At 38.1% G+C, this 144,179-nt stretch overlaps 3 protein-coding genes across 11 annotated transcripts; 1 reads left to right on the forward strand and 2 right to left on the reverse strand.

Moving 5' to 3' along the window:
- Positions 1 to 3,231: 3,231 nt before the first annotated feature.
- On the reverse strand, positions 3,232 to 16,257 carry LOC139131300 (protein-arginine deiminase type-3-like). Of its 2 annotated transcripts, none has more exons than XM_070697300.1 (14): positions 16,059 to 16,251; positions 13,606 to 13,850; positions 12,502 to 12,894; positions 12,033 to 12,167; positions 11,403 to 11,612; positions 10,794 to 11,009; positions 10,256 to 10,462; positions 9,562 to 9,669; positions 9,066 to 9,184; positions 7,696 to 7,825; positions 6,983 to 7,076; positions 6,665 to 6,759; positions 5,932 to 6,097; positions 3,232 to 5,470 (listed from the first exon to the last, which is right to left on the reverse strand). In XM_070697300.1, the coding sequence occupies exons 2-14, from the start codon at positions 13,660 to 13,662 to the stop codon at positions 5,256 to 5,258; spliced, it is 2,145 nt and encodes a 714-aa protein (XP_070553401.1). In that variant the 5' UTR covers positions 13,663 to 13,850; positions 16,059 to 16,251; the 3' UTR covers positions 3,232 to 5,255. The 2 variants fall into 2 exon arrangements, with proteins under 2 accessions (XP_070553401.1, XP_070553402.1); XM_070697301.1 differs by having other exon boundaries at positions 3,233 to 5,470; positions 12,502 to 13,042; positions 16,059 to 16,257.
- Positions 16,258 to 19,234: 2,977 nt separating this feature from the next.
- LOC139131302 (uncharacterized) lies at positions 19,235 to 21,090 on the forward strand. Its single transcript, XM_070697302.1, has 2 exons — positions 19,235 to 19,551; positions 20,463 to 21,090. The coding sequence occupies exons 1-2, from the start codon at positions 19,354 to 19,356 to the stop codon at positions 20,922 to 20,924; spliced, it is 660 nt and encodes a 219-aa protein (XP_070553403.1). The 5' UTR covers positions 19,235 to 19,353; the 3' UTR covers positions 20,925 to 21,090.
- A 5,708-nt stretch (positions 21,091 to 26,798) lies between these two features.
- LOC139131303 (uncharacterized) lies at positions 26,799 to 88,640 on the reverse strand. Of its 8 annotated transcripts, none has more exons than XM_070697310.1 (37): positions 88,306 to 88,639; positions 77,320 to 77,508; positions 76,693 to 76,966; positions 72,678 to 72,847; positions 72,173 to 72,374; positions 71,767 to 71,936; positions 68,677 to 68,851; positions 68,168 to 68,316; positions 67,299 to 67,509; positions 65,826 to 65,974; positions 65,176 to 65,356; positions 64,346 to 64,515; positions 63,727 to 63,913; positions 63,073 to 63,221; positions 62,623 to 62,818; positions 61,748 to 61,917; positions 61,116 to 61,287; positions 60,542 to 60,717; positions 60,101 to 60,317; positions 58,491 to 58,654; positions 58,156 to 58,357; positions 50,420 to 50,482; positions 49,889 to 49,945; positions 49,244 to 49,340; positions 48,235 to 48,302; positions 47,485 to 47,559; positions 45,519 to 45,563; positions 42,921 to 42,965; positions 42,239 to 42,335; positions 41,206 to 41,249; positions 38,355 to 38,417; positions 37,297 to 37,341; positions 31,607 to 31,703; positions 30,981 to 31,024; positions 29,660 to 29,960; positions 29,112 to 29,284; positions 26,799 to 28,241 (listed from the first exon to the last, which is right to left on the reverse strand). In XM_070697310.1, the coding sequence occupies exons 2-35, from the start codon at positions 77,488 to 77,490 to the stop codon at positions 29,953 to 29,955; spliced, it is 4,503 nt and encodes a 1,500-aa protein (XP_070553411.1). In that variant the 5' UTR covers positions 77,491 to 77,508; positions 88,306 to 88,639; the 3' UTR covers positions 26,799 to 28,241; positions 29,112 to 29,284; positions 29,660 to 29,952. The 8 variants fall into 8 exon arrangements, with proteins under 8 accessions (XP_070553411.1, XP_070553408.1, XP_070553406.1 ...); XM_070697307.1 differs by having other exon boundaries at positions 29,112 to 29,266; positions 29,660 to 29,722; positions 29,821 to 31,024; XM_070697305.1 differs by having other exon boundaries at positions 29,660 to 29,722; positions 29,821 to 31,024.
- Positions 88,641 to 144,179: the final 55,539 nt, after the last annotated feature.

A 144,179-nucleotide genomic window follows, 5' to 3' on the forward strand; every position in this document is an offset into this window, starting at 1 on the left:
TATTTGAACAAGTCGAATCTCGAAGAGAAAGGGTGATACAAGCATTGTCGATAGGGACATATAAGCATTTCAAAATTTCAGTAGATGTAACAACATTGCAGGAAAAGTATTACGCCAGACGATATCAGTAAACTTTCGCGAAAATCTTCATGAAAGGCGCTAGTATATAGGCCTACAGAAAGATGAACAGATGAGAGTGCGCCCCCAATTGCATCAACTTTGTCCGCCTACTTTGCCAGAACAGCGTCCCGCATAGCCCCGAAAAAAACCGCAAAATTAAAACTGTGAAAATATGCAATCCGTAAATTTCTCATCAGAACTTACTTGGTTTTCTCCTTTGAGGCATATTTTGCTTAAAAAGGGAGACTGTATACCAAAATGATGTCGAATTATGCTATTCAAACGCCAGCGATTTTTTCTCAAGTCCGACTGGAACAAGATACACTATCACTATGCTCCATTGTTGGCGTTCGATCGCCTATACCATGGCAATGAATGGAACGTCTTCGACACTCACGTATACGCGTATGCGCTCTGGATTATACGCGTGATTCTCGCCACGGCCTGCTCGTACATCATAGCAACGCATCCAGAAGTGATGGAGTTCCTCCCACATAGAGGCGTTTTGTTGTATATTAATGCGGGTGCCAAACTCAAAGGCGAATGCAAGCATATGACCTTGAGACAGACTATATATGTAACGCAACAATAAAACTTTTTTTTCTGATCACAGAAGTCATGCATCGTTGCTATAAGCATTTTTCGTAATTGTACAAATTAAATTGCCTATAAAATACGTTACAGTCCTGCACTTGTTTATCGCACTTGGTATATTTTCTTTTGAATGGCTGCGCAAACAAAAGCCTTGATATTTTGTTGGACAGATATTTCAAGGTGAACTTTCTCTTCGAATACGCTGCAACATGTGTATATATGTACTACTGCTACAGGAACACTGCTTTTGAACACTTTTCCTGACCATTATTTATTTATTTATTTATTTATTTATTTATTTATTTATTCATCTATTTATTCATCTATTTATCTATTTACTTAAGGTGTATGTAGATGCAACAGCTGTAATTTAGTGTTGCCTAGCATAAGTCAAAGGAGGTGCAGCTTTCGAATACAGATGGTCAAAAACTGTACTTGTGTCTTAATGTGGTCGTATTTCAAAGAAATGAGTTCGGGGTACGTGAGGATGTTTTACAATTCGTACATGTTACCGAACTGTTAATAATTTGCTTAATAAACTACTATGAATAGTCCAGCAATTTTACTTGAAAAATACTGTTAATCATTTCGAGGTGGGGGACTGTGGTAAGGGTTTTGTTGACTCAGGTAGGGACCGTGGTTGACTACAAAAGGGAGGCAAGACGTTCGAGTCTCGATGTGATGAGGGAGTGACAAGGAAGGAATCGGGGGTGACTGGTAGTGAACAGTAAATACTTTCAAACTCAATAACCAGTTCTCTATGTATTAAGGTTCATCAATGCGGTGAGAACATGAGAAACTCTGAAAAAATACTCTGGAGAACTGGATGTACGAAGTATGTTCGATTCCGTTTGATTAGCCTTAGCTTAGCGTATAAACAGCAAATTTCAATTCTGAATGACAACATCAATATGAGTATCATCATCATGGTTGTCATCATCACCACCATAAAATGTAACAACGTCTTCGTCATCGTCATCAAAGAAGACAATATATTGCGATACTCGTCAAAAAAGACATCGCCGCAGTGCAGTCCACGGTATTGTAATCACTGTCGATGTATAAACATAATCATTAAAATTATCACCACTATTGCATTGCAATATTCTATCGGTAATTACAACGTCACGATCATCATCATCGTTATCGTCTTCATCATCATCATCATCATCATCATCATCATCATCATCATCATCATCATCTTTATCGCCACCGTGGTCGACGACGACTACGTCATCATTATCATCATTATCATCATCATCATCATCATCATCATCGTCGTCGTCGTCGTCGTCGTCGTCGTCATTATCATCATCATTTTAGTGGCCATCCTATCAACTTACACATTTAGTAACTAAATGTTTTTCGATGAGAAAAAGAAACAGGAACTTACGATCGCGCTTTCGCTTCTTTCGTCGAAACATCTCGCAAATTGTCCAGAATACTTGGATTTAGCTGAAATTTGTGCTTGCCGCTTGTTGCTGTAGATCAAGATAACTTGATGAACTGGCGTTCTGACGCAAGACAATGTTCCATTGTTACATGTAGTACCGCGCGTGACTTTGCGAGATCGTGAAGGGCTAATGTGTTTATCGGATATCGAGATATCGAGGCACTGTCTCTAGACTGAGGTCAAATAAAACATCATTGATAAAGGGTTTGGTTGCAAAATTCATTGCGATTTTGGTTGCAACATTGAATAACTCAAAGAAATTACACCATATTACATAAACTATTGCCACATGGACACCAAAGCTTCGCGAGATTTCGTAATTGGCGCGAGACTTTCGTCACGCAACGCAAAGACGTAAGACGTCTTGCAGTATGCAATTGTCGCGCACACGCACGGAACGTGGTGTCAAGTATCAATCGTAACAAACTGAAACTACTGCTATACAAGACTTTGGAAACTGAATCATTAGAATTAAATATAAGAAATAATAACTTTCAATAAGATTAAGGTGGAAATTGAAGACTCTATGGGGAAAATTAAAAAGTACCCTTTCGATTTTCACAAAAGTATGCCGGCGAAAACTTAAATCACTCAAAGAGTTTCAAAATAAGCCCCCCCCCCAATTTTAGACTAAAATAGTTTTGTTAAAGTTTGAGAGTCCGAGTGTCTGTTCCAAAGGCACATTCTGCCTTAAGTCACAACTTTTGGTCACACGGCAGCAGGTTTGTTGCACTGTAAATCTAGTCTTGTCAAGTCGAAAATAACTTATATTGCAAGCTGAAATTGTTCAACTTTTTATTTGACAGCAGTCATAAACACTTGTAAATCATAGGTCTCTAGTGCTGGGGTCTGCCACAGCCGTAAGGTGTTTTCAAACAGACACCTGACTGGGCCGGACAGATGAAAAACCGCCCGATACCAGCCTGGGGTTACCCTTGTATTACAATATTAAATGTTGTTTAATGTTTTGAAGCACTCATATACAAAATAAGCACGGTCAGAATTTGCTAACCAACATTTCCAACAGCTCAACTTGGTAGGACAAATACATTAAGTCGGCTTATTGAGAATTATAATATGTTTAATTTTATTTCGTTCATACATATCTCGTTTGAAAATTAATACCATAACATAGTTGTATTCTTGTTACAAGACTTGCAAGATTAAATAACTCTTGCAGGATATACATATGGACGTCGACCTACATTTCATTCCCACGATATCAATTTTCCTAGTTTGGAAAGAGATGCATCAAAATTTACAGCTCTAATAGGTGCCATGAGAGTCTTTATCCTCACAAAAAGCTGAATGTTTTAGAAGAAGGCAGAATAATTCCTACTCAATCACGGCACAGAGAAACATAGGCAGAGTCGCAACGGGTATTGTTTAAGGCGTGAAGCGGTTACGTAACCCATCCATGTTCGCCTCGCCTCAGGTTGCTCTCGCCTCTCTTTTCCGAAGAGGGCCGACCATGCATTCTTCGTTAATTTTCGGATTTTCGCCAATTGTTAAGCGAAAGTATGTTCGGCAAGGTTTGTGTTGTTGTTGTCGTGTGGTACTGAGCGGAATTGACGTGCTGGCGAAAACGGGAGTGTTTTGAGCTTCAAGAAAGTGAGTTTTGCCGTTTTAAAAATTCCTCTCATACTTTTATGAATATATAATGAGTGTGTTTGAACCAAATTTGAAAGTCTTTTATCGATACTGTCTGGTTTTACTCAATGGTTTACGGTCAGTCATACCGTCTTTTACACGTGCGTCAAGGAAGGACATGTTCATGAAACTGCTAACGTGTTATGTTTTGATTGGCGTGAAGCAGTGTTTCTGGCCTGAGAGCTCACAAAGTAACTATGGTTGCTACGCGACTGGCAGTACGATGCCATCTCGTGGTATTTTGCGCATAATCTCGTGTAATTATCAACCAGAAACAAAGCCTCCAAAAAGTTTAGCACCTTTGAAGCTCATTTTAATATGAAAAGCCAATAGTCTACCGAGACGACCATGGAACAAAAGGCATGCAAGCGTTGCGACTCTTCCTATGTTTCTCTGTGATCACGGTGATTAGATTTCTTCTTTGCTGATGCTGGTTCACTTCTGTACATCCTATGCCCCGTCAAAAGTTATAAGGTGCTTGGATCGGGACAAGTGTAGTGCCAATTTTGAAGCAGGTCCGGCGGTGTGGGTAATATTTTACCTTCTTTATGGTAAAGCTCCCTGAGATCGTCTACAGTTTTCCTGTCCCGATGCTACAATGCCCGTCTTAGTAGTACGCTACACAATAACTAAAACTTGATGGCATACACAGTGGCCATGCTACTGCTCGGACTTTTATTACCAACAGTTGACAACGAGACAAATATTTACGTTAAACCTTAAGAAATAGTATTTTCATAGTGGAACCAGTACAAAAAGTTTATCGATATGCGTAAGTCTATTCGACTGAAAGAGCTAGTTCTCATCGTGACTGCTGATGGGCATTCAAAGTTCGACAATCTACAAATTCCTCATGAATTATTCCAACATATATTTCTTTCCATTGTGAAATTGAAGTTCTTAATTGTTCTGCTCCAAATTAATGACAAAATGCCATTAAGTATCAAATTTGTCAATACATGTACGATGTGTGTAATTGATATGTCTTATGTGTGTTTACAACTGAATTATTGTCCCTACTAAAGGTAATTTTGTAAGATTGCATGTACACAATTCTTTGTTTCGGAAAGGGTAAACCTTTGGATTTCAGCTTGCATGTGAGAGAAGAAGATAAAGATGTGTTTCTTTTCTAGTTAAAAAATAATATAAATATTAAAGTTGTAGTTTTTTACCCTTGACAATAAGATGCTGGATTACTCCCTGATGAAACTGCCGTATATTATGAATTCACAGATTTGTTTTCGAGAGTCCCGTTCGCTCAACGATATCAATTCAAATTATAATATAGTCATAACTGAAAGCGTGAGAACATTTACGACGTGAAGTTTAACAGTTTCGTTAAAATATGCCCAAGGTTACAATTCGGCTCTCGTGTCTATTTGTTTCTGTTTTAATGCAGGTTCGATGATAAATCGTCTTTGAAAACGCTGGCAAAGGGTTACAGATGTACATTTTCGTCAATTTCCCACCATCTCGAAGAAAATTGTTGTCTCTGAATTGTCACGAAACTGTCAATGCTGTAAATTACACCGTCTGTCCACGACTCGACGAAATGAAACTGCCCCTTGGGGATACGGGATTCCAGCTCTTCCTGCACGCGTTCTTCCACCGTGTCAACTCCGTTGACGACGGGTCCATACAGTCGTGGAAGTACTAAAAGAAGGTTCAAGAAAAAGGAAAATGGAGAAATTACAGAACTTATTTTATTATTTGCTGACTAACAGTATCTTCACGGGCCCTGTGTCTGCATTATTGTGCACAGGCAGCAGTGACGATGGTAGCATTCATGTCGGAAGTGGCAGTTGGTGTTGTTCCACAAATTTCTTACTTTCCAAAAGGCAGTGATCTTTCGATAGCCACCAGGACAAAATTTATAGGCACTGTATTAAGTTTGTCAATGTGATTGAAAAGTTCCCCCCCCCCCAAAAAAAAGAAATTCAAACATCTATAAAATTTAGACCTTTTATTTAGCCTTTTTTTCGATATTCACATCAAAATTTTTCTATTCCACTCATCAAAGCTCTCCGTTTTGGTCATTCTGTGTGGACTCTTGTAAATACATTTTAAGTATATCTCAGTTCAATTGTCAGTTTTATCAAAGCTAGGTCACATACCAGCGTGTTGGCCTACTACAATCATGTTGGTTGCATTTGGCATGTATGGGACAGCTTTATGTGGATCTTCTGTTGAACGTGACCACATCATTGGCAGATCGATGAAATCTTCTTCGCTCAGTCCAAGCCTAGCTGATAGTATTTGTCGGCAGTGGTCGACAAACTCCTAAAAACGTGAAAATATAAACATTTTGTAAGCTTGCTAAGATTTATTTTGTATACAATTATTTGTAATAATGATTTCCATTTCTTCGGCTGTGGCACTCAGGCAAATAATGCGATTACTGTATGGAAAAGCCGGTGCTGGAAACGACCCTTTCTGCACTCAGTGCTGCACACGTTGGTGGCACTTTCGATATTTTAAGTTTTCTGCTTGCGCTCGGTAAATATCTTGCGTTGAAGATTCATCCGTCCTTTCTCTGAATGACTTCATGCAGGTGAAATATGAGGGTTGTTTTGTTCTCTAAAGTAGTTAGTGAAAAATATTTTCTTATTTAACTGGTACCGCTTTGCACACACTAATAGACACATAGATGTCACCACGCACTTACTGATTAAGACTTAGTTAGTGTTCGATAGTACAAATATTCCTCGAAAACGAATTAATGAAAATTTCACATGTGTTACCAGTACAAGACATTAAGAATTAAATGACTGTATTCAATATGCGCTATATATGTGTATTACAATCTTGTTGGAATAATTCCGAGAAAACATTCATAACTTTTCAAACCTGAAAGAGGTAGCTTTCTTCCCACAGATAAGTATGATTACTGTCCAGTATTTCTTTGATCTTGACCTCTGCTTGATTCCCATATTTGCATTTTCCTAAACACCAAAAAACAAACAAACAAAAACAAAACAAAACTATAATGCAACATTAATCTATCTTCAAGAAGGGGAAAGTGAATTTGAGTGATTCATTTTCCTTATAAATCACAGGCTGCAGTGCAGTTTGCTGGGCTGTATACTATTGTTACAGCCAATAATCGTGTGTACCCTGTGATCATTCAATGGAATTCGAAGTATGAACTATTTTGCGATTTCTCACCTTCGAATAAATACGCATCCCCAAGACCGAGCCTCTGTAATTTTTTCAGAAGACGGAACATCTTCATCGTGCTCGGCATCACCACTTTAAATCCCTGTAATCGGATACAGTGTTAAATATCAGATAAAATCACTGGGAAGTTTTGGCAGTCGATATATTTTGTAAAGTATCCGCTTAAACAATGTGTCGATCAGGGTCAGGTAAGTCGTTGTCTTTGGGCGGAAAGTTTTTGTAATTGTAGGCGTTTGAAAACGTAACATATTCACCATTTTCTTTTTTCTTTTCAGTGTTTTGGAAGAGAAACTGTTTATGTAAGTAACTTATAGCAGCTGTCTTCTTGTCGTCACAGTTACGCCTACCTTGTTTTTTGTTATATTTTCGACCAGACGATCCTGTTAATGTATGAGGTACAAATGTTACGTACACGGGTTTTCCTCATGTGAGTCTTGTCAATGTATAAATAATATTATTATACACCTGCGCCAGTGACCTATGGAGTTACGCTGTACAGTAAGTTTCGATATCAGAGGACGCGGAGTCCAATGTTACCTTTTTTAATTGAATATGTTTCATATGCAACAGTAAAGATGACTTAAAGTGCTTGTCAGAGAGGTGTAACAATGCAGTTCTATTATCATTTACTATTGGTAGTATTTTAATCCATTAATTTACGTTTGTAAGGTGTGTAGCCTGTTAGAAAAGCTTTTCGTTACCTTTAGATGCTGTTCCTGTGTAACTGGAATGAAGTTTACGATAGATCTGACGTCGGGACTCAACATCCAATCAAGACATATTCTGATCAATGGCTGGGGTATCTGACAATCGGAGGAATTGTTCATCTCCCTGACATCGAAATGAAGAGCGGTATCACTTAAGCACTTTCTAAACAAAATATTTCATTGTAAATCTGTGAACGCATTTTGCAGACTTAAGGGAGACTTTGAAAGTAGTACTCACCCATATCTTTGCTCGTGGAATACAAGAGAGCATCAGAGTAATACTGCTATTTCTTGAAACTTTCAAAAAGAACTTGATGCGACAAGTCATATTTAAGAACTGTATTCAAAAGCTATGTCACATTGCTCAATTTCAAGACAGAAATCAAAATTATATCTTCCTTTACAAAAAACCTAATGGCTCATGCTGACGCGAAAGTTTTCTGAATGCTTTTGATATATATAGCATTCGCATTTTTATCACTTCGCGACAAACCCATATTTTCTTGCAGATGAAATGTATATGTATAGAGCGTTTCAGAAATCGTACGCTCTCAGAAGATGGTATTGCTTAAGCCGTAATCAGTTCCGTATTTCAGTGACGGCTTACATTTGTCAAAAATTTATATAAGGCATGCATAAAATCAAATAGTATGGTGAATTGTGCGATGTAATGCATGGAACAACACTTTTCTCCTCGTAGTTTATGTCACCTTAATGCTACCATTAACACATACAGTTCTAAACAAATTAACAGCATTTTTCTCTTTTGCAATTGTATCTATCTTATGTTTCGCAAAGTAGTCGTATACGCGCTCTTTCGAAATGAAATCAGCAATTGAAATATATCTCTTTTCTTCGCGCGAGGAGAAGTATTTCACATGCTGTAAGGGACCGTCTCAGATTGTCGCATAAATTCAAAAGGCGAAATTCATTACGGGGAAGGGGTTTGACCTCCATTCAATGATTGAACTTCACTTTGGCACTTTGATTTTGTGATTACACGTTCTCTTTACTTTCTGTTTAAAAATAAACAAAAACTGCACACTCTTACCAACAAATTTGCTGTAACTGTTTCCAACTCGTATGTGTCATGCTGTGTATGTGTCATGCTAGTACTCATATTCTTCAGAAGGTGTATCAAAATGATACATTATACTCTAAGGCGGACATCAACATTTCGCACTTTTGAACTTTCGTTTAGGGGAGGGGCAGGGGGGTTTTGACGTAAACGAAGGAATTTCGTTTCTTGAACTTATGCGACAATCTGAGACAATTGTATGTCCGTAAGCGTTCTTCAGTTGTCATTTGCGCCCTCTTTAGTCTCACTAGGTAAATCTTAACGTGTGCCTGAATACAATACTTACAAGTTATCAGCAACAAGGAGACATCCGAGCGGAAATTGAGGATAAATCGGTGGCGTTGGGAGGATCGATCGGAGAATGTCTCGTCCATTGTGTATGTGACAGATCTGTAAATTTCTGTCCTGATATAATATAGGAAATTACAGAAATATGACGATTTTTGACACAAATAAGGTGCAGTGAACTGTCAGATCCAAACACAAAAGAGACGATGCTGATACAACAACATCGGCACTGTGAAGCTATTATAGGTATCCAAGTAAGGTATCTAGTAAGCCAACAAGATTAACATTGGATGATATGAAAGCCATAACTGGAAACATATATACTCCTTATAATTATGCTATAGAATGCCAAATTGTATGTCCAAAATTAAATGTCAGTAAGTTTTAGTTCGGGATAGTTTATTTGATAGGTTTGAATATAGTGAATTTGTCATTGGTTTTATACGTAAATTATTTTAACAGATATTAAAGGTGATTGAAAAAATACCGCTTACCGAGTTGTAAATGACGTCATTCAAAACTGGGTCTGTAAACTTTACCGATGAAAGCATGATGGGAAGGGTTATACCGGGAGACTCCGTGTAGCCAAACATTAGATTACTCTGCAATGTGAAGATTCATCAATTTATTACTTGTGTTCGCCATCTCTTACTCAGGCTACCGGAAGAAACGATTTCAAATCTGAAAAATATTAACTCACTGCAGGTGACCTATTAAGGAAATATGTGACATAAATTTCTCTAACCTCTGATTATGTACAAGAAAATAAAAGATTGTGAACGCAACGAAATTAGTCAGCTAAACGTTTTAATTTTTCAACACCTTTTTCAGTTAGCTTGCGCAAAAACTAGCGAAATCTTCAATTTGATGAAGGTAGCTAGTCGAAGAAGATGAAGATGAAGAAGAAGAAGAATTTCATCTCTGATTTCTTTCACGCAACAACGTAATCTTTTAGCGAATCACATCTAAGGTGTAATGGAAAGAGGTTAAACCTGACGTCACGTGACTGCGAAGATACATGTATGTAATTCTTTGTTCATTACAAAGAGAAGTTAGTAAAAACCAGACAATATGCTCGTGACGTCAAAACATCCGGACGCAAATGACAACTGAAGTACGCTTACAGCAAGTCATCACATTTACGGCCCAGTTTTTTGTCCAATCTTTTACTATATTCAGTGACCTTACCTTTAGATCCACCAATCCTTCAGTCTGCAAGATCGAGAACTTCAGATCTGTGTTTTTCTGCGTAATTCTACCGAGGGCTTGTAGGATCTTGTGGTTTTCCACGCCTTTCAAGCTGAGATACACATTCACCGCTGGTTGGGTGGTAGATGGGATGATAAAAGGCGATGGCAGACACTTCAAACTCTCTGTGAAGAAAACTGTACCACGCTGAAAGACAAATGTTGACGTGACATTTTCGTTGCATATGTCGATGGTTAATATGTTCTATATAGATTTGTTGTTGTTTTTTCAAAATATATCAGTCTAATTCAAGACAGCGTCGTACAAATGACTGTTTGACCACTATACAAAGGGAATGATATTGTTTTAAGTAATAAATGTGTCAGAACAGAGTGAGGAAGATACAATTAATTAAATGTAGAGTACTGTCGATTTGTCGTTTATAAGTGCTCTGAGAGACTTGAAGAAAATTTAAGAGCATATAAATCAGTACAGTCAGTAACTGGGATCCAAAATATATTTAAATGCAAACACTTACGTATTTGAGCACCATATCGATTTTTAATGGACATGAAAAGGGGATGTTTCCAGAATTTTCGTATGCATGCTCACACTTAGCCCAAACAACCAATCTTTGACAGTGTACCAGGCCTAAATCAGGCGTTTCTGATAGGTCAGTATTTGCACCAAAGATCTGTTCGTTCTCATCAGAAATCTGGTTCTTTCTATAGAAACACAGCGAATTCTGCATATCCTGTGAACCAAATGTTTGAGAGACTGGATTTAGAGTTAAATAACATAGCAATTGAAAGAACTGTAAGTCACAGTTAACATATGAAATCACTCCCAAATTCTATCAAACACAGTAGAGAGGCAATGATGAAGATACTCTAGCTTTTAGACAAGTTTTCCAAAGCATACAGTTCAACTGCTAAAGATAGCTTTTTCAAAAACATTTGTACACGCTAACACGCAATATTACTGATGAAGTAAACACATCATTGCACAAATCATTTTTGTTGCCAAAAGTACAACTCTGGGAGCTGGGAGTTCACACAATTAAATATTGTGCCTGCATCATGTATTGCCGTTTGTTCTTGTATACATGTAATTGCGACTTTTTATGGCGTTATGATAGCTGATATACCTTATTAGGGCAGGACAAATGCAACGTCCAACCTCTAGGGGGCCGAGGTCCCCGTGATCGGATTACCAGTCTTGTCATTATCTCACGTTCACTCTCTGAATCTTTCCTCCTGGTGGCGCTATTCTTCGCAGGAAAACGACGACGAAGATGACGACCTGGAACGCCATGGTGGTTTATAACAATTGCCCGTGAATTTCCACCGCCTTTATCCTTTGTACAAAACAATGAGCCCAGTTTTAATGTGAAATATCTTGCGATTTGAGATACTCTTGACTAAATTGGAATGGAAATTACGATATGACTAACACAGTCAAGGAATTATCGATCCTTTTTTGAGTCGAATAATTTTAAAAATAATGCCAGGTTAACTTGAACAGTAACAGTTTGACCTTGACACCAAAATAGGGTGGTCCGTAGCATAAATCAAGGCTACGATTAAAGACGATCAAAAAAAACCAAAAATGGTCAAGCAAGCAGAATACTAAAACCAAGATATCTATAAGATGTAAGTCTTGCCATTTCACTGCACGTCTGATGCAAATGCTTTCAACCCAGTCAAAAATTAAGAGGTTTTTGCGATACGTCTGAATGCTTTATGTGAACAATAAAATCGGTCAAACAGAGAATTACCTGCCCCTTATTGCCGTGCTCGACAGCGCCACTATCGTCTTGAGAGTCTACGTTGAAGGACAGTGAAATAATGCCAAGCCGAATGATGGCACACTGAGAATGAGCTGATTCATTTGGTTTTAGGACCAACGTTATCTGCCGTTCAAAATTAAAGAAAACGTTTTTACGATTTAGAAAGGCAAGAGAACATATGTTCAGACTGCTGTTGCCCAGCGTCCATTTCCTACACTGTATAGTGATATCGATTCAACCTGCCATTCCGATCGTTCGAGACAGAGTTTACTAAGACAAATGTCAAACAGACCCTCTTACCCTGCTACATATGATTGTGTTGCTTTCCTTTTTCCACGACTGATTGTTGTTCTGACTCTAAGAAAGTATGATTTGACCTTTCTGACAAATATATAGTTCCCTTCAGTTAACGTATTTCTCCCTGTAGTTGTTATTGGGTAAGATAATTTTTTCCCACCTTAATATGTCTCGGAGCTTCTCGTATGGCATCGATGTAAACGCGAGGATCGCCTTGGTCGAACTGGACTACCTTGCCCGGACTGAGGACAGATGCCCTCTTCTTCCTATCGTCCTTGAATCGAAATTTGACATGAAACGGGTGACTCGTTTCCATCGACAGTGATGTTACAAAGTCTGCCCTCAGGCTGGCTACGTCTATCTCCAGCGAAGTTCCGGGCAGTGCGATCTCCGTTATCGGTCTGTCTAACACAGGGAAGATAGTTCGAGTTATTCTAGCGTCATCTTGGTCCCGAGAGGAATTTGCCTTGTTCGACAGATCGAGGATTGACCCTTTCAAACGTCGGGAACTGAAACTAGAGCGTGATCTTCTGAGAGACAACTGCGAAGCACTCTAAATAGGATAGGAAATACGTGAAAATACATCGGTATCGATATTCGTATGCATCAAAACGCTCGTCTTTCTCTGACTTTATGATGTAGGCAAATTAAAACTGTGTGTGTATCCACTGGGTGTATATTATCTCCTCATACAGTCAGACCTACAGGAAAAAATATTTGTGTATCATCAATTCTTAAGTTCTTCAATATGTAGTCGAACAAACAGACTGTAAAAAGCTATGCATTCACTATCGAAAATATGTGCACTTCTTCAGTGTATGTAAGTGATGCACCAGTACCGTTAAGGGACCGTTCAGTTTTTACGGCCGGGGGGGGGGGGCAAAATCCAGGAGGGGTCATATCGTAATTTTGGAATCCGCGAAGGGGGTCATCGCTTTTTCACTGGTAGGAAAGGGGGGTCACCACATTTTCAAAAACATAATACCTACAATAAAGTTCAATTTATGCCACGGCCGTGATCGACCCTCATTTTTTTTCGTGTTACAAAGGGGGGGGGTAATCTTTTTCACGAAAAATGCAGGGGGTGTATATATTTTTTTGAACACAGGCGACAAGATTTTGCCGCCCCCCCAGGCCGTAAAAACTGAACGGTCCCTAAGATCTGGTGTTTTTCTTCTTACTTCCCCTATCAGCCGATGAGTGCGCAATAAAGCAGGAATGTTTCACCAACTCAAAATTAAAGGCAGAGCAGGAAAATACAAACCCTGAAAATTGACGAACCACCAGGCTTGCCTCCGTTGACAGACCCGCCGGCTCCCATTGTTGTGTATTAACCGCTTCGGTCAGGAAAAGTCAAAGGTCGAGGTTACCGACACACACCATGGGCGGGGGAATGTTTAAAGCCTTGCACTGTGACGTGATGTTCGTGGCCTCTAGGCCCGTTTGACCGATTAACGTCAGTCAACTTGCACAGCAGTGACATCGGATCCTGTTTGAACATAATCCATTCTATAAACAATAAACAGTTATTTGTAAGTCATTTACCATAATCTAAAGCAAGCTTCATATCTTTCTGCGAATTGACATATCCCTTCTTTAAATTAAATTCCTATAGTCCTATCAAAAACATCAGCATTTTATACCGTATGACGTATAACAGAGACAAAGCGTAGCATTCTACGGGAATTGAATGTTCCGATTTGGCAATTGTACATCCTGGTGCCCGACCTATCAATTCAAAATTTTATCTATCCTAGTCATTTAAAACTTGTGTGTGCATTCGCTGTCATTCCAGTACTATCGCTACAAGCACATTATACAGCCTACAAAATTATTTGTTACCACCATCATGGAGGGCAGTAACTTCTGAAAAGTCTAGAACAGCCGACGATTTGATCATAAAGCGAAAAGCCATGAAGTAAATTTTAAAAGTTTTGGATTTACGATCATATTAACACTTGTATCACCCCTATTTGTAACAATCAACCCAATTTGTAACAAAAGTTAACCCCATATAGGTTTAGTATGATTTCGGTCAGAAAACAAGATTTGTAACATTTTTGACCGAAATTGGTGAAAATTGCCCGACTGCACGACTTAATTATATCTTACGAGTAGGCCTCTTATCCCTAGGAACCTGCACAACGAAATTTAATCTAACGAGCATTTTCGGAAAAAATGAGTTTCGACAAGGAAAAAAAAGAAAATTGCCCCAAACATATAAATATGTATATTTCATCAAGATTTCATCAAATACGGCCAAGTTTCTTTGAAAATTAGGTTTTGTTACCAATAGGGTTGATTGTTACAAATAGGGTTGACATGTCACCCCTATTTGTAACAATCAACCCAATTTGTAACAAAAGCAATTTCGGAAAAATGAGTTTTGACAAGGAAAAAAAAGAAAATTGCCCCCAAACATACAAATATGCATATTTTATGAATATTTCAACGAATACGGCAAAGTTTTTTTGAAAATTAAGTTTTGTTACAAATAGGGTTGATTGTTACAAATAGGGGTGATACAACACTGTGGTAGATATACCATGACTAATAAAACATTTCGTTGAAATTAATTGAACTTAAATCTACTGTTGAGTATCTAAAATCCAGTAGAAAATTGATAGTCCATTATTAAATCGCCTTTGAATTATATTACTCACACAGCTGACGTTATTTTAAGTTGCCAAGTTTTGAATAATGGTATAATTTATTGTGCAAGTTTGGTGACGCTACGTAACGCAGCGTGAAATTGGCATTGCTCGTCGAAACTGGCTGTATCCGTAGAACATGTAGTTTTAGATCTAATTTCAAAGAGATGCTGTACTTTAACTCCACAAAAGGCAACACAGTGCATTGCCACTAGATCAGCCGTGTTGAATGTGAAAATGAATTGTTATGGAAATGTCCGGTAGAAGAACACCTTTGTTGTCTGTAGCCTCGAAAGTATTGAAGCCTCCTTAAAAGCTATACATACTCTTGTAGTCAATATTTCACGTGTGTATTGAACCAACGCCGGTAAACTCAACGACTGTACACACACGCGGTTGTTACATTACAAAATAATGAAACCACATCGACAACCGTCAACCTCTCAAACGACTACAATTCAGAAGTCCCTCTGACTCCCTATGACTGAACAACTGCATATCAAACAAGATGCGAGCGAATCGTGATATTCTGCACGAATAGGTCACTAACTTTATGCCAGGTTATTGCCATTCATGCCTGGGAGAAGCTGTTGGCACGATCACAAATGACACGTAAAACAACAAAAACAAACAAATAAACAAAAAACCTCCAACCTAAAGCAAACGTTCTATGTCTACTTATCACTGGTCATAACTCATTTCATGTCACCTATTGTTGATCTGCACTGCATACGACATGAGGGGATGGCCTGAATTTGACTTGCATACCAGAACGTTACCGTTAGTGTTGCAGCTTTACCATTACCAAAACGTCAACAGAGAATAATATATTATGTTCAAGCGCCTCAGTGAAAATCAGACGTCGTAAAAATGTGTTTATATCCCTCAAAAAATTCCTGTCTGAGTGTTCGTTTCTCCATTATCGAAATTGTTTTAAATTTGGTCCGCTGCGAATGTAATCAAACAGTCGCTTCGGTGCTCGGCAGATCGCGTTTTTCTCTTCTCGTTTGTGCTGTGCGATACTTTCCCGATACTACTTATCGAATTGTGTTCTTTGAGTACTCACCTCTTGGGTTTTACTGCACGGCGTTTGTGAGATTTCAACGGTGACTTTGTCCATGTGATGAAAAGTGGAAGACAGCAATCGTTAGAAGTTCAGAAAACAGTGGCTACATGCCCCTTATGCCACCCAATCCGTTGTCAAGCTATACGGGACAAGGTTCATACAATGAAGAACATAAAACTACCATTGGGCCTTTCACTATATCAGAGATAGTCAGTTGCATTTTGCATTACACTTCATATTAAAGAAGGGGGCGCTATTGTCCCAAGTAGAGTCAAAATTGCTGTCGCCATTTCGACAACAATGCCAGATGACACCAATGACCCCCACCCCACAATGCACGTTGGACGTCCTTTGTTAAAAGTGCAATGAATTACTGTCTTGCTACACTGTTGAAACCACCCGCGTAAAGGAGACCATTGCATTTGCTAAGTCAGGTGTATCTGTGATTAATGATGAAACAGTGTTTTGATGTGACCCCTGGTGTAGAATATATTCCAGCATTGAAACAATTGTACTGGGGAAATATTTGGCTACCTTAACTTGCCAATTTCTTGTGATTCAGGTCTACATGTGTAGAGGGTGGACGCTCTCTACATCTCACAGCAGGTAACTATCTAATATATACATATATATATATATATATATATATATATATATATATATATATATATATATATATACACACACACACACACACACACACACACATATATATATATATATATATATATATATATATATATATATATGTGTGTGTGTGTGTGTGTGTGTGTGTGTGTGTGTAACCCCGGTTACGATTGTAAGTCATGTGATTCGATCTGCTGCGTGTTGTTTGAGTGTGATGACACGTGTGGAATTTCATTGATAGCGTCTTCACCCACAATGCATTGCAATGCTCTACTGATTTTCACTGCTTGAAGACAGTACTCTGGTGTGGACGTACGTTTAGGAATTATTATCCGTTTTACTACCAAGAAAAAATTCCAATACAACGTGGTTGGTCTTTTACATGACTGTGATTACAGAGGAGATCCAGTTAATGAATTACTGGTAGACTGTGTGTGTCCTAGTGTGTTGCCTGATTGAGGAGCCAGCAAGGAGTGCCTGGAATTGTTCGAGTCAATCATCAACTCGAGTACTGCTACCAGGGTTGGAATAACAAATCCCCAGGGAGAATCGTCTGGAAGGACTCTGTGTGTGTAACGTAGTTTCCTATTGGATAGACTGTCATCGTCATAGCAACAGGACGGACATTGACCTACAACTCCAGGAGAGGCCATTGTACGGCCATATGAACAATAGCTAAGTGAATGAACCCTAGACAACAGCCATTTTAGAATTATCTGGAACTTTTATTATGGTGGATGAACTTTAGATTTTGCGCCTGGAAATTATTTTCCAGTAATACTGCTATTAGTTTTAATCATTGTAGACCAGTGTTTTTTTATTCTTTTATTGTTATTATCATTAGTAGTAGAGATTTTAGCTGTAGTGAAATAAACCTTAATATAAACTGCAACGCAAATTGTACGATAATCATTCTTTCCTGGTTTGTTTATTGTGTGATATGAACTTTGGTCCAGGTTTAGTTGACTGACAGTTTAACTACCTGGGTTACAAATATATATATATATATATATATATATATATATATATATATATATATATATATATATATATATATATATATATATATATATATATATACAACAACAACAACAACAACTATCGCAGGGTTGCAGATAGAACATCTTGTGAAAGCGTTGTCAACTGTACGAGTAAGTTTGTGGCAATTTACTTCGATTCTTTATGATATCATTTGCTGTTTATCCCGTGTGTCTCACTGAATGAATAAGAGGTCACACCTGTTTATCTTCGGGTAGAATAACAGTCTTTCAATCAGTCTCAAGGGCAGCCAAATATTGACCCTGATGTATTTCATTTATTCGCATTGTGCAGGAATGTAATACTGAGTCTCTGTTTTTTAACTGTAACGGCTGGGCGCGATGGGGATCACCTGGAAAGTAGAACAGCTCCAAAACTAAAATGGAGATAAGTTATTTTTCAAATCTTAAAATATTAAATAAATCAGATACTAGCAATTAAAAGGTGCATTCAGTGATGCCACGGATATCGTTCAAGTATTTCGTTATTTTTGCATTCATTATAGACAAAGGGTCAGGCAGAAATAAGGTCAACGCTGATGAGTGATAACACGTTAGTATAACATACTGGCCACGAAGATTGATTAATTTTGTCCGCAAAATCATCATACAGTAATCCTATTTTTGTTAACGATAAAAATGATTTCGACTTTGACAGACTGAATTGTTCATTTGATTATACCGGTAGGTGTTCATATCTCGCCTACTAAACAGCTTCTACTCCTATCAAGCAGCTTCTGCAGGGGAAATGTTACACAATTAACATGCGTGCAGAGAGTTTCATGAACACAGGTCTTTACCAGTAGCTAAACCTTAATAAATCCATAATGAGAGATGAAGCTCGAAAAAATCGCTCTTGGCATATTGCACACTGGTGATCTAAACCGGCCGTTCAGAATTCGTTTTTTTACCATTGTGTTTTTGTCCCGGGGTATAGTGATGACTTATATTGAGACACGAAGTCGATCAAGCACTGTATACGCATATGTTTTGACAAAGAACAGTATAACTTTATCTCTACTCAATTCTCTTGTCTCTGTAATTGATATTGATAGTAGTTTTAATCAGTGGAATGAGAGTAAACTATCATGATAGATAGATGAAAAGTTTGGGTAATTGATCTAAGTGCCAAAAAACTAACTACTCATTATTGAGAGATTTAAATATTTACTGTTAGCACAACAAACGAACCACAGAAAGGATAAAAACAAAGTGAAATAAATATATTATTTTTGAAGCAGCATTTCTTAACAAAGTTCTTTTTCGTTGAAAAAAAGAACACTATTTTAGCTTGAAATATTACCCAATGGGAAAACACAATGCATCCAGAATTTCGGTCGACGATGGGTCAATTATGACACCACACACCGGATCGCGCACATATAGGTTTAGTCAAAAGTGCTTGACTCTGTCACAGAGTAATATCATAGACAGAGTGGCAACAGCTATTGTTTAAGGCGTGAAGCGGTTACGTAAGCAATCCATGTTTGCCTCGCCTCACTATTCAAAGCCGAGTCACGTAGCGATTATCATTACGCCACTCATGAATATTCATATAGACAGTATAAATAGTCCTAAGACAATAGGTATCATGGTCACTCGCTAACAACGGAGCTCTGGGCCGGTGCAGCATGGATTCTCGCTCTGTCTCAGATGCAGCCAAATCGTTCGTCGCAGCGCACGGTCGCTCCACCAGCGGTTCTAGTGTTCCTGCACCCGTTCAACCTGATGGTGCAGGCCCGTCCAAGTCTACTGCATCCACTCCTGGGACGGCTTCTGCCTCCCAGCCTCTTCAGGTAGCTTCACCTGCAGCAGAGATCTCGGTCAAAGTGAGTATTATTCCTTTTTTAGCTCTTTGTCGGCCGTGGAACTCCCTCTTCCTGTTCCTTTTTCTTCTTTTGGCTTTCGTTCGTTTCTGTTGGCCTTTGTGTCGCTGTTCCCGTGCCGTGTCGGTTTTCCTTTTTTCGTCGTTTCCCTCGCCCCTTTCGTGTTCCTTTTCTTTCTCTTCGTTTGCGTTTCGTTCCACGGCTGGTCTTCCTGCCCTCCCTCTTCTCGCGTTTTTGTCTTCTTTCGCAGGTGCAACACGTGTCTGAAACAATGGGGAACAAGTGTGGCTCGTGTGCTGTCCCCTTGCTTGGTTCTGTCGACGGTCTTTCTTTCCCTTTCCTTTCTCCCTTTTTCTATAGTATAAGTATAGTATTTGACTGTATTGAGACGGCTGCTACATGGTCAAGAGAAATTTTCCGCGGTGAGGACACCTAAGTACAGTGAGGTACGCAGGTAAGTGGTGGCCGAGGGATACCAGAGCGATGAGGCTTCTGGCGCGTGAGAAGCGATGTGGCTCCTGGTTTGTGAGAAGCGATGAGGCTTCTGTTTGTCAGAAGCGATGAGGCTTCTGGTTTGTGAGAAGCGATGAGGCTTCTGTTTGTCAGAAGCGATGAGGTGTATTCTTTGTGAGAAGCGACGAGGCTTCTGCTTTGCGAGAGTCAATAAGGCTTTGATTAAAAAAAAAAAAAAAAAAAAAAATTGAGAAAAGTTATGAAGCATTTGTCAACAGCTTGAGCACTGTTCCGCAGTGACGTTGTCTTGAGTTTGAAAGTCACAGTGGTCTCACAGGTGGAAAAAAAAAAAAAAAGAAAAGAATTATACCTATTGTATTGAAGGCGTTTCCAGTCTTGAGATCCTGTCTTGTGAAGGTATTTGAGCTATCGTCTCACACACATGTTGTGTGTCCTTACAGGTGCCTGCCCAGGATACTTTGCAACAGCTGCTGCATAAGGTGGAAAAGTTGCAGCAAGCAGCGGACTCTGCCAATGTGGATGAGGCCCTCCAGAAGGTCATGGACCTGGCACACCTGTCGGCGACCCGTTACCAGATTATTAACGCCCTCAGAGTGCTCGTGGATAGGGCTACAGCAGCGAACCACCAGAAGCTGAACCGGTTCCGTGCGGTTTTATCCCAATTTGAAGCAAACGAGTTTGGGCGGGACGCGGGAAAACTGATAGTGCTCCTTCTGGGCAACAAAGAGGAGGAGGAAATAGCCTCAAAAGTCGGAAAATTCCTAAAGCATACGAGGGAATCCGCCCGTCCATATCCAAGCCCTCGCCAACGGGGCTTTCGGCAACAGAAACCAGACGTCAAGTGCTATGTTTGTGGAAATCTTGGCCATGTTGCCAGAGACTGCCCTGACAAAAAGCAATGAAATAAATATACATAATGTGACCCTTGGAATGATCTGACATCGGACTTGACCTTGTTTTAAATTTGATGTATTTAAGTTATTCCATTTATCTTGTGTGTAGTATATATTTGCAGAAAGTTAAAAAAAAAAATATATATATATAAAAATAAATATGAACGTGGCATACGAAGTTTAAAATAAAAGTTGTCAGTTTTCTTGGGAAATTTTACATTCTTTGTATATTCCCCTCAAATATTGATTAAAAAAAAAAAATAAATCTTGTTTTAATCACCCCTACTCCTGGACAGGGGGGCCTCCTAGAGCCCTCCGCCTCTCAGGCGGCCTGCCTTTCGCATGGTCCTGTCCGGGGGTGCCTCCTTTTTTTTTTTACCACTGGGCTGTTTCTAAGTTTTGATGTTAGTGTTTGACCTTGGTTCTTTCTCCAGATCTCCCACCCATGGGAATTTGATTCCGACGACAATATTAAGGCTCAGCCCAGAGATTGTTTTGGATGGGTTACGCTAGGGGGCACCCCCGGAGAGGCACTGCATGACGAGGTTTTCGACGACCTACAGTTGGTAGCCAGAGGTTTAGTAAAGAGAGCCCCGACCAGTCTATCTTTTAGAAATCCAGACGAGTTTGTAGCAGAGAATTGCATCAGCATCTTAATGTATGGGAAAAGCTGACGGCCGACTCTCTCAACGGGAAACTGGTAATGAACTGGTTGACTGATGGCGTCTCAGTATCCGAATACTTACAGCACTTCAGCGGGACATTTAAAGGGAAAACTTACAACCACGATGCTCCACCTCCATGTGTATTTCAAAATTATCCTAACAGTAGTGATTTCTCATCATTTATTGGAAAAACAATCAATGAACGTTTGGTAATGGGGGCCATTTCTATATGGGGTAACGTCGAACGTGATCGTCCCCCTCTTATCGTCATGCCCATTGTTGTCGAACCAAAAAACCCAGGATGTGTATAGACATGCGTTATATTAACCTTTGGATGCGGGATATGCCGTTTAAGCTTGACAAACTTGTCGAGGTTAGTAGATATCTGCAAAAGGGCGATTACCATTACAAATGTGACGATAAGAGTGGCTACGACCATGTTTTAATAGCAAAACAAGACCGTACTTATTTCGGTTTCCAATGGGCGGGTGTGTGGTACGTATGTAACACCTTGCCCTTTGGATGGAAGCTTTCTGGATATGTATACCATACGATTGGTTATGAAATCACAAATTACGCGCGTAGGTTGGGGGTCCCTTGCATTCAGTATATCGACGACCGTCATGGAGGGCCTTTGCAGTTGTCATCTATATGTAATGTGCCGCAAGAAAATTGTACCCCCCTACAACTTGCGCAATCAGCCGCGTATATATTGTTTGCATTGTGTGTATTGGCCGGTTATTTCATCGCCTTAAGAAAGAGTGTTCTAAGGCCAGTCACGTCACTTGTTATGCTGGGTTTCAAAGTAGATTCGCTCGCTCAGTCCTTTGCTATTCCCGAGGACAAACAGAATAAGTTTTTACAGCTAACGGAGGACATACTCGATCGACGGGCTGTCCCAGTACAACAAATACAGAAAGTACTCGGAAAATGTAGCTCTTTCTCACTTGCTATCCCGTGTGCCAGGTTGTGCATTCGCCAGTTAGCAGGAGCGATTTCTAAAGCTCAGAAGAAGGCCACCTATTTGATTCCCATTAGGCAAGGCGTGCGCGAAGAGTTGTTGGAATGGCGAGAGTTAGTCACAAGAGTTAGACCATTTAGATGGCTACCCACAAGTCACTCAAATCTCAACTTGTACACTGATGCTAGCTCTTATAAATGGGGGCAGTACTCCAAGCTAAGGGTGTTCCCCCCGTAGAAATCAGTGACATGTGGGAAGAGTCGTGGCAGCATCAGCATATTAATGTCAAGGAGGCAGAGGCACTTCTTCGCGCCCTTATCGCTTTAAAGGACAAGTTACACAATATCAGGCTGGACGTGAGTGTAGACTCTATGGTTTTGGTACACTCTTGGAATAGCGGGTTCCCGGGCTCAAAGCAGAAAAACTCAACAAGATTCTTAAAGATGTTTTTTACCACTGCGTCGAGCAAAATTTGCATATAATGCTGTCCCACGTTGGGTCAGTCGACAACATCGCAGACAAACCCTCTCGACAGCTGAGTCAAAATGATGTTACTGTGACAAAATCAATTTGGCAAAAAATCCAAGCCGAATACGGGCCTCACGACATAGATGCAATGGCCACCGAATCAAACGCGAAATTAGAGCGTTTCATATCCCCTTACCCGCAACCAAGATGCGAGGGTGTGAATTTCTTTTCTCACGACTTCAATAAGCGAGACAATCTATACATTTTCCCTCCTCTCCCTATCCATCGCTCGTTATCGAGCATGTGGTTAAAGAGAAGCTACGAGCCACGGTCATCCTCCAATTTGAGAAATCAACGCCGCCATGTTGGCCTTTGGTGAAAAAACATAGCTCAGTTTGTACCCAGATAGCCGCGGCCGGTGAAACGAATGTTATTATGTTTCCATCACGCTTAGGATACGTCAATGCGCAAACGTCTGGTCCTCTTTTCATCGCCCAATTTAATATCCGCACCAACGAGTAGACAAATAAAAAAAAAAAAATTGTAGGGTTAATCACTTGCAGATCAGAAATAATAGGCTTATATATATATATATCTATAGTTGTATATATTAAAAAAAATAGTACATTTGACATTAGTGTGTCAAACTTTATACGTTGACAAAAAGCTAAACAACCCCTCCCCCCCCAAAAAAAAAAACAAATTTAAAAAACAACAATCAACAAATATAGGTCTGCTGATAGCTGCTGGTATATTTCCCGTTGTATTTTTTCAGAGTTGCTGGTTATGCGGTGCGCCACCCCCTGGCAACTGTTCGCCTTCCGACGACTCGAAATGCCACGTGTGCTCCACTGAAAGAATTCGTAAAGAGAAGCAACAAATTTCAGTAGCACAAGCCCGTCTGGACCTTACAGAGGTTGACGCCCGTATCCACCATTTGCTGGGTGACAAGTCTGCATATGACACACAAAAAGACAGATTGGTTCAGCAGCTAGAGGCTTTCTTAAAATTATTGCCGGTTCCTAAAGATTTGACCCAAGCCTCTCCCCAAGACATAGTTAGATTTCTGGTCTTCAAGGACTCTGACGCACGGTCTCAAGTGCACGAAGCAAACTGCCGATTTCTTGGAGTTTCTGGTAGTAGTCGCTCGGTTTGCTCGTGCCCAAAACGCTTACGTCTAGGAACAATCCAGAATGCAGTGGCAAAATTAAGTTCCTTTTACTCCGCCATGCAAATGGTCGGTATCACAGCGAGTAACCCGGCGGTATCTGTAATGGTAGACAGGTATATAAAAAAATCCGGGGAAGAGCAAGCAAAGGCCCAAGTCACGCCGAAACAAGCTAAGCCTCTATTCGTTAACAAAATTAGAGTTTTCCTAGACCATATTTTGAGCAAGATCGCATCCTCCGGAGCGCCCATAGAAACGTACATCTACGCTAGAGATATAACTGTGTTCAAAATGTTAATGATGTCGGGCGACAGAGCAGGGGACCTGGGACAGATCAAAACCCAAGAAATATTTCGATTAGCGGACGGTACTGGTCTCGTATTCAACCACACATTTGGAAAAACGCTGAGAGGGGAACACTCAAATATGTTTATCATTAAAAAGTGCCATGATAAATTGCTCTGTGCAGTTACAGCCATAGAGGAATATGTAAAACTGGCGGATAAAATAGGACTCGATCTGTCGCTTGGGTATCTTTTCCGCCCCACCTCCCCAAGTGGAAGAATCGAATGCAAACCGCTCACATCACAGGCAATATACTCCCGATTAAAGTATTATTTGCACGAGTTGAACCTCGATGACGGGGAAACCCCACATAGTTTCAGGAGTGCTTGCGCTATTATGTTGACGCTGGCCGGGTCTACGATCAGTGAGGTAATGTCACATGTGGGCTGGAGGTCGGAAAGATCCCCTAATCTTTACATGCAGTTGCACAAGTCAGCAAAGGCAGAGGCTCCCGCATCTAGATTAGTGGAGGCAATAGCCAACCAGGCCCATTTGACGCGTGAGTATGAAGCTTTGGAAAGAATGGTTGCCTCCAGTCGACCGGCTTTCCCCTTTAAGCGGTAGATAAGTCACCTTGCTAGCGGTTCATATAAGATGTGTACCACCTCCGTACGCATATATTTATTTACAAATAAATATTACGTATGGTGCGCTCATGTATTAAATAAAATATTAATAGTAGTGATAATATGCACATGTATCTACTATGTTTCTTTGAGGATATGTATTAAAGACACTAACTGTATATTGTCTCTTGGAGTGGCCTCTTATTCAGTGTCTACTATTTTAGGAGAGCAGAAACTTGGAGGAATGGAGGTATGGGTGGTTTTACTATAGTAAAAGACTAGATAGCGGAGCTAAGGTGGCAGCAATAAAGATATCTCGATCCCAATCCTTAATACAATAGGCTATATCATTGAGCGAAGTGATGAGGCTTTAAATATGTTAATATTCAAAGCCGAGTCACGTAGCGATTATCATTACGCCACTCATGAATATTCATATAGACAGTATAAATAGTCCTAAGACAATAGGTATCATGGTCACTCGCTAACAACGGAGGTGGCGGGTCGGATGAAGTATGTACAGACTTAGGTGACGGGGCGCTGGTGTGTTTTCTCGAGCCCACCCGCCCACCCTATTTTAGGAGATCACTCGCTCAATGTACAGCCGCAAAACAGATATCTCGATCCCAATCCTTAATACAATAGGCTATATCATTGAGCGAAGTGATGAGGCTTTAAATATGTTAAGAAGCTCTTGGCTTTCTTTTCCGAAGAGTGCCGACCATGCACCCATCGGTAATTTTCGGATTTTCACCAATTGTTAAGCGAAAGTATGTTCGACAAAGCTTGTGTTGTTGTTGTCGTGTGGTGCTGATCGGAATTGATGTGCTGGCGAAAACGGGAGTGTTTTGAGCTTCAGGAAAGTGGGTTTTACCGTTTTAAAAATTCCTCTAATATTTTTATGAATATATAATGAGTGTGTTTGAACCAAATTTGAAAGTCTTTTATCGATACTGTCTGGTTTTACTCAATGGTTTACGGTCAGTCATACCGTCTTTTACACGTGCGCCAAGAAAGGACATGTTTATGAAACTGCTGGCGTGTTATGTTTTGATTGGCGTGAGGCAGTGTTTCTGGCCCAACCACAAACCAAGCCTCCAAAAAGTTTAACACCTTTTAAGCTCATTTTAATATGAAAAGCCAATAGTCTACCGAGACGACCATGGAACAAAAGGCATGCAAGTGTTGCCACTCTGTTTATGTTACTCTGTGACTCTGTCAATAACGAACCTGGCTTCTCCTCTAAGAGGAAAGATGGCTGTCATCAAAAGGGGATACACAACAGTAAGGTGACTGACGAAGGGACCTAAATTTGTCCTGAAACACCGTTAGGGGATGAATCACAAACATACAAAATCACAATGATCCACTCATTCACTATATCGAAGCACTAACAACATTAGTTGCCTTAATTTCCATCTTATTTATTTTTTTATTTATTTATTTATTTATTTATTTATTTATTTATTTATTTATTTATTTATTTGTCAGGAAATTCACCGGGAACAAGTGCCATTTACAGGTTCCTAAAAATCTCAAAAAAGTGAAGAGTAAGAAGACAAAAACAAAGAACATAAAAAATAAATACAAAATTAACTCGAGTACAGAATTCACACACAACGGAAAAGAAAGAAAATAAATCATTTAGAGCCGCTATCAAAATATAACATTCTGATGTCAGTCTGAAATGAATCACTAATATACTCGATATTATGATTTTTACATACAAATTTATTAAAATTATTTAATATACATCTATTGATCAGAGAAATGTCAAGAATATTGATACGGCTACATTGGTTTGAAAGAGAGGCAGATGCGCAATAATGTGCCCGATACATTTGATAAAACAATACATAAAACCCAGTATCATTCTTGTGTAATCACATCATGTTTAAAGAACAGCGACGTTGCTCTGAGGTTTTTAATTTAAACATAGCGTATTGGTCAGTATGTATGGAATATAAGTTTTCTAACATAGACGTTTTATGGATTTTCGTTGAAAAATTCCTAATGATTCAATACCTGACTTAATTACGGGAGTTTGATTCTCGAACTTGAGAATTTTATTCAATGAACCTACACCCAGTGTACGATATACGCTTATGGCATATTGTAATATTTGCTATTTTTGAGCTAGAGCCATTGTCAACTCAACATTTATATCTCTTATGTCAAACTTTGAAAGTTTTCACATGGCAAGATATTTTCTGATACGTCTACTAATACACAACTATAAATCATATTAAATGATAGTTTAGATAGAGAGTAACACGAATATATATATTATTTCAAGTTGATTACATCGGAAAGTGTTATTAAACAAGAAAATAATGCTTAACAGAGATGGTTCAAATATGAGAAAACTACAAAATTCGGGAAACATCTTAGAATATCGATGTTATAAGGCAAAGTAACGATTTGAATGCTAACGGGGCATTTTGTATACCTTGTCGATATTACGCAAAAGCCTTGTACTTTCCTTCTGGTACTTTTTGGTCTTTGAATCCGGTGCAGCATCTTCTAACTCCCTATGCATTACTCTGTTTTTCAAATTTACGTTTATATATTCTTACATGTAATCTAAATCTTTATTTCCTTGAAAGCACATTATATCACGACACTTTTGTCGTAATTCATATATCACAATATCCAAAAGAAACATTTATAAAGATCTGTTACATTAGTGTGTGTATTGTGTGTCTATCCGTTGTATGTCATCATTTTTTAAAGAAAATCATCAGTGCCTATCTTAAGCTCGTTGTTACGAGGCTTTCATATTTATTACAAAAACGGAAATGCTTTCTAAAGGCAGAGAATGAATAAAAATATCAATGATATAGTTCTTCATTTTATCAGTACGTCGAAAAGTTATTGTTACTGTTACTGCTCCTGATGACACTACTTTACAAAACTTTTAACTGCCCCCGCTAAAATGCCGACAGGACCTGGCATGGCGTTGGCGGCAACGTTTGCGGCAACGTTTGCAACGGTTTTAACTTTGCCCAACGCTGACTTATTTTTGGACTTATAACGCGGTGAGGAAGAGATTTCATCCCATTTAATTTTGTACATGTGTTTTCCCTTTCCAGATTTTAATACGTAGTGACGCCCTTTTTCTCCAACGACGATAAACTTAATATTCTTGAAGAACTGTAATAGAGAGAGAAAAATCGGTTGCTAGGTGATATACATGTATCAACGAGGTAAAGATATACGCAGGTATTATATTTTTCATACAGATATCGTATTATGTGTTCGCATACCGGACACTTTTAGAAGCATATTGATGATTTTTCATCTGACCAAATCAGTTTTCTGCAATAGGCTTTGGTTATGGTAGTCCAGAGCGTCATCGTATTTAAACACAACCGTCTGTTAAGGCAACTATAATAAGCCCTGGTAGTACAATATAGACATTCTTTGTTGATCATAACTTTGCAGCGCGAGAGTGGGTGTATTCAGAAATAAACATTGATTGCAATATAGTAATAACGTGGGATAAAACAATGTACAGTTAATGATACTGTTTGCAAAGAATCAAGGATTGTCAGCATTGTAGGATCCATCAATGTAGTAAACATAATCAATTCTTCAAACATTTTTTCAGTTCATTTAGCATGATCTTATCAGTAATGCATGTGTTCGTAAAATTGGGGCTGATCGATAGGCTTTACCTTAGATAAGGCTTTGGAGTTTAAGGGTATTTTTTGTTCATCAAACTTCAAAGAAGAAAGCACCAGTCAATTATCAGTCGCATACATTAACGGACGTTATTCGCAGAACATTCTGAAACAATTGGACCATTTGGCTATCAGATAGGTAAGGTATGGAAGTCAGTGATGCAAGTGACATGTACGAAGCCCAAGCATAGTGAGTACTTAAAACGATCTCAGATTTCCTTCTTAAGTAAAGAGAACGTCGTATCCGGAAGGGAAAATATATTACGCAATGCTTTTCCTTATGATTCGCCAAAAGCAATATCATACGTAACGCACAGAAAAAGGAAACTGACTAAGTTACCTTTTTCCCTTTATGCCTCTCTTCTTTTATGATGTCCTCTATTTTTTTAAAGCAGACTTTGTCCCGTTCAGTTAATTCCTTACCAATTTTTTCTTCCATTGATGAAACACAGTCTACAGTTACCAGCTTTACTTTCTCAACCATTTTTGGAGTATCTGAAATAAAGAAATTGTCTGAAAAAATGTTTGATTTAAAATATTGAGAAAATAATACCTCTATTGATTTTCATCGCTGCTAAATAGTAAAAGAAAGACTATAGTGCATGCCTTTTCTACGAACTATCTCTGAAATGACCTTTTGTCCTGCTTTGGATGAAAAAACTCAATATATTATTACAGGCTGCATTTTATAATTTTCTGCCAAGATCCATCGTTATTAAACTAAGAAAGAGACCGGAAACAAAATAAAACAAAATTATTTTTGTCTGATCACTCCCATTCGAAATGAACCGAATAGCTAAAAGCGACATAGGGATCATGGCAAAATTCAGTTAGGTAGAAATCACGTGTACATTCTATGTAAAAGGTTCTTCATTATTGGAAAAGTACCTGCAGTTGGTTTTGACCACGCCCACGCCCACGCCCTTCCAAGTAAACTTGATCCTCCTCCTCCTATGAGTAGAAAGCCATATCATATTATAAGGCCATAGCAGTCATTAGATCATTGAAAAATATACGGATTGAGAAAAAGTTTTTTTAGAATATCATACTGAGGTTCTGTCCTCGACGAGTGTCTCGTTTGTTGTTTTGAACTCTTTGAACTACGGCTTGTAGCTTAAATCGAAGGCGTCCTTGCTGACAGGACTATTTGAAGTTTGAATACTCTTAATTTTTTCCAATCTTCATTTATCTGAAAAGGACATATCGAAAGTTTGATTATTAAATACAGTAATGATGAGTTCTCACATTTACTGATGCAATATATTATTTCACAGATAGCCATTTCTCCTGTTAATCTGGATTATAAACTTACTTGACAATTAAAAGATCGGCCACATAGTTTCAAATTTCTTTTCATAATTGTAATAGATTTATTGGTTTGCCAAATTGTTGGGACAATTTTTCTCCTACAATTAACTAGCGGAACGAGGTAGTGCTCCGATCTAAGTTGTTAGGTATAGAATTCACTTTACAGGCATTCACTACTCATAAACATATACTCATGCCCACATCACTCCATACTCTAAACATTTGCATTAAAATATTAGCAGCGATATTTCACAGTAAACATTGAGATATACATAGTATACGTCATTAAGTTTTGCGTGTTTCTGAACTACGTATAAGCAATGATAAACAAAGTTACATAAAAATGGCTGCCGCTATTTGCCTAAGATGCGATGTTACCGACATTAAGGTATGAAGGGCTTTCAGGAAGAACAGTATTTTAGGTAGCAAAGTACATTAATGTCTAGTTGATTCTTGTAGTGGTACTTTACTGTAGTTCCACTCACGTTCTTGTCATTATTGTATAAGCTCATGAAAAAATACGTAGGATCGCACAGCATGGGTCTTAATCTCTATCCGAACGGGTACTGAGTGCTTAGCATGAAGCGACATCGCGACACCTGTTGGCATGGCAATTCCAATTTAAACAAACAAAATTGACCATCTCTCTCTCAACAAAATATAACGCATTCGAAATCGGGAGAGTTTTGCAAAAGAAGTTATGGATTGATAACAGTTGTAAAACATACTGTACTATAAAGATTCTTCACTTGCGACTTTTTCATAGTCCCTTTATGGGAAAAAGGAGTATGCATAAAGGATCCTGACAATGGCTGACTTGATAGACAAGAACGCTGGAAATAACTTACTCAAATATTGCAATATAAGAACATTTCAGGAAATTAGTTCTTAAACAACGCACCTTTATTTCGTTTTACTATTGCCATATTTCCGTTCTCCGGGGGTCTGTGAGAAAATAATCGAAAGTGAGTTGTAATCATTCAGTACCACTCTTCTCCCATTCGATGCCCTAAAGATTGTCTCACTCCACATTACCGTTGGAAAAAAGTTTAGAAGGAACATTCGAAGAACCTCATTATATCACAGAATATCATTTTGGTTGAGCGAAAGGGGAAGCAAAATGGACTTATACGAAAGATTGAAAAGTACACTCCACGTTTATGATTCGTTCATGTGTCGGTTAATAATTATAACTTTTAATTCAATAGCAAATACCATAACTAATTTCTTACACGTAGTTTAGAAAATGATTATTTATTGTGGATTACTTTTTTTAATTTCTCATGTAGAAACAGAAAATTTCAGAAAGTAATCTTTGAAAAATTTATCGTTATTAGGAAGCTAAGAGGCATGAACGACGAAAAAATTAATAGTTAGTAGTATAAAATTGCCTTTCAGATGGGGCCTGACTCACGGCCACTAAGTAATACAGTTGACCGGGCAATGCAAAAACATAATGTCGACGTCGACCTCGTCGAATATCTGGCACACGATGGAAAGGTACGCAAATAATGAACATAAGCTTACCCACTGGTTTCCTCTTCACTGTCTTCCATTTCAGATTCACAAGATGTCGCATCACTTCCTCCATCAGGCTCAGAGTCTTGATCTTCCTGAAAAGGTGCTAAAGAGATATTTAAGATATGCAATGTACCATCATGATATACATTTAGGGCTAGTGTATTACCTTAAGCGAACAGCAGAACATCGACACAGTATGTCAGAATGCATGCTGAGAAATTTCAGAGTTCCTTTGAGGTTATATGCGCCTCGAAAGTGAAGGACTTAAACTTTTGCTCAAACGTTCCTTGACTCAAAGAGAAATTCGATCATTATTTTATCAAAGCAAGAATAACAATCAGGAGTGTAAACCTTGGTTTTAGAGAAACAAATTACCTAAGATTTCCCGATATTTGAAATTCAAAATGACCGCCATCCCTGTGCTAACTCCATGAGGAAAAATAATCTTTTCGATTTTCGAAAAACTAAAACTGTGAAACCTTTTCTTTCACCAAGAACTTTCAAAATGAGCCCCAACAAGCGGTAGGCAAGAAGAGAATTGATAATTTTTAGAGCCCGAATTTCTGTCACTGAAGCGCGTTCTTTCTCATATCGAAACGTTACTTTCAAGTGTCATTACACATATTTTCAGCAAATTTGTTGCTCTTTATACAAAGCTCTAAAATGACAAGGTTTGTGTAGAAGAAAACATATTGTTTTTAAATTTATTTTTGCAATAATACAGACGCGGAGAGCAAATGTCTTGTCCTTAATAGAATATCGCCATTAACTGCAAGTTACTTCTTGTGGTGAATCCGAGAGTATAATTTACAAACTGTCCACACTGAAAATGCATTACATATACAGACATAGTTGACTAATCAATTTCCGCCAGAAGAAACTTAAGGTTCTGTTCCATCTTTATCGCGGTACTTTATGCCGAAAAAAAGGAAATCTTTCCCTCGAAAAGTGTTTCTGTAATAATGATCTTCCCGAGTGAAGAACATCTTGGTCTGGAAGTTTCTATTTCTGGCTGAAATTTTGGGATAAAAATTTACAAGAGGAACAGATGAACATTTTTAAATTTTGAGCCTGCCATTATGTCTTGATAAGGCCAAGCGGTAGCTTCACAGTGTTGTCGCATGCGCTTGGACAACCTCTCTGGTGAAGATCCGTTTGACACCCAGCATTCACTACGTATGTCAAAATCATGATCGTGTTTGCTTAGCGTTCAGGCGTAGACATGTAGGTCGATCGTGCCGCTTTTTCTGAAAAGCTCTCAATTGACCAATGATCGATGCCGGCACAAGCGGACAAGGCCAGACTTGTGAGAATTTTGACAATCCAATTTAACAAAGGTAAGAAACACAAATAGCAGCATATATCGGGTATTACAATCTACAGCACGATCTGTACTTATTATCAAATAAAACTGAGAAAAATGTCATGGCCAAACTCGCTTTCCAGCGATTGCCCGTGAGTTACGTTCATAAATGATTCTCAGACATTAATTTTGATCAGAATCCAAAAGGCCACATTTGCGAGTCAGACGAGTCGTGTCGGCGAGCAGTGTATTTGTACTTGTTTTTGCCACATATCGAATATTTTTGAGACACTCTGGTGGTTTTGACATAGCACTCGGAGCAGCGGATAAGTTTCGCAATATTACAAACGACCTCAAAAGAGGGATAAAACTGACAGTACTGTCAGTATTTGCAAAGGGTTGCACCCGAAACGTCAGTGTGTTTATTCTCTGCGATTTTGCAAGTGTTTTATTTCCCGCTTGTCGGTCAGTATTTTGCTGTATTAATTTTAACTTGTTGCACTTTTTATCCTCTGCCTTTTAAGAAGTATTTTATGTCCCGCTTGTCGGCCACTATTGTACTACGTTTCGCAATGGTCAACATCTTGTGGAGGGCCGTTCCGTGTACATGAATGGTACGTTCCAATAGAGACCTTACTGATAGCGAACACATGCTCGGCATTCAAGGCAGAGACGGAAACAACATCATGAAAGTAAGAAACTCGAAAAATGACTCCTCTAAAATCGAAAACAACCACAACGATATCAACAAGTGCGAAAGAGAGTCTGCAAATATAAAACAAAGGATCATACGACAATAAAACTTTTACGTTGATGCTCGGAGAGAATTATAAGTTTGAAAGCACTTGTGACGATATCGATGACACGCATTTTTTTGAAGATCCTTCGACGTCCTTGTTCTTGGAGAAAATGCCAACAGAACCATTAATTTACTACGCGAACACGTAGTCCGGGGTGGCAGCAGAGAAGTAAATGTTTCAAAACGTCCGATATAAAACGCGATTTCTCGCGGACGCCTACACAGATAGGTGCGAATGTCTAGTTTGAGCGGCCAAGCGCTGTACGCGGGGGAATATGACTGTTTTGATAGCTAACTGAAAGGGTTCAATATTATTTCACATTATAGTCATTTAAACTTGGTGAAGGCCCTTCGTATTTACAGATTTTTGACAACTAAGAAGTTATTTGGGGGACAATAGCTTGCTGTAATGATAACAGAAGTACAGATTTTTTTCGCGACATAATGCGGCACTTCGCCTCAAAATATACAGTTCTTAAATCTCAAACAGTATGAGACTGAAGGCTTTGGGGATAATGACTGGGTATCAGCTACCTATTTAACCCTATATTAGGATGTTGTTGAATTTCACGAAGAAGTCACAGATAATTTCATATGATGAAAAGGATGCTAGGATCAAGCAGTATCTATAAAAATCGGTAATAAGTATTTTCGAAAGTATATATATATATATATATATATATATATATATATATATATATATATATATATATAAACAGATTACTTCAAGTACAAAGTAATGAAATCTATTACTTAAGTTTCATGCATCCTGCAATCCTCAGGTAGAAGTGAAAGGATTACTAGCTCGACACTCTTACATATATGATTGGGACGAACAATTCTATTTGTAGGTGGTGTTAAAATTCGATAAATAATATTTGTTTTGGTGGCGACATTTTGAAACTAACTCAGAGCGTTTGTTTAACAGTGTAGATTTGTCATCATTGATAATGCGCAGCTTTTCTGATTTACAAGGATTACATCGCTTGCTTATGTTAGAGTAGCTCAATGCTTTATCAATGATTGACCACGAAATGTCAAAGACTTGGCCCCTTTTTCTTAAATTCCATACAAATTTTGACAACTCGGTGTCGTTTTTGTATCTCTCGTTACGGAACGATTTTATATAGTTAGTGTAGCGCGTCTTGAAGGTGTTATCAGTGAGGACGATGTAAACCCTCTCTGCATTGCCCTTCGTTGATACTTTGGCCTTATAAACCACGCCTTTGACTTGACAGTTACCCTTTAAGGGGCATGCCAACTTAACCCTGCAATGACGATCAGCTGGTTGTTCCTTACGCTCATCTCCGATGATTACCCTCTTATTATGCGATTTGATTATACTTGCCATATTCTTCATACAGCTATAACACACTTTAATTGTGTTTCTGTTGAAGATCTTGTGAAGCTTAGACCCCTTTGGTAAATGTTTGTCAACAAGTTGAAGAAATTTCCTGCCGATTTTAGTTTTCACATTCTTGATGCTTCCGGTCATTGTTTCTCCTCGCTGATTGTTTGGTCTTTGCAAATTCAATTTGTTCAGTGTAACCGCTTGCCTTTAGCTCCGTATTGTATTGACCTTTATATTTATCAAAGATGCCCTTATCAATAGATATTGTTGAGATACGTTTGCTTATTGCGTCAGGTATGTGTTTAATAATGGTTGGCGGGTGATTAGACTGCTCATGGACATACACACACACACACACATATATATATATATATATATATATATATATATATATATATATATATATATATATATATATATATATATATATAAAATACGGTATATATATATATATATATATATATATATATATATATATATATATATATATATATATATGAATAATAATACAATAAAAAATGGCGACTTCCTGTAACCATACGATTATTGTTGTTGGCCTTTCCTGTACTTTCACCTTTCTAGTTCAGGTTTTCCTTCACGGGTTCAACTACCTTTGCTCCTTTGAAAACAAATCCATGGGTAGTGAGTGGTATTTTGTAACATTTTGCACATACTTTCGTAAGCAAGATATAGAATCCATTGGTCTTCATTGATTAAGCTACATATTGTAGGTTCATTTTTGCTGCATATTCATGAGAACACGAGATCGAAGGAAAGTTGAGAAACGTTTCTTTAATCCGGAAATAAGCGAATAAATTATGAAAAATAATTAATGATTTCTTAAGGTAACTGTATACCATAGACCAAACTTACATAAACCGAATGCTATGCAACGAACACCCCAGTCTGACTCAGATAAAATAAATGCCATGTTGTCACGTGGCAGACAAGATCCTACAAAGGAGGATTAATTTGCCATTCGGAGGTCAACAACAGGTTTCATTTCAAACAAATACCAAACTCAAAATTCTACTAGTGCTACTAATTCAGAATGTACTTATTTTCCTGGCTTGTGTCCTTGAAGTCAGAATATTTCAGCTTTTTCACTCAAAGCTAGTGAGACAAAGATTTTTACTAAGTAGGTCGTCTAGGTCATTTAAGAAGTTCTGTGGTAGATATGGACATCTTATATCAAAATATGACAAATCTGTAACTCAGATGATAAGTATTCCTGGGTTTGACTCACAACACTAATTTGGCAACTAGCTGAATTACCGTACAACTACTTTGTCAATTTAGTTCAATTTTGACAGGTGTTGTATGCTAGCAGGGTACGCTTACCCATTCTCGGCGCCTGGTACCACCACTTAACTAGTGGTTCGAGATTGCACTATTGATTTTGTCATTGTTTGTTGTTGTCGTTTTGTTTTGTTTGTTGTTTCTTGGACCTGGTGATTTACTTGCCTTGAATGATAACGATTGCTGGGATTGATTTGATGTCATATTCACAGATCTGTCAATATCACATTTTATTTGAATATTTGGATAAGGTAAAATGCTCATACATCGCATCTTATTAGAGGTTGTTTCATGAGTTTCCATTTACAGGTTCTGCTACTAAACGACTTCTAGTGGGAAAAGCTTATTTCACATCATGGTCATTTAAACTTGCTGAAGGCAATTCCTCTTCAAATAACCATATTTTGACAAATAACAACAATATTTTAGTATAATACCTTGCTCAGATGGCGATGACAGAAACAAAGACATAGTTCGCTTAAAGACCTCGCCTAAACATGTACAGTTCTCATTCGCAAACGATTCGGGACCGAAGGCTTAGGTGATAACGACTATATCTAAAAGTTTTTATTATATAAGTAGTTTTGTTTTGCAAAAGCTAGGTGTTATCTGCTTACGCAATGCATATTAAGGGACTGTGAAATCTCATGGAGTGGCCATAAGAAATTTCAAATGATTAACTGAATACGAACATCAAGCAATATCTATGAATGTCAGAAGACATTTGTTTGACGTCAGGTATGCTTCACCTCTATTGTCCTGCTGTAATAGCATTTTTGACAGCAGAAAATATAAGAGACAGTTGATCATCTGAATGGAAAACACGGCTCAATTGATCTCGCAGAAATATAATAGGATCAATCTACGTAATAAATCCTAATTGGGTGACTCCATGTAATAGTTTAATTATTCCTCTGATTCCCCTGCATTACCTGCACTCTTACCTTTCTTTTCTAGGTTTTCCTGCAAGGGTTCAGGTATCTTTTCTACTGTGAAAACAAATACATGTATGGTGAGTTTCAATGGTTTTTATATCATACTTTCGTAAGCAATATGTAGAATCCATTGGTACTTATTAATTGAGCTACATATGTAAGGTTATTTTTTGCTACATATTCACTATACCACTAGATCAAAGGAACGTTAAGAAACGTTTTCTGAATCAGGAAATCCTTTGATTCTTTATGATAACTGTAAACGAATTAATGCCGCCTAATTATGTAAACCAGATACTTCAACTCTGGTTCAGATTAAACGCGACATGACTCATGAGATTAAGGAGTATTAATTTCGCTATTTTAAATCACTCATAGCATCCATCACAGTCAAATGCCAATTTGAAACTAAAATTATCTTACACAATAATGGAGTGTATATCATGATACCCTTATTTTGCTTGTGCCCTTGAAGTCACAATAGTCTGTGAATGTTATCATACCACATTCATATTTGGATATTTTAAGTGGGTAAACTGCTATCACATCGCATAGTATCAGAGGACGTTTCAGGAACTAAAACTTACAACTTCTGCAGCTAAACCACTTCCGCCGTGTAAAGCTTATTTCACATCATAGTCATTTGAACATGCTGAAGGCGCTTGCTGTTCATAAATTTTTGACAACTAAAAACAATATTTACGGGGATTATAGCTTTCCTCGATGGCGAATAAACAAAGAAATCGTTTACTTAGCAACTTATTGCGGTACTTCGCCCGAAATGTAAATTTCTCAAATTAAAACAGATGGAGACTGATTGGGATATGACTATATCATATCATTTTCAGTAATTTGTTTTTCCTTAAGCTATACGTGTCATTCCTATAGATATCGGAAAACATCCACTTCACATATGTCAACAGAAATAAGAGAAGCCAGTCGATTAATAAAATTGATATCAGGCACTTGATTTGATCTCACAAAAATAACATTATATCAAACTACAATATAATAAATTTCAAAGAGGCGTCACAGTGTAAAAATTTAAATATTCTTGTTGTCCTTACCTAAACTCTTTTTTTTCTTCTGTGCGTTTTCCTTCAAGGATTTTTCTGTTTTGAAGTTCGATCCTACAAAAACAAATACATATATATGGCAAATGTCTTCAATAATTTCCATGGTTTTGGTGTTTCATATTATATTTTTGATTATCTATAATACGTTTATTATGAGGCGTACTGCTTTTTAATTTTCATAATTACATAAATAATTTTATGTATGCATGACTTTTTTTGTCTGATTCATTTATAATGATTTTCTATATGTGGTTCATATTTTTATTTTTTGTAATATATTTTCCGAGTGGTAGTAGTGGTTTTTAGTGATTTTCTTGTGATTTTGTGGACGTATCACTGTATAACATATTTTACTTTTTTTGTAAAAATCAGCACTCATTGCACCTTTTACGCGAACTATTATACGTGTATGTATGTCGATAAGTATGGATGTATAAAATGAAATGAAATGAAATGAAAAGTCAAATCACAGCAGTGTTGTTATACGAAAACACTAAAACAACACTACTGTGCATTTATCTCTGCATGAATTCCTATGTTGTTTTTATGTTTTTGCGTGTTCTTGTTGGTTGAGGAATAAAAAAAATCTGAAAAGAAAAAATGGGCAATATTTTGCAATATGTCTATGTTGAGAAATAAACCTTTTATTGTTCTTGGCTCAAATGCATACTCAGATCACGTATCGAGCCATGATTAAACGACACGCAGTCGGATACGCATGTACTTCCTACGTAAATCGATCAAAAACATAAGTACACCCTCTCTTCGCTGATGGGAGTCGACAATGGTGTCAAAATCAACTGACGACTGACGAAAATACCTAAAATAAGCGACCGAAATTCAAAAGTTACCGCTGTGTCGAAAGCAGGCCGTATTCGCATACTAAGCGTGGTCTCGCTAGTGCCAAGATAGCCAGCTCAGCGCTGACCGGTTACCTACCACCACAGGCGAACGGGAATGAATTATCTAAAATATGATATTATTTTCGTAATTATTATAAATAATAAATTGTTATCATGAAACATTGATATCTCTAAATCTGAGTTAGTATTTCATCCTGGTTGAGCTTCTTTTTTGCGGAGCAGCACTCGATAAAATCGCTGTACGTGTATGAGTTCTGTACTTGACATAGGCGGGCGGCCGACGGTACGTCCACTCTACTGGGAGTATATAAAATGAAAGGTGGCCAGCTCACACAGCAAATCCTCTCTACACGGCTTTGAAAACAAACTTTCTATTTCATTCCCTCCTAATGTTTAAATCGCTGTATCTTCGTTGCATCACTGCTGGTTGATAAGCTGGCCATCAAATCTGCCTCGTTCGGCCATTCAGAATTTACGCCTTGTGAAACTATCGCTCTTAAAATGTTGCGCTTAGTCCGAAAAAATAGTCTCAAATTCTTGACCCCTTTTCATAGGGACATCCGGGAATCTCAGGTGGGCCCCGATGCCGTTGACTTATAAGCATAAATCATACATCTGCAGTTTGACCTCTGTGTACAGCCGTTAGGGTCATCAGGCAGAGGTTGCTAAGCGCTCATTGGTTGAACATTCTCTGATGTAAGCCTACTCTGACTTAGAGAAACACTTATGCCTTTACAATATGACATCGGGTTTCAGTTCCTGATTTGGTGTCTCATTTGTTTTCAAAAACTCTGTGAACTGTGACTCATGGCTTCATTCAAAGAGTTAAAAATACAAAATTCCACACTACTTTTAGAAAGTTTGATTATTGAATATAGTTATGATTTACTGATGCCATAGTTGCACGCATAGGCATTTCTCCTAATAATCTGGATGATATAATGGCGTGCCAATTAAAAAAACCGAAAGAAAGTTTGAAATTTCCTTTTTAAACGCGATTGATTAATTGATTTGCTGCAATGTGAGGACGATTCCTCTCCGTCAATTTGTAAGTTGAGCACGGTAGTACTCCGATTTAAGTTTAACTTGTCATGTATAGGATTTCACAATATCGGCATCCACCTCTCATAACCATATACCCATGCCCACAGCCCTCCATCCTGCAGACTTTTACCTTAAAATATTAGCAACGGCATTTTACGATAAACGTTGAGATACACATGATGGATGTCTTTTACGGATTTTTTCCCCTTCTATATGTATGATACATTTTTCTGGAAATGTGGCCAGTGGTTGACCGCCCTGGACCCCTGACAAATGCATATTTAAAAATAAATATATTTTGGAAAAAAATTCCGGCCGACCCACCTACCCTATTTTTGAAAACCATGTTGTCGGAACAGCACAATTTATTTATTTTGTCCTAAGATGCCATGTTGCGGACGTTAATATATGGAGGGCTTTCATGAACAAGTATGTTTTGGGTAGTAAACTCTCATAGTATGCTGATTCTGTAATAGTATGATGATTCTACCCTGCAATAGTTTCATTGACGTTCTTGTCATCGTCGTATAAGCTCAATAGAAAGTAAGAGGAGCGTACGGCAAAGGTCTTAGTCTCTACTAAAATGGGTAATGAGCACATACATGTAGCATGAAGTGACAGCGCAACGTCTGTTGACATGGTAATTCCAATTTAAACAAAAAACGGCCAGTTCTCTCTATTAAGTATGACGCAACAGAAATTGGATGGGTTTTGTAGAGAAGAGAGTTTTTGATTGATAGCAGTTGTATAGCACCTACACTGTAAACTTTCGTTTCTTGGGACTTTTTCAGAGTCCCTTTGTCCCAATATGACAGGATCCTGCAAATGACTAAGTTGATGACAAGCAATGTAGCTGGAACTAAGTTACTCAATTAATTAAAATTTGTTCTGTAAAAACAACAAGGTTTCAGGAAATTAATTCTTAAACAGCCCACCTTCATTTGGTATTGTTACTGCATTATCTCCGTTCTCCGAGGATCTGTGAGAGAACAGTCAGAAAGTGAGTGGTAATCCGCATTTTAGTCTATGTCATTCAGTACTGCTTTTCTCCAATTCGATGCCCTAAAGATGAATACGAATCATTCCATGCTACCGTTATGAATAAAGAGAAGTTTGGCATGAACCTTTGAAGAATCTCATTACGTCATAAAATTTCATTTTGCTTGAGCAAGAGGACAAACAAAGTGGACGTGACTAAGAAATTGAACAGTATAGTTACATTTATGACTCGTTCAATTGCCGATGAAACACTTTATCTTAAACGCCTAGGTAAACACTAAAATTGTAGTTAGAAACAAACTGCTTAATTGTGGATTATATTTTACAATCTGTAGTTACGAATCAGAAAATTCCAGATAGTAATCGTCCAAAAATTTATTGGTGAAAACGAAGTTGATAGTGGGACAACTGTCACCCTAAAATCTCATGAACGACGACAACTATACTATGAAAAGTTACGTTTCGGATCGGGCTTTAATCGCAGTCACTGAGTAATAAACTCTATGACTATGCAAAACAGAACGTCGACGTCGACCACGAAGGCAATGGATATTAAGAGCAGACGGAAGGTTGACGAAAGACTGATGAGCCTTAAGAATAAATAACAATATACGGAGTGAAAAAAAAGTCGAGACCCAAAGGTGATCAAAGGATATTGTGATAAAGTCCGGATCTCATTACTGCATCACATTACATTTCGGCGCCATGCGAAAAGAGTGATAACGACTCAAAAAGTTGATGAAACAAAATACAGAACTATATTGAAATACGGGAAGAAAGTTATACGGCAGCTATTTACCCCTTTCTGAAAGCACAGAGGGTTACTTACGGTTTATAGATGCCCTACCATAAGAGAATTTAAAGTAATTCAAATCAACGATGTAAAAGTGTAATCTACGTGTACACGTAACTCTATTTGTTCTATTTCTTAACAGTACAGTTAGCAATATACAAAATTAATTAACATACACGCTTGTTTCCTCTTCACTCTCACCGTTTTCAGAGTCACAAGAGGTCGCGTCAGTTTCCCTTTCATGCTCACAGTCTTGATCTTCCGGAGAAGATTCTAGTGAGATATTTAAGATGTGTAACATGCCATTGTGATAAACATGTATGCTTTGTGCATTATCTTGAAATTAATTGAATAACATTGACACAGGTATGTCAGGACTGCATGTTGATAAATTTCAGACAGAGTACTTTTCATCGAAACCATACGTTCAGGTGTAAAACTCGTAGCTTTGTTCGAATTTGTTCCTCTCACGATGTTTTCTTGCCTTGCTCTAGCAGGCAAGAAAACATAAGTTACAGCATAAGTAAGGAGAGAGAAAAAGTGATTGTTTCTCAATTTATTTTTGACAATGCTATAGAAGTGGCGAGCAAATTTTTAAAAAAAGCAAAATCGCCCACTAGGTTCGAATTTACCGGTGACTTGCATTTTAAATTTAACAATCTATCCACGCTAAAAGAGGTATTACGAATTCCCAACATTTCCACGTGATCCAAAAAAAAAAAAAAAAAAATCAACGTAACTAAAAATACGTAGGACAGAAACGCCCTAAGAGTTCTAATACGAACGTATGTGCATTAAATTTCAAAGAGGCAATGCTAAGTAACAGTTTAATCTTCTTGGTATTAACCGTACTCATACCTTTCTTTCCTCGGTTTTCCTTAACAGATTTTGCTATCTGCCCTCCTGCAAAAACAAATGCATGTATGGTGAGAGGCACATGTGATTTTCGTAAAATTTTGCAGATACTTGCGCATACAATATTTAGTTTCCATGGGTATTAATTAACCTTCAAATGTGCACTTATAATACATATCCACAATACTACTAGATTGAAGAACCGTAAAGAAACATTTCCAAAATCGGGAAATTTGCAAAAATTTGTAATATCCTCTTCAAAATTGCAATATAAAAAATGTATGATACTTCTAGATAACCGTATGCAAATGCCGTCAAATTATGTCAACCAATTCTAGTGTGTAAACTTATTTCGCATCATAGCCATTTGAGCTACTGAAGGCACTTTCTGTTCACAAAATTTTGACAAATGAAAAACAATATTTTTGGGTAAAATAGCTCTTCTAGATGACGAGAGAAGTAACAAAGACATTAGAGGGATTAAGCTTTCCGTATGCGTAGCGTTCTGCATAGACTCGGATTAAGACTTGGCTGGCCCAGTCGCTTGGCTTTCCTCGGCAGCAATAACTAGCTAGCCGAGAAAGGTTCACATGTCCATGAGCGTTCACTAACGATCTACTTAACAGCCTGCCACTAATGAGGCGGTCTACAGAAGTTTATACCTTCAATTTGTTGTTTTGATTTTTATATGCCCATACTTGAAGCAAGTCTAGATAGACTTGTTCGTGCAAACTCACACTCGACTTACACAGTTAATCTGTCTAAAGATTTTGCTATGATATCAGCTTAAAAGAACACAGAGACTAGAAATTGAAAATACTAAAAATTTTACTTTGTGTTTGAAAAACCGTGTAAAGCCACAGAGGTAAAACAAATGACAATTTTAATTTCAGTCTAGACTGAACGTTATCGGCAGTGCAGTATATTCGACGTCTGCCGTGCGTATGCCATCGTCTGCGAGTGTACCGCAGGAGGTACTTTTGCATTGTTCAGCGCAACTTTGTATCCTTTTTGTTACCTAAAATATCTCAAAATCAGAAGGCAATCGATATTAAAATGCGCATTAGTACAAAACGAAAGGCATGTCAGTTTTGAATGTCAAGTCTATGGCGAAGCGAGCGTGAAAATCGCTCTCGGAAAAGGTGTACGAAAAAGTGGCTGTTTCACGTAGAAAACTACTGCCAAACGACAAGAGAACGTGTAACATCATTAGAACATGATGAGAGCGCGCAGAAAAGGATGATGAATCCGTTCCCGTTCCGTTCCCGTATGAAATCTTAACCTCTTTATACACCCTTTGCGCCTGTCTCGAGGGGGTATGGAATTACGGGAAAGTACTAACCGGAAGTGCGGTAAAACATACGACAACAACTGTACTTTTAACACGGAAAGGTGTGGAAAAAAGTGAAATACGAAGTGAATATTTATGCTATAGCAAGAAAACATCTAGTGGTGCATGGGACTAGCTCTGGTAAGTGTTCGTGTGTGTGGTTTAGCACCGTAATATTTTATAACTGTAGATATCGGTGACTCGGCCCTCGAAGCGGGCGAATTGTTGAGCGGGTGACGCGTACTATGTGACTCGGCCCAGCTGACAGTAACGCGGGTACGTTGACCGTGCGCGTCCCGTACCCAAGGGACCCGTAGCAGGACAGCGGAACAAATTTTCGCAAACTTTCAAGTTTTTTCAAATAATTAAAAATAAAAATACAGCAATGAAAATATAAGTCAATAGAGTATGAAGTCGTTAAACTTTTGATGTTTTTCCTCGTTCTTCTGAAGATTTTGACGTACTGGCTATTGTTCGCCGGCATACGTTGTTGTGTACGTAGCGTAGTGAAAGTCTACAACTCGCCTGCTTCGTGGACCGAAAATCGCCGATATCTACAGTTGTAAAATATTACGGTGCTAAACCATGCAAACGAACACTTACCAGAGCTAGTCGCATGCACCACTAGGTGTTTTCTTGTGGCATAAATATTCACTTCGTATTTCACTTTTTTTCGCTCGAAAATCGCACCTTTCCGTGTCAAAGTATAGGAGTCGTCGTAGGTCTTACCGCAATTCCGGTTAGTATTTTCCCATGGTCCATATTCCCTTGCGACAGGCGCAAAGGGTGTATTGTTTGCTTAACGACTTCACCTCAACATGTACAGTTCTCATTCTCAAACAATTCGGGGCTCAACGCTTGGCTGATCATGACTGTATCTAATTAATTTTAAGTAGTTTTGTTTTGCATATGTTAGGTACGGTGTTACCATGTGAGGTATTATCTGCCTTCGCGATGCATATTAAGGTACTGTAAAATCTCATGGACTGGTCATAAGTAGTTTCAAATGATTAACAGCATACGAACATCAAGCAATACATGTATCTATGAATATCGGAAGACAATGTTTGACGTCAGGTATGCTCTATTCCTATTGTCCCGCTATAATAGTAATTTTTACAGCAGACTATATAAGAGACAGTTGATCATCTGAATGGAAAACATGGCGCAAAAATAAAATAGGATCAATCTACGTAATAAATCCTAATGGGGTGACTCCATGTAATAGTTTAATTATTCCTCTGATTATTCTGCATTACCTGCACTCTTACCTTTCTTTTCTAGGTCTTCCTGCAAGGGTTCAGGTACCTTCGCTCCTGTGAAAATAAATACATGTACGGTGAGAGGTATAAATGATTTTCACATAACTTAGCACATACTTTCGTAAGCAGTATAAAGAATCCATGGGTATCAATTGATTAAGCTACATATAGAAGGTTATAATTAATTTTTGCAGCATATTTACTATACCACTAGATCGAAGGAACATTAAGAAACGTTTCCGGAGTCAAGATATTCTTTGATTCTTTAAGACAACTGTAAACGAATGCCGCCGAATTATGTAAACCAGACTCTAAACTGTACACCCCTTCTCCTATTGAGATTAAATATATTCTGGCATGACATGACAGACAAGATACTTCAAAAGGCAGTATTAGTTTCAACATATGGCACAAGACCACTAATTCATTTCCCATAGGCCACCACAGTAGCGTTGAGCTCGATTTTCCTATTTTAAAACATTCAGCGGCACGAATCCTCTTAACAGGTGTTAGGTCAATGTCAGCTTGACTACCGATTAATTTTTCGTGTGGGCAAGTCCACGGAAATTTTGAGATAGCGATGAAAATAGCGCCCTCAGTGGTGTTTTTGACAAATTTCAGGCTTATTGTTATGATTTCTATTAGCCCTAGAACTCCTCATATTACCACCAAATGCTTCAGCCATTATTCACAACAGTCTGCATTTTGATTCAGGCAGAAAAATATCTTTACAAAAATTCTTGACGTTAAAGTTCAAACTAAACAAGCATCCATGCAGATATCAAAACTTCAAGGTCTGCACTATTTTTCTTCCGAACTATGTGAATTAGTGATCTGGTGCCATATAGAGGCACTCTTAGGTTCCATTTAAGCAAACGCCAAACTAAAAACTCCCTACACGGTATTGCAGTGTATATCATGATACCCTTATTTGCCCTTGCTTGTATCTTTGAAGTCACAATATTCCGTGGATGTGATCATATCACATTCATATTTGGATATTTTAAGTGGGTAAACTGGTATCACATTCAAAGTATCAGAGGACGTTTCAGGAACTACAACTTACAATTCTGCAATTAAATTTCTTCTGGACCAGGTGTGTAAAGCTTATTTCACCTCAAAGTCATTTCAACTTGTTTAAAGATCCATTAGCTGTAACTTTGGTCATTTTTTTTATTTTGTTTGTTCTGTGTATCATCTGCAGTTTCTGGTTTGAATCTCTGAAACATGGAGAAATTCCTAATATTTAGCTCATAAATATACCCTATATGATTATTATCTGCATTGTTATTGTTTAAATTTTGTGTTCAGGTCCGGACAAGAATACAAGTATCAATTATCAACAATAGCAATGGTTATTTCACATATACAGGCAGTGTTGGCAAGCAGGACACCGGGCATTGGTCATGATGATCGGATTATAGTAAAATTCTGTGGTTGATACATTGAAACAGAGTAATGAAAAATTAGTCAAAAGTTACAGCTAATGTCCCTTTAAGGCGCTTCTTGTTCCCAATTTTTTGTCAACAATAACATTATTTACAAGTACTATATTCACGAAAGAAATGGAATTGTTTTGCGACTTATTGCGGTACTTGCCTGAAATGTAATAAAAAAAGTTGGAGACGGATGGGGATATGACTATCTCTTATGATTTTCAGTATGTTTAACCTTAAGCTATCATTAAACGTGCAATTTGCTTCTTTAAAAATGCATTTTAGGAGGTGGAATGTTACGAGGTGATCACCAGTAGTTTCATATAATGAAAAGAATGCGAACATCAAGCAATATCAAATTGAAAGACATTCACTTGACGTATGTCAACAGAAATAACGAAAGGTAGTCGATCATCCAAATCGATAACATCGCTGATTTGATCTCCAAAAAAATAACATAGCATCAAACTATACAGCAATATAATAAATTCCGAAGAGGAGTCTTCGTGTAACAATTTAATAATTCTCTTTGCCCTTACCTATACTCTTTCTTTTCTTTTGTACGTTTTCCTTCAAGGATTTTGCTCTTTTGAAGTTCGATCCTACAAAACCAACTACATATATATATATGGGTAATGCGAAATTTTTCAAATAAAGTTAAACAGAGTATGTTATTAACGAATATTCCTGGGTCAAATCAGCATATGTGTCATTTGTGCTCCGTCAGACATGAGACGAAGTCGAAGCAGCCACAAACTTTACCTATCCTGATCCAACGCAGAAACTGACTTTATCACATGCACAAGCCAAGTTTGTCGTCTCCGAACAAAAAATACGGGATTTATTCTCTGGTCGTTCTACGTCACGACGACCCGCGTCTATGTCATCAATTTTGGTGCGTCGGCCCTTTTTTTGCGTCGATCTTCGGTGTGGTCGTAAATGTAAACAAACAACATGGCGGCCGATATTTCTCCCACGATCAAAATGTATCTGACGTGAAAATATCGCAAACATTAGTCGTGATTGACAATACATCATCTAGGCAAATTTTAACCTTATCATATATTTAACCTTTAAGCGCAGTTCCGACGACTTTATCCTTTTAACTATAAACTTTCGTTTCTTGGGACATTTTCAGAGTCCCTTTATCCTAATATGAAATATGCATACATGATCCTGCAAATGACTAAGTTGACAGGCAACGTAGCTGGAACTAAGTTTCTCAAATATTGCAATATTTGTTTCGTAAAACAACGATGTTTCAGGAAAATGATTCTTAAACAGCCTACCTTCATTTAGAATTGCTACCTTCGTATCTCCGTTCTCATTCAGCATTGATCTTCTCCGATTCGACGCCCTAAAGATGAAATATTACGAAACATTCCATATTACCGTTATGATAAAAGAGAAGTTTGGCATGAACCTTTGAATAATCTCATTACGTCATTAAATTTCATTTTGCTTGAGCAAGAGGGCAAACAAAGTAGCAATCGCTAAGAGATTGAAAAATATAGTTACTTTTATACTCGTTCAATTGCCGATAAATAATTTTAACATTCAAAGCGAAGGTAAACAACAAGATTGTAGTTTGTAACACTTATTAAAAACAAACTGTTTCTAATAAGATGATATTTTCACAATCTATAGTTCAAATCAGAAAATGCAAGAAAGTAATAGCTGAAAAATTTATTTGTTCAAACAAAGTTGAGAGCGGGAAAACTGTCATGCTAAAAATTCATGAACGACGACGACAAATTTACAATCAAAAATTACGTTTCGGATGGGACTTAACTCACGGGCACTGACTAATAAACTCAGCCTGACCGTGCAAAACAGAGCTTCGAAGGCGATGGATAGCAAGAGCAGACGGAAGGCCGACAAAAAGACTGATGAGCCTTAAAAGTATTTAACATATGGAGTTAACAAAGCCGAGACCCCAAGATAACCAAAGGATAATGTCCGAATCTCATTACGGTATCACAGCAAAGAGTTCCTACATTTCGGCGCCACTTGAAAAGAGCGATATAAACTAAATAATTTCTTGAAACAAGATATAGAACTATATTGAAATAGGGCAAGAAAGTTGTTCAGTAGCAATGCACCACTTTCTGAAAGCACAGAGGTCAATCGCGGTTGATGTATCTATGCCCGACTATAACATAATTTAAAGTAGTTCAAATCAACGATATAAAAGTGTCACCTAATTCTATTTGCTATATTTGATAACAGTACTTTTTGTATAGTAATATACAGACCAACCAGTATACACAGAATAATGTAAAACATTTATTAACATACACACTGGTTTCCTCTTCACTCTCATCGTTTTCAGATTCACAACAGGTCGCGTCAGTTTCCCCATAATGTTCGAAGTATTGATCTTCCTGAAAAGATCCTAGTGAGATATTTCAGAAATATACTATGCCATTATGATGTACTCTTAAGTTTTAAACATTTTCTTGAAACGAATTGATTAACATTGACACAGTTACATTAGAACTGCATGTTGATAAATTTCAGACAGAGTACTTTTCTTCGAAACATTACTTTAAGCGTTCAGGTGTATCATAAAACTCGTAGCTTTGTTTTATTTTGTTTCTCTTACGATTTTTTCTTGCCTTGCCCTGATAGAAATTTATTTTTGCAATGCGATAGAAGTGGCGAGCAATTTTTTTTTCAGGAATGGCAATCGCACACTAGGTTGGAACTTACTGATGATTGGTTGTATGGATATAACAAACTGTGCACGCCAAAAGAGGTATTACATATAAAAGCTCTGTTGACAGGACAAATTCTCAACATTTCCACATGCTCCAAGAAGAAAATAATATAAGTAAAATACGTAGGACAAAACAGCCGTAAAAGTTGTAATACGAACGTATATGCAATAAATGATATGAGGCGATTCAGAGTAATAATATATTTTTTTCTTTTTGGTATTACCCATACGTTTGGCTTTCTTTCCTCGGGTTTCATTCACAGATTTAACTGCCTTGCCTCCTGCGAAATAAATGCATGTATGGTGAGTGGCACATGTGATTTTTGTATAATTTTGCAGATACTTTTGAAAGCAATATATAGAATCCACTAGTATTAATTTATTAGGCTACAGATCATTTTTGCTGCATTTTCACTACTACTAGATCAAAGGAACGTTGGGAAACGTTTCCGGAGTCCAGATATTCTATGATTCTTTTAGACAAGTGTAAAATATTTGGAGGTGGAATGTTGCAAAGTGGTCACCTGTAGTTTCATATACTGAAAATAATGCGAACATCAAGCAATATCTATAGATATCGAAAGACATTCACTTGACTTACATCAACGCAAATAACGAAAGCAAGCCAATCATCCAAATTGATAACATCGTTGATTTGATCAAGAAAAAATAGAATAGCATCAAACTATATAGCAATATAATAAATTAAGAAGAGGAATCTCCTGTAACAGTTTAACAATTCTCATTGCTCTTACCTATACTCTTTCTTTTCTTTTGTAGGTTTTCCTTCAAGGATTTTGCTCTTTTGAAGTTCGATCCTACAAAAACATATACATGTGGCTTCAATAGTTTTCGTTCAATTTTGCGCACATTTTGTAAGCAAAATTTAGAATTCATTGGTCTTAATTGATTAAGCTACATATAAAGGTTTTACTGCATATTCAAATGCAATTAGATTGAAAGAACGTGTTGAGAAACTTATCTCGAATCGGGGAATTTACATACATAGAATGCATTTGCCGAGTCACACAATTTCAAAAAGTCGAATGATGTTTTAAGATGACTTTATTTGAATGCCTTCAAATTATATCAACCATATGTTATGGAAAGAACACCCCTACTCAGGTTGAGATAAAGAATGCCCTCCCTTCAAGTGGGAGACCAGACCTCCATTAAAGAGGATTGATTTTCCGTACAGAAACACAAACGGATTTATTATAAATAAATGAAAAATTAAAAATTCTATTCATACAGTTATAAAGTGTTTATCATGATATTTTTGAAGTAATGATACTCACTGGATGTGTTTATATAACATTAATATTCAAATATTTGGTTTGGGTAGCCTGTCTACTCATTTCATCCTTTCAGAGGACGCTTCCCGAGCTCAAACTGACAACTTTTGCATCTACACCTCTCCAAGTGAATAAATACGGCTAGTTTTCAATCGGGTTCGAACCCACAACATACGGCATCAGTCGCCTAGCGCACAGGCCACAGAGAGAACCGCTCGGCTAAATTAGTCCAGTCAATCTACGCCAAAAAAGGGGTCAACCTAGGACTAATTGCAACAGAATTTTTTTCTTCACCATGCATTTTGGAAAGGTCCTAGAAATAACATACTAAAAGTATAATAAAATCTCAGGGGTGCAACAGTGCCTAATTTGCATAAATGTAAAGGGGGCTCATTGGTATAAAATTGTCGCTGATAGATGGTTTCTACTTAAAATATGTGGCTAAACATGATTTTGATACAGGTTTTTTGGCTTATTTACCTCCTTTTTGGTCTAGGCAATGTTGTTGAAAATATTTTGTCGTCATAGAAATATTCCTCATTTGCATAAATCCAATATGGCCGCCACAACACTTCACTTTTCTTAGTTTTTCTCGAATTAATAACCATTTTTAAGCTACTACTGACAGCAATAGAATAATTTTTTCACATTGTATTTTAGACAAGTCCTAGAATAACATACTAAAAGCAGAGTACAATCTAGAATTGTAAACAGTGCCTAATTTGCATAGATGTAAAAAGATTATGGGTACAAACGTAGTGCTGATTGAATGTTTCTTCTAAAAATAATTGGCTAAACATGATATGTTATGCAGGTTTTTGGCTTATTTGCCTTGTTTTTGGTTTAGGTAATGTTGATGGAAATATCTAGTCGTCATAGAAATATTCCTAATTTGCATACATCCAATATGGCCGCCACAACCTTCACTTTTCTTTGTATTTTTCCCAATTAATAACTATTTTTAAGCTAAGTCTGACAGCAATAGAATTATTTATACACTGTGTATTTCAGAGAAGTCCTTCCATGACATACTAAAAGCCTCGTACAATCTAGAAATGTAAACATTGCCTAATTTGCATATATGTAAAAAGATTATGGTTATTAACTAGGTGCTGATAGAATGTTGCTACTAAAAATATTCGGCTAAACATGATATATGCGGATTTTGGGCTTATTTGCCTTGTATTTGATTCAGGCAAGGTTGATTAAAATATTTTGTCGTCATAGAAATATTCTTCATTTGCATAAATCCAATATGGCCGCCACAACACTTCGCTTTTCTTTGTATGTCCCTAATTAGTAACTATATAAGCTACTTCTGACAGCAATAGAATTTAATTTTCATTTGTGTATTTTAGAGAGGTCCTAGAATGACATACTAAAAGTCCAATACAATCTAAGAGGTATAACATTACCTAATATGTATAGATATAAACGAATACTGGGAGCAATACATTCACTGATAAAAGAAATATGCATATTGAATTGAGAAAAATGCGACATCATGTTCAAGTTATGTGTGCATTTATCTTAATTTTTGTCCAGGCAATATTTTTGAATACATTTTATCGCCCGAGAAATATTTTAATTTGCCTAAATCAAGTATAGCTGCCACTGCACTTCACTTAAAAATTATATTTAATCTACACAACAAGTAGTTTTTGTTTCCACTCTGTATTGAATGTGGAGAATGACAAACAAAATGACTATTAAGAGGGGAGACAGTGCATAATTTGAATAAATATAAAACTTACAAAAAGGGAACAAAGTAGTTGCTGTTAATATATTTCTTAAAAATATATTCAGCAAATTGATATTTCATTCAAGCAATTTGATTATTTAATGTACTTTTTGTGTTTGTAGGCAATGCATAAAATCATTTAAGATTCCTCATTTTACATAACTGCAATGTGCCCCTCCTACCACTTTACTTTTCCCTGTTTTGACCTATAGTATAAATGACTATATATAATGTTAAAAAACAACGGAGATCATTAGAACTAAATTTTAGTAGGGTCATGAAAGTTACATATCGCAAGTTTAAAGGCCTGTGTTGGCACCAGATTTTCCCATCAGAAAATTTACCCACCAGATTACAATTTCAATGGAAAACAAAAGGCTATTACACCTCAATCATTCTCTTACAGACTAGAACAAAGGCAATCCCAGGGATCGCGAAAAGTGCATTTAATGAAGTTGTGCATAAGACAGCTAATTTACCCAAATGCTAAATGGGTCATAGATGGTATACAAACCTGGTGCTGATAATCTATTTACGAAAGTGATTTAAGAGATAAGCTGACATTGTAAGGACTATGTAACATCATTTTTTGTTTTTAGTTCAGGGAATGTTTTCAAATATATCTTACAGCGATAAAAAAAATTATTATTTGCATTTGTCCAATAAGTCAACCATGTCACTTCCTTGTTCTAATTGGAATATGAATTATTTCTTCACCTTAAATACTTAAAGGTCCAAGAAAGGTATATTCAAAGTCTTGTACAAAGGGCTAATTTTAAAAGATTTTATAGGAAATGCCTACACTGTATTAAATGTAATAATTGAAACTTGAAATGTTTTACAATATCGTAAAGAGAGATTGGAAGTTTTTACTAACATTGCCAAATATATTTTACCTAATTTTGAGCGATTCCTCATGTGCATAAATCCTATATGATGACCATTAAAATAATTTTCTTTAATTTTTCAAATTGACGTCAACTTATTTTAGTTAATTATGTTATCAGTAAAATGAGAAGTTACATTAAGAGACACTACTTGTTTAAGTTATTTAATACTTTAAATTCTTCCTATCGAAAGATGTCCATTTTATAACTTGAATGAACATTTTGCTCAGTACAAAGAAATTGACGTGGTTATTTATTTTCTGTGTATTTTAACTCATTGTAATGATTATATACAAATAGGGCCTACAGAATGAAAAGCCCAGTAAAAATAAACAATGATTTATTCGTATAGTTCATTTCAATTATCTAGAGAATTTGCATAATGTCAATAACATTGGCAACTTACTGGAAGATTTGGATTTTCTTAATGCATACCAAAATGCTTGGCCAAATAACCAACACTTTGTACTAAGCGAGGCTGAAGAAAATTTGTGTTTCAGCTCTATTTTCTTTTATTTTCACCCTTACCCGTATTACTAATATAGATTAAGTGTTGGTAAAATGTAATTAAAGACCAGGTTGGGTGGTCACTGGTAAATCAGATATACTTTTGACTGTGTGCAACTTGCCTGTTCATGCCACATACAGAAATTTATGATAATAATGATAAGTAAATTATAATGATCATGATGATGTAGAGGTACAATTGTTATACTATATTGCCAATTATCATGAAATATGGATAAGGAAGCTGTTCCTTTATCAGCTGAAAGACATTACAATAATCAAAGGACACTGCATTTCTCAAAATTTTGAAATGTCTTGAAGACAACAATTGAAAATTAATATAAAGTCATATGATGGACTGAAGAGAGAGATTTCCTGTTTAATCTTACCGTACACAGCCATAGCATTTAAGGAAAAACTGAAAAAAATCTGTTGACTGAATCATGATAATCTAAATCACTGGTAAATGCAAATCTAGATACTTTTCATAATGTTACATGGTCTAGCTGCTCTTTCAAATTTTCATGACCGTGAAACAAGAAAACCAAAATGTGAAGGGATTTTCATCACAGAAGCTGCCGTTAACGAGTTTATCAATTAGGATATCAAATTTGGACATCAAATAATCATAAAATTGTTATCCTGTATTTTGAACCTTATGGAAGTCTCACCTCAGATTGGCCAGACTCTCAATTCCTTAAGTGATCGATCTTATTGGTGATAATACAAAAGTCTAATAATCTGCAAATGGGAAGTCCATTACATAACAGCCCCATGAGTGATACTTGCACATCTAAGATCTGATATGATACGCAGTACAATTATATCATCCTATGCTTCACATCTTTTCATTGAGTTGCCCTTCCCCATACTTATGGGTTCTACCATGAACTGCAGCAGCATGAATAACCCCAGAAGAAAGTAAAATCTAGACTTTCTGTTGTCAACGAAAGGATTCTGGCTGTAAACAAATGAACCACCTAGAGGAAGATGTAAACAGAGAGGAAGAGGAAGAAATTTTGATATGATAATGACCATCATAATAATTGTCATCACCACTACCATCATGGTGATTCAAATGATGTTCGTATTTATACTAATGATAGTTTAATAATGAGAGAGATGATTCACAGGCACAACTGTTAAGTGTGGGGAACCATTTATTAGTAACTGAATATTTCCATCGTCATTGAAGATAGTGACCAAAAGCATAAAATATTCCTTCAAAAATTTTAGTGCAATCGAACATGTTGTAGGATAAAATGACTGAAAATGACAATTGATGTCAAATTATTGAACACGTCAAATGATTTTTTATGAATAACCTTATCGTCGTAAAAGAAAGAAGAATATCTAAAGAAAGAATTCTGATTCCCTTTATTTAAATAGTAATGCTCTGAAACTCTTCTCTTTATTCATTGCATTTCTGAATAACCAGAAAATGTCAATGGAAGCTATTGTAGTCTTATTGTATTCAGAAGACCGTTTGTGTCAATTATGCAAATTAGGCCTTTTGTATTAAAATAATTAGCATGCAAATTAGGTCAACCTCATTTGTTTTAGGTAATTCTTGCAAAACCTTAACAATTTCATTGAGAAAAAAATTGTTTAAATATGAGCTTAAACATTCATTTTGTCTGAAATAGTGGAAAAACTGCGAATATATGCAAATTACTTAATTTGCATAATCTTTATTGTTCAAGACATTTAGAAAATAACTTGTTGAACCTTACTAAATTGTGTTGCAATGAAAAAAGTCACTTGAATTCAGTTTACATGTCCAAAATGTGAGTATAGCAGTCATTTTAAAGGCGATATATAGCAAATTTGAATATATGCAAATTTAACCAATTTGCACCCCTTATATTTTCCTATACTTTTAATATGACATTAGTGAGACCTTTCCAAAGGTCATGGTGAAGAAATAATTTCTGTTGCAATTAGTCCTAGGTTAAACCCTAAATTGACTGGACTAAATCTCCACTCCCAAAAAAGAGTGGTTCAATAGCCGGCTAAGTTGTTACATTTTTTCTGACTGAGACCGCTCCACACGTTGTAGAGTTCGTGAAGCACTCACACACGCATGCTCACTATCACACATCGCACATACAAACTTTATCGAAGCGAAGCAACGAATACATCGTAAACAAACGTAATTAAAGTAAACAACGAATACATCGGGAGAACGATTTGACACCATACATATTTGAAGTAACTAACGGCACCTCCTGTTCACACATTTTTGACAACTAATAAGGACGTTTTGGGGGATGATAGCCTGCCTCATGATAACATAACAATCAAATAATGTTTTGCTTAGCGACGTAGTGCGACCTCTCACCCTGAAAATGTGGAGTTTTAAATCTCAAAGAGTTTGAGACCGAGGGCTATGGGGATGACGACTATGTCATTTTTCGGTATTTCATAAGGTAGTCATAGATGGAGTGGTCACAAGTACTTTCATATTATGAAAAGAATGTGAAAATTAAGCAGTATCTGTAAATATCGAAGACATTCGCTTGTTATAGCACTTGATTTATCTCTATTGTCCCACTGTCATAGTATTTTTGATGTCAGGCATTACAAGAGCTCTCTGCACTCTTATCTTTCTTTTCTTGGATTACGTTAACGGATTCAGATGTGTTTGCTGCTGCGAAAACAAATGCATGTATGGTGAGTATGATTTCGTAAAGTTTGGAACAGACCATCGGAAGCAATATTTAGAATTTATCGGTCTTAATTGATTAAGCTATACATCGAAGTTTAATTTATAATGCATATTTATTCTACTAACAGATTGAAGGATGTAAAGAAAGTTTTCCCCGACTGGAAATTTTTCAACGTCATAAGGAGTCACACATGGGTTCTATTTCATACAAATGCCGAAACCGAAATTCTCTCAATAAAGTTAAACAGAGTATGTCATTAACGAATATTCCTGGACATATCAGCACGTGACAGTTGTGCTCCGTCAGACATGAGACGAAGTCGAAGCACAAACTTCACGTATCAAGGAACTGACTGTATTGGGTACTAACCGATTTATCATATACCCGTGCCAAAAATGGTAAAAATGAGAGGAAAAACCGAAATTTTTAAGTCCACATCTTTATTGCTCCTTGCGCATAAATATGTATATTTTTGTAAAAAAGTACCTTTTGATTTATATATCTCAAAATTCTCTCCATTCAGTTATACAGTATATATCATGACTTTTCTTGGTTTGTATCTTTGAAAGCAGAATATTGCACAGATGTGTTCATATCGCATTCATAATCGAATATTTGAATTTGGTAAACTGCTTACACATTACACGCTAAAAGCGGACATTCACTAGCGACAACTAATATAACTTCCGTACTTCTAGTATGTGGTATGACACAATAACATTGTGTGATACCACAGTCATTGAAGACTGCTGAATGCGCTTACTCCTCACACATTTTTGAAAACTAAGAACGATATTTAACTTGCCATGTTGGTGAGAGAACAAGCAAAGTAATTCGCTGAGCGACGTAATGCAGCGATTCGCTGGAACATATACACTTCCCAATCTCAAAGAGTTGGAAGCGGAAAGCTTTTGGGATAACGACCGTATCCCATAATTTTAAGAATTTTTTTGTATATGCGCCACGTGCCATCTGCCTTCAAAAAACCCACAGAAAGGATTAGGAATCTCAGAGAGTTATCACAAGAAATATCATATAATGAACAGAATGCAAACATCGAGCAATATCTATGAATATCACAAGACATTCGCTTGACGTCATATATGATTTATTTCAATTGTCCCGTTATAATAGTAGTTTTAACAGTAGACATGAATTACAATAGCATCAAACTTTATTTAATAAATAAATGGTTGACATCAAGGATATGTTATTAGTTGTTTGCATATTTCAAACCCTTTATGAATAGCGCTACCCTCCCCAATACACCGCAGACATTAACCGGAAACAAGTTACCTTATTACAGTCTTGGTACGACGCTCATATGAAACGAGCAAGGAAAACCTAATATCTCAACCAATTAAACTATATGTCTCTCGATAAAATGCTTACCACTTTCAAACGAAGAAGCCGCCGTGCCCTGTTCAAACATACTTTCAACATGATCCCGCTTCACATGGTCCGAACGATTGTCATGCAGGACGGGGTCGTTTTCGTCGTTCATAGTCACTCCAAATCGATTGTTTTCACTCCCGGAGGAAAATACAACCTTGATATTTTCTCCATACACCACTAAGCTTGCATCTTTTAAGTCCTAATGGATAGGAAATGAGTACAAAACATAATCAATCAAAATGACATCTTTGAATCTATGGATCTTGCGAAAATCCGATATCATAAAAATATATTTCCCTCATCGTAGCAGGATATTAGCACAAAACACTTACTTCACTTGGATATGACTTCACCACCTCGTAGCAGAACTTCAAACATCTCATGTCATTATCAGTAACAGTTGCCTTTAGTTGCCCAATTACTTCGTGGATTTCGTCGAAAGATATGCTCGGCCTGCAACGCTTTTCAAACGTAGTGATTTTACCGTATGTTTCTACTAGAAGAGTGTAAACGGATATGAAAGGTTATATCAACAACAATGAACTTTAACATATTTTCAGTTTTACCTATGACAATCTTCAACCTTAGCCCTGCTGCAATGGCCAAATATATATATATATATATATATATATATATATATATATATATGTGTGTGTGTGTGTGTGTGTGTGTGTGTGTGTGTGTGTGTGTAATAACACAGAATTACTTCAAGTACTTAGTAATGATATCTGTTACTTAAGTTTCATGCATCCTGCAATCATCAGACAGAAGAAGCAGTGAAATATTTCTTAGCTGGACAGTCTTGTATATGTATGATCGCGGCGTACCATTCTACTTGTCGGTGGTGTTAATATTTGATAAATAATATTTGTTTTGGTGGCGACATTTTGAAACCAGCTCCGAGCGTTTGTTTAACAGCGTAGATTTGTCAGCACTGATAATGTGTAGCTTTTCCGATATACAAAGATTACATCGCTTGTTTATGGTAGAGTAACTTGATGCTTTGTCAATAATTGACAACAAAATGTCAAAGACCTGCTTTTGTTTGAGGGACCAGACGAACTTCGAAATAGCAGTTAGGTGCCGATATCTTTCATTACGGAACGATTGCGTGTGATTAGCGAAGCGCGTTTTGAAGGTGTTATCAGTGAGTCCGATGTAGACCTTATCGATGTTGTCCCCCTTTGATACCATGGCTTGTAAACCACACTGATTATACTAGCCATATTTTTCATACAACCGTAACTCACTTTAATTGTGTTTCTATTGAAGATCTTATGAAGCTTAGACCCCTAAGAAGGTCTACATCGGACTCACTGATAACACCTTCAAGACGCGCTTCGCGCATTTGTTCTTTTAAAAAGCCATTCATCTGAGAGGGATCGACCAAGACTGTATAGGCAAACACAAACATTCTGGCAGCTGACAGTGTTCTTTCACTTTAATTCTTTGAAGGAAACGTGAGAGTGGGGAAAGTCGTTCGAAAAGTCAAATCGACGTGTCAGGTCAATTCTACAGTTAGCAGCTAAATAAGAACAATTTCGTATTAAGAAGGACATTAGGTGACAATGCCCGTAAAAACTTTCGTCAGATAACATTACATTCTCTTCCGTTGCTGTTGTGCATTGGCAAAATGTATTCGGTTCGCAGCAATCAACGTTTTAACGGGACATTAAACCACTAGACAGAAGTAAAAGTACAATAATACGGTATAGAGCAGACATGTCCTTAATGACGAAGATATGACGACATATCTAGTTTAAGGTTGTTTGTTTACGAGGAAATTGCAAGTGTGTTTACAAATATTATGAACTCTGAAGTTTTAACTAAATCCAACCAATGTGTTAAAATGACAACGTCTATTGACTGGTGAATTTTTTCATGATTTCTGAAAACAAAGCTTCAACTACATTCTCCGTGGCTGAAATATGTGAAGACTTACCTTCAGAGGTAAAAACACGGGGCGAGTCCACAGGATCTTCAAGATCCATACTTTCATAACCGAGACTCCTGTGGCGTCTCTTGGTGTCTGTAGTTTCAATATGTGAAGGCTTCTCCCTATCGTCAAGAGTTATCTCAAACTCATTCGATTCATCTCCAGACTTGAATACAACAGTAATGCTGGTACCGTACACAGATATAATTGCATTCTGCCACACCTGATAATGTAGTGGGTGAAGCTTATTATAGACATCTAGTTTATCTAAGTACGTTTAGGTCTTTCTTCGATTTCAGCTATGCATTCCTTCTCAATTAAGGAAATTTACGATAAGGGGAATGGTCTTCCTTTTTACTGATTTGCATGACTTTTTATGTTCAATCGGTAGCTAAGAGTCGTTTCCATACAAATATTTTCATGTGCACTTAAACTAAGAATACTTACAGTCATGTCGCGCTCTCTCAAAAGTGAAACACAGTACCGCAAGAGAGACTCATCATTAAGTCGCAAGTGTGATTTGCGTGAAATCTCTGAGATGGCATTGTTGATCTGCTTAAATGTTATACTTGGCTGACACTGAAATTTGAACCATTGCATCTCTTCCTTTTGGACGCTTGAGGCTGAAAAATGATAAAAATGGCGACAGCTTAAACCAAGGGCTGCACTTGAGTCCTTACAAAGCTCAAGTAGAAACATTAGCATACATTGGAATTTTAGACCAAACTCACAAGAACTCATGTTGTCCAAATTAAAGAGATACAAACAGACAGGCAAGCACGGAAACGCGTATAGATAGGTAGATAGACAGAGATAAAGACACAGAGAGATAGACAGATAAATCGATTGATTGATAGATATAGATAGATAGATAGGCAGATAGATAGATAGACGATAGACAGACATATATAGATAGATGGATATGCTGATTGATAATCTCTGTGTTGATATGTTGTTGCTTTGTGATCCACTTTTCAGTGTCGCAGACAAATAGGTTATAAGGATGGATGGCCACTCATACCTTCGTGTACTGATTCCTCGTTGCTAACCCAATCGCTTTCACTCGATGTCTTTTTGTAGATCGGCCTGTAATTTTCATCTAATCTTATTTCGAATTTGTGTTTTTCGCCTCCCGATGTAAACACCACCTTAACAATCTTTCCGAAAACGGACAGCAGGGCACTGCTTAGAATCTGTAGTATGAAATAATGATAGTAGAACATTACGAAATGTGCGCTCGCAAGTGCTTTTGTTTGTGCCTTTTATAGATCCTATATAAGAACTACGTAAATAGGTCATGCTTTTACATAAAAGCATTTCAACCCATTAAGAATTTCAATAAATTTCGTGATAATGCAAAAAGTTATTGGGCTATGCCTGTTGGATGTCAGAATAAATAAATAAATAAATAAATAAATAAATAAATAAATAAATAAATAAATAAATAAATAAATAAAAAGAAATTACAATTTACTGTGAAATGGTATTAAAAACTTGCTGAATCAATTATAAGTCAAAACTGAAACTGTTTTTAATAGCTCAATAAAAAAAATAAACAAATCATATCAATTGACAGAAAAGACACGAGGTTGCCATCAGGTTTACAAGCTTTCCTGATTAAAGAAGATTTTGAATAACAGCTAGGATACTCACTTTAGTGTCGTTATTTTCTACCACCTTAAAACAGTGTCTCAGACAGATTCGATCGACCGGATCAAGGCCTTCTGGTGACTCTTCAAAGTGAGTGATGACATTGCTGATATGTTTTGCAGAGATGAACGGGTGGCACTGATTAATGTGTGGCCTTCTAGCAGTAAGGAGGTCTATATTACGTAAACAATTACAAAGAAGTAAACTACTGTTCATTTCTTCAATAACACTTACGCGTAGAAGTACTAGGAAAATAAGGTCTTGATAGACTGCCATGAATTCTTTGTAGGTTGTTGATATGAATGCTGAATGAACCAATTATTTGTTTTTATATTAATCTTGCAGATAGTGAGCATAAGTAAGCTAATCAAAAGTACAATATTACATTTCCACTAACCTATTTCATTACGTGCTTTTCTTTTATTATGAAAGCACACAGTTCTGCTTCCCTTCAAGTCATCATACTAATAGCTTGTTACAGAAATCATTGTACATATCGTTATGACGGCTCAGACGTTTGAAAGTACTGAACGTTTCGTGGAAATTGCAACAATTTCTGTATATCGATTGTACATACGCGTGCTTGAGAAAAAGGCAGTACATCGAGAACACATTCAAAACGTATCCTAATATAGAAGTTACCCACAATAGATATTCAGTGTATTCTCGCCTTTCTTGTGTGAACAATGTTTTTGGCGGGCGAAAGTAAAGTCTCGAACAATTTTGACGTCAATAATACTTCCAACAATTGACGTCAATAATACTTCCAACAATTTCAAGGAAACTTTGAGCAATTTCAAGTAAAGTTTAAACTCCCAGCCGCCTAAACAGCGAGCTTTAATAATTCCTACTCTAAGTTGTGGCAATAGTATTCTCACCTCCATTGTCATCCCAGTTCAAAAACCGCCCTTTCTTTGCAGGTCCAGGAATTTCTCCCACGGTCTTCCGCGTCTCCTGACATATTGGCTCGTTTCGATCGTTAAGAGTCACCTCGAACACATTGACTTCGAAACCACACTTCAAAACGACAGTAACACTGACTCCATATACTGTAATTTTTGCGTTTTCTAAAATCTGATGAAATGAAAAGATGTTTTGTTTTCAAATTTGATAAAAGGTTCTAGCGATTTCATGAAGGAAATTAATTACTTTCTAAAGCTTTAGTGTAGGATGATTAATGTTTGCATTACGGCATTCTTCTATGTTTTGATTATCCCATTGAAAAATGTCTTTCAAATAGATATATACTACATACGTAATGATTAAATGCATTTGCTTACGCTTATGACAGCGTTTCGCAGAACAAATGCATTGTAAGCGACACATACCCCTTTTTCCTGTTGTTTTACCAACGTGTAACAATACTTCAAGCAGCGTATGTCCCCGTCTTGGACTTGATTTGCTGATGACTTTAACCGCATGATGACACCATTGATGTGTTCGAAACTGATGCTCGGGCGACAATCCTCTACAATTTCTGTTCGATTGAAGAAAATAAGTTAGCAAAAAGTATTCTCTGGAAGAGTGGTCTTTCTTAGACCAAAAACGGATGCCAAACATCTCCATTGACTTGTTTACTATTTAATTAAAGGCGCATAAGTGACGTATCATGCTTTTCAGTAAAACGAGACAGCTACTTTCTCTGAGTCTGACGTCACCCTCACTAGAATAACTTGAAACTTTTATTGAAGTCCGCGTCACATGTTGAAAGACAGTGTATATTACATGGCTAGCTGTTGTAAGTTTTTTCCTGCCTGGTTCATCATCATTGCATAAGAAGTAAATCCGAATGACCGAGATTACAGTTATCCTTACATTTTAGATCAATCCTGATGTCAACAGCATAGCAATATGGAAAAATCTAACGATAAATCAAAATCGACAAATGACGTATAATGAAAGGCCTTTGACGTGAAATAATACTTTATTTATGTCGAGAGTTCATAATGGACTACACTCTCATAGTCTCACAGTTTAAGTACCTCCAAGGTGAGAAGACTGTTTTAATTCTTTGTCGTCTTCTGGTTGTCTACTCTGAACGGACGTCTTGCGGAAAATTGGTGTGTAATTTTCATCCAGTGTAACCTCAAATTTATTGCGTTCGCCGCCAGCAGTGAAGACTACTTTCAAAAACTTTCCGAATACAGATATAAGGGCGCTGTTAAGAGTCTGGAGCGAGAGAGAGAGAGAGAGAGAGAGAGAGAGAGAGAGAGAGAGAGAGAGAGAGAGAGAGAGAGAGAGAGAGAGAGAGAGAGAGAGAGAGAGAGAGAGAGAGACAGAGAGACAGACAGAGAGAGAGAGAGAGACAGACAGAGAGAGAGAGAGAGAGACAGACAGACAGACAGACAGACAGACAGAGACAGAGAGAGAGTTTACGTACACCATAGTATGATTTGTTTGTCTGCAACAAACAACATTTAATGAATACAGACAAAACACGTTTTGACCACTTGTGTAATTTTCATCCCATTGAATTGCAGTAAGGACATAGATATCTGTAATTTATCGTTTGTAGGTTCAACAGATGCTGTGTGAGCGAGAAAAATGAAGTATCATTCACATGCGTCAGATAGAACAGTAACATTCAGAAGCCATACTCACCTCAGTGTCATACTTGTCTACCACCGTGAAGCAGTGTTTCAGGCAAATACGGTCGACGGGGTCGAGACCTTCTGCAGATTCTTCGAATCGCTCGATAACATCGCAGACGTTCTTGGCAGAGATGAAGGGATGACACTGCTTGATGAATGGTCTCCTCTCTGTGATGGAGTCTAACGAATGTCATGGAGAAGAATATGAAACGTCAGTTTAAACAATTTTCACTAAAATTGATTACTGATGATACAACAAAATAGATGTCATACTGTGAATTAATTAGAGATAATAAACAGCCAAGGATGGTATTATATGGCCCGATGTGAATAAAAGCTTATCAATTGTGGGAATTAAATGTTAATAAAATATTTCATCACGGCTTTCATAGCCACATTTAAATTCTACAAAATCCCATAAATTGCGCATACTTTGTTGGGGAGAAAATACATAATGGAAATTCAGGGACCTTTTGATCTAAAATATGTTGCTCGGGATCGTACATAAACCCTGGCACCGCTTACTCTGGACATTTTCAACTGTTGTTCTGTCGCTTTTGCAAGTTCTTCGCTATTTACGTAAAATTCTTATTCGCCGTATATAACTATGATGATGAGGTATGCTCCTATCTCCGAGGTCATATGAACTAATTACTAATTCACATGATCCAGAGTATCCCTTGCTCGGCAGATTTAAAGAAAAATTTAAGGTCATTATGATATTCTATAGTTACAGATCGCAAGAAAATCGTAACCACATCATACCCCTAGACAATGTAATAATATCTAAATAAGTAATCATATCATAACGATGTTCGCTGCTTCATTGATTGGTCTTACCTTCGTTGTCATGCATACGGACCGCCATGCTTTTCTGCCCATGACCAGTTTTTCGCGTCTCACGGCATATTGGCTCATATTGGTCATTAAGAGTAATCTGGAACACATTTTTTTCGCTACCGCATTTGAAAATAATGGTACCGCCAATACCGTATACCGTAATGTGCACGTTTTCCAAAACCTGGTAATATTGATAGAATGTACTTAACCCGTCAAGTATTCGGAAAGAATCAGAAGGCAAATAGTGATGCATAAAACAAACATAAACGCCATAAGCTTGTACGTTCTTCAACGAATCGTTATCCTGCACCCCTTTAAATTAATAGCTAATAACTCAATTTACTTAATACAGTGCAAATTTGATTGTTTTGGGTCTGGGGTTGGAGTCATTGTTTGAAAGACAACTAACACTTACATTTTGTCTCGACTATCGTGAACTCACCATGCAAACATATCTGCGCTTTTAGGTGTCTCATGAATTAAATGATTTATGGGAAATCACTGACCCAAGTAGTGCTTCAAATCGCGAAATCGATCGCTAGTTTACTCTATATGTAGCAACTTTGTATCATTTCACTTATGTTGCACGGGACGGTCTTGCATTAAAAGTGTTTGATATATTAACCGAACAAGTTTCTCATAACACTTACCTGCTCTCCCTTTTCTTTCACCAATGTGAAACAGTACTTCAGGCAACGCATATCGCCGTCGTTTACCTTCTTCTGCGACGATTCTAACCGCATTATAACGTCATGAATATGTTTAAAACTGATGCAAGGGTAACAATCCTCCACAATGTCTACAAAGATAATTGGATTTATCAGTAAGTATGAAGGAAAGATGGCCATGAGCAAGATGTAGCTATTTATCCCGAAGCTCGAGAATTATGGCAACATTTATCTTGTCGAGACCTACCTCTCTCAACTAATTTGGGTCTACCATGCATGGTCTCCACCGCTTCATACTTGTTGACAGTTTTTGTAGGTGTTTGCGTAGTTCATGTCAGTCCAAGTCATCGAAAATATCAGAAACGAATTTGGTTGACCCATTGATCCGTATTTAGTTATATTTAGTTCAGGCAAGTTATATTTGATGAAATTTTAGTGGTAAATATACTCAGCAGTTTATTAAGCATTCGTCCAATTAATACGCCAGAAGCCGTGAAGCCTAAAGTCTGATCTCCCTTCTGAGTAAAACGGCTTTAGGATTTCAAATGAAAAATGCTGTCATCTTGATCTGTAATTGGGTATGAAGCAGCAGAATAAACTATTATGATGTGGCCATATGTGTGGTGTTTTAGGTTCCCATATGAAAAGTAGGGGACGAAACTCGTATATCACTCTACATGTAGAAATGCGTATTTTAAGAGCTAATATTAATATTATATAGGGCTCAGCCCTTGGTGTCGCGCCAGGGGTTATTAAAGATTGGCAATGTTATTTGTATTGATTCATGATAAACTGTAATTGTTACTTCATAAACGTTTATATGACAACTATGCCCAGTTTCCCTCTGATGAAAGCAGTTCACGTACGTACACGTACACGACGTCAAACCCTGCAGCAGGGCAGGTATAGATTTTCTGTAGCGTGTAAAAGTTTTGGACAAAAATTGGCAATTTTTACAATGATAATAGCCTATTGCGATAAACAAGGGACGTATTATGCAATCATTATCATTGCAATGGTAACCGCACTGCCCACCTTCCACTTGCAAGCTGAAAACTATAGCGTTCCGTCTAAAAACTGGCAATTTTTGAATCTAATTATTGACACAGGGGGCGCTCTTCTATAATTCAATCCCAGCATTCTTTGCGTATGCCCCCGTTCATATGCACGACAGTTTTCTCCCTTTATCTATATAAACGATATTTTGTATCAGCGACAAGGTGCATAATAACATTTACTGGCTAATAAAAGAGGTATATTTTATAAAAGGTATGTTATATAATTGTAATTTGTTTCGTTTTTGTTTATTTAAGAGTACTCAAAAAAAAACATGGCGGCGCCCATGAAAGAAGGGTACACTTCCGGTTACTCGCATAGTATATTATGAATAAGCGCATGCGTAGTCAGTAAGCCGCTGGCGCGACTATTAAGAAGCATTGCAGTGATGGTACCTACTTCCAAAGTTCAAGAATGGGCGACAAGTCGGTTCTTCTTGGTCTTTGGCACGTTCGTTTTGTTTTGTTCGTTGACTTTGTTTCTTTGTGTGGTGACAAATAGGATTTCCATGGCTGTTGAGCGTGATCTCAAACTGGTTTACTTGCATCCCCGATTTGAAAATTACAGTTACACACCTTCCAAGCACAGTAATTATGGCGTTATCCAGTACCTGGATAGGGAGAAAACGAAATAACCAAGTAGCAATTGCTAAGTTGCTTATGATGGAAGGCTCTGCAAGTGTTTAACAAAACCGCGGAACCGAATATTGAAGGCAACAGCAATCACAATGCCTTGTCATTCATTAAAAGAAAGCGTTCACAAACCTTACAGAGTGACAAATGATCTCATCGTTAGCCAAAAATCACTTGTGGCATATTTTCTTAATATATTCAGCTAATGACAAGACCATATAAGATGAAAATTAATTTGAATTATATATACTTAATTGAATTATATATATCCTAATTTTGTTTGTATAAACATATCAAGGTTGCTCCATCTAGTCCTGAGATGATACGCCTGATACTAAAACTAGGGCAAACATGATGCAACAAACAAGGTGTGACTAACTTTGATATGCAAATGCAAACAAGTTGACTTGATTTCCCGAAAAGCCATAATGATAACACATTATCGTTCCAAAAATGTTTTTTTTCAGGTAATTGTCTTGGACTTTCTGACAGACCAAAATTTACAAAGTACCAATTGAGGGAGTCCCCTGTCATTAATAGAAAACGACACCAGAGGCCTGTTTATGATCTCTATGTAATCATCTACTGGACATTCAACTATCAGTGGGTTCTGAGAGCCATCATGGCATCACCTACCGCATCCGCATGTTGTTCCACTATCGCATAGCAATACATTAAGCAGCGCATATCGCTCTCTGGTACTTTTGCTGTGGATGCTTCCAACTTTAAGATAACGTCACGGATATGTCTGAAGTTAACAGTAGGAGAACATTCCACGACAATTTCTAAAAGGCAAAGCAGATACACAATGATTTCACAAATTTTGCCAACTATGGTAATCTACACATTCTTTTGTACAGTCAAATCAGGCGAGGAGAGGTAACTGGCTGCGGTGGTTATACTTATATCGTTAGGCTCTAACGGAATTATTAAGCATGCCTGATATATTAAATGCATCACTTGACTCACCTAGCATTGTTTCAGAGTGTAAACATTGCGTATATTGTGAAGGAACAGAGATGATCGGCAAAACATAGTATACTGAACTTTACAATTTCTCCGGCTTTTTCAGGCGTCGACATCGGATCTAAAATACTTTGAGTGCTTACGATTCCAACTGTCACAAACTCAATAGAGCATTGTACCTTCGTGATTTGAGTCCATTGTATCATCTTGCAATTCGTTAGGAATGTGTATTTTACGACAAATTGGTGTATAATTTTCATCTAAAGTGACCTCAAACTTATTCCGTTCACCTCCAGCAGTGAACACTGCCTTTATAGACTTTCCGAAAACAGATAATAGGGCACTGCTGAGCGTCTGCAAGTGTGTGTAAGAGAGAGAAAGAATGAGAGAGAGAGGACAGAGAGGGAAAAAGATAGAGTCACAGAGTCAGACAAAACAGAGTCAGTCAGTCAGACAGACACAGACTGACATAGAAAAAGATGGACAGAAAACAGGAACAAACAACCAGAGACAGGCAGAACGATTTATATATATATATATATATATATATATATATATATATATATATATATATAAACACAAATTACCTCAAGTACAAAGTAATGATATATGTTACTTAAGTTTCATGAATCCTGCAGTATTCAGGTAGAAGTGAAAGGATTCTTAGCTCTACACTCTCATTTATATGTTTGGGACATAGCATTCTATTTAAAGGTGGTGTTAAACTTTGATAAATAATATTTGGTTTTGGTGGTGACATTTCGAAACCAACTCAGAGCATTTGTTTGACAGCATAGATTTGTCAGCATTAATATGTAGCTTTTGTGATTTACAAAGATCACATCGCTTGCTTATGTTACAGTAACTCGATGCTTTGTCAATAGTTGACCAAGAAATGTAAAAGACTTGCTTCTTTTCTTTTAAGGACCAAACAAACTTTGTGCTGATGTGTTTCGTTACTGACCGATTGCATGTGATTAGCAAAGTGCGTCTTGAAGGTGTTATCAGTGATGTCGATGTAAACCTTCTCCCCGTGTTGTCCCCTTAGATATCTTGGCCTTGTAAACCATAACCTTTGAATAGACATTACCCTTCAAGGGGTATGTAGACTTGTTGCGGCAATTACAATCAGCTGGTATTTCATGACATAAGTCCGAAGATCTCAGTCGAGACAAACCAGAAAATAATAAACTTCTTGGATGTGACATCAATCTGAATGACGGAAAGTCCCATCCGTATCGTGAACAAAACGACCAAACAATGTATGTCCACAAGTAGTCTAATCACCCGCCAACAATATATAAGCACATTCCTGATGCAATAAGCAAACACATATAAACAATATCCAGTGATAAGGGCATCATTAATAAATACAAAGGTCACTACAATACGGCGCTGATGACAAGCCGATACACCGAACAATTGAATATGTCAAGACCAACCAATCAGCGAGGGGAAACAATAACGAGAAACGTAACATCACGTGGTCGAACCGAACCGCTTTCAGAAAGAACGGGGATACTAATATCGGCATGAAATTTCATCAACTTGTTGACAAACACTTTCCATAGGGGTCTTAACTTCACAAGATCTTCAATAGGAACACAATTAATTAAAGTGAGTTACAGCCGTATGAAGAATATGACTAGGGTAACCAAATGGCATAATAAGAGGGTAATCACCGGAGATCAGCGTTATTACCGGGACAAGTCTACATGCCACTTCAAGGGTAACTGTCATGTCAGAGGTGTGGTGTACAAGGCAAAGGAATTAACGGGGACAACAGGGAGAAGGTTTACATCGACCTCACTGATAACACCTTCAAGACGCTCTTCGCTAATCACACGCAATCGTTCCGTGACGCAACATATCAGCACTGTACAGACCTCTCAAAGTTTGTCTGGTCCGAGAAAGAAAAGAACTAAGTCTTTGACATTTCGTTGTCAAATTATTGACAAAGCACCGAGTTACTCTAACACAAGCAAGGGATTTAATCTTTGCATTTCACAAAAGCTACACATTATCAATGCTGACAACTCTACGCTGTTAAACAAACGCTCGAGTTGGTTTCAAAATGTCGCAATATTATTTATCAAAGTTTAACACCACCTACGAATAGATTGCTATGTCCTAAACATATAAATGAGAGTTTAGAGCTAAGAATCATATCACTTTTGTCTGAAGATTGCAGGATGGATGAAACTTAAGAAACAAGTATTTTTACTTTGTACTTGAAGTAATTTGTGTTATTATTCAAAACGCTATGCTTTCTGCATGGGACGCTATAATTTCCTACGAGGACATATGTATACTTATATATATATATATATATATATATATATATATATATATATATATATATATATATATATATATATATATATATATATATATATATATACCAGAATTTTGTGTGTTTGCTTTTCATATGAACTGCAGGTTTCATAATGATTAGTACATTTTGCCAAACAGGCTTTCGATTTGCAAACATCTAGATATCTCAGGTATAACAGAAAAAATAACTTAATGATGTAATTCGTGGTAGTTTTCATGCTATGCAAAACAGACTTTGCATTCGCAAACATCCAGATATCTCTGATACATATTTGTGATATATTAAATTATGCGCCCTAAGGGCGCACTGAAAATGTAACTGAATGTTGCAATTTGTGGCTGGTATGATGTTTTGGAAAACAAAGTTTCAATTTGCAAACGTTAACATACAGACATCTATGATACATATCCCTGGTAAATTAAAGTTATGCGACTGAATGATGCAATTCGTGGCTGGTAATATGAACCCATGTTGCAGTCATAGACAGGAGAAGAGAGTCTCACTTCTACTGTCTATTTTGTAATTCATAAAGATTTGGGCCCCTCCCCCATCGCGAATTTCAAAAACATGGTGACCCCATCACCAAAAAGTCTAAAACAGGGTGACCCCCATGGATCAGCCCTCCGCCCCCCCCCCCGGCTGAAAAACCTACAAGCCCCTTAGAAAGAATAGACCAGAAACTAGTGTCTTCACACTCAAAGCGTACTCCGTACATGAGAAATCAGAGTTCAATAAACAAGCGCATTGAAATTTGACTTCTTCATATGTCCCTTCCTTTTACTTGCACTCTGTTTGAAATACAATACAATGTTTGATGTTGCAATACAAGATGAATTTAATGCATAAAAGACCTGCCATCTATTACATGCACCATGAAAGCACTGAAATTTGTCATTTGCGAGAAGATGTAAGAAGCATTGTGCAAAATACTCACTTTACTGTCATTCTGCTCCATCACTGTATAACAATGCCTTAGACAGATGCGGTCGACAGGGTCAAGACCTTCCGCCGATTCTTCGAAATAACCAATCACATCACTGATATTTTTAGCAGAGATGAAGGGATGGCAGTGCTTAACGTACGGTCTCTCAGTCGACAAGAAATCTACAACAGTGATAGGGAAAAGTATTACGAGAACCCAGAGTATTTCTTCACAAAAAGTATGATAGAAATATGACAAAGTTTGAGAGTTTTGGTGAGAATCTTAATCAGTTGATGTAAAATTGAAAGAACAAAATTCTCCCTTCCCTATCTATATGCATCGTCCTCCAGTCTATTAGAACTGTATATTTCAGTACCAACGTGTTTGAATATTTACTTAATATAAATTAGAGTCATACCTCCATGGTTTACACTTCTGTCAGACAACGCATCATCCACTAACGTCTCGCTTTCCTTATGATCATCATCGAGAGATACGTCTTGACAAATTGGTGTGTAATTTTCGTCAAGACTGATTTCAATTTGTCGTTTTTGAGTTCCTGATACGATTACAGCCCTGATATGCTTTCCGAAGACAGATATGTGTGCATTTCGAAGGGTCTGTGTAGGACAGGAAAACTATCTTAATGGCGGCATCGAAGGTAAGCAAAATTCGCTATTCATTGAATTGATAAAATGTTCTTCTATCCCAGTTCGTAAAGTTCGTCCCCAAAATACAAAGGACTATATATTTATCGCTTCTGCAAAGCATAATTATACTGTATGTAAACTTAGAAGAACTGAAAGAATGTTGTCGATTACAATACCAGAACAGGAGCTATGCAACAGAGAGTCAGAAAAAGTGAAGTGCTTGAGATATATTACACGGCCAAAAAAATTTCCCGGTAAAAGTGTCTTACTTACTTCATTGTCACACTTTCCCACCACTGTCAAACAATGACGAAGACATGATGCATCGATGGAGTCCAGGCCATTTGCAGACTTTTGGAAATGAGCGATCACTTCATGAATATTCTTGAACGTAATGAAGGGATAACATTCCTTGATGAATGGTCTCGCTGCTACAATGTTATCTAAGTTATATTGAAAATAACACGACGAAAACCAGAGGTTTCAATAGCGATTATTTTGGCGAACAGAGGTAAATTTGAACTGCCTAGTTAGAGAGAAGGTTAAACTTAAAACGCATTGTAATTTCAGAATTCAAAATACTTTGTTACCTGTTGAATACTGAGATAGAGAGATAAGTTCAATACGTTCTATATAGTCTGGTATGTGATGGTGCACTGCATTGTCCTTTGATATATATATATATATATATATATATATATATATATATATATATATATATATATAAATAAACAGATTACTTCAAGTACAAAGTAATGAAATCTATTACTTAAGTTTCATGCATCTTGCAATCCTCAGATAGAGTGAAAGGATTTCTAGCTCGACACTCTTACATATATGATTGGGACGAACCATTCTATTTGTAGGTAGTGTTAAAATTCGATAAATAATATTTGTTTTGGTGGCGACATTTTGAAACCAACTCAGAGCGTTTGTTTAACAGTGTAGATTTGTCTGCATTGATAATGTGCAGCTTTTCTGATATACAAAGATTACATCGCTTGTTCATGTTAGAGTAGCTCAATGCTTTATCAATGATTGACCATGAAATGTCAAAGTCTTGTCCCTTATTTCTTAAGTTCCATACATATTTTGATAACTCGGTGTCGTTTTGGTATCTCTCGTTGCGGAACGACTTCATGTGATTAGCGTAGCGCGTCTTGAAGGTGTTATCAGTGAGGCCGATATAAACCCTCTCTCCGTTGTCCTCCGTTGATATGTTGGCCTTGTACACCACGCCTTTGACTTGACAGTTACCGTTCAGGGGGCATGCCGACTTAACCCTGCAATTGCAATCAGCTGGTTGGTCCTCACGCTGCTCTCCGGATTAATTATTTATTTATAACGCTCTGCTTTTTTGCATTGAGCACTGTAATTTCCCTCGAGGACATCTGTATACTTCGATATATATATATATATATATATATATATATATATATATATATATATATATATATATATATATATATATATATATATATATATATACACTGAGAATCTAGGAACTTGTTGTTGTCACTCTACAGGCTGTTTCATACGCTAATTAATCATCAGGAGTGAGTATTTGGCGGGAATGGGACTGTTTATATTGTGTTGCAGGTGAGTATGCATATTCAAATATTCAAATAAGCGGTTGCGGCCAATGGCAAGTCAGTTATTAATGAGGAGGAATTTGCTGCCGTGTCTGAATTTTGAGAGGAATTCTGTTTGTTTGTTGAGGGTTGATTTGTTGTCTGAATAAACTATATGGAGCTTTTCTGTTATACAAAGGTTGCAGCGTTTGGTTTTATTTGAAAAGGGGGGAGCTCTTTCGATGATTGACCATTTGATATCGTAGTTTCTGTTGTTGTCTTTCAGTTTCCATATGAATTTTGATAGTTCTGTGCTATTTCTGTGCTTGGGTGTTTTGAATGTGTACTTGTGATACGTGTATCTTTGTTTGAAGGTTGAGTCCGTGGGTCCAATGTAGTGTTTCTGATCGTTGTTTGTGGTGACAGTGGCTTTGTATATTACTGAAGAGGTGAGGCAGTTTCCTGAAAGTGGACAATCGTCTTGTTTTTGGCAGTTGCATATTAACTTCTCTTGTTTCCTGTATTTATGCAGTATTCAACCCTTTAACAATCAACCCTTAACAAACGAACATAATTCCTCTCAAAATGCAGGCACGGCAGCAAATTCCTCCTCATTAATAACTGACTTGCCATTGGCCGCAACCGCTTATTTGAATATGCATACTCACCTGCAATACAATATAAACAGTCCCATTCCCGCCAAATACTCACTCCTGATGATTGCTTAGCATGAAAGAGCATGTAGAGTGACAACAACAAGTTTGATAAATAATATTTGTTTTGACGGCGACATTTTGAAACCAGCTTCGAGCGTTTGTTTAACAGCGTAGATTTGTCAGCATTGATAATGTGTAGTTTTTCTGATATATAAAGATTACATCGATTACTTATGTTAGAGTGACTTGATGCTTTGTCAATAATTGACCATGAAATGTCAAAGACCTGGTTCTTTTGTTTGAGGGACCAGACATACTTAGAGTGCTCGGTAAAATGCCGATATATTTCACTACGCAACGATTGCATATGATTAGCGAAGTGCGTCTAAAAAGTGTTATTAGTGAGTCCGATGTAGACCTTCTCCATGTTGTCCCCCGTTGATACTTTGGCCTTGTAAACCTCACCTTCGACTTGACAGTTACCATTCAAGGGGCATGTAGACTTGTCCCGGCAATTACAATCAGCTGGTCGATCTTGACGTTGGTCCCCAGTGATTACTCTCTTATTATGCGATTTGATTATACTAGCCATATTCTTCATATAACTGTAACTCACTTTAATAGAGTTTCTATTTAAGATCTTATTTGGTTTTCCACAGGAATACCACAGGAATATCACAGCCAGCAAGCCGGAGAAGAAGAAAAAGGAAATCACAAAGGTATTTCATGAAATGGGGCTGAAGATCATAATTGACACAAACCAGAAAATAAAAAAACTTCTTGGACGTTACATTTAATCTAAATGACGGCAAGTTCTGTCTGTATTGTAAACCAAACGACCAAACAATGTTTGTTCATAAATAGTCTAATCACCCGCCAACTATAATTAAAGATATACCTGACGCAATAAAAAACGCATCTCATCGATATCCAGTGATAAAGGCATCTTTGACAAATACAAAAGTCACTACGACGCAGCGTTGAAGTCAAGCGGGTACACAGCCCAAACTGAATATGTCAAGACCAACCAATAAGCAAGGAGAAACAATAAGAGGAAACGTAACATCACGTGGTTCAAATCCCCTTTCAGCAAGAACTTGGAAACTAATATCGGCAAGAAATTACTTCAACTTGTTGACAAACACTTCCCAAATGGGTCTAAGCTTCATAAGATCTTCAATAGAAACACATTTAAAGTGAGTTACAGTTGTATGAAGAATATGGCTAGTATAATAAAATCACATAACAAGAGAGTAATCACCGGGGGCCAACGTCAAGATCGACCAGCTGATTGTAGCCTTATTGCTGGGACAAGTCTACATGCCCCTTGAAGGGTAACTGTCAAGTCGAAGGTGTGATTTACAAGGCCAAGGTATCAACGGGGGACAACACGGAGAAGGTCTACATCGGACTCATTCATAATACCTTCAAGACGTGCTTCGCAAATCATATGCAATCGTTGTGTAATGAAAGATATCGGCATTTTACCGAGCTCTCTAAGTACGTCTGGTCCCTGAAACAAAAGAACCAGGTCTTTGACATTTCATGGTCAATTATTGACAAAGCATCAAGTTATTCTAACATAAGCAATCGATGTAATCTTTGTATATCAGAAAAAATACACATTATCAGTGCTGACAAATCTACGCTGTTAAACAAACGCTCGGAGCTGGTTTTAAAATGTCGCCACCAAAACAAATATTATTTATCAAATTTTAACACCAACTACAAATAGAATGGAACGTCCCAATCATACATATATAAGACGGTCGAGCTGAGAATCCTTTCACTATTTCTTCTGTCTGATGATTGCAGGATGCATGAAACTTAAGTAACAGATATCATTACTTTGTACTTGATGTAAGTTTTTGTTATATAGACAGACAGACAGACAGATAGACAGACAGACAGGCAGATAGATAGATAGATAGATAGATAGATAGATAGATAGATAGATAGATAGATAGATAGATAGATAGATAGATAGATAGATAGAGTAAACAGGTAAGTAGTACATACAACATACCTATCTACCCTACCTACCTACTCCTTACTTCTTACCTAATGATAATTTCACATCATCAATACTGTTGTATCTTGGGTAAGTGAACCTGTAAGTCTTCGATTCTGAGCCTGCCTTGTTAGTTGTCCTTTTTGCCAAGCCATACACCTCATTATATTTCCTTGGAATGTTTCTTTTCCAATCAAACACTTGGCGATATTTTGGAATTCCGAACCTGTCAAGACTGATTTCGAATATACTGAATCCGTCTCCAGCCGTGAGTACTACCTTGAACAACGTTAACTGCACGACAATTGAGGCATTTTTAAGTACCTAAAATAATGAACATATAATAATTTCATGCAGTGTAATGCGTTACAAATTTTGACAACTTGAGAGATCGAACGAGAAGGAAAGAAGGTAAGGAACAGAGATTTGACTTAGATAAGAAGGCAAGTTTTCATCTAACCAGACAGACAGAAACATGTCTGGATAGAAACAGAAATACCGTCTACGCAACATACCAGGCGTTCAATGACGCCACACGATGAAAAGATGAGCGGTTCAGAAAGAAGTTTAATAGCAGGATAATTTTCGTCTAGCTATTGTGAAAAATCTATGGCCTTTTTGGCGTTTGAAATGCATTTTCAAATTTCGATGCAAATGTGTAGGAACTGGCTATTCACCTCTCTGGAAAATCGCACTAGTAACCTTCGACAAAATTCAAGGCATTCTCTTTCATGTCTCAGCAACGGTCTCTTCCAATACTCTAGATGTCGTATTGCCTCGCTGACATCTGATTGCGTTATTCCATTCACTGCACTACATTTTCGCTCGTAGTCGATATATGAAGCCATTGGGCACGTTCTGAAATTCTTTGGTGAAAGAAAATTGATATGGTTGATTAAGGGTCTAACAGTGACAAAGTGGATCCAAACCGAAATACAGCTCAGAGTTACAGGAGGAGTTTCATTAACTAAAGAACAGTTTCCTAATTCTGAAACCCTGTAAATGACTTGATTTTATCGGCTGAGACAGTGGTACAGTATTCTTGTACTCGACATTTAATGTCCGAGTGAAGAGAATGCCGAGTGAAAATGTGAATGTATTTGTTTTTTGTACTTTAATCTGGGTGTGTTTAGATATGATAAGGTTATATCTTGAACTTAATAGATCAAAATGTCGTTATGCAACTGAGTGTCTTACTGACATGTCCGTCAATAACAATATTCGAACAAATGTAACGCTCATCTTACATTATCACATTTTTCTTCAATGACATTTACATGACTCGTCTGAACAGGGGTAGTCGTCCTGCTTACAATGCAGGCATTATCTGATTAAAGTCTATGGCAGTTTGGTGCGAAACAAGCCGAGGGAGTACAGCCAGGATAGAAGGATTGATTATTTTTTCCATTGTATCTCATCGCCACGTCTACATTGGAAGAAAGTCGTCGCCAATGAATAAGTTGGATCACAAATCATTTGAAATATATGTGAAACAAACCAGACCCAGCGACGGTATAGGACGAGGTTTTGACCAGTTCACGACATATATACAAGAGCGGTAGTGAGTGCATATATGAATGTACCCGTGGTGGTAGTAAAACATTGACTTCGAAAGATTGCCCAGTTAAGTGACACTAGTAGAAAATATTTCGATAAAATAGCAAAGAATGGATACTTTCTCGCCTTTTTGCGAGAATATTGCGCGATTTCATTTTAACTGGCACTCAAATGGCGAAAATTTACTTTCTCGCAAAATTCTCACAACCAAACAGGGAGAATTAGTTTTTCTCGCTCTCCATTTTCGAGAAAAAAATCAAGCAAAAACAAATTCGTGCTGATTGACTGCGATTATTTTGCGAGAATGTTTTTCTTGCGGAATCTAGGCGAGAAATACTTTTTCTGGCAGATTCATGGCGAGAAAATAAATTATCGCCCAATGAGTGCCAGAAGTTTTGTTAATCGCACTTCTCTGGGATGGATCACATCCATTGCAAAGTTCACAATTATTGTATTTGGGTCGATGTATCAGTCTGTACATATCAATCATTAACAGCTGTTATGCCGTCTAACCAGCACTAATCAGTTTTTACCGTACTCGAAAATAGATTTTCCAGGAAGACAAACAAGAATACACTGCAAATTCTTCTTGCTCGAAATATAACCACTTGGTTTGTAGGTGGCTTGCGGGTGAACCAGTGTGTATATGTTTGATATATTTCGGTTTGCCCGAACTCCGCTAAGGTTTCTATGGTTTGAAGTCACTCCACCACACAGAGTATGAATGGCGTGTATTCATACCAATATATTGGTGGCTCATTATTAAGCCCGTCATGGTACAAATTTAAGCCGAGTGGCTTCTTTTTAAAGTGTATGTCCCGCACAAATTCAAAGTTAATTTTGCTAAAATGAGCCATGCTATATGATTTTGCCATCCCTACTTTATCAAATAAATGCATCATCCCAAGGAAACGATGCGGTTAAATATTGTAAAAATGCAATATTTTGCGCGATTTTGAAGTTGGCTGCCATTCGGGTCGTTTCGGAATTCGCGGGCATTGCCACCGGAAATGACGTAACTAATTGAACGTTCGAGTGAGCGTATTCACCACGGCCATAGCAAATGCTTTGCTGTGGCTTCAACATGGTGAGAATTAGTTACCCTTTTGGTGGCTGAAGTAACCGCAGCCATTGCCAGTTCTAACATGCACTTTATTTAGGATGCCGTATTTGCCAAAATTATAAGAAATGGTCGGAAAAGAGGCATTCAGACAAGCGTTTTCTGCGGTGCACATTTTCGAGTGCCTCGCATGCCTTATCTTGGCCTTGTGACTTCGCGTCGAATACACACGGTTAAGAAGCCAGATGTATGGTAAGATAGAATTTAATTCCTGGAGCTACTACGTCGAGTATGTGATCGCAATGCCGTACCAGTAAAACCATTGTCACCAGAAAGCGTTCGCGTGCATCATCATCAACTGAGGACAAGAGCGAGAACAGCACTGAGCAAGACTGCGACAGGTTACCCAAAACATGTCGAGGGGCCCGGATCGAGGGGATGCGGGGTCGGAGAAGGATGACCGTGTTTACATCCACCAGGACTGAACGCCGATTAAGCAGCTTTACGAAAGTGATTGTGAATAAAAAATATACAAGTACTACATCTCATGTATGTGTGACTCTATAATTAGTAACGTTGGGAGATATCTAAATTATTCCTAAAAAGTTTACGTGGTGATTGACGGACTCTTTGCGAGACAGAACGATAGGTTGTGTATAATACATGGCGCTGCCAGTAACCAGTCCGGGTTATGTCCATATAGAGGATAGTTGGGAAAAGCCAATAGCGTACCGTATATGTAATGAGGTTAAGGCAAGAACCAATCACATACTGTATATATAATGACGGTTAAAGGTTAAGTGGGTTCACTTTGAAATGATATGCTGAGATCGCGATCTGACCTGACAGATCCACCGTGACCGATCAAGTGAGAATGTTGGCTACCCGGAGTTGTCGAGTCAATTTGCGACGTTCTACCGTGTTAAAAATTGTAAGGATTTCTTCAGGAATAGTTTTCTGAGTTTCTTTATCCTAGACCATGTTCGACAAAGAGTTATTGGACGTTTTTCGTACTCTTTACCAGCTTCTGGTTAACTTCTCGGCGATTGATTCTGCGCGCGTTTTTCTGAGCGAAGGGTCAATCGTACCAGGAAATGCATGGTGATCGAAAAAATCGTGCTCTATCGTGCTCCGATCATTTACAAAAACAGTTGACCCATCGTTGCAAAGCTTGAAACATTCTCCATGCTACAGATGGAAAGGTTAAATTAAATTTGACCAAAAATAGGCGATATTTGGCGACAAATAACTTGCTGTAAATTTACAAGGGTCAAATCCTGATTTCTAGGAGCGGTACCTGGACAGGAAAATCATCCAAAGAAGTAATATTCGATGTCATAACCACCAGTGTCAGTCGCCGTCTCGACCGTACTGACAATTGTGCATAACGTCTACATCTGAAAACTACCTAGTGCTAAAAATAAAGGGTGAAATCCGGCCGAAAGTTCCGAACTCATGACAATCTGCGAGCCAAGGATTGCATGTTTAATTATTCATGACGTTGGCGGCGGCAGATTCGCTGATTGGTCAATCGCAATATCCTCTCTATGGACATAACCCGGACTGGTAACAGTGGCACAACGTGTAGCGAAGAAGTTTCATACTGTTGACGAAGCAGTCGCGTTGTCGTCATCATCTGTTCCCTTCTGCCCGATTAAGTCTCCCCTAAAATATTTTAGCTTCTTTGAGACTTTCGCAGTCATGAAACAATGAAGACTGTGCTATATATCGCTGACACTTAATCAAGAAAAAAACCTGCGGAAGCGTAGCTGATCACTCCGTCACAGAAATGGCCAGCTGAGCCGCCCGGCCTCGGTTGCCACTGTGCCCAATATTTACATCATGTCAATTTTCATTTATCTCTTCTCGGGAATTTGGCTAGACATATCTTCACGGTCACATGTTTTTAAAAGCGCCGAACTTCATGTGAGGTTTTATAACGCCAAGCTGAAGATTTTGCGGCGAGAATACTACTTTGGTTTTTATGCTAACGTGACCATCAGCCGGTTCCACTTCCAGCTGTGGATTAAAAAGATGCGTGTTAAACGGTGGACAATTTTCAACTTGATCTCTACTAAATTTATCTACAAACGTCATGGTGTAATTCAAATTTTTGTATACAGATTTTGAACGAGGCAATTTATTCATATTTTGATATCTTACGGTAGTGTGTACGGTAGTGCACTAGTGTGTTGGACTGCGGCCACATGTGGTGGGCTCGTCATAGCCTGTCAACTAGAGTTCCGCTCTTGTTCTCGTTAGGTTAAGGTCCCGACTACGGTGGCCCAAAACTACCTGTTCTCCGCATTTAAAATCTGCGTCGCATTCAATTTTTTTCTCTCACATAAGCTTATGTCTCCGCATTCAAAGTCTGCGTCGCATTCAATTGTTTTTCTCTCACATAAGCTTATGTCTCCTCATTCAATTTTTTTCTCTTACATATGTCTCCGCATTCAAAGTCTGCGTCGCATTCAATTGTTTTTCTCGTACATATGTCTCCGCATTCAAAGTCTGCGTCACATTCAATTTTTTTTCTCTCACATATGTCTCCGCATTCAAAGTCTGCGTTGCATTCAATTGTTTTTGTCTCACATATGTCTCCGCATTCAAAGTCTGCGTCGCATTCAATTGTTTTTCTCTCACATATGTCTCCGCATTCAAAGTCTGCGTCGCATTCAATTGTTTTTCTCTCACATAAGCTTATGTCTCCTCATTCAAAGTCTGCGTCGCATTCAATTTTTTTCTCTCACATATGTCGACAATTGACTGCGACGCAGACTTTAAATGCGGCGACATATGTGAGAGAGAAACAATTGAATGCGACGCAGACTTTGAATGCGGACACACTTAAAAAATAACCATACAGTACAAACAAGAAAAAAGACAAAGACAGAAGTGCTGGGATAACACAGAAAAGTTAAAAACTTATTTCCACTGTGGTCCCACTAAAATTTTGATTTGATTTTTGATTTGATTTGAACATATGTGAGAGAAAAACAATTGAATGCGACGCAGACTTTGAATGCGGAGACATATGTGAGAGAGAAACAATTGAATGCGACGCAGACTTTGAATGCAGACACACATGTGAGAGAGAAATAATTGAATGCGACGCAGACTTTGAATGCGGAGACATAAGCTTATGTGAGAGAAAAACAATTGAATGCGACGCAGACTTTGAATGCGGAGACATATGTAAGAGAAAAACAATTGAATGCGACGCAGACTTTGAATGCGGAGACATATGTGAGAGAAAAACAATTGAATGCGACGCAGACTTTAAATGCGGAGAACAGGTAGTTTTTGGCCACCGTACCCGACTGTTAAAAACTGCAGTTCTGTAAATTCTGAACAGCTTTGTCATATCTTCTGTGACGATGACATTCTCAGTTGCACTGCTTTCACTCATGAAATTATCACTATCTCCATAGTTAATGCACGAAGTCACCATCACCCGTTCTATTAGTGACGTCACAGCTACTTACGCCAAAACGGGGCGAGCTCAGCAATTTCCGGAAAATGTCGCCAAGCCAAAACGTGCAACTTTTCCCGTGTTTTCGTCAAAATAACACAATACAACCGTCTAAAAACCGCTCAAATAAGCTTCAGTTTGTGTTTTAATGTAATTATGTGCATTTGCCCTAGACGAAATAATTTCGAATAAAACATCGCGAATGTAACCACATTCCTTCAGCTCGACGTACACTTAATTGCCCCAAAGAACAACGGAATCACCCGACTTTCGATTGAAGAGATGAGCCTACAGAAATTTCAAAATTTGATTTATGTATCCCGTTTGTGTCCCAGTTAGTTTTTCTAAAAACTCGGACTATGGTCTTATTTGTTGTTTTTTCTCGGTCAGACCAAATGTAATATCTACCCTGACAAAAGTGTCGTAATGTTTGTGTATCCAACAGACGCACTGCAGAGTAAATCAAAGTTCTATCGCCCAATGGCCATGAAATCATTCAGGATCACCATCTTGCCTTGACTTTTGACGATGAACGGACATAGACGAATAGAACTTTGCTTTTAATACTCTTTTAATCCCCCGTATGATCGACTTTACTATTACGTACATTTGGTCACAGGTCACCCAGAAAAAAATGAGTGGGTTCTACTGTGGCCAAAAATTTTTCAGAACGACTCGGAGAAATTTTAGCAAAATTCGCGAGGGCCAAAAAAGCGAAAATTAATCCTTGTGACATAAAAAAAAACATTGCGTGGTTAACATCATGAAATGTAACACACTCAGTGCCATTATACTGAACTTCAATAGTAAGCCTGTCACCTTGAGGTAATACTGACACGAGGACTTCAAACGCACGATAGTACAAACAACACCACAAGTGTGGCCGTCCCCGTCTCGGGGCTGTTCTCGGAGCGGGGCCGTTTTCTCTGGTTTTCCGTCGATGTTTCCTAAAAATGGACAAGTGGTAACAATACTGAACGAAAACCTAAATTATCTGCTTGTCAAACCATTTTGTGTCAGTGCCGCCGGTCACGCGCACCACCCAAAAGTTTGACCGTCACTTAATATCGAACAGTATTCAAAGAAACGGTCCTACTAATTACTGCCCGTCCCTGCCCGTCATTCTTTTAGAACTGCCCGTCACGAAGTTGGCCTATTCAATACAGTAATAGGTCGATATCTTAATATTCCACAACATTTAGTGAGGGGCGACAGCAAGAGAATACAGCGTATGCATAAGTAGACGTCGCCGAACTCAACATCTGATTTTAATCAGATTCAGACTAAAGTTACCACAACCGTGAGGTTTGCCGATGTGTCCGTCGAATTCGGCCGAAAATCACACGAAACGAGCGTTTTTGAAGCAAATTAAGTACCAGGTATGAATTTTGAGAATGATAGGGAACGATCGACGGTTACATGATAGATGAACTTGCTACTTTTCATAGTGAAATCGAACGTCGAAGATGACATGGTGGCATAATCCCTATACGAAATAACCATTTGGTTTCCTGACTTTCTTTTTCTCAGGCATATGTACAAACGTCTATGGGGCGTATAGATGCAGAGCGGAATAGACCACAGGGGGCTGTGGCTTCACTGTCAGCGACGAGGAGCTTTTCTAAGAGGTGGATCATGGGTGTGTGGCGTCGTCCGGTGTACGTCGTCCGTAGTCCGCTGTGCATTTAATAACCCCTTGCCTTTGTCCATCCTGAACGGAAAGATGGCAATCATTTAAATTTTGCCATCCATCAGTTCACAGGAAAATTGTATTTAATAACCCTTTGTCATTATCATAGCGAGCGCAGCGAGAGCGGCCGAAGGCCGCTCGCGAAGCGAGCATTAAGACTAATGCGTGTACAAGAAATTTAGAATGGAATCTCTATATACCTACGAGTTTGAAAAGAGAGCACAGTTCCATGGAGGCGGCCATTTTGAATACTTTTACACGGATTGCGTGAAATTAAAGATATCATCTACCACAAAAACTACTCGACAATGTGTATTGCAGACAAAAGAATCTCTCTGTTCCAAAGAAAGTGTGAAATTTGTTTCAAAATGACTATTTTCGATCACTTTTGAAGGCCCGGATCGGTCATCACTAGGCGCCGCCATTTTGAAACAAGCCTACTCTCGCGAGAACGAACGGTCAACTCACGCGAGAATTAAAAATCGTGTGCTGAGAGCTGCCGACGGGAATATCAAATACGTGTTTTACATTAGACTGCCTCTGTACCCGCCCCTGTTTAATATAATAAACTGATCGGAATCATATAATTTACCAGTTTTAAATAATTTTCGCTTGTGAACTTGGCATTCCCGAGTTAAATTGCTAAAAATGTTATTCTAGAAAACGACACAATTCGACCTGAATGGCCAAGATATGCATCATGATCATGCATCAAACACAGAAATTAGCATGCTTTTGCCTGAAAACATCAATGACGATGTACCCTACGCTGCGCTCGCTCTCAGGTCAGACCTGTTACATATTATACCTACATTCACGTGCCTGTGTAAAGCTATGGGAGAAAGCGCCCTCAGATCCGTGCATTTTTTTTACGTATCACGCCCCGGCCCGGTACCCAAATATGGGCAATCGCGTGCATTTCTGAACTACCTTGATTCTGGTTACTACGCGCGTTGCTATCCGCAAACGTTCCATTCGTACACAAAGCCAGCGCGAGATGGGGAGAACGTCTGCTCGCTCAGATCGTAGTTGTGCGTGGCGACAGTGGAGCCGCGCCAGTGACATCGGCTTTTATTTTTAAATTCTAGTGAAATCCTGTGTATACTAAGTGCGTGCCTGTTCAGTATAAATTACAAGAAACAAAAATCACGCTTTTGTCCTTCTTTCACCTCGATTTCAGCCTGGATCTCTGTTGGTCACGTATGTTGCTTTGCGCCATAGCGCGTTCTAGAATTCTGCAGGTAAACAAATGACGTCATTATGTATGTCAATCCGCGACGGGAAGCGGCCATCGCATTTATGAAAAATTGACACAAATGGCGATGAATTTTTGGTATCGCACGCTTTTTCATCTCCTAAACAATGTTGAATATTATGTAAACTACATATTTATCATTCCATAAGGTATATGATAAAACCTTTACGTCCCTGATACGGCTTTTGCGGCCCTTGGTCGTACGGCGTACGGGCCCTCGCACGCTCGGGCCCTTCCGCCGTACGACCTCGGGCCGCAAAAGCCGTATCAGGGCCGTAAAGATTATTATTATTTAGGATGGAGACACCAACAATTAGCTGACTCTATTACATTATTACATGTCTTTTCAATCATGTTCTGAATAAAATGACTGCAGATTATTTGTTAGAAAATGTTGATGTATGTGTGATGCAGATAATAAAAATTCTCAAATTTACAGTATCAACGTTTGTCGAGCACAAACTGAAACAGTGAGCTATTTAATCCACAATTAAAGTGACAAAATTAATTGAAGTTGCTTTCATGGGAAGCACGCTGTCACAATCAAAGTTAATTAACGCAATAGAAAAATGAAGTGAATCACACACATTCAATTAAAGTTGCAATATGGATCAAAATTGTCGATTTTTTTCGTAAAACTAAAGCAAATAGACCATAATACGTTGAAGTACTCTTCTTAGCTAAGCCTCTTACCAATCCCGACACACAAATACGTTCATTTTGATACGTTGCGGCCGCCAAGAAAAGCTTTTTTGTAAACAAACTTTCAAAACAAAACCATTGGCGTTTTCTGCTGTGCACGTGACAAGTAAAACCAAGAGTGATGACATCTCACTGGAGTGCACGTTGGAGAGGCGATGTTGTCACGCTGACAGAACTTGACATATATAATGTTAATTCGTGGGGTCCGCACGGCCACGGTGTTGGTAGGTCCGTGTTGCCCGAGGAAACAGCGCTGGCTAGCGAAGTTGATCATCACACAGTGCAGTGGCGACGTTGGTGTTTTCGAGAGAAACTGTAGACACAGTCTGCCTCCTCGACGTGGTGCAGTAGTCGCGTGTCACTCTTTTTTCTGGTTCCATCTTTCGATCTGACCAAACAATGTTTATTTTGCCGACATTTTTGGCTAATTTCTTCCATTTTACAAGGCTGAATCAGTCAGCAAAGACGGGCGAGGGAAGGCAAGCTGGGCACATGTTGACACGATGTTGCAATTTCATAAACCGTTACCATGCATCAAATACGCATGCGTACATATTCAAATAGTAAAAATGACTTTCCAAATTCTGTGCTTTACTCTCGCAAACAGTACGTACCAAAACGTATTCGGTAATTAAATCAATTTACTAGAATTAGAGCCATCCCCGTGTTCCTGTTAATGGTCGAATCTGCAAATGAAATTATGGATTTTTCTATAAAGTTAAATCTTCGAAATATGAAGGTCAATTCTGATCCATATTGCAACTTTAAGAAGAGTTTTGACAAATTGGTCGACCATTTACTTTTATGTATAAAATCGATTAAAGTATCTTGTAATGAGACATCTAATCGATATGTATGTAATAAAATGCCATGTCATCGCTGTTATAGTAAGTTCACTAGCTCATTGTCCTCTATTAGCTCTTGTTTCTGAAAGGTGGACTACACCTAGAAGGTCCCTATTAATTGACTTTAAACACGCCTTGTTTACGCATATGATAACGTGTTATGAAAAAATCAAGAAAACAGCTCATAAATATCAGCATTCACGGATATGATTTGCATGAGTTTGAAAGAGGCCCCGCGTAGTGTCTCCTGACAGCCGTAACGGTTTTCTTGAAGACTGAGATTCGTTATTGGACTTGACGAAAAGGAAATTGATTAAACTGAAACATTTGACTTTCAATAAAGAGCGGAAGATTGATAAAGTGCTGCCGAGCACTCCAAGCAACCGTACCATTAATGCAGGAGCCAGGGATTGAAAAGGACACCATTAAATGGTTGCGTATTTTAATTTGTACAAGCAAGTAAGCCCGCCTTGATATTTTGAGGCTACTATATATGGCTTAAACTGTATCAACTCTTTGCATTACCATAGTTGAGTAGTGAAATGTATAGGGCAAAAGTTAACAAGCCTCTTGGAACGACAATCATTCCCAGTGAGGCATATAGTCAAACAAACAAAAATCACATACCAGCATCTACATTGTAAGATTTGTAGATTGATTTTCGGTGAACGTTGTCTTCAAATTTGTGAAGACCTTCCAGATTTGGAAACGCAAGAAGAGTTTCACGAGTTCTCAGAGTCAAGCTACGATCCACCAGGATAATATTTCCTTTTTCATTTGAATGTGATAAACTGTATTGAAAGCTTATAAGATATTCGTCATCATACCTCTAAGCAGAGTGTGGCAGCAAAGTGCACTCAGATTTTTTTTCCAGAATATCGACCATGTCTTTAGGAAATTTCTTAAATTGTAAAATAGAAGCGTTATTTGCATATTTTAAGATAATCATATCACGCCTCGGAAAAGTAATTCGGAAAAATATAATTGTTTGCATTGACGTACAAGCAGGGTAAACGATATTATATTTTCTACCAATATTTTTAAACATCCATTTCGTACGTTGAAATTGAAAAGTACCTTACCAGCGGTTTGTCCAAATGTTTCAGTTTGCAGACTTGTGAACTTTAAACATGATATCACGGCTGCGAAAATCAGCATCCCATTTGATTCGTCGGTCATTCATCGTATCTTTTATTCACGTCAGTGTCCAGGCATTTATAGGCAGTGACGGCTTTGAGGGGGGTGAGATTTTTCTTTGACATGACAACCGGAATCACCTGCAGGATAGGATTAATGCAGAGATCATGCTGGGTACTCACACAGTAGAATAGGTGGTTGTTGTGGTTTAGGATGACAAGATTTCAGATGAGCACCAGCATCATTGAACTTTACATGATACCTTCCTCGCTCAAAAACAGACTTTATCTTAAAGTAAATTAACCTAATGTGGTAACGATAGCGAATGCGTATTGCATGCGCAGCGCCTGGTATATATAGCGCCTGGTCATTGATACGGCTGAGGTCTCCGTTGACATGACTACACCTATATCCTCGTTCCAACAGTAATTCATGTATTTGCGTACGTATTCAAAATATTGAAGCATGGTTAGAGTTTTGAAGCATTTTCATTTTACTAAGCCTTTGTAATATTAGAGATCATCAAAATGTAACACGTTGCCTGGGAATCAAAATATTGCAATCGACTTATCTTCTTTGCCCATCAATTGAGGCCTCATCGATTGAGGTGTTCAATAAAATTTACCATGAAAGATGTCTTTTACCAAAGTGCAGCACACGTCCGAACAAGTTCCAGCGATTATGGAAAACATTTATATTAAATTTTGTAATATATTTACTGACAAGGGTAAATGTCACGGAACGGCAGAAATGAAATTTGCGGGAACACTGTTTTAAGTCATCAACTGTTGAATGTATACAGAATGAACAATAATAATAAATAATAATAATAATATTGGGTTCTTATATAGCGCACATATCCACAAGTACATGTGCTCCAGGCGCTTTACAATTATTATTACCCCTGGTCACTGGACCTAATATGATACCACTCAACTCCCTGGGGAGCAAAAAAAAAGCTCACATGTGCAGCCAATAAGCGCAGCAGAGCTAAACGCACACATTACAACCACTATCCTACCAGGTACCCATTACTCCTGGATGGGGAGAAGCAAAGAGGAATAAAGTGCGTAGCTCAAGGACACAACACCATAGCCATGCCGGGGCTCGAACTCACGATCCTGTGATCGTGAGTCCACTGCTCTAGCCACTGGCCCTACATCATGCCATTTGTGAAAAACAAGGCCTTATTGATAAAAGAAGATGTAAGAACTCACTTTGCGAGAATTTCAAGGGGAAGAGATTAGATACCAAGTACTGATTTAAAAATAACGCGATTAAGTAAATTGGGATAATTGGATGACAGTAATTATTGGGAAAGTGTAACGAAATCAAAGTTTTTACAAATGTAATTTTAAAAAATGATAGAATAGTGTAAAATTTGAAATTTGTTCTCATCGAACAAAACAACGCAAATACAGCGATTATTGCATACCTCCTTCATCAGATTCATTTATGAAGAAAACGTTTATTTTCGAGTAAATGTTATAAAAAACAATACAAAATGAATATAATTTCTCCAATTGACGACTTTTGAGTCGGGGCACTTTTGAAATGTCCCTGACTTTTTCGTGAATTTAGGGCCTCAGGAACACTTAATTGAGTCAGGGCATATTTTAAATGACCCTGACTGACTTAACTGTAAATCATTCGAAAACCTTCATTTTGGTCGAGGTAAAGTAACAAACTGAGATTGGTATTTAGTAATGAAGAAACTACAGACAAGCTCACATATTTTCATTCACATATAAATATTGTTCATATGTTTTGAACAACACTGCATTAGATACTGACATGCACCGATTCTTACTCATAACATTTCTACAGCATCGTAAATTTTGAATAAAATTTTAAAGATGATTAGCAAATAAGGTGTAATATTAGACAAATTTCTATAATTCTTGAGAAATTATGCCAATCCAATCATCCAAATTAAGTTCCAATCATGCTAAAATCAAAACGTTGGATTTATCCAAGTGGTATCATCTGTTTTAAGTTGCGTCCTTTCATAATATAGTCAATTTCAAAGTATCTTGGAATTACAACGTTCTTAAATGTTTCTGGCCATAGAAAATAACACCAACTGCATCCATTGTAAGCGTTCTCCTTTGAAACAATTGAACCAAATATGACGTCCACTGTTCTCAGTTAGAGAACACCTTCAGTGAAGGAAACACCAATCGGTGTACCGCTCTCGTACGTCTGTTTGCTCAATGTCAATCATTAATCATTCTATTTTTCAGTCTATATAATCTCACGTAAAGAGTCTTCAGAACAGAGAATTTAGGCCTAAATATAACTGTAGACTAAAATGCCAGTGAAATGATACTGAAGGAGAGACCGAACAGTAACATTTCAAACTTGCAATATTATGGTTTTGAACGATGAGACGATGGCGATGGACATCAGTTACTAATGCATAAATATTTCGATGCTAAATATATTGCTTAAGGTAGAACGCACCTCGGGGACAGAAATTCGGGCCTTCAAATTTTATCAATTTTCTTCTGACCTACCACTTGTGGGGGCTCATTTTGAAGCTCTTGGCGAAAGAAAAGTTTTCACCGTCTTAGTTTTTCGAAAATCGAATATTTTATTTTTTCCCATAGAGTTAACACAGGGATGGCGGCCATTTTGAATTTCAAATATCGAGAAATCGCAAGTTATTTGTCTCTCTAATACTAAAGTTTGCACGGTGACCCCTGATTTTTATTCTTGCTTCGGTAAGAGAATGGTTGAAAGTTTCATTGAGGAAAGTTTAAGCAAAAGTTTAAGTCTTTCACTTTCGAGGTGCATATTACCTTAAAGGCCCAGTAGCTGCAAATGTTTAATAATCCGATCATAAAATATCCTTAGTTTTCCAAGAGGTTTCTTTGAAGAAGACCCATTAGAGACTGAAAAAGTGTATAACGCTGCCATGAGTGTCATGAGTGGCATGTAAATACAAAGGTTTGAACGTCATTTTAGATTTCCCGCCATTTTCAAAAACTTGTAATATGACAGAGAAAATAAAGATTACAACAACAAAATGTTAGCCACCGTGTGATGCATTCAAGTAAATGGCATCATACTTGTTTCTGCTATGATCGCGATGTATATGAGCAAGAAAATACTGTTTTTTGTATTTTCCCGTGGGGGCGCCATTTTATGGGTGTGGCACCCATTTATAATTAAACCGGTTAAAACGTGTAGGCATTGTCCAAATCAGAGAGCAGTGATACTTCAATACACGTCCTTCAGCAAGTACATTAAAACGAAGCAATTCTGGTTTGAAAATAAAATCATGAAAACAATGCATAAATTAGCAGCTATTGGGGCTTTAAGTCTTACGCATATTATATATCGGCAACGCACACTAGAATGCAGAATTCGTGATTTCCATGGACCCAGATAGAGCCCTCTCTTTTATACTGTCGTCTCTGATAACTGAGAGAAACAGAGAGACATTGTGACGTTAGGGTTTGTAAGTAGTAAACGGATTTTGAGAGAAATTTTAAGCTGTGGTGCCCAAACGTTACACCATTCTCTTCTGTGAGCAAAAATGATTTGCTTTGATTTTTTGAGTAAATGTCAAATTTACTCAACCAGGTATTTAAGTGCAAGTAGTCGTTGCTCTCTGTGACAATTTCTGGAATTATAAAATGTCATGAAGTCTTGACAACATGATAGAAAACCGAATTTTCCCCGTGGCATTCATAATGATCCCTTTAGACTCTATCACAAGAAAAAATATACATTTTGACAGCCAAAATTCTGCAGACCTGTCCTAAATAAAGTTATGGAGTTCGTCCAACAATAAAAAATTATCTCAGAGTTGCAGAACATCTAACCATCCAGGCCATGGGCTAGAGGGGAGGGGGTCTCCGTGCATCTCCCAACATGATAACATACCTGTATTTTTCAGAAGCCATGGGATCTCCAGAATACGAAATGGAACTTTAACAGAAAAAATATAGGGATGCAACTCACGTGCATGTTTGTCAAACCTATCTTCTTGTTAGTCATCTGCTGAGCTTATTTTCTAAGATAATCTGACTTCTTACTTATCATTATAAAGGCAATTTATTCCTTTTCAAGGTGACATATTGTAATTTGCAATATCTTGTACAATTTTTATACAAAATGTCTAAAACCTACCCAAACGTTTTACATCACAAATTACAGCTAATCTGAATTACAATTGCATTATCATCTTAAGTGGTAATGAAGTAGCAAAAAAACTTTACTTATTTTAGAACGTTTTATTCGCAAACTACATCTGTTCGATTACTCCAGTAAGCTTTCGAACAGATGAAGTTTGCGAAAAAAACTAAGGGATGGGGTAAGTTATCTGCTATTTCATAACAACTTCAGACGATAAGGCAATTTATGATATGCGATAAAAGTGTGATAAAAACTATCTGTAATGATACCCTACAATCTGGACTACGTATAAAATTCAGGTTGGTAGATAACTGTCATGGAGACTTGTTCAATGAATTTTCAAGGAGAACAGCTGTAGTTTGCAAATGAAACTTATGGGTAGGGGTAAGTTTTCGGGGTATTGCATGAAAACGGTAGATGACAGAGCACTTTATAATATGCCAAAATGAAGAATAGAAATATTATTTTCAATGTTACCCTACAATTCTGGGTTATGTATCAAATTCAGGTCGGCTGATAACTTTCATAAAGACATGTTTGATAAAACTGTACGTGTCTCAGAAAATTTGCCATACCTCGGTTCCCCTCCGAAAATGATCAAATGGCTACTAAATCATATTATTTTCCTGTTAAAAGTTTATTTCATATTTAAGACATACTTTTGTAGCAAACAAAACAGATTACATACAAGCATCGCCTTTTGTACTATGTGTAGGAAGATATGGTAGAATTTCAGATCAGCCGTAATTTGCGATTTAAACTTTTGGGGTATGGGGTACCGGGTAAGGTCTGAACCTATTTCATGAAAACTACAAAGGATATTTTATATCGAAATATGTCACCTTAAAGAAGAATAAATTGCCCTACTAATGATACCCTACAAATCCGATTATGTATAAGTTAGGCTAAATACATGACTGACAAGAAGACTGGTTTAACAAAAATTCTGACTTTATTTAACTCTCACACTAGAAGATTACGTAGCCATGGGCATAGCCATAGTAATACCAGCAGTCCTCCCAAATTCAGTGATCTATTGTCTATTCTTAATCAGCCGTTAGGAGTTATCAAAATAGGAACTAGTTTGTTTGCTTGCTCCTCGCAGAAACTGAGATTGCTACTGTCAAGAGTTAAAACGATGAATATCAATTAAAACAGCCCTGATTATCGTTTAGTCCAAATTATTATCGATATTAGAAATTACCGGCTGTTTAAGCCAGTAAGGACAGAACTCTTGAACAGTGACAAGCGTTTATTTTTTCATGTACCTAAACTGCACAAGAACCCTTACAAACAACGTTTTATTGCAGGATCAAGCAATTGCACTACCAAACATTTGTCACAATTATTGACTATAATTTTAACAACCATCAAAAATGGTCTTTTTCGATATTGAGACAGAGTGTATGAAACAAGTGGGTTGAATCAAATGTGGATACTAAAAAATTCGAAGGAACTGTTACTTGATTTAAAAGTCAAGAAAACAAGTTCAGCTCAATCCGAACATTTGACTTTTCTACATTATACAGCACAATATCTCACGATAAACTTAAAACAAGGCTGTCATCTCTTGTAAAACAAGCTCTCCCGCATAAAAATGGCAGTAGAGGGTACCAATACATTACCATCAAACATAGGTCAGGTTATTTCAGTAACAACATGGATGCCTAGCATAAATACACAGATGAAGAAATTATTAAAATGCTTAAACATATATATTAAGTTTGGCGCTATGACATTTCAACAATTTATCGGCATACAAATGGGTACAAATTGTGCACCCCTTCTTGCTGACTTACTTCTTTATTCATATGAAGCAGGGTTCCTACAATCTCTCTACAAGCAATGTCAGTTCAGAGAGTTCGGTATCTCAAAAATGAAATTACATCCAAAAATAGGAAATATTAGACTAAAAACAGAAATATTAGTAAGCTATCAATTGGGCAATCGAGACATTAAAGGGCAACGATAACTGTTAAAAGGCTGAACTGTTTTTTTATTAATGTGAATTATCTACGCGGCTTGTTGTAAAGAGATCAATCTGCGTGAAATATCCCATTTTCATGGTTTTATATGACAAGATTTAGTATTGGTTGGTGTACATCAGTTCGAATAACTTTTTCATTTGTCTTTGGTGCCCTTATAAAGACATAACATATATTTCAGACGTCGCCATACAAAAAAACTGAATAGTGAAACGTTTTGAATACGAAAGATTCGCATATATTAAGTGCATAATTGCCACATGGCAATCATTAGACACAAAAGTTCCCTGGCCTCTGAGCTGCCAAATTAAGATAAAATGAATAAAAACAATCAGCAAATGCCATTGAATCTCAGCAGCAGGATTATTTAATAAATTTGTTTATGTCGTGATAAAGGTGCAGATTACACATGTTTGATAGCTTTAATCTGTAGCAAGCACTATTTACAGACAGGGCTAAGCAGTGTCTTCTCTACAAACGGAATGTCACTTTGTCATAGTTGTGTAAACGATCCAGTTCAGTCATATTGAATGGCTCTTGACTGAGAAAACAAATTTCAACATTTTTTCCGCTAGATCACTTCATTGAAAATATACTGATAAAGAAACACAGAAACCCAACGTTTTAAGGATCGCTCTAATCTCAAACTATGCAGGAATGTGTGTGACTGTTTGGTACTTTTAACTATTGAAATAAAGTCTTGAGTAAGGTTTCACTCCTTGGAATTATTGCAAAGTGAACATATGTTCTTTCCCTGAGCTCAATTTATTTGATTGTCGAAATTTCTACGATAAAGGCGTTGTCATAGTTCAGCATATATCGTGCATTGAGTGTCATCTTGTATTGACCATAAATATGAAGTTTGCTCGAAGTGCAAGTGATCCAAGATACTTTAAGCCACTTTCTTCGAATATCAGTATTTCGCTACGCAATCAGGATTATTTCGCTACTTCATTTGAATGTGATATAAAGTTTTGTAGAGCTTGTAAAATTTACATTTAGTTAAGACGACAACAGAGTGTGTGTAGATTTGTTCCTAAGATATTTATCTTGACATACGATTAGGAGGCTTTGTCAGTTTTGGCACTGAAATTGTGTTAATAATAATAATAACAATCATCATCATCATCATCATCATCATCATCATCATCATCATCGTAATTTTTATTTTTTAATATAGTGCATGATATATGAAAATGTCTCAATGCGCTTTACATTAAAATGTGCAAAATGACAATAGTAAGAATATCCAACGAAAGTACCAACGAATGAAATCATGGAATGGTAAAATAAGTTGAATTTTTTAAAAATAGATCCGCATATATATATATATATATATATATATATATATATATATATATATATATATATATATATATATATATATATATATATATATATATATATATATATATATATATATATATATATATATATATATATATATATATATATATATATACGGGCACGCATATAGTGTATACACTTGTACATGTAGAATACATTCATTCATACATATACTTTCGCACAAACATGCATAAACACACGTACACACATACACACACACATCAGTATGACATAAGCTCACGAGTGTGAACACGTGAGCTATAATGCTCAGTCTCGGGCGCTGAATATCCGTCGTTCGATCTCTCAGGCGTCAGTTTTCTGCACTTGGGCTTCAAGTGATGAAAATACCCAAGTAAGACAACAAAGACACACTATTTGATATGATAGCAATAGCCCCCGCCGCGGGAGGGTATATACGAGATTTTGGTTTAATGCGCGACATTGAGCACTCGCCGATGGGCAAGTGCTATGTGCATAATTATTGCTTAATTATTTACATGACTTGTGTTAAAGAGGTAATCTTTTGTGAAATGTATCATGGTTTTCATTGTTTTGTTTCAGGTAGTATGCACCTCGAAAGTGAAAGACTTAAACTTTTGCTCTAACTTTCCTCAAGGAATCTTTCAATCATTCTCTTTCAAAATCAAAAATAAAAATTGGGGGTCACCGTGCAAATTTTGGTACAAATTACCCAAGATTTACCGATATTAGAAATACAAAATGGCCGCCATCCCTGTGTTAACTCTATGGAGAAAAATAAAAATTTTCGAATTTCGAAAAACTAAGCCGGTAAAAAGTTTTCTTTCACCAAGAGCTTTAAAATGAACCCCCGCACGTGGTATATCAGAAGAGAATCGTAAAAGTTTGAGAGTCCGAATGTCTGTCCCCGAGGTGCGTTCTACCTTAACATGATATAGTATCCTATTGTGTCTATCGGTGATTAATATGTTCATTTGTATTTGGCACCTTAAAACAGGCTTTAAAAGTGTTTCAAACGTAGCATCGCTCCCAAAACTAAATAATTAAATACATAGTAAAATATTTTGAATGTTAAAGGTTTATATATACCACATAACATTTACAAGACACAAAAGTTCCTCAGCCTCTGAGCTACCACGGTTGTGATAGAAATAAAAACAATCTGCAAATATTATTGAATCCTAGCAGCAGGATTATTTAATAAATGTGTTCATGTCGTGATAAAGGTGCAAAGTAGAAATGGGCATAGACATACCAGCAGTCCTCCCAAATTCAGTGATCTATTGTCTATTCTAAATTAGCCGTTAGGAGTTCACAAAATAAGAACTACTTTGTTTGCTTGCTCCTTGCAGAAATTGAGATTGTTACTGTCAAGAGTTCAAACGATGAATATCAATCAAAACAACCCTGATTATCGTTTCGTCCAAATTATTATCGATATTAGATATTACCAGCTGTTTAAGCCAGTGAGGACAGAACTCTTGAACAGTGACAAGCGTTTATTTTTTCATGTACCATTTGCAAACAAAGGGATTGACCAAATAAACATCGACCGTTGGCATCATAAAATGTGTTTTAAAAATGTTACAAAATGGGAGTGCCTCTTTAAGTGCATAATTGCCACATAACAATCATTAGACACAAAAGTTCTGGCCTCTGAGCTGCTAAATAAGATCAAAATGAAAAAAAAACACAATCAGCAAATGCCATTGAATCTCAGCAGCAGGATTATTTAATAAATTTGTTGATGTCGTGATAAAGGTGCAGATTACACATGTTTGATGGCTTTAATCTGTAGCAAGCACTATTTACAGACAGGGCTAAGCAGTGTCTTCTTTACAAACGGAATGTTGTGTAAACGATCCAGTTCAGTCATGTTGAATGGCTCTTGACTTAGAAAACACATTTCAACATTTTTTTCGCTAGATCACTTCATTGAAAATATACTGATAAAGAAACACAGAAACCCAAAGTTTTAAGGATTGTACTAATCTCAAACTATGCAGGAATGTGTGTGACAGTTTGGTATTTTTAACTATTGAGTAAGGTTTCACTCCATAGAATTATTGCAAAGTGAACATATATTCTTTCCCTGAGCTCAATTTATTTGATTGTTGAAATTTCTACGATGAAGGTGTTATCATAGTTCAGCATATGTCGTGCATTGAGTGTCATCTTGTATTGACCATAGATATGAAGTTTGTTCGAAGTGCAAATGATCCATAGATACTTTAAGCCACTTTCTTCGAATATCAGTATTTCGCTACGCAATCAGGATTATTTCGCTATTTCATTTGAATGTGATATAAAGTTTTGTAGAGCTCGTAAAATTTACATTTAGTTAAGACGACAACAGAGTGTGTGTAGATTTGTTCCTAAGATATTTATCTTAACATACGATGAAGGAGGCTTTGTCAGTTTTGGCACTGAAATTGTGTTAATAATAATATTAACATAATAGTATAATATTATATTATATATTAATATAATAATAATCATCATCATCATCATCATCATCATCGCCGTAATTTTTATTTTTTATATAGTGCATGATATATGAAAATGTCTCAATGCACTTTATATTAAAATGTGAAAAATGACAATAGTAAGAATATCCAACAACGTATGACAATCATGGAATGGTAAAATTGGTTACAATTTTTATAATAGATCCGCATATAAAATTCGTGTATGATGACTTACATAGGCAATGACTGAAGAGCACGACGGTGTGCCAGTGAAGAATCCCACAAAGGAGGTGCACAAATTGAAAATGTCCTTTCCCCATAATGAGCTGTGAGACTAATGGATTAATTTAACCTAATTTACCCACATACAATGAACTTTAAATTGGATTCATTGTGTACAGGGAGCCAATGAAGGTTACGAAGAACGGGAGTTATGTGATCACTTTTCTGTAACAAGCCGAGCCGCCAAATTTGGAATTGTCAGTTTGCGTATTTCAAATCAAAGGGGGTCGAAAGGTAAACTGTTGCAGTAATCCAAGCGAGATATTATCAAAGCATGAATGAGTGCTAAGTTGAAGGCTTATCTAATATATTACGTATTTTACCTATCTTCCAAAGAGCATTAGATGCTGATTTACAAACATTGACAACATGGGCTGACATACTGCCCCTGGAATCCATCATGACCCCAAGATAGCGAACAGTGTCTGATTGGTGAACAATTACATCAGCCATTTGATAATCACAGCAAGGAACCGGGACTACTCCTGTAGGTTTAGAAGAAAAAGGAAAAAACACTATTTCACCACCATTGAGAGCGAACGCATTGTTTTGTGTCCATCCGCTGAAGTCATAAACGCACAGCTCAGTCGAAGTTGTCGGCATTCGATCTGCCTCGTACGTGATATGCGACTTTGTATCGTCGACATACATTATGTAATTTAATTAATGCTTTCAAATGATGTCCTCCAAGGGTTCTGTGTAAAGATAATGAATAAAATAGGTCCGAGTAGACAACCTTTAGGCACAACATAATCGAGAGATTGTGCCTGGGACATGACTGACCGAACACACAGACTAGAAAGGCAACTGACACACAGACTAGAAAGGCAACTGATAGATCGATTAAAATCAATGTAACATCCTTGCGTCTATCAAGAGCACGTAGTACATCGTCATGGACTCTTAGAAGAGCAGGATATTTACTATAGCCCCGGCGTTCGATATGTTGATGAACATTTTGCGAATAAATTGTGATAACACTGGGCGTGTGAGAGTTCAAGTTAGATTTTTGAAAAGAGGACGACGAATGGTAGATACAAGACCGTAGAAACTCAAGAAAGAAAAGACATTGATCATTTAAGTTATAGCCCGGGCCATGTGTTCACAACATGATTTCGATAAACTAGTTGGCGACGGTCAGCCCTACAAGAATTGAGAGGCAATGTGTTCATGCATTTAGACACAAAATCAATAGACAAAGGTGTAAGAGAGCGTAAATCTGGAGGGACGACTGATGGTAAACTACGACGTTTTCCTTCTTTGCAAAAACATTAGGCAATTCAGATATTTCGATGTTAGCAAGCATTTTGCTGATAACCTTCTTATTCTCCATCGTGTCTTCAATAATAGTAAAGGTGACTTATCGTCAGCATCCTGGATTCTTTCTCGATTATACTTGGAGTGCATCTCGCGTAATTTCTCCGTGTAATGCTGAATGGGCAGCTTTGATAATGTACTTTTGTAGAACAAGTGTTTTTTATTTCCTTTCTAACCGACGGAATTTCTTCCTTTCAGCGATAAGATCAACGGTGTACCAGGGGCTTGTTGCGTGTTGTCAAGAACTTTGTTAACAGGAGGAGCAAGATTGTAAAACATATCACTAAGTAAATCATTGTAATTTTTAGCCATATGAGAATCACTCTCATCATATGATGGCAATATAGATAATGCAGACGATAGCCTTTCATTAAAGTCCTTTAAATACACACTTCTAAACTTCTGACCATTAGACGCCTTAGTAACTTTCATTCAATGACTGTGGACTATAATCTCCTGCCAAAATATTGTTTATCATTTGGCGTTCTATTGAGGTCGTTGCATGCGCTTTGGCGCCTTTAATATGTAATTGCTACTGTTGCGTTATTGTTGGCGACTTTTTTCTCAAGGAGCGTTCTGCAATAAAACACCTTTTGTGTTCATAGCATGAACTCTTGTCATTCGTAGTTCTTTGTGAAAGTCAGACAAGAACCTTGATCATAAAAGTGTAAAAGTGTGTGTCCTTTGTCATCAGTCGGAAAATTGACATATTGTTCTAGTCCAAATGAGTTTAGGTAGTCAACGAATTTCAGAACATCACGAAAAGGCGAAAGTGTTGAAATGCCTTTGTTCACAAGGCAATATCGTTATCCAAACTTACAAACAGATTTGAATCTTTACAAACCAAACTCAGTATTACATTTTAGGGCTATGATGGAAGTAAATGCAAAAGTGTTAATCATGCCCGCTACAATTCTAGAAAAAATATGTCAAACAGGAGCTCCGTGTGCCCGAGATACCCCTTTGATTTCCAGTTGCCAAGAGACTGCCGACGTCTGATACGTCCTTTTGTACCTTCTTGCACTTAAACTCGCACTGATCAGCAAAATATATGTGCAATGAAGAAACTCTGACAATATGGTAAGCATTCACATGTTTTAAATAGGGGTCAAACACGATGTCCCCTGTGCCAACTTATGCTTATTTAATGTGGTGCAGTCATAGAAATGCCTTTCTTCACGTCATATGAGTCTACATTACATTATAGGACTTAAGATTTTATTTACACATTACGATACAAGGTATGAAGCAGTAACATTTGATGGACAAAACATACATTTCTTGAAACAGCGGACAAAATAAAACCGCATCAAATGCCTGTGTATTATGTAGTTTTCTATGCAGGTTCAACATTGCGACAATTTCCCAATAGAAAATGTACAATGTTATGTGACAAAACATTAACAAAGTCTTCATGAAAACCATCGTCATCGACTCCCAGCATCTTTCTTTACACTTTTAGGTCGATATTTGAGAAACGCGAATAAAATTTCGAAAAGTTATCTCCACTTTTAAAGTTCTTGATTTAGTAACGAGTTTGAACACATGTCATATTCAAATTTGTGAAGACCTCTTTCAAACTGTAGACAAGCATGAAGCCTATTACGAGCGCTCTGAGTCAAGGAACTTTCTGCTATGATCCATTTGTCGTCTTCTTTAAATGGGATACGGATCTTCCCAAAGCTCTGGCATATTTGTCATATGACAATTATGCAAGGCATTACAGCAACATGCGCGTACATTAGTTCGAATAATATTGTCCCTGGAAAATACAGACGTTTTAGGTGTGGGTTTTTTGACGTACTATTGTTTTCGCACATTTTGACATGCCAAATTTTAGGGAGAATATCATTTATTCTTTAAATCAGAGATAGAACAGATGGTAAAAGTATATAGAGAGGAATTTTCAATACACACATACACACACACACACACACACCTAAACACACGTACACACTATACATACATACACACACACATCAGTATGACATAAGCTAACGAGTGTGAACACGTGAGCTATAGTGCTCAGTCCCGGGCGCTGAATATCCGTCGTTCGATCTCTCAGGCGTCAGTTTTCTGCATTGGGGCTTCAAGTGATGAAAATACCCAAGTAAGACAACAAAGACACACTAGTTGATATGATAGCAATAGCCCCCGCCGCGGGAGGGTATATACGAGATTTTGGTTTAATGCGCGACATTGAGCACTCGCCGATGGGCAAGTGCTATGTGCATAATTATTGCTTAATTATTTACATGACTTGTGTTTAAGAGGTAATCGTTTGTGAAATGTATCATGGTTTTCATTGTTTTGTTTAACATGATATAGTATCCTATCGTGTATATCGGTGATTAATATGTCCATTTGTATTTGGCACCTGAAAACAGGCTTTAAAAGTATTTCAAACGTAGCATCACTCCCAAAACTAAATAATTAAATACATAGTAAAATATTTTGAATGTTAAAGGTTTATATTTACCACATAACATTTACAAGACACAAAAGTTCCTAAGCCTCTGAGCTACCACGGTTGTGATAGAAATAAAAACAATCTGCAAATATTATTGAATCCTAGCAGAAGGATTATTTAATAAATGAGTTCATGTCGTGATAAAGGTGCAAAGTAGAAATGGGCATAGACATACCAGCAGTCCTCCCAAATTCAGTGATCTATTGTCTATTCTAAATCAGCCGTTAGGAGTTCACAAAATAAGAACTACTTTGTTTGCTTGCTCCTTGCAGAAATTGAGATTGTCACTGTCAAGAGTTCAAACGATGAATATTAATCAAAACAACCCTGATTATCGTTTCGTCCAAATTATTATCGATATAAGATATTACCGGCTGTTTAAGCCAGTAAGGACAGAACTCTTGAACAGTGACAAGCGTTTATTTTTTCATGTACCATTTGCAAACAAAGGGATTGACCAAATAAACATCGACCGTTGGCATCACAAAATGCGTTTTAAAAATGTTACAAAATGGGAGTGCCTCTTTAAGTGCATAATTGCCACATAACAATCATTAGACACAAAAGTTCTGGCCTCTGAGCTGCTAAATAAGATCAAAATGAAAAAAAAAAAACCAATCAGCAAATGCCATTGAATCTCAGCAGCAGGATTATTTTATAAATTTGTTGATGTCGTGATAAAGGTGCAGATTACACATGTTTGATGGCTTTAATCTGTAGCAAGCACTATTTACAGACAGGGCTAAGCAGTGTCTTCTTTACAAACGGAATGTTGTGTAAACGATCCAGTTCAGTCATGTTGAATGGCTCTTGACTTAGAAAACACATTTCAACATTTTTTCCGCTAGATCACTTCATTGAAAATATACTGATAAAGAAACACAGAAACCCAAAGTTTTAAGGATTGTACTAATCTCAAACTATGCAGGAATGTGTGTGACTGTTTGGTATTTTTAACTATTGAGTAAGGTTTCACTCCATAGAATTATTGCAAAGTGAACATATATTCTTTCCCTGAGCTCAATTTATTTGATTGTTGAAATTTCTACGATGAAGGTGTTATCATAGTTCAGCATATGTCGTGCATTGAGTGTCATCTTGTATTGACCATAGATATGAAGTTTGCTCGAAGTGCAAATGATCCATAGATACTTTAAGCCACTTTAAGCCACTTTCTTCGAATATCAGTATTTCGCTACGCAATCAGGATTATTTCGCTATTTCATTTGAATGTGATATAAAGTTTTGTAGAGCTCGTAAGATTTACATTTAGTTAAATATTTATCTTAACATACGATGAAGGAGGCTTTGTTAGTTTTGGCACTGAAACTGTGTTAATAATAATATTAACATAATAATATAATATTATATTATATATTAATATAATAATCATCATCATTATTATCATCATCATCATCATTGCCGTAATTTTTATTTTTTGTATAGTCCATGATATATGAAAATGTCTCAATGCACTTTACATTAAAATGTGAAAAATGACAATAGTAAGAATATCCAACGAAAGTACCAACGTATGACAATCTTGGTTAAAATTTTTAAAAATAGACCCGCATATAAAACTCGTGTATGATGACTTATAAAGGCAATGACTGAAGAGCACGACGGTGTGCCAGTGAAAAATCCCACAAAGGAGGTGCACAAATTGAAAATGTCCTTTCCCCATAATGAGCTGTGAGACTAATGGATTAATTTAACCTAATTTACCCACATACAATGAACTTTAAATTGGATTCATTGTGTACAGGGAGCCAATGAAGGTTACGAAGAACGGGAGTTATGTGATCACTTTTCTCTTCTCTGTAACAAGCCGAGCCGCCAAATTTGGAATTGTCAGTTTGCGTATTTCAAATCAAAGGGGGTCGAAAGGTAAACTGTTGCAGTAATCCAAGCGAGATATTATCAAAGCATGAATGAGTGCTAAGTTGAAGGCTTATCTAATATATTACGTATTTTACCTATCTTCCAAAGAGCATTAGATGCTGATTTACAAACATTGACAACATGGGCTGACATACTGCCCCTGGAATCCATCATGACCCCAAGATAGCGAACAGTGTCTGATTGGTGAACAATTACATCAGCCATTTGATAATCACAGCGGGGAACCGGGACTACTCTTGTAGGTTTAGAAGAAAAAGGAAAAACAACTATTTCACCACCATTGAGAGCGAACGCATTGTTTTGCGTCCATCCGCTGAAGTCATAAACGCACAGCTCAGTCGAAGTTGTCGGCATTCGATCTGCCTCGTACGTGATATGCGACTTTGTATCGTCGACATACATTATGTAATTTAATTAATGCTTTCAAATGATGTCCTCCAAGGGTTCTGTGTAAAGATAATGAATAAAATAGGTCCGAGTAGACAACCTTTAGGCACAACACAATCGAGAGATTGTGCCTGGGACATGACTGACCGAACACACAGACTAGAAAGGCAACTGATAGATCGATTAAAATCAATGTAACATCCTTGCGTCTATCTAGAGCACGTAGTACATCGTCATGGACTCTTAGAAGAGCAGGATATTTACTATAGCCCCGGCGTTCGATATGTTGATGAACATTTTGCGAATAAATTGTGATGGCACTGGGCGTGTGAGAGTTCAAGTTAGATTTTTGAAAAGAGGACGACGAATGGTAGATACAAGACCGTAGAAACTCCAGAAAGAAAAGACATTGATCATTTAAGTTATAGCCCGGGCCATGTGTTCACAACATGATTTCGATAAACTAGTTGGCGACGGTCAGCCCTACAAGAATTGAGAGGCAATGTGTTCATGCATTTAGACACAAAATCAATAGACAAAGGTGTAAGAGAGCGTAAATCTGGAGGGACGACTGTTGGTAAACTACGACGTATTCCTTCTTTGCAAAAACATTAGGCAATTCAGATATTTCGATGTTAGCAAGCATTTTGCTGATAACCTTCTTATTCTCCATCGTGTCTTCAATAATAGTAAAGGTGACTTATCGTCAGCATCCTGGATTCTTTCTCGATTATACTTGGAGTGCATCTCGCGTAATTTCTCCGTGTAATGCTGAATGGGCAGCTTTGATAATGTACTTTTGTAGAACAAGTGTTTTTTATTTCCTTTCTAACCGACGGAATTTCTTCCTTTCAGCGATAAGATCAACGGTGTACCAGGGGCTTGTTGCGTGTTGTCAAGAACTTTGTTAACAGGAGGAGCAAGATTGTAAAACATATCACTAAGTAAATCATTGTAATTTTTAGCCATATGAGAATCACTCTCATCATATGATGGCAATATAGATAATGCAGACGATAGCCTTTCATTAAAGTCCTTTAAATACACACTTCTAAACTTCTGACCATTAGACGCCTCAGTAACTTTCATCCAATGACTGTGGACTATAATCTCCTGCCAAAATATTGTTTATCATTTGGCGTTCTATTGAGGTCGTTGCATGCGCTTTGGCGCCTTTAATATGTAATTGCTACTGTTGCGTTACATTTGGCGGCTTTTTTCTCAAGGAGCGTCCTGCAATAAAACACCTTTTGTGTTCATAGCATGAACTCTTGTCATTCGTAGTTCTTTGTGAAAGTCAGACAAGAACCTTGATCATAAAAGTGTAAAAGTGTGTGTCCTTTGTCATCAGTCGGAAAATTGACATATTGTTCTAGTCCAAATGAGTTTAGGTAGTCAACGAATTTCAGAACATCACGAAAAGGCGAAAGTGTTGAAATGCCTTTGTTCACAAGGCAATATCGTTATCCAAACTTACAAACAGATTTGAATCTTTACAAACCAAACTCAGTATTACATTTTAGGGCTATGATGGAAGTAAATGCAAAAGTGTTAATCATGCCCGCTACAATTCTAGAAAAAATATGTCAAACAGGAGCTCCGTGTGCCCGAGATACCCCTTTGATTTCCAGTTGCCAAGAGACTGCCAACGTCTGACATGTCCTTTTGTACCTTGTTGCACTTAAACTCGCACTGACCAGCAAAATATATGTGCAATGAAGAAACTCTGACAATATGGTAAGCATTCACATGTTTTAAATAGGGCTCAAATACGATGTCCCCTGTGTCAACCTATGCTTATTGAATGTGATACAGTCATAGAAATACCTTTCTCTTCATATCATATGAGTCTACTTTACATTATAGGACTTAAGATTTCATTTACACATTACGATACAAGGTATGAAGCAGTAAAATTTGATGGACAAAACATATATTTCTTGGAACAGCCCGACAAAATAAAACCAATGATCGCGCACCAAATGCCTGTGTATTATATAGTTTTCCAGGCAGGTTCAACATTACGACCATTTCCCAATAGCAATTGTAGAATGTTATGTGACAAAACATGTACAAAATCTTCATGAAAACCATCGTCACCGACTCTCAGCACCTTTCTTCACACTTTTAGGTCAATATTTGAGAAACACGAATAAAATTTAGAAAAGTAATCTCCAATTTTAAAGTTCTAGATTTAGTAACGAGTTTGAACACATGTCATATTCAAATTTGTGAAGACCTCTTTCAAAATGTAGACAAGTATGAAGCCTATTACGAGCGGTCTGAGTCAAGAAACTTTCTGCTATGATCTATTTGTCGTTTTATTTGAATGGGATACGGATCTTCCCAAAGCTCTAACATATTTGTCACATGACCATTATGCAAGGCATGACAGCAACATTCGCGTACATTAGTTCGAATGTTATTGTCCCCGGAAAATACAGACGTTTTAGGTGGCTTTTGGACGTACTATTGTTTTTGCACATTTTGACATGCCAAACTCCAGGTCTCTAAAAGGTCCATCGGAAGAATATCATTTATTCTTTAAATCAGAGATAGAACAGATGGTAAATGTATATAGAGACGAATTTTCAATGTAAATCTATATATATCTATATATCTTTATATATATATAATATATATATATATATATATATATATATATATATATATATATATATATATATATATATATATATATATATATTAGCCATACACATGCATGCAATAATCATACGGGCACGCATATAGCGTATTCATTCGTACATGTAGAATACATTCATTCATAAATATACATTCGCACAAACATGCATAAACACACGTACACAATACACATACATACACCCCCCCCCCACACACACACACATCGTTATGACAGAAGCTCACGAGTGTGAACACGTGAGCTAAAAATGCTCGGTGTAGGGCGCTGAATCTCCGTCGTTCGATCTCTCAGGCATCCGTTTTCTGCATTTGGGGCTTCAAGTGATGAAAATACCCAAGTAAGACAACAAAGACACACTAGTTGATATGATAGCAATAGCCCCCGCCGCAGGAGGGTATATACGAGATTTTGGTTTAATGCGCGCCATTAAGCACGCGCCGATGGGCAAGTGCTATATGCATAATTATTGCTTGATTATCTACATGACTTGTGTTAAAGAGGTCATCTTTTATGAAATATATCATGATTTTTATGGTTTTGTTTGACATGATATAGTATCCTATCGTGTATAAAAGTGCGAATAATATGTTCATTTGTATTTGGCACCTTAATACAAGCTTTAAAAGTATTTCAAATGTCGCAACACTCCCAAAACTAAATAGTTAAATACATAGTAAACATTTTGAATGTTCAAGGTTTATATATACCACATAGCATTTACAACACACAAAAGTTCCTCAGCCTCTGAGCTGCCACGTTTGAGATACAAATAAAAACCAATCTGCAAATATTATTGAATCCTAGCAGCAGGATTATTTAATACATGTGTTTATGTCGTGATAAAGGTGCAACGTAGACATGTTTGGTAACTTTAATCTATGGTAAATACGATATACAGACAGGGTTGTATTTTCTCCACATGGGGTGTCACTTTGTCATAGTTCAATCGTGTTGAATGGCTAATGTAAAAAACGAAAAATTGTCAAGATATTTAGATCACGTGTTCACACACATGAGCTAATGTCGTAGCAATGTTTGTCTGTCTGTCCGTGTGTGAGTGTGTGTAGTGTGGGTCTGACTGTCTGTCTGTTTACACGATAACTCAAAAACGGTTGAACGAATTCAAGTCAGATTTGGAAGACAGGTCCTGTATGCTAACTGAAAGAACTTATTAGATTTTTGTTAGTGTTCCTTGCATATGAACGAAGTTATGAAATATCATTTTTTCAATATAAAGGTTTCCTATTGGGACAGTAACGACAGCGTCATCATATATCAGGAAATTCTTCACAAAACTTCATAAAATTTTTACAGATGACAATCTCAGATCGTTATGATGACACTGTGAGTGTCATGTCAATTATCTGCTCATTTGCACCGTAAATGAACTTTTGTATTTAGTGATATAGCTCTAAATTCTAACACCAAATTTGATGATACCTGCTAAAGATATCGATCTCATAGATATCTAACTGTACTGTGAATCATTGGGCAGTGTCCAGATAATTAACAACTAATCTGTATATTGAATGAAAATTTGTAATTAGCCATATAACTCTAAAACAACTGCACCAAATTTAATGAAATCTGCTGCAGAAACTGATCCGACAGATATCTTACTGTGTTGTGAAGCATTAGTAGTGTGAAGTTCATTGAGGGTTCATTTACATATTTAATGAACTTTGTAATTAGTAATATTACTCTGAAATTACTGCATTAAATTTGATGAAACGTGCTGCAGATGTTGATCTGCTAGATATCTAAATGTCCCATGTAGAATTTGGCAGCGTCAAGTTAATAAACAGTTCATTTGGATATTAAATGAAATTTTATAATTAGTGATTTAACTCCGTGAGTACTATCAAAACGTTGATGAAACATTCTACATATACTGATCTGACAGATATCTGATTATTCTGTTAAGCGTACTACTATGTAATGAACCTATTTACACCATGTGAGCACATTGAGTTCACATCTGGTTTCTGCTTGATTAGTTTATTGAAAAGAAGCTGACAAAGGAATCACATAAACACAAGGATTTTAACATTGTACTTTTCTCCGATTTTGCAGGAATGAGTATACATGTTTGGAACGGGGAAGCAACCGACAACACGATTGACAGACACACACATACACACATACACACACACATGGACAGATAGACATCACTATGAAATTAGCTCGAGTGTGTGAAACACGTGAGCTAAAAATGATATTTCAGAACTTCACTAATATGCAAGGCACAAATCAAAAGCTAATCAGTTCTTGCAATTAACACATGGTACCTGTCTACCAAATCTGACTTAAATCCGTACATGCGTATTGAGTTATCGTGTTAACAGATAGACAGACACACGCACACTAACACTCACATACACACATGCACGCATGCACACACACACACACACACACACGGACATTCACAGACATCGTTATGACATAAGCTCACGAGTGTGAACACGTGAGCTAAAATGCTCGGTCTCGGGCGCTTAATCTCCGTTGTTCCATCTCTCAGGCTTCCATTTCCTGCATTTTGGGCTTCAAGTGAAAATGCCCAAGTAAGACAACAAAGACACACTAGTTGATATAATATGATAGCAATAGCCAACGCCGCAGGAGAGTATATACGAGATTTTGGCACAATGCGCGACATTGAGCACGCGCCGATGGGCGAGTGCTATATGGATAATTATTGCTTAGTCATCTACATGACTTGCGTTAAAGAGGTCATCGTTTGTGAAATATGTTATGGTTTTCATGGTTTTATATGACATGATGTAGTATCCGTTTGTGTATATCAGTGCGAAATAATTTGTTCATTTGTAATCGGCACCTTACTGCAGGCTTTAAAAGTATTTCAAACGTCGCCACACTCCAAAACCAAATAGTTAAATACATAGTAAAATATTTTGAATGCTAAAGGTTTATATATACCACGTAGCACTTACAAGACACAAAAGACCTACAACGTTTGTGATAGAAATAAAAACAATCTGCAAATACTATTGAATCCTAGCAGCAGGATTATTTAATAAATGTGTTTATATGTCGTGATAAAGGTGCAAAGTACAAATGTTTGGTACCTGTAATCTGTTGTAAGTTCGATATACAGACAGGGTTTAGCAGTGTGTTTTCTACAAGGGGGTTGTCACTTGGTCATAGTTCAGTCGTATTGAACGGCTTATTTTTAAAATGAACAATGCCAACATTTTTGATCACGTGTTCACACACGTGAGCTAATGTCGTAGCAATGTTTGTCTGTCTGTCCGTATGTGAGTGTGTGTAGTGTGTGTCAGACTGTCGGTTTGTTTACACGATAACTCAAAAACGGCTGAACGAATTCAAGTCAGATTTGGCAGACAGGTCCTGTATGATAACTGAAAGAACCTATTATATTTTTGTTAGTGTTGCTTGCACATTAATGAAGATATGAAATATCATTTTTTCAATATAATGGTTTCCCATAGAGACAGTAAAGACAGCGTCGACTTATATCAGGAAATACTTCACAAGTCTTCATGAAATTTTTCACAGATGACAATCTCAAATCGTTATAATGACACTGTGAGTGTCAATTATCTGCTCATTTGCACCGCAAATGAACTTTTGTATTTAGTGATATAACTCTGAAATTGTAACACCAAATTCGATGATACCTGCTAAAGATATCGATCTCATAGATATCTAACTGTACTGTGAATCATTGGGCAGTGTCCAGGTAATTAACAACTCATCTGCATATTGAATGAAGATTTGTAATTAGTCACATAACTTCAAAATAACTTCACCAAATTTAATGAATTCTGCTGCAGATACTGATCCGACAGATATCGTATTGTGTTGTGAAGCATTAGTAGTGTGAAGTCTATTGAGGAATCATTTGCATAAATAATGAATTCTGTAATTGGTGATATAACCTTGAAATTATTGTATCAAATTTGGTGAAACCTGCTACAGATGTTGATCTGGTAAACATCTAATTGTCATGTGAGTCACTAAGCAGTGTCAAGTTAATGAATAGCTCAATTGCATATTAAATGAAGATTTGTAATTAGTCATATAACTCCAAAACAACTGTGCCAAAAATGATAAATAATGAAAATAAAATAATTTGATAAAATCTGCTGCAGATACTGATCTGACAGATATCAAACTGTGTTAGAAGCATTTAGTAGTGTGAAGTTAATTGACGGTTCATTTGCATATTTAATGAACTTTGTTATTAGTGATATTATTCTGAACTTGATACTAATTGTTCCATGAAGAATTGAGCATTGTCAGGTTAATAAACAGCTCATTTGCATATTAAATTAAGTTTTATAATTAGTAATTTAACTCCGAGAGTACTATCAGAACGTTGATGAAACCTGCTACATATAATGATCTGACAGATATCTGATTATTCTGTGAAGCGTACTACTATGTAATGAACCTATTTACACCATGTGAGCACATTGAGTTCACATCTGGTTTCTGCTTGATCATTTTATTGAAAATAAGCTGATAAAGGACACACGTAAACACAAGATTTTAAGATTGTACTAGGCCTAATCTACGATTGAGAACACGATTACTTGCCTAGCAAGACATATACGATTCATGTCGTCGGCGTACATCATTTAATTTAATTTATGTTTGAAAATGATATCCTACAAGAGTGCTATGTAAAAAAGAATAAAATAGGTCCAAGTACAGAATCTTTAAATGCACCACAATCCTGAGATGTGCCTCAGACACGACTGAGCCAACACACAGACTGCGTTAGCCAATTCAACACTGATCCCGTCACACCAATTCTAAAACACAACCTGTGTTTTACAGTGAAATTCAAAATAGCTTAGAATTACAGCGTGCTAGGGTAATTAGGAAAACGTTTCTGGCGATAAAAAATAACTCCAACTTCATGCATTGCAAACGTTCTCCTTTGATAGATATTGCAACAATGAAGGGAATATGTCAAATAGGTGGTACCGCCAGATACCTCCCGCGGTATACCTCTGCCTCGCTTACCGCCAGGATTACCGCCGCTCAGAGACCGTGGATATTCATGAGAAGGTCATACCGCGAACTGGAAGTGAAACATTCACACCTCTCCTACTCCTAACGATCGCAGTAATACCGCGGGCACAGCGGTAAATGGCCTGAACGGCTACAGTTTGGAGTATTTTTTTTTTTTTTTTTTTTTTTGAGAGAGAGAGAGAGAGAGAGAGAGAGAGTACGTCTTGGTAAAATAAACTAGTACGTTGTCACTGTTGCGTATGTTCACTTCCGTCTGTAAAATATTGCAAACTAAATACCTAGCAAAAAAGTGCAATTCATGAACACCCCTAACATGTCTTAGGTGTAATCGATCTCAAAAAAAATAGTTGATGATTTAGCGAGATTGGGAAGTAAAACTCGGGTCGTACATCGGCAGAGCCATTCCATGATAGCAAATATCGACATCGCGTCTGGGGACAATTTGTCGTGTCTATTTTTTGTCTGCATTTGATAGCAGCATGAATGTCCTTGCACTCAATAAAGAAGGCACTGAAATTACCAGTTAAAATCGGCGAACGACTACGATGGGTTGCGACGTTTTTAGCCATTTGAGTCAACATCACATCGTTCATCCCACGACTACGTAACAGCCTATCACCAACCCGATATGCTAACCGGGCAGGCGAAGTTTATTCCTTCAATTAATGCCATTTTGATATTTATACGCCTACATACTTGGAGCAAAATTACGATCACATGTTTATGTTAATAAACTTCATAAACACGGTCAATAAAGAAAGCATTCTGCTATAAAGTTCGGGTCAATAAAATACGCTGCTGGTGTAATTGTTTTGAAGTCCGAAGCTCTGCATTCAAGATTACAGAATGGTAGGTATTCTTTGAACTTTGATCACACAGAACGATGAATGTAAGCAAGGAATAAACTAGAAATATTTATGTGTTTATCACACGACACAAATGTTATGTCTTGTGTTGATAGCATTGTAGTGTTTTACAGAGTGATAGAGATATTGCAAATCTAGTTGGCGCGATCACTGTGAAGTAATCAAGAAAAATATAAATTGACCGACATATCGACGTATAGTTTAAGGCTCTGCACGCATCGATAACCATAGCCGCGACGGGGTATGTGCCGCTGCGGACCACGCTTCACTAGATAAAAATCGCTCTGCATTTTGATGATTTTGAATGAATGTGTCTGTGGACTATTGTAGCTGCACAGTAAAATTTCTCAGATTATTTCTGCGCTGATCGCCATAAACTGCCGACGTTTTGTCAAGCGAAGCCGCTCGCCGGTACCATTTTTGTATATCTATGGCGGTACGTAATTAAGCCCACTGCAGCACTGAAAATTCCGTGAACTTGATTTGTTTGAAGTCCCGTCAGCGTTGCTAAACTTGGCTGACGTACAGCTCCCGTACGTTCACTAATGATTCTACATAAATCAGACTTATTATCCAAAGACTCTTGGTGTTGAAAGGTCAATTTAGACGTTGCCTGAATAAAAACATTGTCTGGAAATCGTTTGCTGAACGTGACACTCTATGCGATGATCGTTTTTTGGACGTGGGATTCTATGCATGTGATGACGACGTCGATTTCTCGAACCCTGTGACGTATTTGGTTTGCATAACTGATGTCCACGTCCAACTGCCCGAAAGTTAGCAACATTGCATCGACCATGAAAGTACAGTGCGACTTTACCGTACATATTTAAATATCAGCATCCAGCTTTGATGTTCCACATATTTCTGTCATAAAATCGATACTTGACGTGATGTTCGGTCTGTAAAATCACCAATATATGTCGGAAATTTGTGACTTCATTTCTCAACACTTTTGATTACTGACGCGTCATATATCTGGGCACGCTGGGTTCGTGAAATCGCCGATAAATATCGGCAATTTATGACTACTCTAACATCGATGCTAGATCTTTAACCATGACGCGTACACTCCCTAGGTTAAGACGTCCATCTTTTACATCTGACCATATTTCCTCTGCAATTTCGGGATACCCATAAACTGCAATGCCATGACGTGTACGAGGCGCCAAATGTTAAAAAATTAATTTACACAATCAAGCTTTTTTACAGATAGAAAAGGTGGAAAATGTATATATAGAGAGAGGAATTATATATATATATATATATATATATATATATATATATATATATATATATATATATATATATATATATACATGTGTGTGCGTGTGTATACACACACATACAGATACATTGCCCCACACATATGTTTGCATATGCATACATATACATACATACAAAAAATACGCACACGCATATAGCGTATTATTATTTATTACACCTCACGTATTATCCAGGTACTGTGATTGGCTGAGCCTTACTCACGTGCCATAGAACAAAAAGTGATAGATCATGGCTGAGGTGATATAGCCCTGTCGCGTGCGCTGATATAGCCCTGTCGCGTGCAGCGATATACCCCGCTACCACGTTCTGGAATACCGCGCGTCCTTTCTACAACATCATCGCGTACATTTGCTTGGTATTTTCTGTAAAGCAATAGCTTTTGAAAAGATACAATAAATTAGCTCGACCTGAAGTAGACGACATTTAGAAAAAAATTTAACAGCACTATCTTCGATTTTAGACGTTAAGTTGACCTTCAACTTCATGTAGCATTGCGATCGAGCAACAAATAGAACGTTCACTGACTGTGGCGAGTCTCGATCGACACTTGACTGCATTCTAAGCAAAGTTTCGAAAACAAAGGTGTTTGTTCGGTGTAATAAAATTAATAACACACGCTAGCGCGGGCAATATCACGATTTGTTGCCTGCCCTCGGGCTGGTGCTCATGACGGTAATAGTGATGATGCCCTCGCCGAACGGCTCGGGCATCATCAATATTACCGTCATGAGCACCATCCCTTGGGCGGGCAACAAATCGTGATCTTGCCCTTGCTGACGTGTTACGGTGTGTTATTATTTAAACATCTACCCTCGAGAACAAAAGAATTTAGCGTGCGCTAAAAAAGCCATACGGAACGCCCGTTCCGTAACACGTACGGTTTCAAGGCGCCCCATTCCCTGCGGCTGTATCTGCGCGTTCACTGTAGAACGGTTTCAAGAGACCCCTTGGACGAGTGCACGCTCTGTACGTACGTATGTGTGTAGTGCACGCACTCCAAAACTTGCAGAAGCGCGTCCGAGGTAGCATTTCACACTGGCGTGATAAAGTCGGAAGAAAAATTGTTGACATTGCACGAAAACGGTCACTACTCCGACATTTTGATGCCCCGATCAGGAATGTAAGATGTATAATAATAAGGTTATTACGAAAATACCGCAAAGGATGCACTCGGACATTGGCGCCGCGCATCGCCCTCCGCTTCAAGTTCGCGTCGGGCGATACGCTGCGCAAATGTCCTCGTGCATCCTTTGCGGTATTTTCGTAATAACCTCATATTCATCCATACGTGTAGAATACATACATACATACATACATACATACATACATACATACATACATACATACATACATACATACATACATACATACATACATACATACATACATACATACATACATACATACATACATCGGACTTTGATACAGCTCGAAGATTTTACATTGAGCCTCGTTTTCGAGGAAGCTGCTGACGTTTACAGTATCTTACAGCGCTGCAAAATCTTATATATACAGCCTCGTTCTGATGAAGCTGAGCTGAGTAAGTTTCTTACATATAGAACCTCGTTCTGATACAGCGATACAGCTGCAAAAAGTTTATATATCGGGCAGTTTATATATATATCGGGCCTCCTTCTGCTGATACAACTACACACAGCAAAATTTTACATATAGTCTTGTTCTGATGGCACAGCTATAGCTGGGAAGTTTATACACAGACTCGGTGGGTAAATTTTACATACAGACTCGTTCTGAAGAGACCTATAGCTGAGAAGTTTTATACACAGACTCGGTGGGAAAATTTTACATACAAACTCGTTCTGAAGACACAGCACGCTGGGAAGTTTTATACACAGACTCGGTGGGAAAATTTTACATACAGCTAGCTCGGAATTTTTATACACAGACTCGGTGGGAAAATTTTACATACAGCTAGCTGGGAAGTTTTATACACAGACTCGGTGGGAAACTTTTACATACAGACTCGTCTTGGATTAAGTGTAATACCTAGTGATGCTTGTGCTCAGAAAGCGTGATTGAACTCTGCCCGGTATCGTACGCGGCTAGACCCTGGCAAGACGAAAGCTAATACACGCATAGTGCTGGCGCTTGTGCTTTTCAAGTGCATTTGAACTTTCCGGTTTATTTTGATCTAGTAAGCTAGCCACAATAATGATCGTGGTATTGCTATCAGGTGAGATCACCACTGATCTGGGCTGCTCATAGTCTAGCCCTGTGTACATGTCTGTGTGTTCCCGGCATTATACGGCTGTGGTGGAGGCCGTTTAACGCCTGGAACACATCAGTACGCAGGGCTACTCGTCAACCATACAACGGCGTCAACCAAACAACGATCGTTCACTGAGACCGCTGCATTCCGTCAGCTGTGCAACGAACTTTCGCGGTCAAAACAGTTACGAGAATAAAGACAAAAATTTAATACTGAAATCTTGGTGCAATAAACCCATGCACAATGATGGATGAAGATAAATTTGAGTAAAAAGACAGCAATTCTTGGTCTTGGACTTTCCTCGGGCATTTGACACAAGGAGCACGGAGGTACACGCGAACATGTAGCTAAGGGACTGGTCAGTTGCTTCAGCCAGGGGGCCGGTGGATTCATGGGGGTCACCTTGTTCTTGTCTTTGGTGATGGGGGGTCACCATGTTTTTGAAATGCCCAATTGGGGGGCAGTGTGTTTTTCAAGTTCAAAAAGACCTCATACTTGCATAAAATGCATTGTGTCAGCCACAAATTTCAGCATTGAGTTTCATTTTTCGGCGTGTCCTTCGGGCACGTTACTTTAATAATAATAAGACATATTTTTAGAGCCCTGTCCTAGTGCAAAGCTTTATATATTTGACATATATATTTTTGAGATATCTGTATGTTTAAAATTTTTCGGCGCGCCCTTGGGCGCATTTCTTTAAAATTTCAAACATATTTTTTAGCATGCCCTTCATATGAAAAGCATGGCAAGTTCCTGATACTTTTCTGTTTTCCCTATGAGAATTTAGTATTAGAAAGCGACATGCACTAATATTTCAATTACATTTTCCTTACAATAGTTCTGGACATCTGCTTATGCATAAAGAGAGTTGGAATACATACAGCTCATTCAAAATACTGTACGGAAACTGTAGAATTGACACTTTTAAGTTCCTATCTTACAACCGACATGACACCAATTTCATTAAAACACAGAATGACTGATTGTTGATATATAATATATATATATATATATATATATATATATATATATATATATATATATATATATATACTGAATTATTCAATTTATATTTAACCTTTTGTTAACCTTTGTTTCACACAGGGGGGTCACCCTGTTTTCGAAAGTTGGAATGTGGAGTCACCCTGTTTTCGAAAGTTGGAACGGGGGGTTCAGCCACCTTTTGACGTCGGCAAAAAATAATCAACCGTCCCCTAAGCCGAAGAAACTGACTAGTCCCTAATACAACGGTTGTGTTTACGAGAATTAGAAACGATCAGACACTCAAAACACCAGTAAATCAGCGACGCTCAATCTACAGAGTATATGAGATTCATTGAAGACGGCATGGAGGTCGCAAAGATCTCTTTCTACCTCAATGCCATGTTCAATGAATCTCATACACTCTATCGTTTGAGTGTCGCTGATTGACTGGTGAATTGGAATGTCTGATCAATTCTAATTCTCGTAAACACAACCAAGCACCATGCTCTGTGTACAGCCATTCTCCTTGCGTCGAATGCCCTGAGGAAAGCCAAAGACCAAGAATTGCTGTCTTATTACACAAATTTGACTTCAATAGTGCATGGGTTTATTGCAACAAAATTTCCGAATTAAATTTTTGTCTTTATTCTCTTAACTCTGTAGACCGCGAAAGTAGGTTGCACGGCCGACTGCAGTGACCTGCAGTGAACGAGCACTGTGTGGTCGACGCCTAGCGCATGTCCTTTCTTCTACGAACAGCCTAGATCAGTGGTGATCTCTCGTGATAGCAATACCACGGTCAGTGTTGTCGCTAGCACAAAATAAACCGGAAAGTTCAAATGCACTTGAATAGCATAAGCACAGGGAACTTAGTAATCTTGTTGTTGTTGTTGTTGTTGTTGTTGTTGTTGTTGTTGTTGTTGATGGTGGTGATGATGATGTTGACGATAATAAAAAATATTAAAAAACAATGTCTCATTCCTTGCTGTTGTTTGTCGATGTTGTAGATAATTGTAAAAGAAAACTGTAATCGTGATCAAAAGACGACGTAGGTCGCCCAACGTCACTCCCGTCCTATTATACAACCAAGGGTGGAATCGAGATGCCCCTGATCAAGGCTCATCAGCCACCTTCAAGGCCCAGAAAAAACACCCCATTCACGATCGATCGATTGAAATGTGCTATCATAGGCACTGAAATTTATCTCACTGACCTAATTTGGGCTTCACTTGAACTACCGACCTGCAAACGAGTGGAAAAACGGCGATTTCCAAGTCGTACCCGGTCAAAATCGATCACATTTGAACTTCCCGGTCGATGGTGACGGCGCTTTCGTCACTGGGCATTTAAATTGACCAATTGGGGGCCCTGTAAAGGCTGCTTCGGCCAGCTCTCATTACCAATACATGAGGAGGCTTGTCCCAACGCAAAATTTCACTACAGTTTAAACTTCGCGGTCTCAACTTCATTCAATTTCCATTCTTGTAGAATAATACTTATATATGGATACCAATGACAAATCAACCCGTCATTTACTGTAAACTATCACCTGGAATACTCATTCACAACGACAATGTACACTCGCTCAAGTACGAGCCCGGATGTTGATTAAGCTTATATCCTCGTAACGGGGGAAAGTCAAATACACGGAAGTGTACGCTCTAACTATCGACAGTATATCCTGACGTAAAATGGCAGATTTCCTGACAAAGAGTTGGAAAGTCTCCGTTTATCTGCATGACTATGAAGGTTTTTCTACGTTTTTTCGCGTACTTTTGAACGTTACACGTACGCGTACGAGCAGGGAGCATTGAAACATAAACAATCGGCTGGCCGAAGCAGCCTTTACAGGGCCCCCAAGTGGTCAATTTAAATGCCCAGTGACGAAAGCGCCGTCACCATCGACCGGGAAGTTCAAATGTGATCGATTTTGACCGGGTACGACTTGGAAATCGCCGTTTTTCCACTCGTTTGCAGGTCGGTAGTTCAAGTGAAGCCCAAATTAGGTCAGTGAGATAAATTTCAGTGCCTATGATAGCACATTTCAATCGATCGCTCGTGAATGGGGTGTTTTTTCTGGGCCTTGAAGGTGGCTGATGAGCCTTGATCAGGGGCATCTCGATTCCACCCTTGGTAGTCTGGTTCCCTGACCCATTTTCCCCGGTAGAGGGCGTGGGGAAAAATAGGGTCAGGTACCGGGTAGCCATCTTGAACAGAATTTTGTTCAAGATGGCGGAGGTTAGTCACCTGACAGAACATGCTACAACAAATATGGCTGCTACCATGAAAACGCCGGTCAAAAGTCGACTGGATCAGAATTATGTTCGAACACTGGTATCCGAACCAAAAACATTGGCACAAGAGACGGGAAACATAAACTGAAAGGATTAATCCAGAAGTACGGGGGAATAGAGGTGATTGAAGGCTGGCTGTGATATTGCTGCAGTACTTGTGGCGTGTAACCTATCCTAACCCTAACCCCCGTATCGAACGCGCTAGGGTCATTGAGGTCATCGCCGACTGTGGCGTGACCCCAATGACCCGAGCACGTTCGATACACGCCACAAGTACTGCTGCGATATTAGAGCTAATTGAAAGCAAACTTTGTTGGAACTGTGAACGACGATTGATTTCGATGGATAGAATGGTGTCCGAATTTCGTGAAAAATGCCAGGCATCATGTCGACGTTCTAAAAGTATCAAGAGGTGGGCTAAATCACAGTGGCTAAATCATGGAGGTAGAAAGTCTTTCTTTCTACCTCCACGGCTTTGTGGTACAAACAAGAAGTTGGTGTTACCTAACCCTAACCATAAAAGTTACAAAGTTACAAGTGTTACTTTCATCCAATCACAGCTTGTTTTATTTTAACCCAATAGCGTCCATGTTTACATTTGCCGGTACCTGACCCTATATTTCCCCACGCCCTCTACCGGGGAAAATGGGTCAGGGAACCAGACTACACCCTTGGTTGTATAATAGGACGGGAGTGACGTTGGGCGACCTACGTCGTCTTTTGATCACGATTACAGTTTTCTTTTACAATTATCTACAACATCGACAAACAACAGCAAGGAATGAGACATTGTTTTTTAATATTTTTTATTATCGTCATCATCATCATCATCACCACCATCAACAACAACAACAACAACAACAACAACAACAACAACAACAAGATTACTAAGTTCCCTGTGGCATAAGCGCTAGCACTATGCGTGTATTACCTTTAGTCTTGCCAGGGTCTAGCCGCAAAAAAGGCAGCTCACGGCCGGCCGGGCTGTGCGTGGTCTTTTCATAACGTGTTGCTGTGAAGCAGCAGCCGCTACAGGCCAGCGCTGCAAAGAAAACAGGTCAGAAAAGCCAGCGAACAGCATATGGGCTACAATAATATCACCTAGCCTGGGCCATTCTTAGCCCTGCCATGGTACTTTCTTAGCTCCATGGCCCTGCATACGATACTGTGTTTTCCCAGCGCGGCGCGAGAGGCCTACCGCCTCCCGTCCAGCACCTTCAACGCCGGGAACGCACAGCGGCTGTATCAGTCAGCCAAAATAAGTTCCTATGTATATATAATCTTGCGGCTGTATCAGTAAGTTAGAGCGTGGTCCTATGTATATAAAATTTTGCAGCTCTATCAGTAAGTCAGAACGCAGTCCAATGTATAGAAAATATTGCGGAAGTATCAGTAAGTCAGAACGAGGTTCTATGTCTATTTATACCACGAATGGCCATGTGACTCTTTGTCCTGGACGTGTATGTAATTGAGAAAACCAACTGCGGTCCTTTTGTTCTCATGCAAATTAGTAAACAGCCACACTTTTATTCATATGTAAAATAGTAAACCCGACACTTTTCTGAAAAGAAGTGTTGGGTTTACTAATTTACATATGAATAAAAGTGTGATGGTTTGCTAATTTGCATATATTACCTCATACAGCCAAATAACTCATACAATACACAAAAAAATTTGGGCAAATTGCACTTTTATATAATGTAACATTCAAGTTATCACATAGTCACGGTCACCCTTTTTAAACCTTTCTGAATTGATATACAAAAATACCATTGGATTCACATTTGTCACGGTGTTCCGATACTTGAGCTTCTACTTGGGCTGTATCTTTCGGTTGGCAAGATATTACGGCCACTTTTGTGGCGGCGGTGGCGGTGGTGGTGGTGGTGGTGGTAGCCGTCGTCGGCGTTGGCGTCAGTGGGCTTTGGTGGTCGTAATGCATCAGATATATTCTTCTGTAGGGAGATGCAAGTGCGTTTGTAGGCGTGGAGACTGTCGTCTGATCTATGACAAGTTCTTTCTTTTATCAGTTGTTCATCATACCCCTGCTTGCATAGAGAAGTTGCTGCTGTAACCTTAAGATATCATGAAAGGAATGTCTCAGTATATATGCTTATATTTGAAAAACGTGTAGGCAAACGTTAAATAGAGAAATCAATTTATGACTTTCATACGTTGAGTATTGTTGAATAAAACATTTTGCAAAAAATTGCAGACACTTGCAATAAAATACAGAAATTTACCGTGCCAGAATGCCCAGTGTGGTATCCATCTATGTCAGCAATCTCACACAATATCTTTGTACACTGTCGCATTAACTCACTTGCCTCAATATCTCTGGTAAAAGCAGGTACGAGTGTATGGATTTCACTGCTTTTCACTTCTGAATTTCTTATGCGTTGGTTTCTATTCGACCCCAGGATTCCTGCACGTTGACGCACAAATAAGTAGACTTGATTTTTTATTGGAAACGTGAACGGTGTATTTCAGCTACTTCCTCTGCACCCACAGATTCGGCAAAACGTGACAGTTCCTGTGCTTTTGTAAGTTTGAAATCTTCCTGCAAGTCTTGTTCATCAGAGGCAGTGACAGAATCAAACTTGAAAAGGTTAAACAGGGAAACATACCGGCTCGATGTCGCTATCATATTCGCCTTCTGAATGCCAGAGACGCTGTCCGTCACGTCCATCCTCCACGATGGCTTGACAGAAATGAACCTCCACGTGTACAAATAATTAATTCAACCAGGTGTTAACGTTTCAAAATGGGCCAATCAGAGCACAAACATTGCGTAGAACGCAGATGGTTTCTCGTCAAACCAACGCTGATTCATATGTAAATAGGTATCGATCATCGTTTACTTCATGGCCGTTCAGTACTAGCATTGATAAGGATCAATTTGATTTCAAAATGCGTTATATTTCGTGGTATAAGTCGGAAATATCACTCGTTGTTGTGGGTTTACCCACTCCAACTCGTGGTATTCCGTATACAAAATTTTGCAGCTGTTTCAGTAAGTCAGAACGAGGTTCTATGTATATAAAATTTTGCAGCTGTATCAGTAAGTCAGAACGAGGTTCTATGTACATAAAATTTTGCAGCTGTATCAGTAAGTCAGAACGAGGTTCTATGTACATAAAATTTTGCAGCTGTATCAGTAAGTCAGAATGAGGTCCAGCGGTATCAGTAAGTCAGAACGAGGTCCTATGTAAATAATTTTTTTGCGGCAAGGCTCGATGTAAATTTCGACCCTTGTCCATGCTCTATAGTCTATGTATGTATGTATGTATGTATGTATGTATGTATGTATGTATGTGTAGTGTGTGTGTGTTTATGCTAGCCAAGGTACCGGAGCCCAGTCTAGTTGCTGATACACGGCCGTTCGTAATTGTACAAATGCTTTCATCTGCCGATTTAAGAATCATAAGAAAATTATCTAGCAACCACGCACCTAATTAGCCGTATTTATTGCCGAGTGATCAATTTTCAGTGGTTAAAACTTTTCAAAATGAAACTACGACGCATCCAAACTTGGGTGTCAAATTGCAAAAAGTAACCCGATCTTTAATTATGAGTACATTACTAGTAAGTCGGTGTGCATTTTTATTGAATGAGGTATTGGCAATGGGAGAAAGCATTCAACATAGTTTTATTATCAACATTCTGTACTAGAAATAGACATTCAACTGTAAAACAAAAATAGAAAACATACATTACCACCAGGATTACGTAGTAGATTGGTTTCCAACTTTTCAACATCACTTTTCTTTATGATCAGCGATGTCATTTTTACTTTAGAAATATGATCAACTCTTGACATTTAAGTTAGTAAATATCTGTATTCCATTTTACCTCGTGCATCTTAAAACAACTGCGCGCATCTTGCCAATCACAATGACATATAGGCAAGTTTTATCAATACAAGCGCAAGGTCATCGTACCGGTATGGATTATGCTAGATCGTGCAGCTCCGTTTCTAGCTCCATGTTGTAATCCTGTATTTCAAATACAGAAAAGAACGGAGTGACACGATTTTTACGTATCCATTTTTCTCACTTTTACCTGTAGTGCCGTGTGAATTGTTCAACACTGACTCAAAATGTCGTTCAACGGCAACAGCCCTCTTGGGGATGCCGATACTGATATTACAAGTCAGACACTGCCAGGTGGCCATGCATGAGGTCCGTTCTCTTTCATTCACTCAGTTTCCAAATGGCTGTCCGCAAAAATCAGAAGACTTCAAAACAATAGTTTACTAATGACGCACTAAGCAGCGCGGTTTTCCGCGGTCTCATTATGCATGCAAGCTCATTAAAAGCTGCTATAGGTGAGCGGCAGGCTCACCTAGTTTTCACACTTAATGTACCCACCTTACATACAGCCACATCATACATCATTTGAAAGCTTATTATCTCTACTTCAAGAAAATTGACGATGTGGAGCTGCCAAGCAGGGCCATAACCCCTAATTTGCATAATTCTCATGGGTACACAATTTGCATAAATGTGATACAAAATTAGGAAATTCATTGTTAACTACTCCAAACATACTGTTAAACTATCGACTGATATATCAAATGAAAGATATTGGCATGTAAAATACAAAATTGATATCAAAAAAGATATTTAAAATGGTTTTACTGAAATATTTTCATATTTATATTGAAAAAAAATATTTTCCCTTTTTCAATAACAATATTTTAAAATTTCGAACACATACAGCCACATCATACAGCCACATTATACATCATTTGAAAGCTTACTGTCTCTACTTGAAGAAAACAGACAACATTTAGCAGTCAAGTACGGCCGTAGCCCCTAATTTGCATAAATCCAACGGGTACCCAATTTGCATAAATGCGACATAATATTAGATAGTTATCATTCACTACTCGAAACATACTTTTAAACTATTGAGTGATATATCAAATGAAAGGTATTTGCATGTAGAATACTAAACAGACATCAAAAAAAGATATTGAAATTCATTTCACTGAAATATTGTCATAATTATATTGAAAACATATTTTTCCCTTTTCAATAACAATATATAAAAAAAATTAATACAAAAAGCCAAATCGTACAGCATCATCATACGTCATTTGAAAGCTTACTATCTCTACTTCAAGAAAATTGACAATGTGAAGCTGTCAAGTACGGACGTGGCCCTTAATTTGCATAATTTACATGGGTACCCAATTTGCATAAATGCGATATAAAATTAGAAATTTACTAACTACTATAAACATACTTTAAACTATCGAGTGATATATCAAATGAAAGGTATTTGCATGGAGAATACAAAATGGATATCCAAAAAGATATTAAAATTATTTTACCAAAATGTTTTCGTACTAATGTAGAACAATATACTTTCCCCTTTTGAATAACGATATTTTAATAATTTTAACACATAGAACCGCATCACACAACCACATCAAACGTTATTTGAAAGCCTATTATCTCTTCCTCATGTAAAATGATGATATGCAGCTGACAAATAGGGCTGTAATTATTTAATTTGCATAAAGCACACGGGTACCTAATTTGCATGAATACGATATAAAATTACAAAAATCCATTGTTAAGTACTCTAAACTTACTTTTCAACTTTCAAGTGATATATCAAATGATAGGTATTTGCATGTAGAATAGAATCATGAACTCCAAACGTGTATTCAAAATATTCTTATTGAATATTTTCAATTATATCGTAAACATCTTGACTCGTTTTAAATATTCAAAATATTGTGTAGTAAATACGAATAATGCTCACGTTATGGGGATAAATATCTGAATTTGTGTTGCAATTGATTTTTTCTTTATTAAGGATACGCAGACTGGAACCTTTTCCTGTCTAATTCCCATATAGCTGAACAACAATTATACATAAAACCAATTTGAACTAACTCGGGATAATTGTGTCTTCATACTTTGCAAATTTTCTAAAACGTGTTTTGCGCTCTATAGTTGACTGTTGAAATATAACAAGTTACTCTTAAAACAAGTAAATAGAAAAGCAGATGAGCTTAAATTTGCAAATTAAACCGACATTACTTCACCATCCAATTATCTCAAGTTCGTTCCAATCTTGTTATAAATAGCTGTGTGTTGAATGGCCCTTTTGTTTTATTGATGTCATTTTTGTTTCAAGTTCTCTAGAAATCTTGTTTTGATGGAGACATCATTGGTTACTACATCTGTGTTACATCTGTATTTTCAGTTCAGTTATGTGGAATATGTAGACGGAAGGCACCATACTTCATTTACCGTATTTATTGTTATATAATGAAGGAAAACCAACTCAACACACCGTTCATATCTTTGTTGTTTGCATTTTGTGCATGATATTGTGTATATTGTCAGTGTATATTATGTTTGGCTGTTTTATATAAAGTGTTAATTAGCTATGGAGATAACAGTAAAATACTAGCACCACTTACAAGTTGGTACCTCATGCTAAAAATACAAGTGAACAAAATGACGCCCACCAGGAAAGTTCGTGGACCGCCCAATTATAAGTAAATGATGTAGTCCAACCTTTCACAGATCAGAATTCATGGACTATTTTCTCAAACAAATCGTGAAGAAATAAACAACATACCTCAAAGATACGACAGATTTTACACGGAAAATTGAGACAATAAAGGTCCGGCCAATACTAGACATTGTTTCAATGTACACTAATACAACGCACAATGAAGCAATGGAATCAGTCGACAGAGCATTAAATCAGGAAAGATCATCAAATGATTGCATAATCAAAAAACCTACAACAAAATACATGATAGCTATGCTGGAAATGATCTTGAAAAACAACGCTTTCAAGTCAACAGTGAATTTTACCGTCAGGTATTTGGGTGTGGTACGGGATCTCCAGTTTTACCAGAAATTCCCGACATTACATTTCACAAGACAAAATGAGAATAATTCAGCAACACAGTGAACAAATATTGCTCTGACTGAGATTCAGAGACGATGTATGATTCTTACTGGAACTCAACACGAGCTTAATTAATTCTTATCAAACATAAACAAATGCATCATACTTTCAAATTTTCGAAAGCTCTTCTCAAGAAATCGTATCGTTAGACCTCATTATCTATTAAGTCATCGGTGCAACAAAGAGAACATTCTCGGCTACAAAACACACACAAAACAAACAGATATATTGCGGTTCATGAAACCAAACGGTAACATTCAAACGCCTTGTTAAATGCGAAACATTACGATACATTAGAACAATCGTGCCATAACAGGACAATACAAAATACAAGATAATTTCGAGATAACAGTAATGAAATGCGACAAAACGATTCTAAATCTTGTTTAATTATTACTAACTCTGGACGATTGGATGACATTTAAATGTTATTAAATTTTCATTAAAATACTTTCAAAACCTCGGAATCGTAAAAAGTAAAAGGGAACCACAACATTTTTAGGTCCCCTATATGCAGATCAAAAACTCCAAGTACCCCAATACTACAATCTACAAGTACTACAATCTCCCAAAATTTTCAAATCCAACCCGAATTCCTCCGCCCCATTCCGAATTCCTCTGCCCCCACCGTCATTTGTGGGCGTAGCCTAATCACATACATAAGAAACGGAAATATAAACGTTACGATGATGCCAAACTTTACAAGACCTACAACAGTCCGGTCTCCGATTCAAATGAGCACACACAAATACAGCCTGAACGAACAGTAGACATTCTAGCTTCCATACTTGAACAAATTGAACTTCAGTGGAACAACTCGATCATTCAATCAGTGCACATGTTTCACCAAAAGAAAATGAAGGACTGATGAAGACAACTCTATTTTCGAAAGGTAGCATCAAAGGATCGCAGTGTCACATTAGTCCTGCTACCCCATAGGGCAGGACACGTGGATTAGGGCTACGTCTCGCCATGGCAAATTAACACTATACATAAAACGGCCAAACATAACATAATATACACTTACAATATACACAATATCATACACAAAATTCAAACAACTAAGATATGAACGATGTGTGGAGCTGCTTTCTTTCATTACATGTCACCAATTGTGTCTGCTGTCAAATTAATCTTCCCTGCACAGACCTTTGTTCCTACCAAGGCAGCGATAACTGCGGCAACAGTTTTACTCATGACAATGCTGGTAAAGAAGAGGATGATGAATTCCTACAATTACTAGATTTACTGGAAATCACATGAATGATTTGGATCATGAATCATGCCATTACTTTGACTGCACATTCTGACATTGTTTCAGCTACAGAGCTACTTTTCAACAACTACAATAGTGTCGTTCATGTGGATCTTTTTATGTTTGCACTTAATAGTGTTTGGTGATATTTTCCCAGCACATCTTTACGAAATAATGTTGGCGTTCAAATCATTTACAATATATGTTAAAATTAAAATGTTATATATATCCTGTTTTCATGGTTACAACATTACAAGAAAATGTTGGTATTCTTGAGTAACATTAAAAAGTTTCCTTATGCTGTGAATGGCTATATTATACTCCAAACAAAAGGCATATTAGAAGAATCAGCCTCTGACCTATAAAAGCTAGACATCGGTATTGGATAATATTGTAAACAAGAAGAGGTGTTCATATGTTTTAAAACAAACATTCAACAAAAAAGTAATAATTTTCAGAACTAATTTCAGCTGTTTGTTCTCCATGTTCTACGCACTTTTTTCACATCATAATACTTGTGGTTGCATTGATACTTTAGTTATTTTTTTTAATACCATTATTCAAAAGAGGAAATATTTATTTCAACAGAAATATGAAAATATATCAGTAAAATCACTTTAAATATCCATTTGATATCAATTTTGTGTTTTACATGCAAATACCATAATACCATATACCACTCGATAGTGTAAAAGTATGTTTAGAATAGTTAACAATGAATTTTCTAATTGTCTATCTCATTTCTGCAAAGTGCTTACCAGTTTAAATTATGCACATAAAAGGGGTACGGCCTTCCTTGATAGCTCAACATTGTCAATTTTATTCAAAGAGATATAATAAGCTTTCAAATGACGTATGATGTGGCCGTATGATAGTGCTGTATGTGTTAAAACTATTACAATATTGTTATTCTAAACAGAAAAATATTGTTTCCATATAAACATGAAAATATTTCAGTGAAATCAATTTTAATATCTCTTTGAATATCTATTTTGTATTCTACAGGTAAAGACCTTTTATTTGATATATCACTCGATAGTTTAAACGTATGTTTAGGGAAGTTAACTATGAATTTGTAATACTATATCGCATTTATGCAAATTTGGTATGCGTATTGATTATGCAAATTAGGGGGTTATTGCCCTACTTGGTAGCTCCAAATTTTCAATTTTCTTAAGTTAAGATAATAAGCTTTCAAATGATGTATGATGTGGCTGTGTGTTGTAGCTGTATGTGTTAAAATTTTTAAAGTATATATATTCAAAAGGGGAAAATATTGTTTTCCATATAAACATGAAAATATTTCAGTGAAATCAATTTCAATATATCTTTGAATATCCATTTTGTATTCTACATGGAAAGACCTTTCATTTGATATATCACTTGATAGTTTTAACGTATCGTTAGAGAAGTTAACAATAAATTTCAAATATTATATCGCATTTGTGCAAATTGGGTACCCTCGTTAATTATGCAAATTAGGAGGTTATGGCCCTACTTGGCAGCTCCACATCGTCAATTTTCTTAAAGTAGAGATAATAAGCTTTCAAATGACGTATGATGTGGCCGTATGTAAGGTGGGTACATTAAACTCCTAAAATAAGGCCCTTTTTGTGGATTCGCCGCTCGCCTATAACTGCCTTACCGACGGTCCCTCCAGGGTTAGAGGTATACTGCGGGAGGTATCAGCGGTACCGCCTATTTGAAAATGACCTCTTCCCTTACCCAAATACGACGTCCACTTTTCTCACTCACAGAACACGTTGAGTGTACGAAACACCAATCGTTGTACTTACCCGTACACACTATATCGAGAAAAACCTATCGTTAGCGTTCTGTGCAGTTTCATTGACGGCTAATGTGATAAAGACGATATAAGAATGTTCAAACAGCCAGTAAACGAGTACGAGTGAGTTTTTCAATAAGAGCATGGCAACACTGACGATGTTGCAATTGGCTGTGGCACAGTGGATGTCGTATTGTGGTAAATTGTTGCTAACTTTATTGAAGTAGAATGTTTGTAATGAATGCAAGTGGCGTCATTTTTTTATCGCCAGGATTTTAGATCGTTTTTCTTATCACCCAAGCACGTTGTAATTCCAAGCTATTTTGAAATCCACTGTAAGATATCACCATCAATAGTGTCGAAGGTAGCAGATAGATAGAGCAAAATCAGTATAACAACCTTGCGTCTATCAAGAGCACGTATTATATCTTTCTGGGCTTTTCTTAGAGCAGTTTATGTACTATAGCCCGTTCGATTGCTGTCAATGCTGATCGACATTTTGCGAATAAATTATGATAGCAAAAATATGCATTTCATTGAAAAACCTATGCGCTCGATGCGGTTTTGAGGAAAAATCGAATTTCACACTGGGCGATAGTTTTTAAGAACGTTAGAATCAAAACTTAAATTTTTGAAAAGTCGAAGACTGACAGATTAACAAGAGCGAGGAAACGCTCCCGCAAGAAGAGACTTATTGATTATTTGAGTTATAGCCCGGGCTGACTGTTCGCAAAACGATTTCAATGAACCAGCAGTCAAGGGGTCAGCCCCACAAGACTTTGAGGGCGAGGTGTTAGTGCATTTTGACACAAACTCAATAGACACAAGTGTAAATTTGCAAAACTCAGAAAGGAAGACTAATGGTAAACTACGACTAGTTAAACTAAACAGGGCGCAAATCACGATTAAGTTAAACTAACATAACATGAAATATTTCTCCTCTTGCGAAGACAACTTTGCAAAACATATGGTGGATACAGTGCAAAAGAAAAATATTGTCATCTTATTTCTATATGTATGCGTTAATGGTGGCATAAAGGCGACACAAAACATTAGGAGAGACATTGTTGGTCCCGTATTACATTTGGGATACATTGCATAGATATACCATTACTATATATCTATAGGGGGCTTATACACGGGCAAGGGTTTATACTCGGACGAGTACGGTATTTGATTTTATGCAGACCATAAAATAATTTGACAAGTATTAACCGTCACTCAAGTAGGGATTTGATCAAGGCTTAAGTAATAGCATCTTCTGAGAGTGTATACTTTCTGAAATGCACTTATATATAAATATATATATAATATTATATATATATATATATATATATATATATATATATATATATAATACGTTTTAGATATATATACATTTTAGATGTTTAAATGTAAGAAGGAGTTGGTTTGCCACGCAGAGTTGAAAGCACAAAATGCTATATCTATCAAAGCATTCAGAAAAAACTTCTGGGCCTGCATGCTTCACAGGCTTGTTCTTTTGTAAACGAAGAACATTTGATTTTTATTTTGAAATAAATAGAATCGGCCGCATTGCATTTATTCCCACGAGTCAGCAAAATGTGTTGACGGATTTACAATGACATATTTCGTCCATAAATTGCTTAGGTGATACCGCTGTTCATTTCGATGTCAGGAAGAGGAAAAACTACTCCCATTGTCAGATACCCCAACTTTAAATCATAATGTCAGGTCCCGATGTCAGACATATCGTAAACTTCATTCAAGTTACACAGGAACAAATCTAAAGAACACGAAAAATTCTTTCCAACAGGTTACACGTCTAACAAACACAAAGTTATGGATAAGGTACAACCAACAATGAGTGATAACTGTACTGTTACACCTTTCTGAGAACCATTGTAACCCATCTTTACTGTCACCAATAGCACATATTCAAATTAAAAATAGTTAGTGATTTCTGATAGTCCCAGGTGAACAGGATGGTGAATAATTTACGTTTGCAAACGCCAACGATTGTTTTAACACTTTCGGCTCAAATATGACGATCTATTGAACCCTTAGTCGACACACTGTTAATTTTACTAGCACTTCACAAGAGATAATGACTAACCACTTCTTAATCAGTGGTGTTATCTGATCGGTTTTGATCCCTTCATCTGATTACAGGGGTTCAAAGTGGTGATGCCATCACGATGAAGATGTTTAGTATTCTGATAAAAATACAGCGGCTCGGTCGAGGAGATGAATGTTTATTCGAAGGTGATAAGTTGCAAAACACTCCTCGCACACCAAATAACATTAACATATCCCACAAACAACCGCCGTCAATCTCTCTTCCGCCCACTTCGAGGTGCGTGTGCCTATACTTAGAAGAGTATACTGCTGCATCAGCGAGCATGTAGACATGGTGCTTTCTCAGTGGATTTCCAGCTGCATCCCGTCCTTGGTATTCATCACTCTCAGGCCATTGCCTTGGAACAGTTCATGCTTTAAGCTTCTCAAGTCCATGAACTGGCAGAACTTGTTCTTCAAGAAATTGATCTCACCAAGAAGTAGGTCCTGGTCTCCAATGCTCTCTGTGAAGTATCTGCGGGCCTCTTTTGAGAAATGCCGGGGAGCATTCGCTTAGCGTAGACTTGTTTGCAACCCCTTCGATCGTCACACATTGATGCTTTTGAGGTCTGGATTCACAAACAGCTCACTATCTAGCCGGGCTTGTGCTTGTGTCTTTGTGAACAGAATGAGCAGCACTTTTGTACTTTGGCGAGGGAACTTGACATTCTTATCGATGATGGTGTCGCTTTCTAAGATGGGGATTCTGCAAAATGGTTGATATGCTCATACAAGAAACTTGTGACATTGTTATAGTAGCCAGTGACGTCTCGGACCAAGCCCCTGTCTTTGATTGTTTCATACTCCATCTGGATATTCATATTCATGTACTCCCTTGCTTGCTGACTTATTTCTGTTCTCATACGAGGCAGAATTTATCCAGAACTTGATAAAACAGAAAAAGGTCTCTGTAGCTAGAACTTTCAATCTAACATTAAGATACATAGACGATGTTATTTCAATGAATAACTCTGAATTTTTAGTTACTATCTCGCTATGATTTATCCTCCAGCATTGGAGATTAAAGAAACTACAGAAACGGCCTCTTCTGCTTCATATCTGGACATTTTACTTGAATTTGACTCTAATGGTCACCTTTCTACTAGGCTATATGACAAGAGAGATGATTTCAACTTTAGTATAATCAATTTTCCACACCTCATCAGTAATACTCCTTTCACCAGCCTATTGGTAAACATTTCCAAGCTTATTCGATATGCAAGAGCCTGCAGTTCATATGGTGATTTTGTAGAGAGACATGGCCATCTCTCTTACAAACTGTTAAATCAAGGTTACACCGGAGCAAGACTTGTCTCTACATTCAAACGCTCTTTTGCAGGTATCGCAAGCTGGTAGATAAATACAATATCTCTCTTCGACAAATGATCGCTGATGGCATCAGTGACATTGAGCCTTAGTTAGTGACCACTACCTATCTGACTTACAGATTGCCACATGTGGGGCAGGATGCGCTTACTATTTTCGAAAAACCTGACATTACTTCTTGGTCTTTTGGCCAGAGGTCGATATATCTTTCTTTCATGAATTTGACTATGTTTGTGTACCGTCTATTTTTACTGTCTGTTCTTTGCTGTTTTGTGTCTATGTTTAGAACTATTGTCCCACGAATTCTGACCTAGTGTTATTGGATTGTGGAGTGGTATGATTGCGATTATTCATCAGTGAGTACTCCCAATCAGTGGCGTCCTCAGGGACTATCAGTTGCATGAGCAGCCGGCGCCAGGGTGATTTCCAACTCAGTGTGGCTGCCGAGTATGCTTGAGTAAGCACCGCCATGGCCACTCATGAGTGAGTGCCAGAGCTTGATAGCATACTTCTTCTGGTAAATGCACTACAGGCAGTTGTCCTCATGGTTTTGGGCGTTTGCATAGCCAGCATAGCTTCTCAGCTTTCAAAGGTTCCGGACCTGGATGCCATAGAGGTTAACATTCGTTTTTGCTTTCTCATGTCTGTAAAGATCTCTGTATGTCTCGATCATGTGGTATTGCGACAAATCAAGCAGGATCTCACCTTTGATTTTGAGGACCAGCCAGCTGATTATGTTTTGGATACATTCTGCATCATGGTGTTGTTTGCATTGTTCTTTTTTATATCCAGGTCAAACATCAGTTTTAACAAACCATGCACGAGCATGACACTAGATTCCAATTTTGGGCACTAGATGTACAGTGTCTCGCTTGTCTATGATTATGAGTGACCACTTGATTGGCAAACAGCTAAGGATTTTCATGATGGGGCTTTTATTCTACACAGTGAATAGGCTGACAGTGTAAGATGAGGATGTTAGGGAAAAAGAATATTCCAATGTTTTTTCAGAAACACAGAGGAGTTTTTGGCTTCATCGTTGATCTAGAATGGTGCAGCCTGCAGAGAGCAAACAGACATGTCCCTAAGGCAAACCCCGGCAAATGGCTAACATGCGAGCTCTTATACAGCACCACCCTCGATTTTGTAATAGAGTGCCAGAGGGCCCACTTTATCAAGAGGGTGGACTTCATAGATGTGTTCCGAGACCAAGAAGACAGTTAAGAGCAATGCTATCTTAATAAATATCGAGTACTGAAGCTGATCCATAACAAAAAGAATAGATCCATATTTGCATGTAAAATTATAGAACCATGCTGCATGTCTATGCAGATGCCACAGAGCTTGCCGATTATGTTGAAAAACAGTCGCTGCTTACCGGCACAGTTACAAGTGGGAGGACACGATTGATGCTGCTAAAGTGAAAGTAGACATAGCAGTTTCACCGGCTGGGCGCTGATGCTAAGCAAGATACAGATAATTATGTTATGTTGGTCATTTTTCCCCCACACTCATTACCTGAGTTTAATTAATCTAGAACATTCTTAAGGTCACTGTCCTTCATGACCTTGAATTCAATTAGTCGTATTTGGAATTGTTCTTTAAATTCAATTACTCATGTGTGTACTTTAAGTGGAGATATTTTCGGAACAGCAATAAGCATATCAATAGAAATTCTAGATTGTTCTTATATTCTTTTACATAACCATTTCAGTATAAATAGGGGAACACACAGCTTTTCAGCCAGACTTTTGGGAGCATGTCTTTTGCTTGTTACTTCAAGACTTTGGAAACTCCAGCAGTATTAATTTCAAGACTTTTTAAGACCTTCACTGCCACGCTGGATTTATATTGTGGACTTTAGACAATCTCAAGCCTGCAAGCAAGCCAAAGGACTGTTTACTCATCTGTCTCAGTGTCTGACTCAACCTTTGAGCTTTGCCGTCCCAGCTGAGATAAGTAGCCTGTAAACTTTTACAGTTTGTATTCTATACCTTGACTTAGCGATTAGTTTAAATTTATTTTTTTTTGTAATAAATTCCGTTTATACGGAAATTGCTGAGTTCACCTTTTGTTAGTTTTCTCTCATGTAAAAATCACTGCAAGTGTTGCGGGTATATAACAATCTGCAGTACACCATCACCAAAATGAGTTTTTGCTACAATGATGGTGTCAACGCCGAAGCGAAGGAAAACATGGCCTACGAGACAGAAGGACCCCTGCCAAGACAGACACGCTCATGGTTGACAAGCTCCCTGCAGGGGAAAGCCCCTCTCTCACACCGACCCCATCTCCTGCCTCTACACTTGCAGGCAAGGGGACCCCAGCCAAGACTGACAGGCTTACGGGTGACAAGCTCCCTGCAGGGAAAGTCCCTCTCTTACACCACCCCCACCTCCAGCCTCTACACTTGCAGGAAAAGGATGAGCACGCAACCCCCAAGCAGAGCCTGATGCCGAAAATGAAGTAAAAATGACAGGAGTGTTGGCCGTTGCAATACCTCTTGGAGGGTTATTTCATTATTTGACCTACGATGCCTCCGTGATTATAGGGCGATGGAAAAAGACAAGCCTGTTGCATTCATGAGGCTATACTGGTGAAGTATGAAAAATTATACAAGTTGGTGTGCTGGCTCAAGGGCGGCATATACGTGGGCCAGGGAGTGTTGACCAATAGTGTTCTCCTTATCTATGTCTAAGCTTTGACACTTATGCCATTAGCCTTTGCAGGACTAGTGGCCATGCCAACAGTGGCTCTTCTGTTCTCTCCAGCCCTCAAACTCACTCAAAAGGGGAAACTCAAGGCGTGCATGAGTCTTTTATAGATCCATGCTCTCCAAAGCCAAACAGGCAGAAGAACGCGATGTCCTATCCTTGTTTGATGAGCTGCATGATTTTATGGACAACCGTTGTTCACTCACCTATACAGAGTTGATTGTAAGAAGCCTCAGCACAAGCTACAGAGATAGACCACCTTGCAGCAGTGGCCCTGCTACTGCTGTGGCACCTTATTGGCTTCTTTGGGTTCAAATACTGCCGCACAATAATATTTGTGCAAAGGATAGAAGCGTAGATCGAAAACGTGCAGGACATGTTAAAGGAAGCGGGCTACTCAGTGGCTTCCCCCTCTGGAAGCGAAAGAGGAGGACCATCTAGAAAAGAAAACACAGCACCTGCTGTGCTTGGTGGCAGCCAGCCAGAGCAATGATTTGCCTGGCTTGCCCTAGAGGCTGTCGAGAAAATGGAGCCTGGGCTCATCAACAAACATGCTATTTATGAAAATACGGCTAGTTTTCAATCGGGTTTGAACCCACAACATAGGCATCAGTCGCCTAGCGGAGAGGCAGCAGACAGAACTGCATGGTGAAATCCCCACTCTCAAAAAGAGTGGTTCAATAGCCGGCTAAGTTGTTACATTTTTCTGAATGCAACCGCTCCACACGTTGTAGAGTTCGTGAAGCACTCACGCACGTACGCTCACTATCACACACCACACACACAAACTTTATCAAAGAGAAGCAATGACTACAACGCTATAACTGGGCGAACGAGTAGTCTCGGGGACAATTCTGTCCACCAGCAGAACTATCAACCCAGGGTAGGAAATACGGCTAGTTTTCAATCTGGTTCAAACCCAGAACATATGGCATCAGTAGCCTAGCGGAGAGGCAGCAGACAGAACCACACGGCGAAATCCCAACTCTCAAAAAAAGTGGTTCAATAGCTGGCTAAGTTGTTACATTTTTCTGACTGCGACCGCTCCATATGTTGTAGAGTTCGTAAAGCACTCATGCACGTACGCTCACTATCACACACCACACACACACACTTTATCGAAGCAGAGCAATGACTACAACACTATAACTGGGCGAACGAGTAGTCTCGGGGACAATTCTGAAACAGCGTCCAATGCCCATGTGAGTGAGAACATCGTCAAGATCCTCGTTTCTTTAGCTAGTAAGGGTCTGGGTTGCTTGCTGCTGATCAACAGCACGGAGGGGCTGTCAAAGGATCTGAACACCGATTTCCTTGTCAAGAGTGAGATGAATAAGCTGGGGGCCTTGGACTACACTTTGGGGCCCGTTCTCGCTGTTATCAGTGCAGGGTTGATCACAGCCAAACAGGTTGACATAAAAACAAGTGGTAGGGGGCAAAAGAATCAGGGTACTAACATAGACGCAGATGGCTTTTCCAGAGAAAAAGTGATCAGTGGAGATCGCCAACCCCCTAAAAGTGCAGACTGGGGAATTACTGGCAGTAGAGCCTGCAGACACAGCAAAGATGAAGAACATTACGCTTCCAAAGAAAGAGAAGAGACCTGGTCGAGTGGGATGGGGAAGAAGTTAGCCGAGACCAGCCATCAGAAAAAGTAACAGAAAGCAAAGAAAGTGACCAACAGGGTCAGTGTGACTCCCCAAGAGAGTTATCCGAAGGCAAAGGAGGACACATGCTCTCAGACTTTGTTTAATGATTGTTACATTCTCCTAGGGGTAGCCTTCAAACTTGGGGGATCTGTAGCAGTTGCAGCAGCTGTTGCAACTAAAGACGTGCTTGAGCAGAAAAAACATTCTGAAAGTCCCACTCTATGAGCGCAAATCATTGCAGTGGCAGTTGGGATGACAATTGTTGGGGCGATTCTCAACACAACCACCTCCATCGGCGGCAACATACTTGCCCAGAAACTATCTGGCCAGGGGAAGCCTTCAAAAGAGAGAAAGGAGAGAGAAAGACACAACAGGTGTTGCAGAAATTCAATCGAGACAGAGATTCGTACATAGAGCAGACGCAGTGGATCCAAAACTGGAAAAGACAGACATATAGCCAAGACTTCAGGATCTAGAAAGAGCTATCTTTGACGGATGACAACTCGCAGCCCTTTTTGCAAGAGATGGGGGCATGGCCCCTCTTAGGGCTGATGAACCCAAGTTTCAATAGTACTACATGCAAAGAAAAAGGTGGAATTGATTTATGTTGCGGCAGGCCTTTTTGGCAGCCTCATGGTGTTTCCCCATTCATTGTTCAAGTCACTTGCTGCTCGACTTGCCACTGACTTGCTGTTTGTCTTGCCTGTTTGACTTGACTCTGTCTCTCAAGGGCAAGACACTTGCAGTCAGTTGTATGTGAGACAAAGTCACTTGCTGCTAGACTTGCCGTATTTCTCTATGCTCTATGTCTCTCAAGTGTAAGGCGCTGGCAGACAGTTGTGTGAGACGGTTCAGCCATTTTTTTTTGGGGGGGGGTATAGTCATTGGCGCTTAACATCAAGTTAAACTGCTTGAACATCTTGCAATTAAGTCTCCCAATGGCCGACAGTAAGCATACAGCAAAGTTGTCTAAATCCATAGCTTCTGGAAAGGGCGTGCAGCCGTAAAGAAACTGGCTTCAGCAGCTAATGTCCCTGAAGATGTGGCCTGGACGTGGTTACTGCGACAAGCCATCTGGTAGATCTAGTATTTGCCAGCTCTAAGGCACATTTCGTGGCAAAAGTTTGACATTGGTTCGCCAAACGTGGTCCGACAAGCTGACCTCCTGTTTCTGCCACACGATAAGGTGGGCAAATGCACCTACAAATATGCTCTTACCATCATTGACATTCCTTCCTGCTTCAAGGTCTCAGCCCCTGACAACAAAAGAGGCCAAAGGGATCACTTTGGCCCTCTCTTAAATCTATAAACACGGCTCCCAATAGGACCGGGGCTCGAGTTTATGGGCACAGTGACTCAGCTGCTTGCAAAGCATGATGTCTCAGTCAGGCGTGGGCGTGTGAACATCCCTTGGCACAAAGGGATCGTCGAACAATGCAATCGGACCTTGGCTGAGTGGCTCTTTGGACACTAGTATGCTCAAGGAATGCGGCTATCTTCTGTTGTGTTGTCTTCCTCATGGGTAGCCCGGCTGCTAGCCATTGTTGTGGCCTTGAACTTGGAAGCCACATGGATGACCAGCGAAAAGTCTTCTGAGGCCATAAAGCCTAAAACAGTGACACAAAAACCCTGTGTTTTTTTGCAAATTGTCCCGTTGGCCTTAACAAGAAAAAGCTCCATTCAGAGGTTTGCGTTCATTATCTGTACCTGCCTGGTAAGCTGGAGTATGGTAGTTGCCAGGAGTGGATCCTATCTGGTCCTTGACTATTACCCGGCTTGAGTGCTCGGTGATAAGGCTTGATGAGCCTGAGCTGTACTATATACACGATGGGCTGTACAGGGGTTTTTGGCCGGTAGGAACTTCTGGTAGTGCACCTTTTCACCCAACTGCCGCCTGATGGGGTCTTCACGCATTGAGAGCTACTGCCCCTCTGTTTCTGTTACACTCGAGACAGGTCAACAGTATGGTGTCACTTGTGTGACCCCTGGCCGTGTCTAACCGGTTGACACTGATCTGCTGAGTATCATTTGGCTGGTAAGCCCATAGGAGCTAAATACTGCAGGCAGCTGAATGGTTATTTTGGGCCTCCTTGTGATACAGGACGTGATCGACCTTCAGATGAAACCTGGTGATTTGTATGTTTTGCTGCCAGCTGTCCTTCGGGTGGTATATGAGGGGCACAGGTGTGTCTTGAAAGCAGTCCTTGTGGTGTTGGAATAGCAGCCTCTGTGCTCGGTCACAGACTTTCTTTCCTGAGGTCAAGATAATTTCACCAGGCATCCAGGCCTCAACAAACCAATCCCACCCTCGGCAGTGGTGGAGTGCTTTTTTTTACATGTCGCATCTCACCAGCAATTGGGGCAGCTGACCCTGGTTACTGAAGCAGATACCTTGGACACCCTGAGGTTGAGCCAGTCCAGGAGGTTCTCAAGAATGGTGCAGACCTCATCCCAAATGATCACACCAGGGATTTACTTCAAGCCCATCCTTTCTGGGTCTTCTCAATCTGGCCATTCCAGTGGAAGAAGCTGTGAAAGGTCTTGGCCTTTACCCCTGTGGCCCGCATCTCTTTTGTGAGATGATTGGTATGTGGGAACACAAGAATGTCTCTCTGGCATAACAGCTCGATTGCTCTGGTCATTTTGCCACTACCCCTTCCTCCCTTCAGATAGCTCAATAAGAATCACTGGTCAGCTGGTCATCAAGGCATAGTGCCATGCTTTAAGGAAGGTTCTTTTTTTGCCTTTTGTGTTGGAGCTTTGGCAGGTAGGCCATGTGTTCCTTAGACATGTACATCTGCTTGCCCTTGTCGTGCAACTTGGCCAGGGCAATCAGGATAAACAAAACAGTTGAATCTTTGCATACAGTACAACTCACACAATCCCCCTGGTTTACTGCAGACACACCTTTGGGGCTCATAGTATGCCTCGACCTCTTTGAGCTTGCATAACACACTTTTCTGGATGTAGATACTACCGATGGCAACCAGGACAGCCTCCTCGGCTTTACACCTCAAACGCATGGAGATGATGTTGACGTGGGCGCCACATAGGCGAGCATAGGTGCTCTTAGGTGGGGCTAAGGGGCCTGTTTGCCATCATATTACATGAGCATTTTGCTCAGGGGACATCTCAGTGTTGCTGCAAACAGGCTTCCGCGTTTGCGGGTGTCTCTTACAAGGAAATTGATCTCTCTTTGTTGGTTTCCGGCTGCTGGATCAGTATTTCTCCACCAACTGTGTTGTCTTGTGTGAATTTGCAATGATGCTGCATCTCTGGTTGTGGTCTTCCAGGAGTCAAACCACGAGCTGTTTCTCAAAGGCGACGATGGCTTCGCGGACTTTGAGAGCTGTTAGAAGGCCAGAATCAGTCAGGAAGGCAAGTAGCTGTGATGGGCCCAGCCATTTTTGAGGAAGTGCTTCCATACCCTGCATGGATGACACGATTGGCATCTTTAGTGAACTCCCATTATTTGACCTCCGCAAAGCCAGTGCCAATGTCTTTGGGAAGAGGACTGTTGATGGCTACAAATATCATGCCATGGAGGGGGCGTCTGAAATGCTTGAAATAGGTTTTGGCTTCGCCCAGGCCCTGAAAGGAAGCAGGGTAGCAGGTCTTTATGTCGATGCTAGCAACCTCCCTCATGTTGTAGTCCATCGAGTTGAGAGCCTGCCATGGCAATGCTCCTAGCAAGCCTTCTAGATGTATGGAAGTAATCTGGCTGGAGTCAGCTTCCAGCTGTTCTTTTCCTTGGCCACGATGCTGGCCGCATGGTTCTCGATGAAAGCTTTGTGGCAGCCAACCAGCCCAAGGCCTTCTCAATAACAGCCAGGTACGAGCCCAACAGAGAAGAGTGCAGCCCTTGCTAAGCAAGGGTGTCTACCCTTGTAAATAAATAGAATCCTGGAAATGCGTTGAAGAGACCAAGCTCTCACCTATGGAAGCCTTCTACAGCAAACTCGCTGGAGTGCACACCAGCGAGGGGGACTGTGACCATAGGCCTTCAGCTGCCACACCCTGGGGAACTACCACCACCTCTACAACCGCACAGACGTCCTCCTCCAGAAATAAGTGTTCAAGAGCTTCCTGAAGACGTGCCTGACTAGACCTGACCAACTAGTACACCAGCTCTGGCCTCTCTTGGGATGCACTTTTTAAGAAAACATTGATACATTTTGACCTGATCACCAATTACGACCAGCATTGAAAAAGAGCTGTGTGGAGGTATCTCTACAGTGCCAACAAATACGTAAAGGCCCTGTTAGCACCAAATAGCTACATGCTCTACCTAGATACAATAAACATAGGTTGGCCAATGAGCCAGGCACTGCCTACAGGGGGTTTCATGTGGGTTGAGCACTGAGACCAGCTCATGGCCGCCATTTGGTAGGCAGCCCTGAAGGTTACATCCTTGAGGTGGACCTTGTGTACCCTGCCGAGTGGCTTTCCGTCAAAAAAGGCTTACCCTCTAGCCCCAGAGCGCAAGGTAGTTCAGGACGTGGCTGTTAGCTTACCATCGAGGGCTCCTTGGGAGAAGGGGCGCCCTCTTTGGTTGAAAAGGTGGCCCCGGCCTCTGTCACATGCTCTACTTCCACAACCTCCAGCTGTACCTCTCCCTCTGCCGGCAACTGAAGAACACCTACCAGGTCCCAAAGTTCTCACCTTGCCCAAGGATGGAGCTTTATATGCAGACGAACAATGAGCTCTGAAAGACGGTGTCCTCTTCTTTTGAGAGCGGCCTGTACAAGCTGATGAATAATTCTGTCTTTTGCGTGACCATGGAAAACGTCCACAAGCTGGTCCGCATGTAGTTTGTATGTGGGCATGAGTAGAATAGGCTTTGATACCTGTTAGCTAGCCCTGCCTTTGCATGGGATGACATCTTCAAAGACAGCCTCAGAGCAATTCAGGTCCACAAACATTGGCTTGTCCTCAACCATGCTGTGTATTTTGGCCATAGCATCCTTAACGTCTTGAAGCTCCTCGTGTACGACCTTTGGCGTGAAAAAGAGCATGGTGAAGAAACTCGTCTGCCAAGAGCAGTACAAGGAGGCCCTCTTTGGCAGGAGGACCTTCCATCATGGCAAGGAGGTGCCGTGCTCTAACTTTGCACCACCACATCTACAGGCAATGGCCGAAGATGGTATATCTGTCCTCCTTCGACTGCCAGTGCTTGCTTGCAGGAAAACGGGTGGACACCCTGGCCTTTCCCCATATGGGCACCACTGGGGAGGTGGATTGAAAAATGGGCTAGCCTACAACCATACAGGCCACTGCAAGTGTCTTGCTCTGAAGAGACATTGAGGAATACGGCAAGTCAGTGGCAAGTCAGTAGCAAGTGACCTGAAGACAGCCTTGAGAAATACAGCATGTTGCTGCAAATGTCTTCAAAGACAATAAGGCCACCAACTGACTTGTGTCACCCAAAGGATAAACAGTATTAGGCCACAAACCAAACCTAGAATGACATAGATCAATTCCCCTTTTTCTGACCAGCTCTCCATGTGCATTACTCCTATGAAATGTGGGCTCATCAGCCAAAAGAGGTCTAGGGGTCAGGCTCCAATCCCTTGTGAAAAGAACTGCAAGTACCCATGAGTCAAAGTCAGTTCTCTCTCGGCCTCTTATTCTTGGCTCTTTGTCTGTCTATTTCAGTTTTGAATCTGTTTCATCTGTTCTATATACGCCTCTCTCTGTCTCGATTCAATTTATTTGTGATCTGAATAGAACACTTTGGTCTTATCAAACAGCATTCACCCTTTTGTCAACCTGCGGAGGCTTGTGCGCCATCTTGAGTTGAAAATAAATACGCTTATTCACCACATCCCAAGCCATAGTGGCGCTGTCACTATTGTTTCTTTAAGGTTCCAAGACAAGAAATTGACCATTTTAAACCAACAATTCTCTAGTGTTTAATAAGCTCAGAACCCCAGTAAATTGTATATTTTCGGAAAGCCTGGATATAGGGGAATATTTTGGTGACCATAGTGTCACCATTGTTTACATAACTATCACGTGACAGGTAATTTGCATAACCTTTCAAAAATCGGTTTTCCCTATGTTTTGTTTCAACGCTTTGAGATATATGGCTGAAATTTGTTTGAGTGCAAGCTGTCCTCAGGGTCTTCAAAAGTGTGTCTCAGAATTTTTTTAAACCTTCTTAAACAGTTTTTATGTCAGAAAAACTTCCAGAGCAGTGAATTGAACCGTAGTTGATTTCTTTAAAATTGTGCTAAGAAAAAACTAAGCAAGATATAAAAAAATCTGAGACACACTTTGAAAGAGCGTTGTCACAGCTTGCATTCCAGCAAGTTTGAGTCAGATATTTTGAAGTATTGAGACAAAACATAGGGAAAACCGTTTTTTGAAAGGTTATGCAAATTACCGTGTCATGTGATGGTTATGTAAACAATGGTGACACTGTG

The sequence above is a fragment of the Ptychodera flava genome, chromosome 4 (genome assembly GCF_041260155.1).
Source record: "Ptychodera flava strain L36383 chromosome 4, AS_Pfla_20210202, whole genome shotgun sequence".
Classification (NCBI taxonomy): domain Eukaryota; kingdom Metazoa; phylum Hemichordata; class Enteropneusta; family Ptychoderidae; genus Ptychodera; species Ptychodera flava.

What these genes read in the sequence shown, in the direction of transcription:
- LOC139131303 (XM_070697307.1), bottom strand. Translation starts at nt 77,490, where the DNA reads ATGGCTTCATATATCGACTACGAGCGAAAATGTAGTGCAGTGAATGGA. An exon ending in CCGTATGCATGACAACGAAG is followed by an intron (nt 64,516 to 65,175) that starts GTAAGACCAATC and finishes GACATTCGTTAG; the next exon opens with ACTCCATCACAGAGAGGAGA. An exon ending in GGAAAACCTAGAAAAGAAAG is followed by an intron (nt 31,704 to 37,296) that starts GTAAGAGTGCAG and finishes ATATCTCTTTAG; the next exon opens with CACCTTTTCAGGAAGATCAA.
- LOC139131302 (XM_070697302.1), top strand. Translation starts at nt 19,354, where the DNA reads ATGGATTCTCGCTCTGTCTCAGATGCAGCCAAATCGTTCGTCGCAGCG. An exon ending in CAGCAGAGATCTCGGTCAAA is followed by an intron (nt 19,552 to 20,462) that starts GTGAGTATTATT and finishes GTGTCCTTACAG; the next exon opens with GTGCCTGCCCAGGATACTTT.
- LOC139131300 (XM_070697300.1), bottom strand. Translation starts at nt 13,662, where the DNA reads ATGGGAGCCGGCGGGTCTGTCAACGGAGGCAAGCCTGGTGGTTCGTCA. An exon ending in ATGACGTCATTTACAACTCG is followed by an intron (nt 9,185 to 9,561) that starts GTAAGCGGTATT and finishes ATATTATATCAG; the next exon opens with GACAGAAATTTACAGATCTG. An exon ending in CACAGGAACAGCATCTAAAG is followed by an intron (nt 7,077 to 7,695) that starts GTAACGAAAAGC and finishes ATCCGATTACAG; the next exon opens with GGATTTAAAGTGGTGATGCC.